Genomic DNA, 139,061 nt, shown 5'->3' on the forward strand with positions numbered 1-139,061 from the left:
ACTGGAGAGGGAAGGGGCTGCGATGACGCCCCAGTCGGCAGGGTTTTACAGCAGCCGCGATGTCCCCCCGCTCCCGCGGGGCACGTGGCAGGAGGCGCCGACGTCTGGGGGGCGTGCGAGGCAGGTGGGTGCGGACCGCGACCAGATTCTGGCCTCCATGGTCGCCCCCACCTGCAGTCCGCGTGGCTGGTGTCTGGCTCGCCGCCCGGGCGGAGGGGGCGCTGTCGGCGCGGGCGGGCGGGGCCGGAGCGCGGGGGCGCGCGGCGCGGAGCGAGCACAAGGCTCGGGGGCGCGGGCCGCGGAGGACCGGGGGTCTGGCGGGCGGCCCTGCGCGGTGCGGGGCGCGGCGGCGGCGGCGGGAGGCGCGCGGCCAGTGAGCGCGCGGGCGGGGCGGTGGCGGGAGGCGCTCGGGGCCGCTCCGCTCCTCTATGGCGCTGCCCGGGCCGCCCGAGCCGCCCCGCGGCGCGCCCCGCAAGGCTCCCAGCCTGCTGGAGATGGGGGCGCTCTGCCTGGACTCGGAGATCATCCTGGGCTTCACCAGCCACCTCCTGCGGCGGCGAGGCAAGGTGAGGGCGGGCGGCGGAGGCGGCGCCGGGAAGGACAGGGCAGGTCCGGAGCCGCCTCCCGCAGCTCAGGCTGGGACTCGCTGCCGCACTTTCCCCCAGTAGCGTTGTCCGCGTCTCCCCCTCTCTTAGACGATGTGTCCCGACCAGACCCACCCGGAGGCTGTGGCCAGGGTGGAGAGCGCAGCGCCGGGACTCCGGGGCTCACCCTGCGCCTTGCTAGGATGGGCGAGGTAGGGGGTTAGGGGCTCCTGACTGTTGCTGAGCCCGCGAGGTGACTCCAGCCCCATCGTGCACCCCGTGTTCTGCAGATATGGGATGTGAGCTTGTGCTTCCCGAAGCGCTGAAGTTGCGGGCGTGGCTGGCCATGGGTGCAGGACCCGGGCTCCCGATCGCTGCGAGCTCTGGGTCGCACGTGTGGGTGGGGGGACGGGATAGAGAGGGCGTCTGTCCCGGAGCGGTGGAGCGGCGGGGCGCGGGGCTGTCTGCCGGCAGTGCGGGGTGGGATGGGGGTGTTGTCCTGGGTACCCAGATACGGATGTGGGCTGACGCCCGTTTTCTTTCTCCAGGCTGCGATGAGATGGGTAGGGGAAGCGCTTCCGGGCCCCCAGGCAGGGTGGAAAGGGGCTGCAGGCTTTCGGACCGCGGAGAGTGGAGAGCCTCTGCCACTTTATTCCACAGCCCCTTGCGTTTTCGAAGCCCTAAGGTCATCAACGACCCGGAAAGCCGGCAGGGGGTCACAACCACCCCACTTTCTGCGGAGTGCGTGCGTGGGCGGGGAGGCTTATCCTAGTAAAAGGGGGTGGACAAAGCGGAAAGGGTCACTTTGGCGTCTTGAGTCTCCGCGAAGGCCTCACGGTAGGCGCCGTAGTCGCGTGTCCCGGTCTCCGCCGGGATCTCAACCTTCGGAGTTTCCGAGTGCGCCTCGGGGCCTGGGACGCGCGGCGCCGGGTCTCCGGTCTCGGCGCCGTGTGCTCGGCGGCCGGCAGGTGGCGCTCGCGTCACGGGGAGCCCGCCCGCCGCGCCCGCCCGGCTGGACCCAGGCTTTGGGGCTGACCCGGAGCCTGGCCCCGGAGCCGCCTGCGGCCGCAGATGCCGGCAACATTGGGGGCCCGCTAGGGCCGGAGCAACTGGTCGCCAGGGAAGGGGGGCGACCTCCCAGCCGGAGACAAACAGGCAATTAATTCCGGAGCTGAGTTCCCATCTGCCAGGCCTGCTGACAACAGGTCCCGCGCACGCCCGCAGGGCCTCCCGCTTGCCGGGCTCACCCACTTGCGGGCACACGCGCGGCTGCAGACACGTGCCGTTCGCAGACTCGCCGAGGCGCACACGGCGGCGACACTCACCCACGCATGACACTTAGACCCAAAGTGGCCCACGACACGCAGAGTACGCTGGGCTTGCTGGAAAGGCGCCTGGGAGTCTGGGGACCCGGGTCCCACCCCTTCCTCGTCCCACCTCGCAGTGGGACTTGGGCAAGCGCGTCCCCTCCGCAGCCTCGGTTTTCCCGCCGGTTGAGGGAGGGGCGTCGGCTCCTCCTGGGAGACGCGCAGCCCCGGGGTCCCGGGAGAGGGACGGGAGGCGCATGCGCGCGCGCAACTAGAGCCTCCCGCCCCCAGCGCCCCTCCCCGGGGAAGGGACTCACCTAACAGGTTGGAGTCCTCGGAGTACGAGGGGCGGTGCGGGGAAGCGGAGACCCCACCCCCTACGCGCCACCCAGCACTGGGCAAGGGCGGGGCACTCCCTGGGCTCCCGCCTCCAGCCGCCCGCCCAGGGAGCCCCGGCCCCGCCCCGGCCCCGCCCTCGCCTCCCGAGCTCGCCCACCGCGGCCACCGAGCGCTCCGCGCCACTCGCAGGCTCCGTGAACTTCCGAGCGGCTGGGCGGGGCCATGGGGGCGCCTCGGGGCCGGATCACTTAGCCCCGGCGCCCCCGGAGAGCCAGCGCGGCCTGGAGCGCCCGCCGGGCTCTTCCCGCGGCCCGGCCATGGTCGGCCGCGGCGTCCCTCTGTGCGCGGCGCAGCCCGCGGTACGCGTGGCCTGGCCTGGAGAGGGAGGCGGGTCGGGGGACGGCAAAGATACTCGCGGGGTGCGCGGCGTCACGGGGGCAGCCTCCTGCTGCGGGTAGCGGACTGGCAGCCGGGACCTCCGGGGATGGAGGGAGGGGGTGAGCGCCAGGGTCGCGCCCAGCGCTCCTAACTTTGGCGAGAGCGTTGCTCTGGGGCAGTGCGCGCTGGGGGCTGGACCGCGGGACGTCCCAGGCTCATTGTCCGCTTCCGCCCCCACACCCTGCAGGTGGCCGAGGACGGCCCGGCCCGTGCGCCGCCAGAGGTATCACCCCGCAAGAGGCTGCCCCCCGGGCCCGACCAGGACCAATTCGGCAGCCGCCCTGCGCCCGAGGGCGCCGGGGCCAGCGCAGAGCAGGACCACTCGGCCGGCGGAGGCGGCTGGTGCCGCCACTGCCACACGAAGCTCGTGGAGCTCAAGCGACAGGCGTGGAAGCTGGTCAGCGGGCCCGGGACCACCCTCCGGGTAAGTGACACTTCCTTAGGCCGACCCCTCTGGGCAAGGCCAGGCTGAACTTGGGTAGACCTTGGGGCTTGGAGGGAAGCAGCGTTCCACTCCTTCTCTGCTGCGGGCTCCACGGAGAGTTTTCAGCCAGGCCTTCCCCTCTGCGGGCCTCCATTTCCCGGTCTGTAACACCTTCTGTGAGCTCGGGCGGCTCATCCCGAGGGGGCCTGCTGCCTCGGATGGGAGGGGCCTAGGCTGACGCTCCTCCCTCAGCCCAGATGTCCCACAGCTGGAATGCAGGTTTGTGTGGGAGGGGGAGGGGAGTGAGCGGATGGCGGGGACTCCACCCAGGGCGGGACAGCTCCTGTTCTGCCAGCAGGGAGAGGTTAGCTGGTGCACTGTGGCCCTTGGGGCACCTGGGCTGCCAGCCAGGTGTCTGGAAATTACACCCCTGGGCCGCAGGGCCTGGCGGGTGAAAGGGTGGGCCACCCCCAGCAGCTGGGGTCCCTGCCTGCTCCCCTCCCAGGCTCCAGGATAAGAGCTGTTGTCCCACACCTCCTTCCACAGACTGAGGCAGAGGCTCCCGTGGGGAATGGAGTCTGGGCCTCCGGGTTCCCCTGGCTCCAGCCTCAGGGGCGGGTGCTTGCAGAGGAGGGGTTCTCCTGGATTTCCAGCCAGTAGGCCTGCCTGGCTTCCAGGGAGCAGGGACCATTGTTCCAGAAACAATGCACGCTGGAAGTTCGCAAAGGCTGGGGGCCGGTGGGGTCTGCAGAGGAAGCCGCTGCCCGACCTTCAGCCTTCATGAAAGAGTTCCTGGGAAGGCCGCATAATCCCCATTGAATCTAAATATAGCTCTCCACCGAGGGCCTGGGGGGCTGAGACCCTGACTTCCTGTCTGGGGCAGGGCGGGGTGTGGCAGGGTACCAGTGTGCTTTTTGTCCTGGGCACCCTTTCTGGGCCCTCAGGAGTCTTGGTGAGGGATGGGACTGGTGCTGCAGCCTCTCTCTGGCTGGGCCAGGGGCCTGTGGGCCTGTCCTGGGGTGGGGCTGGACCTGCCCTGTCGCTGCTCCGGGCAGCCTTGGCCACACTCTCTGCCCCAGTGGCCTGTATCTACTTTAGAAGGCAGCAGGAGACCCTTGAGGGCCCCCTGGAGAGGGTCAGCCAGAGCTAAAGGCCCATCTTGCTGCCCGGTTAGGGAAACAGGCCAGAGACAGAAGGGGCATTAGTGACTGAGCTCGTCTCCCCACTCCTGGAGTGGGCTTGGCTTGCTGACGCTGCCTGGCCCTGGGGCCGTGGTCCTGGTGCGCACCTGTGGAGGGGAGGGGGCTCCCAGTCGTGGGCAGGCCAGGGGTCCTAGTGGAGAGGGCTGCAGGCCATACTAGTCCTCGGCAGATTTGAGGTTCCTCATCTGGGGGTGTCTTGGTGGTCTCTTTGGCACACAGGTCATCAAGGGAGTCCCAGACCACCCATCTGCAGCCTCCCCTGAGCTTTGACACTGGAAACTCCTCTTCAGTGCTAGCTGGGGGCTCCCCCTTCCCTGACTGGCGCTGGCACGTAGCACACCAGGGTCCCGGGCTGGGCTCAGCTAGGGCTGTGTTCCGCTCTGGGCCCCCTGCTTCTGCTTTGTCCTCTCCTCTGTCACCTGGGGGTCTGTTCTGAAGTGCTGTCCCACCTGCAGGGTGCTATGCCCCTAGGAGAGAAGGCCCCATCCTCCACTGTCTCGCCACAGGGTATGGGGGGTGTGGGGGGGTGCTGTGCCTGCGACCCTGGGGCCTCACGGGTGTCACTGTCCTGTTCCCTGTGCAGGCCTGGGCTGTCCTCAGCTTCCCAGCAGAATTGCAGCCTGCGGCCCTGGCCTGGCCTGCTGGGCCCAGATGTATAGACATAGCTGCTTCTGTGTTAGGAGGGAAATCCCTGTGGGGCAGCCAGGGGGACCCCAGTGTGCTCTCCAGAGTCCGGTGCGCTGTCCGGGGGCCCTGGCCTCTGCTCTCTAAGGCCGACGTGGGAGTGGGGATTTAGAGTTGGTGTTCTAGGATTTTCCCCAGGGCTCCATTTGGTATTTTTAGGGGAGGGATGAGCTTCCCTGAGGCTAGTTTACAGTTTACAGAGAATTTCACTAACATCTGTCTCATGCTTGGATCTTCAGAGGCTCAGAGAAGCGGGGAGGCTTGCTGGGACCCGGCCTGGCGGCTAAAGGCACTCGCCTCTGGGCTCCCTGCCTGTCTCAGTTGTAGACGGGGCCAGCCTGTCGGGGTCCCCTTGAACGCATTGCTTTTTTTTTTTTTTTTTGAAATAGAGTCTCGCTCTGTTGCCCAGGCTGGAGTGCATTGGCATGATCCTGGCTCACTGCAACCTCTGCCTCCCAGGTTCAAGCAATTCTTCTGCCTCAGCCTCCCAAGTAGCTGGGATTACAGGCACTCACCACCATGCCCAGCTAATTTTTTGTGTTTTAGTAGAGATGGGGTTTCACTATGTTGACCAGGCTGGTCTCAAACTTTTGACCTCGTGATCCGCATCTGCCTGCCTCAGCTTCCCAAAGTGCTGGGATTACAAGTGTGAGCCACCGTGCCCAGCGGAACGTGCTGCTCTTTCGCCAGCCTATGAAGACACGCAGTCCCGCCTGCACTCACACCCCGCCGGGCCCTCGAGCACCCTCCTGACAGGACGCAGTTCCCTTGAGCAGGTTCCTGAGAGCTCTTGGCCACTGTTTCCTGCTCTGTGACATGTGACTGTCTTTGTGGCCGTCGCACAGGTGCGTAGTAGTGCCCGGAAGGGGTGCACTCTCACCTTGGTGGCAGCTGCTGCTGTTTGCTGAGTTCGGGACCTCAAGTCACTGTGCCTGGGGTTACTGGAGCCCAGCTGGCCGGCGGGTTGCCCAGGTTCCAGGCCTGCCTGTCCCTGGCTGCCGTGTGCTCTCATCTGCCTGAGCCTGCCTCAGTTCCCTTGTCTGGACAGTGAGGGTGACCATGGTTACCCCATCTGGGGACCTCATCTGCATGGCATGGATAAGACTGTGCCCTTCCCCCACTTTCTGAGCCTTGGTGCCCGGCTGGGTGTGGGGGGGCATGTTCCCTTCCTGCCCAGGTTGGAGCCCCAGAGGATGTCTTACCCGATTTGAGAAGGGTGTTTGGCCCTGGGTGTGGAGGGAAAGCCCTGTGATGAGTGTGGCATGGCCCCTGCTCCTCCGTACACCCCACACTGTGTGTCCTGCTCTCACTGGGGTCCTCAGGCCTCGTCTCCGGGCTGATTGCTTCATGACCCCCATGTCCTGCAGTGGTGCCTGTGGCCTGGCCTTCCGTGGGCTCCAGGGCCGTTTCTCTACTGGGCTTCTCTGTTCAACCCTGCCACAGACGCTGTCCTCCTCCCCAGAGCCCCTGGCCTACCTGGGCTGGAAGCCCTGCAGTGTCCCTGCTCTGGACTCCAGGGCCCCTTCTCAGAGACCCCCAACTCTGAGATGTCCCTGTGGGAGGCAGCAGCCTGGTGCCTCCCATTCAGCAGGCAAAGCTGGGGCCTCCCTCTTTTTCCACATCTGAGGCCCCCTGCCCTCCCCATGCTTACCCACCACCTCCAACAGCTCCCCACGTTCTCCCAGGCCCCTTCCCTCTCCCAACCCCTGTCCTGGTTCCCCACAAACGGAGCTCTGCCAGGTCAGTCATGGGGTCCCGGTCATCTGGAGGTGAATGACTGACCAGGGTTTTCCTCCCACACCACACTTGCTGGTGGTCACCCCAGGGACTGCTGGGGCTGGGTGCCGGCTCTCTGCCCCTCAGAGTGACAGTTCCCATGGAGGATGACGATCCCCCTCCCCCACAAAAGATAGTTCGCTGCTTCAAGGAGCGGGTCCCTGCTTGGGCGTCCAGTCCAGCTGCTGATAGACACGTCATGTGAGGTGTTGACCCCATGACATTTGAAGCGTCAATACTGGCAAGGAATTGATTATCACCCCTGACGGGGAAAGTGATCAATTCTCATTTAGCTCCTGTGCGTCTCTTGCTCATCCAGGCGGGGGGCCCCTGAGAGCTCCAGAACCACTGCGGTGCTGCCTGCTGGTGCCGTGCAGCTCAACAGCAAGGGATGCTGCGCAGCCGCCAGGCTCTGGCTCTCCTCCCTGCGAAGCTCCGAGGCGGCCCCTGTGTGCAGGGAGTCATCGGTCATGGGTCGGAGGCCGGGAGCCCTCCTGCCGTTCTCCGTGGCCCGGTGGGTCCTGTTTCTCCTTGGAGGCTGCTCCTGGGCCTCTGCTTCTCCTGCTGCCTCTCTGCTTTGACTGGAGGTGACTCCTGCCAGCTCTTCGTTCCTCTTCTGTCACTTGTCCGAGGAAGCCCTCTTAGCCCCCTGGGCAGGTGGAGGCACCTCTGTCTCCACAGCCCCCAGCCCTGATGACACTGTGATTTGGGGGTTCTGGGTCTGTTGCCTGCAAATAGGCCATGGTCCTGGGAGGGTGGGAGCTGGGCCGAGTGGTCCAACGATGGAGGCTTGCCACCTGCGTTCAGAGCCCCCGGACCCTGGGCTGGGGCTGCCGCCTTCCCTGGCTGCTTAGAGCCTGGCCCGGCTTCCACTGCTGCTGTGGCCACCTCTGTGTCTGACAGTGGCGCCCGCTTTGGGGAATGTGGGGTGCCTGGCATCAGCAACATTCCCAGCTGAGCCCAGGTGTCACTGGCTTCGGTGGCAGCCTGGGAGGTGAGGGGGCGGGGCTCCCTGGCTGGCAGGCAGGGCACTGCTGATTCTGCTGGAAGGACTCTGCTCGGGGGGCTGTGGGGCCCGGAGCTCCCAGTTACCGTAGGGGACGGAGCCTCGGCAAGGGCGGGGAGGTGGCCTGCTCAGGCCCAGCCTTCCCTCACAGCTCCATGGGACCCGGGCTTTCTCCTCCCTGGACAGGCGGTGCTGTGTCTGGGACTCGCTGCCGTTCAGCCTGTGGTGGGTGGAGGGCCCGTCCTTGTGCCTGTCTTGTGTTTTTTGTTGCTCTGGGGTTCCAGGGGTTGAGGGTGGGCATTTGGGATGGGAGCCACTGTCCTCCAAACACCAGTCAGGAGCAGAGATGGAGCCCAGCAGCTTCGGGGTGTGAGTTTTGTGTCGGGGCAGGGACGTGCCCTGGGGGAGTCTGACCTTGGTCACACGTAGGCTGGGTGGGGATGGGTTGTGGTCTCTGGCCTCACTGCCTCTCTGCTGCCAGGTGGAGGACAGGGAAGGAGGGAGACTGCAGGCCACCCCCAAACCTTCAGCTGCTCAGAGTCGTGTTGGAGGGGATTGTGGTAGTTGGGAGTGGTTTAAGGGAATGGATCTGGGTCTTTCCCGAAGGTCCCTCAAGTGCCCTGGAGGGATCTCTGATTTGGGAATCAGAAGAGCTGGTTTTTGTCTTAAGTAACAAAGGAAGTCTAGTTCTTCTCTTCCTTTGCCTGCCAGGAAGCTCACGGCAAATCTGCTCCTCAGCTCTGGACCACATGGGACTTTCCTTCTGTCTCTATGGGAACCGTTCCTTCCTTTTCTCCCGGTTGTGCCTGTGGGTAGTTGTAGGTTTCGGTTTTAAGTTACATAGTGTAGTCCCGTCTCTGCTCGGACAGGGCTGGCTATCGGCAAACAGAGTGAAAGTGGACTGGCGGTGCCTTTGGCGCGTCTTCCTCGGCCTGCTCACGTGCTCCACGGTGGCGGAGCCTGTGCTATGGGGGGGAGTAGCTGTCAGGCCAGGCTTTCCCGGCTCCTGGTGGCAGCCAGGCTGGGTGGTCTGGCCTCGGAAGTCCTGGCCCAGGAATGGGCAGTCTTCGTCTGCTTTTGAGCTCTGCGCCTGGCTGCTCCCTTCCTGCTGGGTGAACACTGGCCAATGTGACTTTCTCAGGGCAGGCTCTGGAGGCCACCACTGTGGTGTGGCCATGCCCTGCAGGGCCTCAGTTGCCCACGTTGGGCTGTGTTGTTATTCGCTTCTTTTGGCACTCAGAACTTTTTTGTCACTTTTACTTCGGGTCACGGTTTCTCAGTTGTGCTCACGGGCGTGCTCTGGCCACAGCTGCCTCTCCAGGATGGCGCCTTCTGGGTGAGAGCCGAGGGGCTGGGGCGGCTCGAGGCCGTCTCAGGGCTGCACTGTGCTCTGTGCAGACACCCCAGCCCACATGTCCCATCCCTGGCAGCATCTCCGGCCTCAGCTCCGGGGCTGGGGAGGGGCGTGTGGCCCAGCCTGGTGGCCGGGGCTGATGGTAATGTGTGTCCCACCAGCCCGGTACCAGGACACTCAGCTCAGTGTGCTGCACTGTGTCCCTCCTGCGCTGGCCTCTGACCCCATGTGACGGGTGCTGCCTGCGTTTTGGCCTCCGTTTCCGGTGGAGCGTGCTTCGGGCTGGCCCTTGCCAGGTGCCCTCTGGGGGGCCCTTCCTAAATGTCCTGTCCTCCCTAGCTCATAGCCGTGGTTCACGGCCACAGCCCAGCTCTGCCTCCCGGCGGCCTCCAGAACTCTCCCCTGCTGCCAACAAGGCCCCCACCAAGCCCACGGCCTCCAGCCACCTGACCTAGCCTGTGGGGGCTGTCCTGAGCTCAGCTGAGCGGCCCCTCCTGCTCTCTTCCCTGGCCCTCCTCCCCTCCCCAACACTTACCTGCATCAGGCCACCTGGCTGTAAGCTTTATCTTCCACTCCTGGCTTTTCATCTTTTTTATCCTGAAGATGGGGCTGGGCTCCCCCATCAGCCCAGAGGCTCCCCAAGAGGGGACCAACAGGGCAGTGGCAAGGGTGTGTCTCTGGGCCCGAAGTCACCTGGGTCTCGGTTGGAGTCCCAGCTCTGCAGCCCTGGCAGAGTGTCCTGAGGCAGGTGTCCTGGTCTTTCCGAGGCTCGGTCTATAATAAAGGGATAGAAGACTCAAGGCAGCAAGTGAGCCAGGTGGCTGCTTTTGGGGTGTGGGGGGTGGCCCCTGGGTGGTGCGGGGAGGCCTGGGGTGCCTGGCAGGGGTGTGTCTGGGTGTTGGGTCTTGGGATGGTGCCAGGGGCCCAGCCTGCCTGCTGGGTGATTGGTTGATTGGGAGAAGGCTCGTCCTGGTCCTGCCCAGCCTCCTGGCTGCTGCTTTTGGAGCTGTACCTTGTGGGGGATGGGGTCCCCACCCTCTGTTGATGCCCCAGAGGCCTGTGAGGGGAGGGGCCTGAGGGTGGAGGGCGGGAGGGCTGAACTCTTCCCTGTGCCACATGGAGGGTGTGGAGGGCTCGGGCCGAGGAGCGGGGCAGCCGGGATGCATGGGCAGCAACCACCACAGACCCTCTGTGCCCACCGCTGCTCCATGTGGTGGAGAAGAAGTGGGGCGTAGGGTGTGAGTGACTGGCCGGCAGCCACAGAGCAGGCTCTCCCCGGCTTCTTCACTGTGTTCCATAAGCAAAGTGCCGTGGCCCCAGGGAAGGTGTAGTCCCAGCATCCGCGCAGCTCCTGGGGTGGTAGCGTTTCCTCTGAGTTAAACCCAGGAGACAGGGCGAGAGTCTCCAAGGGGTGGGCACGCGAAAAGCCTTCGGTGGGCCTGGCTGGAGCTCGTTTGGAGACCGTCACGGGGCAGGCTGGGGACAGGACGTGGGTGCTCTGGAGCTGTGTTTGCAGTGGAGCCGTGCTCCAGCCCTGGGGTCCTGGGCACTCCCGGCAGCCTCATAGGAGGGGCTGGTGATGTGGGCAGTCCTGTGGCCGCTCTCATGCAGAGGCTTCTGGGTTTCTGCTCAGGGATGCCCGGAGCCGCCAGGAGGCAGGGGCCTGATTCGAAACTGAGTCCAAAGGCCCCTCACCTGGCCCAGTGGCTGCAGCCTGCACCAAATTGGGTCGAGTGTCCTGGTGACCCCCAAGCCCCTGCAGCGTCCTGAGCACCCCTCTGAGGGTTGGGGTCCTGACGAGCCTGCCCCTCTGCCACCCTGCTGGGGCCATCCTTGCCTGTCTGGCCTGTTTTTCTGCGAGGGAGTCTCGTTCTGTCACCCAGTCTGGAGTGTTGCGGCGTGATCTCGGCTCACTGCATCCTCCGCCCGTCAGACCCAAGCGATTGCCCTGCCTCAGCCTCAGGGTAGCTGGGGTTACAGGCGCATGCCACCGTGCCCGGCTAATTTTTTCTGTTTATAGTAGAGATGGGGTTTCATTATGTTGACCAGGCTGGTCTCCATCTCTTGACCTCGTGATCCACCTGCCGTGGTCTCCCAGAGTGCTGGGATTACAGGTGTGAGCCACTGCGCCTGGCTGCCTGTCTGGCCCTTAACATTCTAGGCTCCAGTCCTGGCATGCAGTGGAGGACAGGGGAGGCCATTGAGGGGGACAAGGGTCTCAATGAGCTCGTCTGTGCCCCGAGCTGCCCAGCTGGGCTGGCGCCTGGCACAGGGCCTTGGGGATGGTGTGCCGGCCAGTGCTGGGTGGACTGGGCTGTGTCCCTGCTCCCTCCCCTCCCTGCAGAGGAGGAAGCGGGTAGGAGGCTTTCAGAGCTGCAGACCAATAGAATGGGAAGGGACCCCGGAGTCCTGGCCGGTGGAGCAAGGAGAGGCTGGGCCTTTAGAGGGTGCCCAGCTGGGCAGGAGGGGCACCCGGGCAGCCAGGGGTGGCCAGCCAGTTTCTAGACAGCAGCACTGAGCCTGCTTCTGATACCCTGCCCTGACAGGCTGCATCTGACGTAGAAATGTCCTGGACAGCAGGACCAGCGAGGGCTGCTGCCTGGCTGGGAGGCCACGGGTCCCTTCCTGGACATGTTGTCAGCTCCGGAAACAGCAGCTGCTCCGGGTTGCAGCCCAGCACGCTTTGCTGGGGAAGGAAAGGGAGGGCAAGATATGGAGGCCACGGCCCCGGGGTCCTCGTGCTGGGCTGCCCACGCGCACTCCTCGCTGTGCGCCGATTGGGAGGGGCTTCCAAGCCTAGTTGCCCTCCCCGCGGCCCTGCCAGCCAGTGCTGGAGCTCCCTTTGTGGAGACCGGTGACGGGGACTCAGGGAGGGCCTTGCGTGGCTGAGGTCTCGGGGTCCGATGGCGTGGCTGCTCTGAACTCGGAGCAGGGCCCCCTCACTGTCCCAGGGTGGCCTTACCTGATGGGAGGTTTGATCAGCTCCCGCTCTTTCCCATGGGCAGTGGCTGGCTGGCCCGGGAGCTGGGGGATGTTTTCCTGGCAGTGATGGGGAGTGGGGAGTCCCCGGTAAAGTCCCCCAGGTCTCCAGGAGAAAATGGAAGGATTACTTAAAGCAACTCCAGGACCCCCGAAACAAAATAAACCATAAAGTCCAGATTTTTAAGTACGGGGCGGGGGAGGCTCCCTACAACCCCGGCCTGTGGTGGGTGGGCTGGGTGGGGGAGGCTCCCTACAACCCCGGCCTGTGGTGGGTGGGCTGGGCAGGGGAGGCTCCCTACAACCCCGGCCTGTGGTGGGTGGGCTGTGCTTGACGCTAAATTGAATCGAATGAAGAAAAACATTTTCCAAATGCAAGTAAAGTGTCTGTTTAATTAGACCATAAAGAGAAAATTAAAAGTCATATTTCGCAGTGGGGTAATTACTGTCTTCCTCGCAGGCTGTGGGGGCCTGGGTGACAGGCAGACCTGCTGGCCGGGCCTTTCTGGAGTACAGATTCCTGAAACTGGGGCAGTAACCTGTTGGGGGCTTGGGCCAGAGGACCTGTGAGCTGCCAGGATGGCTGGGAGAGGGGCTTTGGCCCCTGCCTGGCTGTGTGGAGGTTGGAAGTTTCAGGAAGTGGCCACAGAGCAGGATTTGCTGTTGGTGGCCAGGGCTCTGCGCTGGGGGAGGAGGAGGGGGCTGGGGCTGTGTGCGTGGGGGAGGAGGAGGGGGCCCGGGCTCTGCGCTGGGGGAGGAGGAGGGGGCTGGGGCTGTGTGTGTGGGGGAGGGGACGGACAGGCTGGGCAACCTTTGTCTCTCTGAGGGCTGCGTCTGGGGCTGCCCTGCAGGGAGCAGTCAGTGGTGTGGGAGACCCTCGCCCTTGCCTTCTGGGGCCCCAGATCACATCCCTGGGAGCCACCTGTGTCAGCAGCACCCTCCCTCAGCCCCTCCCTGGAGCCCTAAGTGCTGGCCAGGGCGCTGGGTTCCCCTCCTGTCTTAGCTGGAGAGTGTGCTGAGCCCCAGGCTGGTTCTGCAAATGGGAGGTCTCTGGTCCCCTGGGTGGCTTGTGTGGCTCTGAGTGGCCCCAGTGAGCAGCCTGTGGCCCAGCCCCTGTGTTGTGCCAGCCTGCGTCAGCCTAGCTGGACTGATGGCTCGGTGGTGGGGGTGATGGCGCCTGGTCCCATTTAATGTCTCCTAGGCAGGTCTTGAGTCAATGACCAGGTTGAAGAGATGGCCCCCTATGCCTGTTCATGGCCTTGAATTCCTGGGGTCTTGGATGGGCATCTCAGTGGCCCCCACAGAGCCTGCTGGGTCACGGTTGGGTGGTAAGAGTCCCTGAGAAGTGGGCCTGGTGGCCTGTCCTGGGGAGGGGTGTGTGTCCCACTCGTGGGCTTTGGCCCTGGGGCCTGGCCTCTGGGTTCTGTCTGGCACCTGGGCTGCTGGGAGAGGGTGCCCTGGCCTAGATGCCTGGGCTGCCGCTGTTTCTGAGCAGGTGACTGGCAGCCTCGGCTTCTCCCCAGTGGGGGCTTCAGCTTGATAAGCACCTCTCCAGTACAGACCCCCAAACACCTGGGACTTGGAGGCCCGGGGCTCAGAGGCCTCAATAGGGCTGGGTGGGCTCTCCCTGGCAGCTGCTGTCTGAATTCCTGATGGTGCAGCTGGGTGGGGGCCTGGGCGAGGGGTCCTCTGGCTTCTTGTCCCCTTTTCCCTGCTGCTCCCGCCTGGCCAGCCCACTGCTGTGGTGGGAGGTCCCTCCCCTCCCCTCCCCTCTGCTATCCTTCCTGCCTAGCAGCCCTGGAGGGAAGGGCAAGGTGGGCTCCCCAAGGCCTGAGGTCGAGGCACGGGCCCAGGCCGCCTGGCTTGTCCAGAGGCCCCAGAACATGGAGATGCTTGTCCTGGCGGGAGCTGGGGGCTGGGCTGGAGGCAGGCCTGCCTGTCAGGTTGGGTTAATGGCTCCAGCAGGCGGGCACTTCCTTCCCCTTCACACGGGCCTGGGCCCCCACAGCGGCCTCCTGCTGAGTGGAAAATCTGCGTCATCAGAGCCGGACTGGAAAACTGGCCCTGTGTGCCCTCAGCCTGTGGCTGAGGACTGAGGCCAGAGGCTGGTTCTGAGTTCCACGTGTGGCCCTGTGTGCCTCAGCAGAGCTGAGGGGGGCTCCTGCAGCGTCTGCTCCGGTAGGGCCCTACCCCTCCTGCCCCTACTCCCGCTCCCCACTCCTTCTCCTCCCCCTCCCTTCCCCCTCCCCCTCCTCCTTCTCCTCCCCCTCCCCCCTCCTGCCTCTCCTTCCCCTCCTCCCCGCTGTTCCCCTCCTCCTCTTCAGTGCTCCTTGTGGCTGACCTCAGCGAATCCCAGCAGCAGCAGGAGGGAGGGGCGTCCGCTAATCGGGACCAGACGCACCAGGCTCTTCAGACCCTGGGCTGGAGGAAATCCAGGCCTCTGGAGTGGCCCATAAATCAGGCAGCTGGGCCTGTTGGGGGTCGCCATTTCATGCGACCTGGTCTGCCTGGGACTGTGGGGAGTGTGGAGTGGTCCCGGGAAGCATGATTGCCTTGAACGCTGTGCTGGCACCAGCCACCCTGGTCCACAGCTGCCACCACTGTGAGCCTTCAGGGCAGCCCGGCCAGCCCAGGGCTGGCTCAAGGAATGTGGGTGGGTGGATGAGACACCCCCTGGGATGACGGGCTTCAGCTTCCTCGTCTGAGAAATGGGCACCTTTGAGGAGGCTGTGGTGCCTTTTGGGGCCAACAGGGTGGCTGCACTGGAGATAGGTCTTGCGTGGAATCCCTTGGGGCCAGTGTGGCCAAGCCGAGAGCTAGGGACTGCCTGGGGCCAGGCGGGGTGGGGAGGGCCAGGCTGTGGGTAGTGGGAAGTTGGGGGCTAATTTTTGTATTTTTAGTAGAGACGGGGTTTAACCATGTGGATCAGGATGGTCTTGATCTCCTGACCTTGTGATCCACCCACCTTGGCCTCCCAGAGTGCTGGGATTACAGGCATGAGCCACTGCGGCTGGCCCAAGAGGTTGCTTTTATTTATTTATTTAATTTTTTTGAGACGGAGTCTTACACTGTCGCCCACGCTGGAGTGCAGTGCCGTGATCTTGGCTCGCTGCTCTCTGCCTCCTGGGTTCAAGCAATTCTCCTGCCTCAGCCTCCCGAGTAGCTGGGACTACAGGCGTGCACCACCACACCCAGCTAGTTTTTTTGTATCTTCAGGAGAGACGGTGTTTCACCATGTTGGCCAGGCGAAATGTAAAAAAATCTCCTGATCTCGTGATCTGCTCACCTCGGCCTCCCAAAGTAGTGGGATTATAGGCATGAGCCACCTCGCCTGGCTGACACTGCTCATTTTAAGGGTCTCTGTTTCCTGCCAGCCTCTTGTGTGCCCCCGGCCAGGTGGCTTTACCTGACAGTTGTCCGGAAGCTGCAAACCCGCCTTGTTAGCCTCAGGTTGACCGGGTGGTTAATGATGGCTGGGGAAGGTGGACAGTTAACAAGGGCACTGCGAGACTCACAGTGAAGCCCGATAATTATTTTCCTGCTGGGCTCGTGTGGATGAAACTGTTTGGGCTTATTAATCCATTACAGATGCGGTGGCCAGGCGGGAGCTTGCGGCTCACGGGGGGTGAGAGTGTTGGTGGACTCTGGGTGCTGGCCCTCCCTTCCCCCGCACTGACCCTGCCTTTGTCCCTTGCTGTCCTCAGGATCCTTGTCTCTCTGCCCTGCTTCTTGACAAGCTCCCAGCACCGGGGGCCCTGCCAGCCTGCCGCCCAGAGGCCGAGCCCCGCTGCGATGTCTGTGCCACACACCTGCAGCAGCTCACACGGGAGGCCGTGCACCTACTGCAGGCCCCTGCCAGCCACGAGGACCTCGACGGCCCCCATGGAGGCCCTGGCCTCTCATCCCCCAGTGCCATGACCAGCTCAAGGGACACTCCAGGACAAGCGGGCCCTGCAGGGAAGCAGCCAGGCCGAGCCGGGCCAGACAGGACCAAGGGGCTGGCCTGGCCCCCTGGGCCCAGTGTCCAGGTGTCCGTGGCACCTGCGGGCCTTGGAGGGGCGCTGAGCACCGTCACCATCCAGGCGCAGCAGTGCCTGGAGGGCATGTGGAGTGTCTCTCGGGTCAACAGCTTCCTCCCACCTGCATGCCTGGTGAGTGTCTTGCTCGGTGGATGGGGGCTGCTGGCCTCCTCTGTCAGACCTGGGCTTCCTTCTGGGGTCTCTGCTCACAAGGTTGTCCTGAAAGGAGGGGCCTGCGGGCTGGGGGTTCTCATATCAGAGGCACCCTTGATGGCACTGGGTGTCAGTGCTCCCCGGGAGCAGCTGTTGGGGACAGTTTGGGTCAGCTTTGCTCCGAGAGCCCTCATGAAGCTGTGAGCCAATGGAGAGGCCTCCAGGACCCCTGGGAGGACAGCAGAGCCAACAGCTGTTGGGGTGGAGGGAGCGTCTACTTGTGGGGGGCCTACCCTGCCAGGCTGCCCTAGGAGCATGGCCCTGGTGACACGGACCTGCCAAATGCACAGGTGACCCAGCCCACCCCCAGCCAGGCCTGGCCTCCCTGAGGAGCCACCTGTTTAGTTGACTGACTGAAGAATGCCCTAGGCCTGGCCATCCCACAGGGTCCTCCACATTCTGCCATGTGTCTGCAGTCGCCCCCCCGCCCACAGTGGGCGTGGCTTCCCTGGAGCCAGCTCTGGGCCGACCGACCCGTGTAGGCTCCTGGCCTGAGATGAATCAGCTCTGAGGCTGCCTTCCCTTGGCTATGAGCTTTGCTGGTGGGTGGGGTTTTTCTTCCAGGTGCCCCCGCGGTCATTGTCTATTTGGGAGAAGGGATCCCAGAGTGGAGGGTCCTGGGAGGGTGGGCTATAGGGTCTGTGCTGGAGGAGTCGGTTTGGTTTGGGGGTGCATGGGCCCACTGTGATGGAGCTCGGCGAGGACCTTTCCCGGAAGGGCACAGCCGCTGCTCTCAGGGCCCGGCCCGACTCAGGGAATACCTTCTCTGGGGGCATGGGCCCCTCCCTGTCTGCCTTTTGAGGGCTGGGGCTGAGGGCCCACCAGTGCCCAGCGCAGGGCTTGGCAATGCTCAGTGCACTGTATGTAGGTCGGGGCTCAGCAGGCAGATGGAGCAGGAGGACCCTTGCAGCAGAGCAGGGGCCATGCGGAGGCCTCAGGGTGCGAGGCATCCGTGGACGTGGGGCGGGGACTGGCAATTGCAGTTGACCACACAGGTGGGTGTGGCTGCATCGCCCACCCCTATGGAACCCCGGGGGCAGAGAGACGTGGGTGGCTGTGAAGAACTCTTTCTGCCTGGCACACTGTCCGGTCACCACAGAGCGCTAGCATAAGCTCTCCCTTCTGCCTCGGTCTCCAGGCCTGGCGGCGTTCCCAGGGGCAGACACAGGTGCAGGGAGGACCCTATAGTCTCTGGGACAACGTTGGCCTCTGTGACAGCTGAGGTGGCCTCTCTGGACATCAGGATCCTGCCCCAGCTAGGGGCTGGTCTTGGCACTGCCCTGGTACTGTCTGCTGGGCCAGTCCTTCCGAGGCTGCCGGGCTGCCCTAGGGGTTGAGGTGCGTAGAGGCTCACGGGAGGAACTTCTGGACACCCCTGGGGCCCCAGCTGGTGTGATGATTCCCCTGTGACCTTGGCACCCACACCCTTCACCTGTGACCTCTCTGGTGAGGCTAAGAACAGGGAGGCCCACCCTTGCCATGAGGTGCCTGCTGGCACTAGAGCTGGGCATCCCAGGAGGGGCGGGCGGGGATGGTGCTAGGCTACAGCGGGTGAGCCAGGCAGCATCCTGGAGGAGGTGCCATTGAGCTGGGCCTGTGTGGAAGTCTCCGGGGCTGGGCCTGAGACCCAGGATGGTGGGCACAGGCACCTCCGTCTCCTGCTCCTGTGTCCCTGGCTCACTTGGTCTCACTGCACCCTGCTGGTGGCTGAGGGCCCAACCGGGGAGGGTGGAGAAGATCACAGGCTCACCCTGAGCTGCCCAGTGTTCGGTGCGTATCGACCGTGTCCAGAGTGGGTGGGAGTGGATTTAAAATGAGACAACAGTCCTGGCAACTGATCGGGAGATTATTAGAACCATAAATAGAGCTTTAGGATTCAGATGGGGTGATTTCCGGAACCAGGGCACTGATCGTTAGCGTGGTGCTGGTTGTTCATGGCGCCTGTTAGACTCTAGAATTAAGTACTTGTGAAGACACGTGCTGCAAATCTCCACCGCAGACCATCCGCCACCCCTGGGCCGAGCGAACACTGACCGGGGGCCAGTGGGCGGGATGGGGTGCTGCAGCCCCCTCTGTTACATGGTGTGGAGACGGCAGTCAGGGCCCAGCCATGGCACTGTGGCCTCAGCCTGGGCTTGGCAGGGGATGCTGAATGTGTCTGGGTCTGGCCAGAGGCTGGTCCTTGGAGGGTGGTGGGCAGCCCGGGTCTCTCAGGAGGGTCTGGAACATCCCACATCTTGACTGTTCAGAGACTCCTGCACTGTGGAGCCGCCTGGCCTGGCTCTTGAGCAGTTCTTTCTGGGCTGTTGGGCTGGGGCAGTGCTACCATTGCGGAGGACAGAAGCTGCCCATGGAGCCTGGCCCTGTGTCTGTACCCCAGCCCACCTGTCCTGAGAGCTCTGGACAGTGGTTGTGGGGGCCACCCCAGTGTCCTGCCCACGCCACCAGAGGCTGCCAGAGCCTGGGACAGGCTGTGAGCCGTGGCGCATTTCCCACTGTGAACTGAGCTGTGAGACCCAGGCTCTGGACTTGAGAGCCACGGTGGGTTGGAAGTGGCACAGTGGAGCTCTCACAGAGGGTGGCCCGGTGGTCGGGGTGGGGTGCTGGAGGTATTGGCGGTGGCCCTGAGGAGCTAGACTGCCTCCATGCATAAAGTTGGGTGTCAACAGCTTGGGGGCTCCTGCCAGGCATGGCTCCAGAGGGGGTCCCGTGGTCCTCAGGGCTGAGTCGGGCCAGGCAGGGGCAGATCTTGCAACTCAGGGCTGTCCAGGCCCCAGGGCCCTTTGGTGATGAGGCCGGAGCTTGTGGTGGGCGGGCGAGTCCCCCTCTCGAGGCTCTGCAGGATGGGCACATCCACACGCTTGCAGGGGTGACGGTGGCAACTGGGAGTTTGCGCTGAGCCTCCGGCTGCTCCTCAGCCCCCCTCCTCCCTTTCTCCCCCACTTTTCAGCATGAAACAGCACCCAGGGAAATGTTTCTCTCAGGGGCCTGAAGCTTACAGACCTGTTCAGGCCTGGAGGGCTCCTGAGGAAAGGGTTAGCTTGGCATTTCCTAAACTGTGTTCCCCAAGGTGGCAGGTGCTCTCCGCCGGCTGCCCGGTGCCTGCTGTGGTTCAGGAGCTCCCGCTGGGGGGGCCCCTCAGCTGTGCGCCCCTAGGCCTCACGCTGCCCTCTCTCCCGCCTTTCCTTCCATTGCTGCTGTGGCGCCTCCATCACGTGTTCTGCTTGGCCGCCTGCCCCCTCTCTTCTGCCCCCGTGTCGTGGTCTTCCCTCTCGCCGTCCTCCCCTGCCCCCGGCTCTCGCTTTGCCAGACAGCTTCTTTTGGCATGCCTGGGCTCTGCTTCCGGCAGGAATTGGCAGTGGCCGTCCCGGCGGATGGGGCGGTGTCCCGGCAGCGCGTGGGATGGTGGAGCCGAGGCGCGTGCCGGACTCCTGACACAGGTCAGTGCGGGGAGGCGCAGCTGGCCGGGGCCAGAACCTCTGGCTGGAGATGGAGAGGCTGGCCTGAGATGGGGGAGGGCTCGGGCCCTGTGGGAGAGGCTGGAGGGGCTGGGTGGGCTCCTCACTGCAGCTCTGTCCCTGCTCTGGCCCCTCCAGCCTCGGTGCCCCTGTCCGGCGGGGAAGGCAGGGTGTCCTGGTGCCTTCTGGAGACTGATGGGGCCTGGATGCCAAATGTGGGCCCACAGTGGTGCCATCTTGGCCACGCCAGCTGCCTGTGGGTGCCATGCTGGCTGTGGGGGGTATGCCCCCGGCCCTGGCCCCCTGGAGCACTGGCCCTGGGTGCTAGTGCCATGCCTGGGGGTGCTCAGCCAGCTCTGGCTCTACTCGAGGGGCTGAGGACCTGCTGCTGACATTGCAGCTTTAAAGCTAACTCCTTCCTGCGCCTGTCTGCTCAGCTAAGGAGTTTAGGCCTTGGATAGGGAGCACACATATGTTAAGTGATAAAATAGCATCCACATTTGAGGCAAGGGGGCTGGCCAGGCTGAATGCAGAGGGATGTGGAGTTCCTGCCCCGCAGGCTGGTGGTGGGTGTGCTGTGCCGGCGCAGTGTCCAGTGAGCTGTTCAAGGTCCCAGGTTCACCCTTTCCTGCTACTGGCCAGTCCTTCTGGAAGCCCCGGAGGAGTGGCTGGTGCCTGGGGTCTGGGAGGGTGCCCAGCCCCTTCCAGCCTAAAGGTCTTGGGGCTGTCTGTGAGCTGAACTTCCCGCTGCAGACGTGGTTCTGTCCTAGCATCCATGGGGCCTGGAAGCTGGTGCCGGACAGGGATTGGACAGGGTGAGACCTCCACAGGGTGAGGAGGGAGACTGCCTGGATGGCAGGGCCTCTGTCTGGAGCATCCCACTGGGGCCTCGGGTGGCTTGTTCTCTTGATGTGCCGTGCCTGGCCTCTGGCCTGTGCCACGTGCGACACCCTGAGGAAACTGAGCCCTCCAGACCAGCCCACGTCCCCTCAGCATGGGGACCCAGTGCTCTGCCAGCCTGGGCACAAAGCACACCACGGGCGGTGGTTGTTGATTGGACACTTGGCACCCAGGCAACCGTGACCAGGCTACAGTGCCCAGGGGGGTCCTTGGAGAGCTCGGGCAGAGGGGGCCCGGTGAGGGGGGTCATGGGTGGCGGGCTGAAGCCTTCCCTGCCCGGCCAGGGGCCAGGTGTGTGTGGGAACGGAGCGTGCGGAGGTGGAGTCACGTTGGCTGGGCCGTCCTGGGCGTTTAATTACGTGTGTGCTTCATTATGAGGCGGCCTCCCTTTCTGGGATTTATTGGAGCTAATGAGTTGGAAATGCCAGGGTAGTATTTCAGCTGAGGGAGCCTCATACATCACCATACGTGGGCAATTAGCGCTCCTGCCAAATATTTACTGTGGTTTCTTCTCCAATTAATGCTGCTGGGTGCTCCCAGGTGGCACAGGGGTGAGAGGGCGGGGGTCCTCTGTTCATCGGTCCTGACCATTGTGGTCACTGTGATTCTGGAGCTTGATGGGGGAGAGGCAGAAAGTCTGGCTCCTGGGCCACCATCTGCCTCCCCCTCTGCCTTCAAGGAGGCCTGCTGGGGTGGACCACCCGCACCTGTGAGCTGGGGATGTGACTTCAGGGCCGGGCAGGCCTTCCCCACTGGCCCTCTCTCCCAGCCCTGATTTCTGGGGCCTTCCTGGCTTCATGGGCTGGGTCCTGAGGGTGAAGCACCTCCAGGAGTGTTCTGGGCTCCGGGGTGCCCAGGCCTGTCTCTCCCACTCCTGGTGCCTGGGGGCGGTGCTGTCTCTGCCCATCGGTTCCTCATACTCGCTCTCTCCTTCCCTCCAGGCTGAGGCAGCGGTGGCAGCTGTGGCGGTGGCAGACTCGGTCCGAGAAGGCACCCCCATGGCGGGCCCTGATGGCTTGTCGAAGGCCTGGGGCGGTGGTGGGGCCTGCACATCGGCCCTGGTCACCCCGACTCCGGGCTTGGTGGGGGGCTCCACAGGCCCCTCCGCTGCAGCCTCCTTCTTCATAAGGTACGTCCTGGGCACCCTTGTGGGTAGGGCAGTGTGTGGGAGGCATGGCCCCAGCTCTGGGTCCCTGGGGACCTGCGGGCCATTCCTGGGGGTATTGGCCATGCTTGCTGCCGAGATGAGTGGGTGGGGAGCTCATGGATCACAGCTGCTGAGCTGCTCGCCACCTGCCGGCCTCTCAGAGCCCATGCCAGAGCAGTGCCTGTCCTGTGTGTGTCAAGAGGAATGTTGGGGGCATGTCACCCTCAGGGGAGCAGTGCCAAGGAGGGGCTCTGTGCCAGGACCTTGCCTGGGTTGGAGCCCGGCCCCTGCTCCTTCTGAGCTGTGCAATCTTGGGCAAATCACCTAACCTCTCTGTGCCTCAGTTTCCTCCCGTCAGCTGGGCTCCTCCTCATAGAGTCATTGTGAATGCAGCAAGAAAATGTCTGTGAAGTTCGGAGAATGCAGCTGGCCGGGGGAGCCGCTCAGCTGTGCACATCGGGGGCTGCTGGGGCGGGCGCGGGCTGGGGCCGTGGAGATGACCAGGCCGGCCTTCGGGGCAGCACAAGGGGAGGGGCAGCAGGGGCCTGGGCAGGTGCCCGTGGTGCCCACAGTGCCCACAGTGCCAGCCGGTCTCGTGGTCAGCAGGGCCGCCTCCACCAGCAGCAGCCCATGTCGGGTGACCATGTCTGACGGGGCAGCAGGGGCCTGGGCAGGTGCCCGTGGTGCCCACAGTGCCAGCCGGGCTCGTGGTCAGCAGGGCCGCCTCCACCAGCAGCAGCCCACGTCGGGTGACCATGTCCGACGTTGCTTGGCCCCTTCCCAGGCCCTGAGCTCGGAGTGTTTGGTTTCTCTATGCCCCCCTCCCCCACCACTGCCTTAGTGCCAAGCCCGAGGCCCCGAAGGCACCAGGTCATGGACCAACTGGCGTGGATGTGGCGGGCCAGGTAGAGGGAGCAGCAGAGCAGAGGTGGGAGGGGAGTTGGCGTGGAGGAGCGCGGCGTGGGAGCCTCCTCTGGGCCCCTCCCAGTGGGGCCCTTGGTCCTGCGTACCCGTGGCAGGGCCTCCCCTCATCCCGGTGGTGTAAGAACGCGGATTACAGGATGTAATTGCCTGGTAATGGCAGGCCCAGCCGCGGGTCACTGTCCCATTAGCAGCCCCGCGAGGTACTGATAAGCTTGAACACGCATCACACCCGGCGGCCAGAGAGGAGGGAGTCTTATCAGCGCCGGCCCTGGGGACTGTGCGGTCTGATTGCAGAGTGACGGGGCATGTGATTAGGGCATTGTCGCTGCCGTGTGCCGGGCTGAGGGCTGATGAGCACACCGCTGCGTGGGAGATCAGCCAGGCCATGCACGTGACTGGTGTGGCCTCGGTGCCACCCCAATTAGGCACTGAGAACACGGCTGGCTGGGACCCTGGTGGGAGTGGGTGGGGGTCCTGCCCAGGCTGCTCTGGCGTCCCCCATGTGTGTGCCAGCCCACCCCATCCCACCCTGCCTTGTCCTGAGTGAAAGGGCTGTGTGGCTGGGCTGGGCACGGCCCTGTGGCCACCCTCCTTCCGGTCCTCTGTGGCAGGAGGATTTGAAATGTGGTGACTGCTAGAAAAGAAAGAATAGCTCTAGTGCTCAGAGCTCGCCCCCGTCCCTGATGCTAAGGGCCCTGGTGCCCGAGGAGGGGTCCTGACACGGAAGCAGGGGTGGGGTGTCAGCCCCCGGGCTGGCTGGTTGATGACCTGGAGCCCCCAGAGCGTCCCTGCTGCCTTTTGTCTGGGAGCCAAGGCTGGTGCTGCTCCCCAGTGGCGCTGCCTGCTGACCTTGGGAAGTTGCCATAGAAACCTGTGCGTAGGCTGGGGACCCGAGGCAGGTCTCGCGAGGTAGGGGCGCTGCCAGCTGCCATTACTTCCAGCCTGTTAGGCACCCTGGGTCTCAGCGGCTTCTGCAAGGCCACTGCGGGGGACAGGTCATGGGTCAGGTTGTGGTGGGGGACGTCCTGGCAGGTGGGCTCAGTCGATGGGTGCCTGACGTGCTGACGTAGGCTGGGGTCAGTGGTGGGAGACCTCCTCTCTGGGGCGGCAGCACCCTGAACTCTTGGGGTGAGATCAGAGGGGCTGTCCGCTCCTGGGTCTTATGGGTGTGGGGCTGTGGCTCAGAGTCGGGGGGCGAGTCCACCAGGAGACAGTGCAGCTCAGCCCCTGCCCTAGGGTCTTGGGCGTGTGCTGAGGGCAGCTTCTGTGCTCCGGCCTCCACCCTTGCAGAGGACCTGGGAGGGGCGGTGCTGACTGCAGCCCCTGCCCTGCCCTTAGGACGTTTCCAGTCTGGATGGGGTACCTCTGTGGAGGCAGCCTTAGATGGCAGCACGGGACTGAGCAGCAGCCAGGGCAGAGTGGCCTCTTAGGGAGTGGGCTTTGAGGGTTGAGTAGGAGTCTGACAGGCAGCATTGCCAAGTGGAGACAGTATGGGACAGAGGTCAGGAGTTTGGGTTTTTGAATCCTGTCGGCCTGGGGTGAGTCTTGGCTCTGCTGCTGACCACAAGTACCCACCCCTGGCTAGGGCACCAGCCTCGGGCTGCCCCTGACTCTTCTACCAGTCTCTGGGCTCCTCATCTCCACACGGGGAAGCTGGGGTGTGGAGTGGTCCCGTGGGTGCCTGGGTTTTGTTAATGCTAACAGGGGCTGAGCCCCGTGCCATCATCCCCGGGGGTGGCTGGGGGGGTGCAGGGACCGAGGCCACGTAGCCGTGACAGAGTTCGGTATGCTGGCCTAGCGGGTGTTGGCAAAGGTGGGGCGTCTGGGCGGTGGCCCCCAGGGTGAGGAATGCTCTGAAGGCTCTGGTGACTCTGAAGACTGTCTGAGGCCGCGATCCTCCGTGCCGGTGCTGGGAGCCTCTGCAGAGATGCTTCCACCATCACACTCTCGCCTGCCCGCTGCCGTGCTGATATGGGAGTCCCTTCCCAGACCCCAAATCCAATGTCTCTGGAAGAACTGCCGAGGGAGATTGCTTCTCTTAGGTGGGGGGCACCTCATGGCACACACAGGTACCCCAGACCCCCGCTCTCCACCTCACTGTGGCCTCAGCAGAGCTCCCCATGTCTGCCTGGATGGCAAGGCCCATGGATGGTCAGGCTGACACCCAGCGGCAGGGCCACGCTAGTGGGGGCGGCACTGCCCAGAGGCTTAGCCAGGGATCCACATGGAAGGCACTGTCTGGAGAGGGGTCCCCACCCGTCTTCTGGCCTGTGGGTGAAAATCCAGGACATGGGAAGGGCTGGCCATCAGTTGCAGCTGCTGATGTCCCCGCTGGGGTCCCCCGACGCCTGCTCTGGCTCCTTGGTGGTGCAGGTCCAGCAGGTGGCAGGTGCCCCTGGGGTGAGGTGGGGTAGGGAGGGTGGGTTCTGTCCGCCAGCCTCACCCGGCCAGTGTGGAAGCTCTGGGTTGCCTGTAACTGATTCCTGCCTGCCACGGCAGAGGCTTTCATGTCTCTTTGGGGTAATTAAGGGCCTCGCCATCAAGACCAACTACCTGTGAAATTACCCTCTTGTTTGGAAGAGGTGATTTTTCTCTTTAAAAAGGAAAATATTTCCCTTTCTGTTTACATGAATCGATGGCCAGGACCAATGAGCCAGGCAAGGCTGTGGATTGCAACAAGACACCCAGTGGCTCTGGGGGCGCGGACCCTACTCTCACTCATCCTTGCTCTCGCGTGTTCTGAGCACGGTCTGTGAGCATGGCCCCTGCTGTCAGCGACACAGCTGTGTAAACTGGTGTCTCACGGCAGGGGGCGGTTCCTATAGAAGCAGGAGGTGCAGGGGCTGGGGACACCCATCTCGGGGCCTCAGCGCAGGCTTCTTGGAGGAGGTGTCTTGTGAGGATAGGGGCTGCATATGCAGGTGAAGCTCCTGCTTTTTCTCAGTCTTCCCTTCAGAGTCAAACCCCTCAGGCTTGCCCACCGAGGGCTGCCGCTCCCTGGCAGTGTTGGGTGTGGACAGCGTCTGTTGTAGCCTGCGGGAGACCATCCCCACTGCCCAGAAAGCAAGTTCCTGCCTTCCCAAGGCTGGGAGCCCTCAAGGGCTGTTGAACCTAAGCGTGGTCGCCAGGTAGGGGCTGCTGTTTCTGTGTCTGACGGGCGTTTCCATGGGGGCCTGAATTTCATCAGAGAAAGTGCCCGTTCTCAGGCCTCATTAGCGCAGTGATGGGCCTTTGAGTCATGCCAGTGAGGTCAGCCCGTGAGAGCGGGCACCGGGAGGGCCAGCAGGCTGGGGTGCAGCCTGTCGGCGAAGGGCCCCAGGAGGACGGGCGCCCACGTGAGGTCAGATTGTGGGGTGCACACGTGGGGCAAACAACCTTCTAGACCTCCAGGGCCGGTGGAAGCGCAGAGGACGCTGGGTCCAGCCTCTGTCCAGGCGGCCTGGGGCCTGTGTGTGCCACTGTGGCCCAGGCACACCTGTGCTGCAGACTTGGGCTTTTGCGAGGGTCAGTGGAGGGGCAGAGCCCTCGTGCTGTTTCTGGTGGCCAATAGGGCAAAGCGCCTGCCTGGTTTTGGCTCTGCAGACCTGAGACTCCAGCTTCCATCTCCCTCTGGCTTCTCGAAGTGCGGCTCCATCTCCAGTACCGGCCCGGCCACCGTGCCCCCTGGAGGCTTGGGGTGTGGGTGCCCATGCCCTATCGCCCACAGCCTCAGGTTGGAGCTGGTACCCTGACCCCGCCCAGCCTGGGGGGCTGCAGGGGAGGGGCGAGGAGCTGGCTTTAGGTGGGCATGACCTGCCCCATGGGCTTGAGGCCCAGCAGACACCCTCCAGTGAGGGTACGTGCTGGGTGTCCCCACATCTATTTCCAGAGGAGGTAAGGGGTCCAGGGTGGCTCCCTGTTCCTTATCAGGGCCCCTGGGGGGACTGTCCTCAGCCTTTCCTGCCCAGATTATCTGCTAGGGGGCTTCCTCCCTGCACCTGCAGTGCCCCGCTCTTCCCCTCTCCCCACGCTGAGAAAGCTGGGGTCCCAGTTCTGGGGGCAGTGCCACGCAGCAGGCTGGGGCAGGCCGTCCCTGTCTTGCCTGCTAGATGCTGAGGTTCTCCAAACCAGGGCCGTAGCTTCTTCCCTTGCGGGGGTCTGACAGGAAGCTGAGGGGTAACCCAAGGTTGTGGGGTGGGGGCCTGGAACATGAGGCTGATGCTGGGGTGCTGGGTGGGCAGGAAAACCCCCAAGAGCAGCCACTGGTAAAATCCAAGCCTCCTGCTGCCTGTGCCCCCAAACGAGCAGACGCAGCCCCAGTCTCCCTGCTCCCTCTGGGGGTCACTCCGAGGTTCTGGTTGTGGCTCTGTGGCTCTGCCCCCTGCTCGTCTCAGAGTTCCCCTCTGCCCGGGCTTCTTGCACCATGGAGACGCAGAGGCACACAGACACAGTGCGGGGAACCTCACCGGCCTCCATCCTCCCGCTGATCTGTGTGGTCTTTGGGTGAGGAGGGGACAAGGCACTGCTGTGAGGTCCTTAGAGACGAGGCTTAGGCACAGTGTGGGGTAAATGCTGGTGATGCCAGGTGAGGTCTGAAGGTCTCAGGCACACAGGCCTGGACTCCTGGATGCAGGTGCCACTGCTACCACCAGCTGTGGGCAAACAACCCAACGTCCCCAAGGCGGCGGGCCTCCCACACCTGGAAGGATCTGGGCTTCTCCTGGGTAGCCCTGGGTTTGGTTCCTGGAATTCTTGCTCCCGGCAGCCCCCGGCCCGGCCCCTTGTCTTCCCTGGGTGGCTGCAGGCGCCGCCCGCCACTGCCCTGTTAAGGACTCCGCCACGTGCCGTAGATTACTTTTATTTTCCACGATGACACCTCACTAGGAGGAAAGCCGTCCCTGGGGTCTCTTAAAAGACAATTCCTATTAAAGATGAAAGAAGTTAAGCAAAACGCCAGCGCTCAGCTGAGGCGGCGGGGCAGCGAGAGGCCGGGCCCGGCACTGGGGTGCAGGTCCTTCCACACTCGGGTCAGTTTTAGGGAGTCCAGATGGACTTGAGAGGCCGAGAGCTGTGGGGGTCATTAGGGGACAGAGGAGCCCAGGATGGGTCTGGAGAGCACAGCGGGCAGGGTCAACCACACCCTTCACTGGGTGGCATCCTGGCCTCTGGCCCTGTGTGGGAGTGCCTCCTGTTTGGAGGTGGTGACACCTTGTGTGTGTGTGTGTCCCTTCACCGCTGTGGCATCCTGGTGTCCTTGTGCTGGTGGGCCCACAAGCGGAGTGGGGCTCTGGGTGGCTGTGGGGCCCTGCGAGGGTGCGGGCCAGGAGTAGGCATGGCACAGTGGCTTGACCTGGCCACCCGTCCCCAGCAGCAGGGTCAGCACAGCCAAGGGTCAGAGGCGCGGTGGGCCTGTCCTCTGCGTGTGCGTCTCTGTGTGTGTCTCTGCATTTCTCTGTGTGTTTGTGTATCCTTATCTCTGTCTGAGTGTGTGTGTCTGAGTGTGTGCCTGTGTCTTTCTGTATGTGTCTCTCTGTGTCTTTATGTGTCTCTATGTCTGCATGTGTCTCTGTATGTCTCTGTCTCTGCATGCATGTCTCTGTGCCTGTGTCTGTCTCTCTGTATGCCCATGTCTCTGTATGTCTCTGTGTGTCTCCGTGTGTGTCTGTATGTCTCTCTGTGTTTCTGTATGCATGTGTATGTCTCTGTATCTGTGTGTGTGTCTCTGTGTTTCTGTATGTGTGCGTGTTTCTGTCTGTGTCTGTGTGTTTCTGTATGCATGCATGTTTCCGTGTGTCCCCTGGGACTCGAGGTCCCCTGGGAGTCCACCCCAGTGGCTCCCAAGCATGCCTCGGCCTCCCCTGGTGGGTGTGTTAAACCCAGGTGTTAGCCTCTACCTGGGTCCTGTGGTCTGGGGCTTCGGGAGACTCTGTACCTTCTGGAGTTCCCTGGGGGTGCTGTGGGTGCAGGAATGCCCCGCCCTTGGAGGTGCTGGGGCAAGGCTGAGCTTCAGGGTGGGCTGTGGGGTCGGGAGGCACTCAGCCCGGGTGAGGGGCAGGGTGGCAGTGGGGGCACTTCCCAGCAGCCCTGAGTAGCAAGGGTGGCAGCGGCCACGGGGGCCCTGGAGTGGGGCAGTGGCTCCAGGATGGCTCCAGGGCCTCGGAGTATGGCAAGGGGCAAGGCTGCCTCACTGGGGACTAGGGCACAGTAATCTCGACAGCAGCGTTAACTGAGCCCCTCCTGTATGTGGGCACTGTGCTGGGTACCTTGAGTGCGTCCGTTCGTTAGGGCAACACCCAGGCCTCCACTGTCACCTCATCCCACTTTGGAGATGTGGAAACTGAGGCACAGGCAAGCTAGGTGGACGTGCCCAGGTTATAGCTGTGCATGGCTGCCCACGGCCTGGGCGTTGGCGGGAGCAGCTTTCATTGTCCGGCCCCCACTGCGGTGGGGGATGAGGGCACGGGCCTTGGTTGTGGGGGTGGCATTCAGTGCAGAGTGCAGGGAGGGCCCCACCTGTGTTGGTCTGGACCCCCTGTCCCTGGCCCGGTCCAAATGCTGGATGGAGCCCCCGGGGCGCGGACACCATGGAGGCCGCAGCCTGAACCGTCCACTTGCAAAAGTGGAGCGAGGGCCTCACAGCCGCATTTCGGGCTGTGCTTCCTGGGATGGTGGCTGATGGGGTCCCAGGTTGGGATTGCCTGGTGACTTACAGGTAGGTGACAGGACACTGCCGTCACCACCACTGATCCTGCCACCTCTCTTCCCCAGGGCTGTGCAGAAGCTCAGCTTGGCCTCCAAGCGCAAGAAGCCCCACCCACCACCGCCTCCAGCCTCCCGCGGCGCCTCCACCTACCCCACCGACTTCAGCGGGGTCCTGCAGCTGTGGCCGCCCCCGGCACCCCCCTGCCTGCTCAGGGCCACCTCCAAGACCAAGGACAACCCTGGCAGCATTGGGAAGGTAGATGCAGCCCAACGTTGGGGCCCAGGGTGGGGAGGCCAGGGACATCTGAGGGGTCGAGGGAGGGGTGCAGGAGTGGAGAGGCCGCCACTTCCTTCTCTGTGTTGGATAAGGGTGGTCAGTGGGGTGCTATGGGGAGACTGAGGCCCAGGTGGTAGCAGGGAGCTAGGGGGGCCTGTGCTGGACTGGGGCTGTGGGGACGGGTGGGAGGCGGCATGTCCTGGGGGCCCCAGGGGCATGTGCTAGGTTCAGCATGAGGTCAGCCAGGTCACGGGGCTCCCAGGCACTAAGGGTTGGTTTTGATCTGGGGAAGCCCCTTTTGTAGGCTCTACTGAGATGCGGCCGGAGGGTGTTGAGGGCAGGAGGGGACCCTCTGCTCTCAGGAGTCACCGTGTCCAGGAGGGCCCACACTGTGGGTGGGGGATGTGTTATAGGGTGATTGGCGCCGCGCTCCAGATGGGAAGACTTCAGCCTGGGAGAGCACAGGGCCTCGATCACTCATGGGACAGGCTGCCCTCTGGCTGCCCCTGGAGCTCTGAGCCTGGGGTCTGGGGCTTGAGTCTTAGAGAAATACCTTCCTCCATCCGGACAGTGGCCCTGCCATGTGCTGGGTGCTGGCACTGCCTGGTTCTTGGGCTCGTGGAGTGAGGTGGGCCCTTCATGCCCATGGAGGGTGGGAAGTCGGTCACATGGCTCTGGAGGTGAGGATTGGACCCCGCACCTGTGGTGTCCCCCTGTGGCTTTTTCCCGCCCCTCTGCCTGCTCTGCAGCCAGCCCCCTCCCACCCTAGCACCCCAAAAGCACTGCCGTCTTCCAGGTGGCACTGCATCTCCAGGCCTGGAGGAGGCCTTGCAGGCTCCGTGCCCCACATGGGCCATCAGGTTTCATGCCCCCTGGACTCGGCCTATGCTTCCCAGGGGCTCAGCTCCCCAGGGACAGGATCTGGAAGGGATGCTGTGCCTATGTTAGAGACCCCTTGGCAGAAGGCCCCTGTCCTTGGGCCTGGGGGTGCCACGGGTCCCTCCCACTGCCCTAGCTGTACTGGGTCCAGGATGCCTGATCCTCACAGCTGTGTAGTCCTGGAGGGGCCTCCTGGCACCCACAACTTGGGGTTTTGATAAAGCTCGGGAGGAGTCAGGCCAGCAGTAGGGTTCCCAACATGCCGGCTCTGGGGAAGGGTGTTAAGTGACTGTGTGCCTGGCCCCGCCCTCGTGGTGCAGTTGCTGGGCGGCTGTGTCCACTGCCCTCCTGGTGGCATCGTCAGCATTGTACTTGTAGCCCCTGGAATGCTCATTTCAGTGACTCGAGCCCCCCACCTCTCCAGGCCAGTCCTGGTGTGAATTGATGGTGGCTACTGGTCTGGGTCAGCAGTGGGTCCCTGGGGAGGGCCATTGTGGGGCACAGGGGCTCTGGGGTGGCCTGTGGCGTGGTCCTGATAGCCTGGAGCCATGGCGGGTCCGGGTGGGGGTGTCAGGCGGTTGGCACCGTGGAGCTGCTTATGTGTCCAAGGGGAGCCTGTGGTGCGACCACTGGGAGCTCCTGATCTCCCTGACTTCAGGTCCCCACCCCGAGCGCCCTGCCGGCTACCTGGGTCTGTCCCTCTGGGCGCTTGTTTCTGTTTGTGCTGAGGAGGGCTTGGCGGGCACCTGGCATTTCCATCCTCTGGAGGCCACATTCTGCATCTGAAGTCCATGGTTGCTCAGCTGGGGTTGGGGCAAGGCGGAGCCTGGAGTGAGGTGGGGTGGTGGGTGAAGCAGACTTGGGGGCTAGGCTGGGGGTTGCTGTGTCCCTGGACATCTCTATGCCCAGCACTGCCAGGGGAGGAGGGGGCTCCTGACCTGCGTGCCTGCGCCTGGCACGGGCTGTTTTTCTGTAGTCCCCTGGGATTTGAGGCTGCGGCGTCAGACTGTGTTTTGGGCCCAGGCGTGGCTGGGTGGGGCATCTGGATCCTCTCCACCCTCAACAGTCCCCTTGAGACAGGGCAGGTGGGTGCTGTGGGTCAGGCTGCTGCTGACCAGCCACGTGGGCTGCAGAGCTATGCTGAGAGCCAGGGGAAGCTGAGGTCAGGTGTGGGCGGTGGAGGGCAGGCAGCATCCAGGTTCCCACCCAGGCTGGGATCAGGGCCCTGGCTCTGGCCTGGGCCTGGCACTCAGTCTGTTTGCGCCATCCGTGTGGGGGGTACGCAGAGGAGTCGGCTGCTCTTTTAGGAGCCCACTGCACTGAGCCGCTGCTGTTCCCGGGGCCCCGAGTTTCTTAGGGGGCAGCCTTGGTGGGGCTTCTCCCTTCTCCCCAAGGCAGTCACACCCCCACCCTGTCCCGGAGCCCTTACTGCTTTCCCAGTGACATGGAGCCCTTGGCCGCCAGCCTTCCAGCCCCCCATCCCCCACCCCCCAGCTCCCTGCCTCTCACGGCCCCCACCCCCGCTCCCCGGTGTTATTAACACTAATGTCACAGTCAGAAATGCCGCCTGAAAGATGTTTAATATTGTCACAGAACAGAAGTTAGATTATGTTCAATTTCTGACATTAATGTGCTACTTAGGACGATTATCACACCGTGGTGTTAGAAAGACACCCCTGTCTGGGTGGGGGCGGAGCAGCCCCCCCCCCCTCCGGAGCTGGAAGCCCTTTGTAAATGCAAGATGTGTTTTTCCCTATGAGGCAGTGATTCAGCGGGGCTTTGTAATCTGAACATTTAGGGGAGACACTTGCTGTGCCTTCCCCCGCAAAGACCATCATTCCCCGCTGTCCTCTCCCGGAAAACAGTGGCCTGCGCTGGGACCAGGGCAGTGTGGGGCAGGCTGCACGGCCGGTGTCCCCACTGTGGGCTGCTCTGCCCCTCCCCAGGGAGGCCCCACCCCTCTCCTGGTTGTGCGTCTGCTCTGGGAGGGGCGGGCAGATGTCCAGAGCCAAACCCTGCTTCTCCCATGCCGCTCCTTCCCGCTAGGAACTCTCTCAAACCTGCAGACCCCATTTGGCTCCTGAAGTGTGAGGAGTTCACGCTGGAAAAAAAATTGCCAGAAATTCCCGGGAAGTGCACGTTTTCGTCTGCTTTGCGGCGGCGTCTGGAAATGAAATAGTTTTGTTCTTGTCGTCAGGGGAATAAAAGAATCGATTCTCGCCTAATGGAGCCCAGGTTCTGAGCAGTACAATAGAAAAGTGTTTCTTCACGCTGCTCCCCGGAGAGCGGGCACTGCCGGCCCCAGCCGCTTGCATATCAATGTGCCCTGTGCCCAGGGGGAGTAGATGGCGCCTGGTGTGAACTACCCATGGTAAACCAATTTTGCCGGCGTTATGTATCTGTCGCTTACAATTAAATCCGAGAAAAATACTGGCTCTGAAATGAGTCTTGGGTAATTTGATTTACGCCGTAGTGGAGAAATCAGAGACTTCAGCACAGGGTGGTCTGTGGTGTCCTCCAGCCGGAACTGGGGCCTGTGTCTGGCTCCGCGTTGCAGCCCTGGTTCAGGGTGGTTCTCACGGGTGCAGCCTCCGTCAGGTCAGAGCCCCCACCCTGGCATCCACACGCAGGATCTGCCTGTCGGGGCGTCCGTGCTGCACGTGGGTTTTGGAGTGTTTGCAGTGCTTGCTCTGGGCTCTGGCATCCTGGGTTCTGCCCCTCCCTGGCATCTGTCCCCTCTTGGGGTTCTGGGGCTACTGTCAGGGTCTTCCCAAGTCCCATGCCTGCCTGTGTGGGGCACAGTTTGAGATCTGTGTGTGTGCTTTGGAGACACCGCTGCTTCTGCCCAGCATGAGGGCTGCCTGGTTCCCTGCCCGCCTGGGAGGCCTGGGAGGTCAGGCTGGAATCCCAGCGCCACCCTCAGCCTGCCCACCACCAGCCCCCCTCAGCCTCCCTAAGCCCGAAGTGGGGCGGGTGAGGCCGACTGTTGGAATTCGCATCTTCCCTTGGGTGGGATGCTTCCTGTCTTGCCCCTTCTCGTTTGCCTTTGAACGGGCTCCCCCGCTTTCTGTTGACGCTAGTCCTGCAGGCCATGGGGTGCCAGGGCTCAGTTCCCTCACCTGGCCCAGGTCGGAGGAGCCATGCCCCTGGAGCCCTCCCCTGGCAGTGCCAGCCTCTGCAGCTCTCACCCCTCCACGGCCCCCACCCCTCCGCGGCTCTCACGCCTCTGTGGGGCGGTTTATTTTCTTGTCTTGCAAGTGCTTGGGCTTAGCCTGGGAGAACAGCCTGGAGGGTCTGGGCCTGGGGGCTTGGCTCCTCCCTCCTGCCCTCTCCTGGACTGACCTGCCCTACAGGACCTGAGCATCCGTCCGTCTTCTCACGGAGGCATCTGGAGCCTGCCACCCCCTTGTTCTCTGTGCTGCTCGTTCGGTGCTGACAGACTGCATCGGCCTTGCCTCTCCCTGGCCCTCACCTCCTTGCTCCGCTGACCTCATATGGGATCTGCTCCTGCCTGGAGCAGGGGTGTGGCGTCCACATTCCTGCAGTGAGGGTGCCCATGTGAGGCCTGGCCTGCTGTCCCCACCCGAGCTGGGCCCCTCCTGCCCTGTAATTACTGGCCAGCTGGGCGGAGGCAGCTTCTTAGGTGCTTCCCGCCTCCACCCAGGTGAAGGTCATGCTGCGGATCTGGCCGGCACAGGGGGCCCAGCGCTCGGCCGAGGCCATGTCCTTCCTGAAGGTGGACCCCCGGAAGAAGCAGGTGATCCTCTACGATCCGGCCGCCGGTCCCCCGGGCAGCTCAGGGCCCCGGCGAGCTACCACGGCTGCAGTTCCCAAGATGTTTGCCTTCGATGCTGTGTTCCCCCAGGACTCCGAGCAGGTATGGGCAGGCATCCTCCTGGGGGCCCGGGGCCCGGCTGCTGGCTCAGCACACAGGTCCGATCTGTACCTGCTTCCCTGTGCGGAGTGCAGAGGAAGAGTGAGTGAGGGGGGCCCACTGCCGGCTTGCCTCCCTCATCACCTGGGCCAGCCTCCGTGGGTGTCCTCACCAGGCCAAGTCCGCAGGGAAACGCCTGGTTTTCTGGAGCCCACCCTCCCGGGATGCTTTCTAAGTAGCTGTTTGGCTCTGGGCTCTGGGGCGCCCAGTGCTGCTGCTGGTGCTGTGTGGTGCACCTGTGTCCCGTGTGTGTCTGTCTCCCTGTCGTGGCCTGCCGCCGGCAGCGGGACTGCTGTGCTTTGAGGGTGTGTGTGCACGTGTCTGACCAGTCCATCTTGTGTGTGTTCCGTGCCTTCCGTGAGCACGTGGGAGGTCTGTCCCGGGCCCGGGTGTGCAGCCCAATCTCCTTGTGGGCCGACTGCCTGCATGTGCCAGGACAGACTGGCCTCAGGCCCACAGATGTGGCAGAAGGAAGGGGCCGCCGCCCTGGGCCTGGGCACCTGCCTGACTCTCTGTTCCCACCCCCACTAGGCGGAAGTCTGCTCGGGGACCGTGGCCGATGTGCTCCAGTCGGTGGTCAGTGGGGCTGATGGCTGCATTTTCTCCTTTGGCCACGTGAGCCTGGGTGAGCGCCCTTGCCCCACGCTAGATGGGTCCTGCTGGCACCCCCTCCCGTCCTCGTCTCCGTGGTTGCTGTTGGCTTCTGGTGGCAAAGGAGGCTGGTTCTACACGTGGGCAGTGGGGGGCATGTGGGGTGAGGGGCTTGTGGAGAGGAGGCTGAACCCCCGCAGAGAGGCTTAGGATGGATCCAAGTAGCCTGAGGTCTCAGTGCCCCAGGTTGGCCCTGAGGACCCCAGGAAGGCTGGGGGCTCTGTGGGCTGCTCGAGTGGTGTCCCTCACGTGGTGTTCCTCGTGTGGCGTGTGGAGCATGGTGCATGGCAGGGCCTGAAGCCTGTGTGGTCCCCAGGCAAGTCATACACCATGATTGGGAAGGACAGCTCACCCCAGAGCCTTGGCATCATGCCCTGCGCCATCTCCTGGCTCTTCCGGCTCATCGAGGAGCGCAAGGAGAGGACGGGCACCCGCTTCTCAGTCCGGGTCTCAGCTGTGGAGGTGTGCGGCCGCGACCAGAGCCTGCGGGACCTGCTGGCCGAGGTGGCCCCCAGCAGCCTCCAGGACGCCCAGTCTCCAGGAGTCTACCTGAGGGAGGACCCCGTGTGTGGGGCGCAGGTGCGCCGGCCTACTGTCCCACCTTGGGGGAGGGGGCGGGGCTCGGGCGGCCCTGAAGACACCGCAGCCTCTGCCTTTCCTGCAGCTCCAGAACCAGAGTGAGCTGCGGGCACCCACGGCCGAGAAGGCGGCCTTCTACCTGGACGCGGCCCTGGCGGCCCGCAGCACCAGCCAGGCAGGGTGTGGCGAGGACACCCGTGGCAGCTCCCACATGCTGTTCACGCTGCATGTCTACCAGTACCGCGTGGAGAAGTGCGGCCGGGGAGGAAGTAGGTGCCACGCCTGCACTCTGGGTGCTTGTGGGAGGCGCGTCAGTGGAGACCCAGGCTCAGGGGCCCATCACCCAGTGTCCCTGGGGATGTCCCCTGCGGTCCCCTGCTTGGGCCTGGGGTGGGCTGTGGAGAAGGGTCTGGGAATGTCCCCTGGGGTCCCCTGCTTGGGCTTGGGGTGGGCTGTGGAGAAGGGTCTGGGAATGTCCCCTGGGGTCCCCTGCTTGGGCTTGGGGTGGGCTGTGGAGAAGGGTCTGGGAATGTCCCCTGCGGTCCCCTGCTTGGGCCTGGGGTGGGCTGTGGAGCAGGGTCTGGGAATGTCCCCTGGGGTCCCCTGCTTGGGCTTGGGGTGGGCTGTGGAGAAGGGTCTGGGAATGTCCCCTGCGGTCCCCTGCTTGGGCCTGGGGTGGGCTGTGGAGCAGGGTCTGGGGTGGGCTGTGGAGCAGGGTCGGGGGTGGGCTGTGGAGCAGGGTCTGGGGTGGGCTGTGGAGCAGGGTCGGGGGTGGGCTGTGGAGCAGGGTCTGGGGTGGGCTGTGGAGCAGGGTCGGGGCCCCACTACACGGTCATTTGTTTACCTTGTGGTTCCAGTGTCCGGAGGCCGCAGCCGCCTGCACCTCATCGACCTGGGCAGCTGTGAGGCGGTGCCTGGCAGGGCTGGGGAGGCCCCCGGGGGTCCCCTGTGTCTGTCCCTGTCAGCCCTGGGCAGCGTCATCCTGGCCCTGGTCAACGGAGCCAAGCACGTGCCCTACCGGTGAGTGTGAGCCCTGGGCAGGCGCCGGCCAGGGTGGCCCCTTGGTGACCTGCCAGATTCCTGTCGGGTGTGCCCGGCACTGCTCTGGGCCCTGGCTCCTTGGGCCTTTGCTTCTGTACCACCTGACAGGCCTCACTCCCTGTGGACTGCCTGGGGCCCACACTGGGCTGCTGCCAAAGCTGGGTGCCAACCTGACTGGGCCCAGGGCCACCCCCGGCCACCCTGCCCTCGAAGCTCCCTCTGCAGCCCTGGTGTCTGAACCCCCTTGACCTCCAGGGACCACAGGCTCACCATGCTGCTGCAGGAGTCCCTGGCCACCGCTGGCTGCCGCACCACCATGATCGCCCATGTGTCGGATGCGCCGGCCCAGCACGCGGAGACACTTAGCACCGTGCAGCTCGCCGCCCGCATCCACCGCCTCCGCCGGAAGAAGGCCAAGGTGCGCAGCCCTTGCTGGCCTGGTGGGGGAGGGGCAGCAAGTGGCCTGGAGCCTGGGTAACCCCTCCTGTGTATTCTGGTGTCTTGAGGCTGTGCCCATGTAGCCCTCCGCGGTGGGCAGGGAGCCCAGCCTGAGGTCCCTGGGTACAGTGAGCAGAACCGGAGCTGCTGTGTGGCCTCACTCCAGCCTGCTGCCCCTGCACGGGCCCCGGGGTGCTTGGGAGAGCCGCACCAACTCTGCAGGGGCTTCTGGGGGCCCCTCTCTGGGGCTGGAGGGTGGAGTTTGGGGTACTCCGGGGTTACGCGGCCCTCGGTCTGAGTCCTGGCTGCCGGCCTGGGCATGCGTGCTCCCCTTTTGAGCTTCTCGTTCCTCCCAATGCGGCTGTAACACTGTTTTCCTTGTGAAGTTGCTGAGAACGGTCACTTAGGTTCTTTGCCCGAGATGCAGGACCGCTCCCAGCATTTGGTGGTGGCTACGTGGTTTTCATCACAGTGACCACAGCACTGGGCCTGCGCTCTGGGGAGGGTTAGGGGGTCAGGGGTGGGATGCGAGAGTGGGTGCGGGGAGCCCAGGCTCAGCAGCTCCACTCTTCTTTCCCCAGTACGCCTCCAGCTCCTCTGGCGGGGAGAGCTCCTGTGAGGAAGGCCGTGCCCGTCGGCCGCCACACCTGCGGCCCTTCCACCCGCGCACTGTGGCCCTGGACCCCGACCGCATGCCTCCCTGCCTGCCCAGTGACCCTGATTACTCCTCCAGCAGTGAGCAGTCCTGTGACACGGTCATCTATGTGGGGCCCGGTGGGGCGGCGCTGTCAGACCGGGAGCTCACTGACAACGAGGGTCCGCCTGACTTCGTGCCCATCATCCCCTCCCTGAGCCGCCACCGGCCCTCCAAAGGCCCCCGAGACGCAGACCACTTCCGCTGCAGCACCTTTGCAGAGCTGCAGGAGCGGCTGGAATGCATGGATGGCAGCGGGGGCCCCTCGGGAGCCCCGGGCAGCACCAATGGAGTTCAGGCCAGCCCTGCCCGAGGGGGCCGGAAATCCTCGCCACCAGAGGCTGCATCCCCCAGGAAGGCCGTGGGCACCCCAGTGGCTGCCAGCACCCCTCGAGGCAGCCCCGGCTTAGACACCCACCAGGGTACCCCTGAGCTGCCTTCCAAGGCCAGTGTCTGGGGTCACCAGAGAGAGGACAGCAGCACCCGGACTGAGCTGCTGGTTCCAGACAAGGCCACAGTGGGCGGAGGCAGGAGGCCACTGCCCAGCCCAGCCCCCCCACCCCCGCAGCTGCTGGAAGCCTGTAGAGCCCCAGAGGAGCCTGGGGGAGGAGGTGCTGATGGGGTGGCACGGACCCCTCCTGTGGGCATGAGTGGGCAGGAGGCCAGGTCCCCGATGCCTCCTGGGTCCCCCTGCCCCCGCCTGGCTGCCAGTAGTCACCATCCAGAGCAGGGCCTGCTTACCACAACGGTGACCCTGCAGCGGCCCGTGGAGCTGAACGGCGAGGATGAGCTGGTGTTCACGGTGGTGGAAGAGCTGTCCCTGGGGGGCCTCTCTGGAGCGGGGCGACCCTCTAGCCTGGCTAGCTTCGGCAGTGACTGCTCCCTACAGGCCCTGGCCTCGGGGTCCCGGCCAGTCAGCATCATCAGCAGCATCAACGATGAGTTCGACGCCTACACCTCGCAGGCCCCTGACGGGGGACCCCTGGAGGGGACGGCCTGTGCCGGCAGCAGTCACGGCTCCTCCATCAGCTCCTGGCTCAGTGAGGTCAGCGTCTGCACTGCTGACAGCCGTGGCCCCACACCACAGCCCCCCTTCAGCCCTGACTTGCTGGCAGGGCCGGACCCTGGGGGCCCCCCTGCCCTGGGTGGTTCCTTGGGGGACAGCAGCTCCGGGTTCTTGGAGCTGGACAGGCCTGACAGTCCCAGACCAGCCTGGGGTCCACGTCCTGAGGAAGTGGAAGCGGTGGCCCCATCCCAACCCGGCAGGGAGCCCCAGGCCGGACCCTCCTGGGGGGCGTCCACAGCACAGACCATCCACTCCAGCCTTCCTCGGAAACCAAGGTCTGCCTTTGCTGCCAGCCGCGTCGGTTGCACTCGCCTGGGCCAGAGCCCACCTGGCCGTGGGGGCCTCTTCGAGGACCCGTGGCTGCTCCGGGTGGGAGAGTGCGATGCCCAGGCAGCTTCTGTCAGCAGGGACCCCAGCCCCACCCCAGGCTCCTCCCGGCTGTCTGAGGCCCAGGCCATGCTAGCCTGTGCCCAGAGGGTGGTGGACGGGTGTGAGGTGGCAGCCAGGGCCGCCTGCAGGCCAGAGGCTGTGGCTCGGATCCCACCACTGCAGAGGGGTGCCACCACGCTGGGTGTGACACCAGCTGTGTCCTGTGGGGACGCTCTGGCAGAGGTGGGGGCCTGCTCCGGCAGCCCAAAGGCCTCCCCCACCAGCAAGAAGAGTGTGGCTCCCAAGGCGGGCTTCCTCCCGAGGCCCAGCGGCGCGGCCCCCCCAGCCCCTCCCACTCGAAAGTCCAGCCTGGAACCCAGGAGCAGCCCAGCCTCGGTCCCTCACCACACCGTGAACCTGGTGCGAGCCGGAGCTGCTGCCATCCTTCGCGGGGAGGAGGAGTCCAGGCCCAGTGGCCGGGCTGACCATGCTGTCTTCAGGGCCACGTCCAGCCTGAAGGCTCGGGCCAGCAAGGTAGACACAGCGCACCGTCCCGCCGGCCACGCGTCTCTGGAGCGGTACGAAGGCCTGGCACACAGCAGCAGCAGCAAGGGCAGGGAGGTCCCTGGGCGGCCTCCCCGTGCCGTACCCAAGCTTGGTGTGCCACCCTCCAGCCCCACGCACGGTCCAGCTCCTACCTGTAGGAGCAGTGTGGCCAAGGCTGCAGGGGCCCCCAAACCCCCTGCTGGTGGGGGCAAGGGCCGTAGCCTGGTGGCTGGTGGGTCTCGGGCTCTGGGGCCTTCAGTGAAGCCGTCAGTGGCCTCTGTGGCAGGCAGGAGCCCCGGCACCCCCATGGCCGGTCCCAGAGCAGCCTCACGTGCCGGGCCCAGCATCGGGGCCAAGGCCGGCCGGGGCACCATCATGGGCACCAAGCAGGCGCTCCGGGCCGCTCACAGCCGTGTCCATGAGCTGTCAGCCAGCGGGGCCCCGGGCCGAGGCGGCCCCTCGTGGGGCTCGACAGACTCAGACAGCGGCCACGACAGCGGCGTGAACGTGGGGGAGGAGCGGCCTCCTGCAGGCCCGGCCCTACCCTCCCCCTACAGCAAGGTGACCGCCCCTCGGCGGCCCCAGCGCTACAGCAGTGGCCATGGCAGCGACAATAGCAGCGTGCTGAGTGGGGAGCTGCCCCCCGCCATGGGCCGCACCGCCCTTTTCCACCACAGCGGCGGCAGCAGCGGCTACGAGAGCCTGCGGCGTGACAGTGAGGCCACCGGCAGCGCATCCTCTGCCCCAGACTCCATGAGTGACAGTGGGGCTGCCTCCCCGGGCGCCCGCACCCGCAGCCTCAAGTCCCCCAAGAAGAGGGCCACAGGTGGGTGCAGAGGCGCACAGCCCTCTACAGTCTATGGAGCGGGGAGATGTGGACACGTGGGCATGGCCTTCAAGGACTCAGATGCACACAGGCCTGGGCTGTTGACAGACTCGCCTGAGGCTTGCGTGTGTGGATGGCACGGCACAGCCCTCTATTTTATAAACACCCTGCACTTGCCCTTCTGTGGCCCCTGCTCCAGGGGCTGCTCCTGGTCTGTGTCAGGGTGAACACGGGGACGCCAGGCTGGGGCACTGGACTTGGGGTTGGGTCCTGGGCCTGGTGCCTCCCTGGTGAGTGTCCAGATGTTTGGAAGGCCCCCACCAGGGCTGCCCCAAGGGACAGAACTGCTCAGGTCACAGCAGGAAGAGTGGGAGGCCCTCGTGGGGGTGGGGGTGCCCTTGAGAGCTGTGGGCCTGGCTTGGGGTCAGCTCCCTCCCTGCCCTGGGCAGAGCGCCGGGCTGAGGATTCCTGGACTGGACCCCTGAGCTCTCGAGGTCAGGACTCCAGCTGGCTCCTCAGCCCCTGCAGAGACTGCTCACCCGTGCCTGGCCCTGCATTCCAGGTCTGCAGCGGCGGCGCCTCATTCCCGCCCCACTGCCTGACGCCGCTGCCCTGGGCCGCAAGCCCACCCTCCCCGGGCAGTGGGTGGACCTGCCTCCGCCGCTGGCTGGCTCCCTGAAGGAGCCATTCGAGATCAAGGTATACGAGATTGATGACGTGGAGCGCCTGCAGCGGCCCCGCCCCACCCCGAGGGAGGCCCCCACCCAGGTAGGGCTTGAGGTGGGCTGAGGTCTGTGAGCCCTGGTGGGGAGGCCTGGCCAGGGCCATCTGGTGGGCTCGTCAGACCTCTGGGGGTGCAGCCAGGCAGCCCTTGACTTCATTTTCTGTCCACAGCCTTCCCAGGATGGCAAGGTAGGAGTGGCTCTGCCCAGCCCAAGCCTGTGGCAAACCCAACACTTCCTTTGGGCAGCGGGTGGGTGGGTGGGTGGCTGGGTGTCCTGAGGCCACTGCTGCCGTCCGCTGGAATTCTCCCCAGTCGTGGGAAGGGTGGTCCTAGAGCCATGCCAGGACCCAGACAGGTGTGGGTGGGCTGCCCCAGGTTCGTCCCCTGCCCGGCCTTGGCGCCCCCACTTTGTGCCTGCTGAGGCCTGGTGGGTGAAGGGAGGCAGAGGGTCACAGCAGGGCTGCTGGGGCTTCTGAGGAGAGGGTCCCATGCCTGAGCTCCCCCACCTGGCCCACTTCCCAGGGTCTGGCGTGCATCAGCACAAGGCTGCTGGGGCTCCCTGGGGAAAGGGTCCCGTGCCTGAGCCCCCCACCCGCCCCGTCTCTCAGGGTCTGGTCTGCATCAGCACAAGGCTGCTGGGGCTCCCTGGGGAAAGGGTCCCGTGCCTGAACCCCCCACCCGCCCCGTCTCTCAGGGTCTGGCCTGCATCAGCACAAGGCTGCTGGGGGTCCCTGGGGAAAGGGTCCTGTGCCTGAGCCCCCCACCCAGCCCGCCTCTCAGGGTCTGGCCTGCATCAGCACAAGGCTGCTGGGGGTCCCTGGGGAGAGGGTCCCGTGCCTGAGCCCCCCACCCAGCCCGCCTCTCAGGGTCTGGCATGCGTCAGCACAAGGCTGCTGGGGGTCCCTGGGGAAAGGGTCCCGTGCCTGAGCCCCCCACCCGCCCCGTCTCTCAGGGTCTGGCCTGCGTCAGCACAAGGCTGCTGGGGGTCCCTGGGGAGAGGGTCCCGTGCCTGAGCCCCCCACCCGCCCCGCCTCTCAGGGTCTGGCCTGCGTCAGCACAAGGCTGCTGGGGGTCCCTGGGGAGAGGGTCCCGTGCCTGAGCCCCCCACCCGCCCCGTCTCTCAGGGTCTGGCATGCGTCAGCACAAGGCTGCGGCTGGCAGAGCGCAGGCAGCAACGGTTGCGGGAGGTGCAGGCCAAGCACAAACACCTGTGTGAGGAGCTGGCTGAGACCCAGGGCCGGCTGATGTTGGAGCCTGGCCGCTGGCTGGCGCAGTGTGAGTCCCGCCCGCCTGCAGACCCAGCCTGCCGTGGCTCCCTGGCCCACTGTGTGCCCTGAAGCCTGCCCTCCCCTCCCTGAGCCCCATTGTACCTCGTGGTGGGAAGGCTAAGAGGCAGGGTTGGCCGGGCCAAGATGCCTTTCCTGGAGCTTCAAGGGGGACAGGTGGCTGTCCCCAGCCTCGGGCCTGACCCAGGTGCCCTCCTCTTCCATCCCCTCCCCAGTCGAGGTGGACCCAGAGCTGGAGCCTGAGTCGGCTGAGTACCTGGCGGCCCTGGAGCGCGCCACGGCTGCCCTGGAGCAGTGCGTGAACCTGTGCAAGGCGCATGTCATGATGGTCACCTGCTTCGACATCAGTGTTGCGGCTGCGGCTGCCGTCCCGGGGCCGCAGGAGGTGGACGTCTGAGGCTAGGCACCGGTCAGGAGGCCGGGACATGCAGGGGCCGGAGGACAGGACGTGGGACAGAGCGAGGATGTGGTGGGGGCTGTGGGAGGAGGGTGCAGAGCGGTTTCTGTGCAGGACGGGTCCTGGAGCGGAGACGGGGTGTGGCGGAGTGAGGGCGGCCACGTGGCGGAAAGAGTGAGGGTGCCAGAGGGACCAGAAGGCCATCACCACCCAACAGCAACGCAAGTGCCTTTGACCTTGATTTGGACGTTTCTCCCTTTTGCATTTGGTGCTACAGACTCATGACACCAGCAGTTGTGCGCAGCCCGGCCCCGCTGCGTCTTTCTGGGCCGGGGCTGGCAGGGTTGTGTTTGCGTCCGTCTTGCCTTCTTTGCAGCCAAGCGGTTTCGTGGAGCGGGACTTACCTGCGTGCCCCGGAGCCTTTCAGGGTTCAGGATGACTCTTCTTTTACAAAGGTTTCCTCGGCAGAGCCCGGGCTGTGGGGATCTGTGTGGGGTTCCCAGCACGGATCCATCCCGGGGTCTCCTGGGCAGGGACAGCTGACCCTTAGGTCTTCTCCCTTCCCGGGAACCTACTCTGTCCCGAGAGCAGCTAACAAGGGCTGAGCCACAGGCACAAGTGGCCTCTTCCACGGCAGGAATTTTTACCAAAACCACAAGCAAAAAAACAAAACAGACCGCCACGATCAACGACAGACATGGGGGATAAGGGTTTTGTAAAGGTTCTGTTACGTTCATATTTTTGTATCATTTTGCCCATAAATGCGGAATTTGCCGTGGGAATTTGAAGACAAATGATCTATGTTTTTATGGTTTTCTATGGAAGGTGTCCTGGGGACCGGGCTCTCTCCAGCTGCAGGAGGCCGGCTGCCTCAGGGGCACCCTGGGCAGGGTGGGGGGTCTTGGGAGGTGCTTCTTGCCAAATGCAGATGAGGGGTGAGTGTTGGCGACGTTCCCCACATGACAGGCTCATGTTTTCTGAGGGTCGGTCCTGCCTCATACAGGACGTCTGAACCTTTGTACAAATGTGTAGATGACATCTTGCTACAGCTTCTATTTGTGAATTAAAGATGCATCGATGGTTCACACGGCTGCTGAGTTCACCGGGTGTCCGCAGACCCCTCATACCCTGGTGTGTCCCCCTGAGGGTCCCTGCACTGAAGGACAGTGAGCGTGGGAGGGATGCATCCACAGGGTCCCAGGGCTTTGGGGGCTGTGCCAGGGACTGCCCTGCAGCCCCTGTGGGGCCCATGGCACCACGAGGGCCCTTCAGAGAGGATGGCATGTGACAGGGCTGGGATTCAAGCCTGTGCTTCATCTCTGACTGCCCAGATCTTTGGGTCCTGAGGCTGGGTCAGGGAGCCAGGCATGGGGGCTGAGCTGGCAGGAAACAGCCTTGTTGGAGGGGCTCCTGGCACGCTTCCCACTAGGTTATGCTATGTGAGGAAGTCAGGGAGAATTGATAGCAACACTTTTCTCCCAGAGTCTTACTGCCATCCTCTGCCCCCTGCCTGCCTTTGCTCGTGGGCTCAGGGCCCCCCAAGCCACAGGAGCCCCCTCCTGGGGCAGCCTGGATGGAGGTGCTTCCCTGGAGGATTCAGGCCTGGCTCTCTCTTGGCCCCAGTTAGCTGGGCTTTCCTGTGGCCAGCAGCCCCAGACCCTTTGGGGGATCCCCGGCTCCTTGAGCTCTCTGAGTTTTCAAACTCCCTGGCCCACACGTGTGGCCTCTGGGGCCGCCTTGGCTGTTGCTGCGCTGTCTCCTGGCCCGTGTGGGTCCTGTCTGTCTGCTGTGGCTGTCTCCTGGCCCATGTGGGTCCTGTCTGTCTGCTTGCTGTGGCTGTCTCCTGGCCTGTATGGGTTCTGTCTGTCTGTCTGCTTGCTGTGGCTGTCTCCTGGCCCGTGCGGGTCCTGTCTGTCTGCTGCGGCTGTCTCCTGGCCTGTATGGGTCCTGTCTGCTTGCCATGGCTGTCTCCTGGCCCGTGCGGGTCCTGTCTGTCTGCTTGCTGTGGCTGTCTCCTGGCCCGTGCGGGTCCTGTCTGTCTGCTGCGGCTGTCTCCTGGCCCGTGCGGGTCCTGTCTGTCTGCTTGCTGCGGCTGTCTCCTGGCCCGTGTGGTCCTGTCTGTCTGTCTGCTGCGGCTGTCTCCTGGCCTGTATGGGTCCTGTCTGTCTGCTTGCCATGGCTGTCTCCTGGCCCGTGCGGGTCCTGTCTGTCTGCTTGCTGCGGCTGTCTCCTGGCCCGTGTGGTCCTGTCTGTCTGCTGCGGCTGTCTCCTGGCCCGTGCGGGTCCTGTCTGTCTGTCTGCTGCGGCTGTCTCCTGGCCCGTGTGGTCCTGTCTGTCTGTCTGCTGCGGCTGTCTCCTGGCCCGTGCGGGTCCTGTCTGTCTGCTTGCTGCAGATGTCTCCTGGCCCATGCGGGTCCTGTCTGTCTGCTTGCTGCGGCTGTCTCCTGGCCCGTGTGGTCCTGTCTGTCTGCTTGCTGCAGATGTCTCCTGGCCCATGCGGGTCCTGTCTGTCTGCTTGCTGCGGCTGTCTCCTGGCCCGTGTGGTCCTGTCTGTCTGCTGCGGCTATCTCCTGGCCCGTGCGGGTCCTGTCTGTCTGTCTGCTGCGGCTGTCTCCTGGCCCGTGCGGGTCCTGTCTGTCTGTCTGCTGCGGCTGTCTCCTGGCCCGTGTGGTCCTGTCTGTCTGCTTGCTGCGGCTGTCTCCTGGCCCGTGTGGTCCTGTCTGTCTGCTGCGGCTGTCTCCTGGCCCGTGTGGTCCTGTCTGTCTGTCTGCTGCGGCTGTCTCCTGGCCCGTGTGGTCCTGTCTGTCTGCTTGCTGCGGCTGTCTCCTGGCCCGTGCGGGTCCTGTCTGTCTGCTTGCTGCGGCTGTCTCCTGGCCCGTGCGGGTCCTGTCTGTCTGCTTGCTGTGGCTGTCTCCTGGCCCGTGCGGGTCCTGTCTGTCTGCTTGCTGCGGCTGTCTCCTGGCCCGTGTGGTCCTGTCTGTCTGCTGCGGCTGTCTCCTGGCCCGTGTGGTCCTGTCTGTCTGTCTGCTGCGGCTGTCTCCTGGCCCGTGCGGGTCCTGTCTGTCTGCTTGCTGCGGCTGTCTCCTGGCCCGTGCGGGTCCTGTCTGTCTGCTTGCTGCGGCTGTCTCCTGGCCCGTGCGGGTCCTGTCTGTCTGCTTGCTGCGGCTGTCTCCTGGCCCGTGCGGGTCCTGTCTGTCTGTCTGCTGCGGCTGTCTCCTGGCCCGTGTGGTCCTGTCTGTCTGTCTGCTGCGGCTGTCTCCTGGCCCGTGTGGTCCTGTCTGTCTGTCTGCTGCGGCTGTCTCCTGGCCCGTGTGGTCCTGTCTGTCTGTCTGCTGCGGCTGTCTCCTGGCCCGTGTGGTCCTGTCTGTCTGTCTGCTGCGGCTGTCTCCTGGCCCGTGTGGTCCTGTCTGTCTGTCTGCTGTGGCTGTCTCCTGGCCCGTGTGGTCCTGTCTGTCTGTCTGCTGCGGCTGTCTCCTGGCCCGTGTGGTCCTGTCTGTCTGTCTGCTGCGGCTGTCTCCTGGCCCGTGTGGTCCTGTCTGTCTGTCTGCTGCGGCTGTCTCCTGGCCCGTGTGGTCCTGTCTGTCTGTCTGCTGCGGCTGTCTCCTGGCCCGTGTGGTCCTGTCTGTCTGTCTGCTGCGGCTGTCTCCTGGCCCGTGTGGTCCTGTCTGTCTGCTGCGGCTGTCTCCTGGCCCGTGCGGGTCCTGTCTGTCTGCTTGCTGCGGCTGTCTCCTGGCCCGTGCGGGTCCTGTCTGTCTGCTTGCTGCGGCTGTCTCCTGGCCCGTGCGGGTCCTGTCTGTCTGCTTGCTGCGGCTGTCTCCTGGCCCGTGCGGGTCCTGTCTGTCTGCTTGCTGCGGCTGTCTCCTGGCCCGTGTGGTCCTGTCTGTCTGCTTGCTGCGGCTGTCTCCTGGCCCGTGTGGTCCTGTCTGTCTGTCTGCTGCGGCTGTCTCCTGGCCCGTGTGGTCCTGTCTGTCTGTCTGCTGCGGCTGTCTCCTGGCCCGTGCGGGTCCTGTCTGTCTGTCTGCTGCGGCTGTCTCCTGGCCCGTGTGGTCCTGTCTGTCTGCTGCGGCTGTCTCCTGGCCTGTGCGGGTCCTGTCTGTCTGCTTGCTGTGGCTGTCTCCTGGCCCGTGCGGGTCCTGTCTGCTTCTCACCCAGCTGAACGAGTAGCTTCCTTAGGCTAGTTGGTTACCCTGTCCCCATGCCACCTCCCACCTGCCTGGCCTGTGAAGGTTGCATCTGGGCCCCTGCTTTTACCTGTGGCTTTGTACTGGCCTCCAGCTGCCCCACTCCATGCTCAACCCGAGGTCCTGGCCACGAGCCCCCCACCGCCCCCCATGCTGTGATCCCCTGCCCAGCGCAGGCTGTGTAGCCCCTCCCTCCGTCGGGGACTCCCTCCACCCCCGAGCCGGCTTGGTTAGGTGCCCTTCCCTGGCTTCAGGCAGGAGATCGTCAGGACCCTCCTTGGTGGCTGCCCGGGCGTTTGCCGTGGCACGTCACACCTTGTGTGGACTCTGCCTGTCTCCTGGCTGTGATGGGTCTGTCATCACCTTCCCCGACCCTGGGCACAGGGCTAGGCCCAGCAGGCCTGGCGAACACCAGCTGTTGAAGAAATGAATGAACAAATGAATGACTGCATCCCCTTAAAGAGGGCTCCGGCTGTGGTGGAAGCAGGTCCAGGACCGCTCAGCCGTCTGCAGAAAGCCTCCTGCCAGCCCTGCGCTGGGTCCCACGGGCCTAGTCCTTCATGTGGCCACATGGCCCCCAGGTCAGGCCACAGGGTCGTCACACCCAGGCCCCCAGTGCCCGTTGCAGGTGGCCTGTGGGATCGTCCGAGCAGGAACTCTAGACTAATGTGGAGGGCAGGGTTGTTCCTACCCAGCCGAGGGCCACGCATGCCGGCTCTGTGCTGGGTTTGGGGAACTAGGCAAGGGTGGCGGGGTGGGTGTGGTGGACCTTGGGTGGGTAGGGGCGATCGCCTTGAGAGACTCAGAGAAACCCGCCTGCTCTGTGTCTTGTGAACCCAGTCCAGTTGGCTGTGATCTCTGACCTTCTGCACAGAGGCACTGGCCAGGCACTCTGTCAGTGGGAACCAGGAGAGTGCTGGGGTCTGAGTGGGGATGGGTGGGCCAGAGTACCCCATTCTCAGGGACCAGGGGAGCTGCCGTAGGGGTGCTGAGCCCTTACTCCTGTCTTGCCCTGCATTTGCTTACCTGCAGGGGATGGGGGGGTGCTGGGGCTTGTCTGGGTGGGGTCCTTGTCTTTCTAGAACTCACACCTGCCCCCTCCTGGTCCCTCTGTCATTAGAGGAGTCAGAGGGGTCCAGAGCCTGCTTCTTGCTGGGGAGCTGCCGTGGACCCTGGTCCTCCCTGCCGGCTGGGCTGGCCTGGCTGGGGCCTCGGGGATGGTGGTCTTTGCGTAGGCCAGACAGGGCCCATTTCCCACAGTCAGGCCTGGCTCTTGGAGGGTGGTGCCTGCTTTACCGGCCGTTGAGTCCACTGTCCTGGGGCCAGCCTGGGAGCTGGGGTGGCCTTTCATCTGGGACATCAAAGCCCTCAGCCCTATCATTTGGGGCTGGGAAGCTGGCTGGGGCATGGCTCGAGTAGGACTCACCCATTTTATGGATGGGAAAGCGGCAGCCACCCAGGACCCAGCTCTTTGACTGAGGCTGAAGCTGAGGCAGCAGCACCCATGCAGCCTGCAGGGAGCCTCTGCCTCCTGCTTCCGGAACTTCTGGGGAAACTGAGGCCCTGAGAGGGCAAGGGCTGCCTGAGCCTCCAGTAGGTACTCCTCGAGGAGTAGGGACGGATTTGGAGCATACAGGGGAGGATGGGAGGGGCTCGCAGGGAGGGTCAGGGCCAGCTGACGCGGGAAGCCAGGTGGCTGCTGACTGGATGGCTGGGGCTGGGGCGGGGTTGGGATTAGGGGAGTTGACACAGGTAAGGCCCTTGCTGGGATGCCCCAGCACCAGCACGGTCCTCCCAGGTGGTGTCTCTTGTGGCCTCTGAGGCCGGCCTGGCACCTGGCCAGCCTGCCCCTGCCATGGGGCGAGGTTCCCTCCTGGCTCACCCAGCAAGTCCAGGCCTGCCCTGACAGCCCTGCCCACCCCAGCCCTGGCACGGGAGGCCATGTTGGTTGGTGGGCCAAGCAGGGGCAGGGACTATCAGGCGGCTGAGAAGAGGCCAGAGCTGGTGGGCTGGGCAGGCCAGTGGGACAGGAGCTGAGCTGCATGGCCTGGGGGCCCACCGGAGCCGCTCCACAGCCCCCACTGCTCCCAGAGCGGGGGAGGGGTTGTGGGCCATGGGCTGGTTCCCTGGGGCCCTGCCAGGCTGGTTGCCTCCATCCCTGCTGGAGACCAGGGGATTTCCTTACTCTAAGGACTGGGATGTGCAGGAGGCAGAAGAGCAGAGGCCTTTCACCCTTGGACTCAGGATCCTCCTATCTGGGCAAAGGACTTGGTGACCCTGGCTGGGCATGGCAGGTGTCTGGGAAGCAGCCTGCAGCTTCAGTAGCAGGCACTGGACTCCCAGTTCCCTGTGAGCCTCCTCCTGTGGTCACCATCCCAGGGACTGCACGTGCAACCCACAGCAGTGGCTGGGGGAGGTGACACTTGGAGGGTGTGGGGACAGTGGCAGCAATGACAGAATGGTGGCAGAGCAGCATTGGTGGCAGGGAGGCTGGTGGTGGGTGGTGTGGGGACAGTGGCAGCAATGACAGAATGGTGGCAGAGCAGCATTGGTGGCAGGGAGGCTGGTGGCAGTGGCTAGGGTGGGGCCACTGGCAGAACAGCAGCAATATAGGGGACGGTGGCTGCAGAGAGCTCACCAGCCTGGCCGATGGGCAGTACCCGGGAGCAGAAGTGGAGCCTCTACTGGCCCCTCCTGGGCTGCGGGTCCCTTCGCTGCTCTTGGGCCTATGTGTTCCTCATGAGGCCAGCCTGGTCCTTTCCCAACCCCTTTTTCCCTGGGAACTGGGAGTGAGGTCACGTCAGCAGCCTCCACAGGCTTCTCACTGGGTCCTGGGCCCCAGCAGCTGACTGGGGGTGTCCAGGGGTGCCCGAGATGAGGGGCCCTGAATAAGCAGCAGGGGCATTGCGTGGTGATGCCTATGTCTTCCTGGGGTCCTGGGATGGGAGGGGAGGCTCTGCCAGTCTTCCTGTGTCCTGAGCTTCAGTCTCCTCTGCCGAGGTCCCTGTTCACATATGCAGTCATGTGTGTGAACGTGGCTCAGCATCTGTCCTCATCTGAGGACCCTCCCGGGCCACCCCTGGCTGCCATGGGATGGACAGTGCCCTGGGATGGACGTGGGATGGGATGGACTGTACGGGAGAGGACCAGTCTCGGGCTTCTACCGCTATGCTTCCCTGGGAATTGAGGAGGCCCCTGCCCTGTGACTGCACCCCACACCCCAGTGCCTCTCGGCAGGCCTGGTGGGAGGCAGGTTCCTGGGATGGAGGCCCCCTGCCTGCTTGTCTCCTGGGAGGTGCACCCAGGAAGCAGGAAGCCCAGGGTTTTCTCCCTCCTGACATTGCGTTTACCAAGATGGGATCCAGGCCTGTTTCCACACGGGAAACCCAGGAGGCTGGAAGAGGCTGGGAAGGAATTCCCTGGGCCGGCCAAGAAGCTACGGCTTCCTGTGGGACAAGCAGGCAGTGTGGGGTGGGGGTGGGAGCGGTGGGGGTGGGGTGGTTTGGGGTTGAGGGATGGGATGGGGTGGGGGTAGAGGTGGGGGGTGGGTAGGGTGGGGTAGAGGTGGGAGGTGGGGTGTTGGGCGGGGGTAGAGGTGTGGGGTGGGGTGGCAGTAGGGGTGGGGGTTGGGGTGGGAGTGGGGGGGTGTGGTGGGTGGTGTGGTGGGGGTAGAGGTGTGGGGTGGGGTGGGAATAGGATTGGGGGTGGGGTGGGGGTAGAGGTGGGGGTGGGATGGGAGTAGGGGTGGGGGTTGGGGTGGGAGTAAGGGTGGGGGTGTGGTGGGTGGTGTGGTGTGGTGGGGGTAGAGGTGCGGGGTGGGGTAGGGTGGGGTAGAGGTGGGAGGTGGGGTGTGGGGTGGGGGTAGAGGGATGGGGAGGGTGTGGGAGAATTGGGTGGGGATGGGTGTTCGGGATGGGATGGGTGGGTTTGGGGAATGGTGTGGTGTGGGCTGGGTGTGGGGAGGAGAGGTGGTAGGCAGCTAAGGGCCCAGAGAGGCTCTGGGTGAACGTCCCTGTGCCTCCATGTTGTCACTGGGACCTGGAGGCTCAGGCCCAGGTCTGTCTCCCTTCAGACAGACCAAGGCAGAGGGACACAGGGTCTCCCTCTGCAGAGTCCTTGTGGCCGACACAGGGGACACGTGAGCAGGGACATTTGTGGTTTCAGGGTGGCGGCTCCCAGGAGGGCTGGGAGCAGAGAGGTCCCCAAAGGTGCTCACTGCACGCCTGGGTGTAGGGCAGTTAGAGGGTCCCCACTAAACTCCCTCCTGACCGCCTGGTCAGGGGGAGGTGTCATGTCCCAAATGTGGGTCTCCCCCACCCTCCCCCGCCTACCCTGTCATGTTCCAAATGTGGGTCTCCCCCACCCTCCCCCGCCTACCCTGTCATGTCCCAAATGTGGGTCTCCGCCACCCTCCCCCGCCTACCCTGTCATGTCCCAAATGTGGGTCTCCCCCACCCTCCCCCACCTACCCTGTCATGTCCCAAATGTGGGTCTCCCCCACCCTCCCCCGCCTACCCTGTCATGTCCCAAATGTGGGTCTCCCCCACCCTCCCCCGCCTACCCGAGCCCAGTTGCACCAGCCCTTGGCTGTTGGATTCACAATCATCTTTTAAAACGAAGCCTTCCTTTGGGCTTGCAGAAAAACTCTGAAGCCCACACAGAGCTCCCACACCTGACCGCAGGCTCCAGTGCCCCTGCCACGAGCCTGCAGCGTGGCCGCAGCTCAGAGCATGATCAGAGCGTGATCAGAGCGGCCCCAGCTCAGGTGGCCCGCGGTCCCCGGCCTTTCCAGTCTAGCAGTCCCTCCGGGCTCTGCCTCCCGAGGCAGATGTAAAGCACTTGGAGCTCTTCTGCCCGGGGATCCGTCTCCTCTCGTTTGTTTCCCCAAACTCTTTCAGGAGCGCGGACTTAGAGATGTTCGTTTTGTACTTTCCATTACGTTCATTCATACTATTAGCTTCGTGACTAAAGCGGCTCCAGCTCCGGGCACTGGGAGCGTTTCAGCTGGCTGCGCCCTCCCGAGTCCCCAGCTATTGCCCCCAGGCCCCCGTGGCCCCTGTAGGTGAGCCGGCGCTGCCCAGTTTCTAGGCCTGAGGGCAAGTGCGCCCCCTTCCCCCTCCCCCCACACGTGTGGCTCTTGAGTCCCCGCCTGACATGTGAGATATATATACATATTTTTTCTTTTTTTTTGAGAAAGGGTCTCACTGTCTTCCAGGCTGGAGTGCAGTGGTGCCATCACGGCTCACTGCTGTCTCAAGCTCCCGGGTTCAAGTGATCCTCCAGCCTCAGCCTCCCGTGTAGCTGGGACCACAGGTGTGCCGCCATGCTTGGCTAATTTTTGTATTTTTTTGTGGAGACAGGGGTCTCATTTGCTGCCCAGGCTGGTCTGGCACTCTTGGCTCAAGCAATCCTCCTGCCTTGGCTCCCAGAGTGCTGAGGGTTCAGGCATGAGCCACTGCCCTAGCCCTTGGGTGACACACCACACCAGTTGTCTCCCACGGTCCTTAGCTGGCTGTGCCTGACAGTCCCTGAGCACACAGGCCTGGGAGCCACCACCCCTCTGAAGTGGTAGAATGGAGGGTGTGTCACGGCGGAGGGGCAGAGGTTGAGGTCTGAGCACCCATGTAGAAGCGAGTGCCCTTGGGCCCCTGCAGGGCGCTCCTGCCAGGAGGAGCTGTGCCTGGGAAGAGGGACCCCACCCCTGCCCAGACCCCTGAGCAGCCCAGGATTCTCCCTTCAGGAGGTCTGAGGTGAGATGAGGCCCCTGGGGAGGCCCGAGGAGGGTGCTGTCCAGGGCGGAAGCCCCGTGCCAGACTGGGGCTTCCTGGTGACCTCGGTGGCCCTGAGTGGGTGAATAGCAGGCAGGAGGTGCCTGCTGCCCGCCAGGGCGGGTGATGCTGGGCTAGTTGAGGTGTGACGCAGGCGTGACCTGGCCCTGGGGCAGTGACGTTCCTGAGAAGCCACAGGGTGACATCACCACCTAGCTGCCTTCTCACTGCCGTCACCATCACGGGAGTGTGAGGTCAGATGGACTTGCCGCCCCTGGGTGTCTGCCCGGCCAGTCTGCCCCCCCTGCCATCCGGGGCTTCACCCAGCTCTCCACAGCATCCCATGGACCTGTCGGGGGATGGCCTGGGGTGGGGAGGGCTGAGACTGTTCCGACTTCCTTGCCGTTTCTGGGGGGCCACCCGGTCACCATTTACTCCCCCTGCTGACTGGGAGGAAGGCAGCCTATCTCCTGGTGGGCTCCTGGTTTCCTCAGCCCTTCGGGGAAACACTTGTCCAGGTTCACAAAACGGCTTTGCTGCCCTCAAGGGAAAGCCCACATGCCCAACAGAGGAAACTCCCAGGCGGGGCCGCTGGTGACACTGGCACCCTGAAGGGACCCCGAACAGCTGGGCAGGAAGGGACCAGAGGCTGGGGGGTGCAGGGGTGGGGCCTGGGCAGGTGCCCCTTCTGTGCCTTGGTTTCCCCTCCTACAGCAGGGGCAGCTGCTGCATCTGCTGGTTCTCCAGCCCTGGGGGTGGCGGGCCATATTTCTTGTAGCCTCAGTGGCTGTACCTCGAGGCTAATCCGCCTGGCAGAGGGGTGATGACACTCTAAATCCTGCGCCCAGGCTGATTTGTGGGCCTGCCTGTGCTGGCGTAGGGCTTGATGGCATCTTTATGAGGCGGGATGAGCCTCACTGAGAACCAGGGCAGCCTGGGTGTGATCTACAGCCTGGACGGTCCCTGCCTGCCAGCGGCCTGGCACACCCACAGGCAGAATGCTCTGGCCCAGGGCAGCCAGGGGTCCACCTCCTCTTGCTCCACTGTCCTGCCCCGGGAGCCTTGGAATTCACCTTCAGGAGGGAGGTTTCACAGCACACAGCTGTCCAGGGAGCACTTCTCGAGCATCGTGGGCTGGGCTCTGGGCTTGGCTGAGCTGAGAGGGAATTGATGAGGGAGACCCAGGTCCTGCTTGTAGGGAACCCAGGCTCCTTGGGGCAGGGGCAGGTGGGATCTCTCTCTGCCAAAGCAGGAGGGATCAGTCTGTGCTTGCCTGGAGAGTCGGTGGCCAGGAGGGCATCTGCTCCTGAGACAGCCTGCAAAGCATTGGCACTGGAAATCACCCGGGTTCCAGCCCCCACTCTGCCACTTACCACCTGGCTGCCGGAGAAGCACCCTGGGATGGGCAGGGATGGGGCCTGGAGAGCAAAGGGTGAGGCACCCTGTCTCGGGGGGACCCTGGGGAGGCCCCCATGCACATGCATTTGCTGTTTCCTCCTCAGCAGCCCAGAAGGGTCCCATTAGCTTTACCCAGCGGGCTGGCTGAGTGCGTGGGAGGGCAGTTCCTCAGGGCTGGTCGCTGTGTGAGGGGAGCCAGGGGCCTGGGGACAGTATGGTGGTCGAGGAGGCGGGCAGCAGCTCCCCTATAGCCTCGCAGCACCTGGGCTGGTGGCACAGCCAGGGCTCTGTGCCCTTGGTGTGAGAAGGGCACCCAGGCTCATCTAGTCCAAGGTAGGACCTGGAGGCTGGTGTGGGACCCAGGTGAGGCCGAGTAGGTGGCTGGTGCAGGCCGCTGTTTACTTCCTGTCGGGCGGATCTGCCCGAGATTCAATCCCCAGCTGCTCATGTCAGGCCGTGCGATTTGTTAATAAGGAAGATGGGAGAATAAAACACTTCCTCCAGGTGGCCAGATTCATCACTCAGTGTGGGCACACATGTGCAGGGGCACACATGGGCACACACACATACATGCACACATGTTCACACACATGCACACATACATGGGCACATGGGCACACACAGGTGCACATGCATGTAGGGACACACACACACGGGCACACATACACATGCACACATGAGCACATGCATGCACGCACGGGCACACATACACACGCACACATGAGCACACGCATGCACGCACGGGCACACATACACATGCACACATGAGCACACATGCACAGGAGCACACACATGCACACATGGGCACATGTACACATGCACACGGGCACACATGCATGTAAGGACATGGGCACACATGCACACACGGGCACACATGAGCATACATATATACATGCACACATGGACACATACATAGGCACACACGGGAATGCATGTACACATGCATACATGTACATACATGGGCACACATACATGGGCACACACATGCACACATGGGTCCACGTGCACTTAGGGACATGTGCACATACATGGGTGCACATGCAGGTAGGGACATGTGCTTACATACATGCACACGGGCACAAACATACACATGGGTGCACATGCATGTAGGGACACATGTACACACATGCACACATGGGCACACACATGCACACACACATGCATTTGGGAGTCATGGGCCCCAATGACCTGCGCTATGTCCACCTTCTTGGAGCCCTGGCATGGGGGATCCCCAACCAGTCCTCACCCCCAGTTCTGGGCAAGCCCATGGGGAGGGGAGGAGCTTGGCCTTGGTTCCCACAGACAGGCACAAAGAGCAAATCTGCCCAGCAAAGGCTGGGCGGCCTGGAGACCCAAGCCCCTTCCTGCTGGACACCTGAGCTCAGGTGCTAGACGAAGAGCTGCTTCCTGCGGGCAGAGGAGGCCTCCGAGCTGCTGCTAGGAGGAGGAGGCTCCAGGGTTGGGGGTTCAGGGCTGTGGGTCTGGGGGTCCGGGGATCCTAGGCCTGAGGATCTGAGGTAGGAGGACCTGGGAATCTGAGTTTGGGGATTGAAGCTTCAGCTCAGAGCCTGGTGCTGCTCGGGAGTCTCCCTCAAAAGAACCTGGAGTAGAGCACCAGCATTTTCTTCCAGAAGCTTCTATTGGGCCACTATTGTCTCAGACTGGCACCCGGCCAGGCCATGAGTGAGAAGGTGTCCTCTGGTGACCTGTGGCCAGCTGTGCTTGGGGACTCCCAGGCCGGAGCCTAGGTAGACTGGCCTGGACACCCAGAGGGTCCCCCAGGGCAGGTGGGCCTCCCAGTGTAGGCTGCAGCTGTGGAGCCCAGGGAAGGGGCATGTGGGAGGATAGGGGGCCCAGAGGATGGAGGTCAGAAATGTCTGGCGAGTCCCATGGCCTGGCCTGCAGGAGCCAGCTCCAACCTGTGACCTCCGCCCCCTGGACCTCAGTTTCCCCATTATGGAAATGAGCACTTGGGGGCTGGGGCTCGCTGAACAGTGGAGATGGGTGTGTCCCTGATGGGGAGAGCAGAGGCTTTGGGGAAAGACGTTATGGTGGGTGAGAGGTGGAGGTAGGGGATGCAGTCAGGGGCCTCCCCTCACACCTGCACTGGGGGAACACGGGACTCCTGGGCCAAAACCCTCGGAGGTCTGAGGACTGGTCCACCCAGGCTGGGGTGGGCTCAGTGGCTTGGCCACTGTGGGAAGGTGGAGAGCTGCTCGTAAATCCACGCTGCTGTCCTTGGAATGGCAGTTGTGGATCGAGGTGGCCCTCGGGGCTGACCTGGGTCTGACAGGTCTGTCACACAGCAGCAGCACAGGGAGAGGCAGCTCTGCCTGAGAACCTGCCTGCACGCTGACCACATGGCCCAGGCCTGCCAGTTCCTGCCTCCCTTGCCCTGGTGGGGCTTGTTTCGTGTCACAGAGACATAGACTGTAGGGCAGTGACTGGCCTCAGTGCCCAGACCAGCTGGGCCATCTGAGTGCAAATTATGCCCGCTGTGTGACCCTAGGCGTGCTACTGAACCTCTCTGTGCTCTGAAACTGGAGCTCCGTATCCTCCCCTGCCTTACTGGGGCTCAGTTAGATGATTTGACCTGGGCTGTGCAGCTCAGTCGTGCCTGGAACATGATGAGCCTCCACGCATTTGGCTCAGATGGAGATGGCATGGACAGGGGTGGGATGACGTGGGACAGTGCGGCCTCCCCTCAGGTCTACCGCCAGGATCTGCTCCTACTGGCTCTGTGGACTCACCGTGGAGCCTGGGAGATAGAAAAAGGCCTTTAAAGTGCCTGGAGCCAGCAGTGCAAGGTGGGGGCACCAGGAGCCACTGCCTGGCCCTCTCTAGGTCAGTGACTGCTTACATTGCCATCGGCGTTTATGGGGGGCCTTCCAGGTCCAGGCGTGGGCAGATGTCAGTCACCCCGTGTTACAGACCAGGAAGGCAAGGTCCAGGGCGGGCTGGGCTTCAAGAGGCAGACAGGGAGGAGTGGAGAGCCGGCCGCTCCCTGCCTCGCCTCGAAGCAGAGCCCTGGGTCTGGGAGGAGGGTGGGCGGTCAAGAGGAGGACCAGCCCCACCCTGGGGCCACGCTCGGTTGCACCTGCCCCTGGGGTGAGCCTGGTGGAGCCCGAGGGGAACTGCAAGGGGGCAGAGAGGTCTCCTTTCACTCAGCATGGACTCTGCCCCTGCTGCTGAGACTGGCCGGCCCCAAGGGCTCCTCCGGGAGCCTGGTGTCCTCACTCTTCAGAGTTCTAGGCACCACTGCCTCTTGCCCGGATACTTGGCAGACCCCTGGCTCGTTCCGGGGTTGGCAAGGGGCTATGATAGGAGCCCTGCCCGGGCTGGCTGACCCCACAGTTCAGCGCTCAGAGCCTGGCCAGCTGGGGGAGTGGGTGAGGGCTGGGATGAGACGATGGGGTCAGTGGGACAGGCTCTGGCTTCTGGAGGCAAGGAATGAGCTGGAGGTGGGGGAGAAGGAAGGGGCTGGGTGTTGGGCGGGCTGGCGCATGGGATGTGCCCGCTGAGGCCTGTGGGCAGGTCGGGGTCGAGGGATAGTCCTGCCCCTGTGTGTTTCTGGCTCCCTCGTCCAGGCAGCTCTCCGGTCCCAGGCTTGCCTACCTGGAGTGGAGCCCTCTGCCCTTGTCTCTCTGCCCAGCTCTTGAGCGCTGTCCTACTTCTGTCTCCCAAGGCCTCACCCAGAGCAGAGGCAGGGGCTGGGATGCCCCCTGCCCGTGTCTGGCTGGCACCCACTATCTCTCCTGGTCCCTTTGCTGTAAGTAGGGTGATGAGGGGGCTCTGCCAGCTTCTAGCAGCAGCTCACCAGGCTCAGGCGTCATGGCTGCGGGTGCCAATGTGTGGGGTGTGAACACAGAGCGGAGCAGGGCAAGCAGATCCACTTGCAAATGAGACCCCAGCCCCCAGGGAGGCCTCGAGGGAGGCCCCAGCCGGCTAACGGGGACCTACCGCAGCGCACCCCTGGGCAGATCGAGGGCGGGAGGGTCTCCTCAGCCCTGCCTTCCCCCACTTCCGAGGCCTATGCCGGGTGAGATCTCACGGTCTTCACAGGCAGAGCCCTGTGCCCTCCTCTTGGCATCTGTGCCCACTTCTCAGCCCCCAGCTGGCTGCTCCCCGCCCTGTGGGTGTGTCCTTGATCTGTCCCTCTGTGGCCCTCAGCCCCGGGTTCTCCCTGCACTCTCCCTGGGCCACGTTCCCCTGTCCTGGGGCTTTAGCTTCTCCCGGGGCACCTCGGCCCCCAGACCCCGTCCCTCAGCCCCAGATCTGTGGTTCCATGTTTCTCTGGCACCTGCCCCACATCTCCCAGAAACCCCAGATCTCCCAGACTTGCTTACACCCCTCCTGGGGGCCCTGTGCCAGCCTCCTCTCACAACCGGGGCATGGACTTGGGCTACCCCTCGCCCTCAGTGCCTCCAGCCCGGCCGCACAGCCACGGCAAGGTTGGGACCCTCACACTCTCAGGGCCGATTCAGAGACAGCCTCTGTCCAGGTGACCTGGGCATGGGGGGAGGGTGGCAGCGGAGGGGGCGGGTGGGAAGGGGTTGGCTTAAAATGCAGCATTCACTTAAAAACACGAAGAGCATTTGTTCACCATGAAGTCGGGTCCTGCTCTGGTCGGTCTGTTTTCGGTTTTCACCTGGTTCCCTGGTAATCGCCTGGTTCCCTGGTAATCGCCTGGTTCCCTGGTAATCGCCTGGTTCTCCGGTCATCGCCTGGTTCCCTGGTAATTGCCTGGTTCTCTGGTAATCGCCTGGTTCTCCGGTCATTGCCTGGTTCCCTGGTAATCGCCTGGTTCTCTGGTAATCGCCTGGTTCTCCGGTCATCGCCTGGTTCCCTGGTAATTGCCTGGTTCTCTGGTAATCGCCTGGTTCTCCGGTCATTGCCTGGTTCCCTGGTAATCGCCTGGTTCCCTGGTAATCGCCTGGTTCCCTGGTAATCGCCTGGTTCTCCGGTCATCGCCTGGTTCTCTGTTAATCGCCTGGTTCTCTGGTCATCGCCTGGTTCCCTGGTAATCGCCTGGTTCCCTGGTAATCGCCTGGTTCCCTGGTAATTGCCTGGTTCTCCGGTAATCGCCTGGTTCTCCGGTCATTGCCTGATTCTCCGGTCATTGCCTGGTTCCCTGGTAATCGCCTGGTTCTCTGGTAATCGCCTGGTTCTCTGGTAATCGCCTGGTTCTCCGGTCATTGCCTGATTCCCTGGTAATCGCCTGGTTCCCTGGTAATCGCCTGGTTCCCTGGTAATCGCCTGGTTCCCTGGTAATCGCCTGGTTCTCCGGTCATCGCCTGGTTCTCTGTTAATCGCCTGGTTCTCCGGTCATTGCCTGGTTCCCTGGTAATCGCCTGGTTCTCTGGTAATCGCCTGGTTCTCCGGTAATCGCCTGGTTTTCCGGTAATCACCTGGTTCTCTGGTAATCGCCTGGTTCCCTGGTAATCGCCTGGTTCTCTGGTAATCGCCTGGTTCTCTGGTAATTGCCTGGTTCTCTGGTAATCGCCTGGTTCTCTGGTAATCATCTGGTTCTGGTAATTACCTGATTCTCTGGTAATCGCCTGGTTCCCTGGTAATCACCTGGTTCCCTGGTAATCGCCTGGTTTTCCGGTAATCGCCTGGTTCTCCAGTCATCGCCTGATTCTCCGGTCATCGCCTGGTTCCCTGGTCATCACCTGGTTCTCCGGTAATCGCCTGGTTCCCTGGTCATTGCCTGGTTCTCCGGTAATCACCTGGTTCTCCGGTAATCGCGTGGTTCCCTGGTAATCGCCTGGTTCTCCGGTAATTGCCTGGTTCTCTGGTTTTTGCCTGGTTTTCTGGTAATCGCCTGGTCTGCTCGGAGCTGCTTCTTGGCACCCACCAGCCCCGCATCCCAGTGGGGTTTCCTGGGGCCTCATTTATGTTTTTTTTTGGAAGAATCAGAGGGTCTCCTTTCTTCTCAAGGAAACAAACATTTGCTGAGCCTTCTCTGTTGCCCAATTCAGTGCTGGGAGGCCCCTGGCCGAGGTGGCCTGTGCACCCCAAGCTGTGAGGGTTCGGGGTCGGTTGGGCAGAGGGGAGGGGGTGGAGGAATGGCTTCTGCAGAGACGCAGCCTCGGCGCCACAATCCCCTCAGCTCAGGAGGGCGGATGTGCCATCCTGGAGCAGGTGGCTGTCTCTCCGTGGCCCTGGCTGGGTGCTGTGAGTTCTGTATAGCAGGGTACCTGCCCACCCAGGGCTCTGGAGCACTGAGGCTAGGTTGGGCCCTCAGCTCTGTCCATGGTGGGCAGCAATCTCCTCTTCTGTAAAATGGGGGGAGATATCCCTCATCCTGGAGGATGAGGTGGGTGGTGTGTGTGATGCTCCCCGGTGCCCAGCACATGGTGGGCTCAGTGAAGCCAGAATTTTTCAGATCTTCTTTAGTTCCCTAGACCCAGGTTCTTAGCTCATGCCATGTCAGGGCTATGTTGTGGGAGGGAAGTCAGATGTAGACTGTGCTCTTAAGAGCTTCTAGGTCCAGGAGGTCACCTCTTGTCTGGTGGGTGACCGATGGTCTAGCAGATGATCAGGCCGGGAGAGAGGCAGAGACAGTGTGGGGACTCAGAGGAAGTGACGTGCTTCTAGCTGGGCCAGGGGTGGTTAGGGAAGACTTCCTGGAGGAGGAGGTGCTTAGGGGGACCTGGAAGGGCAGAGAGAACCAGAGATGCGGGGATGAGGGTCCTCCTGGCAGGTGTCTGCTGCAGGGGATTGCTGTGCGGCGAGGCGGTAGCATGCCAGGCTGGGGATGGGGCCGAGGGGGCATGGCAGGCTGGCCGCCCTGCTGGGTGTGGGGGACTAGACAGTGGTGCCTTTCAATGAGCCCCCTCGCAGTTCCTGCCCTGGGGTCTCTCCGTAGACCACCCTGCACACACGGACTCCTACTAATGGATGGGGACCCAGCGAGGAGTGTGAACCCCATACAGAGTCCTCGTGCAGCCGAGGACAGCAGCGGCCACTGCAGCAACCTGAGACACATCCCCTGCAGCAGTCCTGGGAGCCGGAGGCGTCCCAGAGACAGCAGCAGCAACGCTTGCGGTTTGGAAATCCCGCCTGGGCGCAGACCACCAGCAGGCCCTCTCCTTCCCAAACCATCCCCCTTTCTAATTCTGGGGGCATCAGAGACTTCTGGGGGCCTGGGGTGGGGCAGGGAAGCGTGGTACAGACGGCTGAGTGGGAGGGAGAGGACAGGATGAGGCCCCGAGTGGTGGACAGGACTCCAATGAGTCCCCCACGCCAGGGACTCTGACTCTGAAACACAGAAAGGACCCACGGCCGTTGGGGGTCCCCAGGCCTGAGCTCGCTGGGCCCAGGGCAGGCCAGGCTGCCTCTTGCCCGGGTACTTGGCAGACCCCTGGCTTGCTCCGGGGTGAGTGAGGGGCTGTGTCAGGAGCCAGCTGACCCCACAGCCCTCTCCTGCAGACAGGGCAGTTGAGGAGCAAATGAGTGAGAAGGAACAAGGCAGCCCTGGAGACACGGGTGAGGCTGGGTGACGGGAGGAAGCTGGAGATGGGGCCTCGTGGTGGGCAGTGGCAGGGCCGGTGCGTGGGGTGAAAGGGGCTGGGGCGCCTGGCATGGCAGAGGCAGCAGGAGTTTGGTGGAATGCTGGGGTGTGGGGCCTGGGGCCACAAGAGGCCAGTGTGGTTTGGGGGACCCATGAGGTCTGAGGTGCTCTGGGTGGTCCGGGAGACTCCCACAGGCAGCTCCAGGCCGAAGCTTCGGGCTGAGGCAGAGGCGGCCCGAGCACTCGGCTGCTCCACTCATCCTTCATGCTGAGCCAGTGGTTCCACATATTTGTCATTAAATAGTGTAGAATCAGATCATGTCCTCGTCCCCACCACGGTGCGGAAAGCTAACAAGTCAGCGCGGCTGCAATCTGCAGCCCAACGGCTCCCAGTGAATGAATAAAATGGGCGCGACAGTGGGACACGAGGCGGCTGAACAGAGCACACGTCAGGCATCGCGGCGATGAGCTTCTGGGAAGAGACCCCGCTCCCTTGGCTGAATCACGGGGTGGCAGCTGCGGGGCCGATGGTGGATACAGAGCAGAGCCAAGGAGCCCTCGGGGAAGGGGGGCTCAGACTTCACCACAAATTGCTGGGTGTCTGTTCTGGGTTTCAGTTATTTGCAAACTGTGTGTACACGTCGTTTATGGTGTAACGTGTCATCAGCGTGCATTCACATACACAGCCATCTGTTCCTTTTTCACAGGGCCAGTGGTTAAAACATTTACCGGCACCGCCCTGCGGGGCTGAGGGAAGGTGCCTTGGTCAGGGGTGGGACGCCTGAGGGTGTCAAGAGGGTGTCTGGGAGGCACCCAGGTAGAGAAAGAGAAGGCAAGGGCAGGGCAGGTGGTGGCTAAATGAGGGCAGAGCTTACCAAGGAGGAGCTGGGGCAAGGAGGAGGGGAGGTGGCTGTGGTCATGGCTGGGTGGGAAGGAGGGTGCAGGAGGCAGGGCCACGGTGCTGGGCTGGGAGGAGGCAGCCATGGGGTTCGGGCTTTCATTTCCTTTTCGTTCTCAAAGCATGTTCCAGGCAGTCCCCCGACACTGCCATATCTACCCGTGTCCTCATCCTTTGTCATCACCTGGCCTCTCGCTTAGTGTCAGCTCACCATCAAGCCTGCCTTTGCTTGTCCCATGCCCGCAGGTGCTCACAGATGCCCTGGTACGAGTGGGACGTCTGCAGGGAGCTTGCAGCCAGGACAAAACCAGAACGCACCTGTGGGTCTGTGTGCGAAGCTGGCCACGTTCTCTGCGGGACAGCGGCTTCCTGGTCTCCTTCCAAGGCTGGGCAGACCTCGCCTGCCTGGAGCTGGGACCAGAGGCTGAGGGTAGGGGCTCAGTCTTGGCTCACCGAAGGAGCTTGTTGCACCAAAGGAGGCCTGAGAGGCAGGGCTGGGCCGAGGACTACGGCCTGGTGGAGAGGCAGGGGCCTGGCTGCCCCAGGCCGGCTCAGACATGCTGCTAGGCTGAGGGAGAGCCCTTTCCTCTCTCTGGGCCTCACCATCCCCACTGGGTGAAGTGAGGCCTGGTGTGCTGGCCTTGAGATTGGTCCCAGTGGTGAGATGGGTGGAACTGCTGTCCCCACGACCGCACTGACCCACCATTCCCTGTCCACTGTTTTATTATTCATTTGATGGATATTGATTCAGTGCCCACTTGGTGACAGAAAGTAGTACAAGTATAGTCCTTGCTGTCCTGGGGCCAGCTCCGTCTCCCAAAGGCTCATCTATCTACCTGAATCTCTATTCATCCTTCCTCTCAGCTTGTCAGACAGTCACCCATGTATTTTCCATACTACTATCTATCTATTCAGCCCTTCTTTTATCTACCCATCCATCCTTCCATCCATCATCCATCCATATATCCACTCATCATTCAACCATCATCCATCCATCCACCCACCCATCATCCATCACTAGGCATCATCCACCATCCATTCATTCATCCATCCATGGATGATCTATCATCCATCCATCATCCATTCATCCCTCATCCATTCATTCATCCATCCATCATCCATTCATTCATTCATCCATTCATTCAATCATCCATCTATCATCCATCATCCATCCATCCACCCACCCATCATCCATCATCCAGGCATCATCCACCATGCATTCATTCATCCATCTATCATTCATTCACTCATCCATTCATTCAATCATCCATCTATCATCCATCCATCATCCATGCATCCATCATCCATTCATTCATTCATCCATTCATTGAACCATCCATCATCCATCCATTCATTCATCCATTCATTCAATCATCCATCTATCATCCATCCATCATCCATCCATCCACCCACCCATCATCCATCACCCAGGCATCATCCACCATGCATTCATTCATCCATCTATCATTCATTCACTCATCCATTCATTTAATCATCCATCTATCATCCATCCATCATCCATGCATCCATCATCCATTCATTCATTCATCCATTCATTGAACCATCCATCTATCATCCATCCATCATCCATTCATCCATCATCCATTCATTCATTCATCCATCTATCATCCATCCATCATCCATCCATCCACCCATCATCCATCATCCAGGCATCATTCACCATCCATTCATTCATCCATCTATCATTCATTCACTCATCCATTCATTCAATCATCCATCTATCATCCATCCATCATCCATTCATCCATCTATCATCCATCCATCATCCATTCATTCATCCATCCATCTATCATCCATCAATCATCCATTCATCCATCATCCATCCATCCATCATCCATCCATCCATCATCCATTCATCCATCATCTATTTATTCATCATCCATTCATTCATCCATCCATCTATCATCCATCAATCATCCATTCATCCATTATCCATTCATCCATCATCCATTCATTCATCCATCCATCATCCATTCATTCATTCATCCATCCATTCAATCATCCATCTATCATCCGTCCATCATCCATTCATCCATCATCCATTCATTCATCATGCATTCATTCATCCATCCATCTATCATCCATCCATCATTTATCCTTCCATCAGCCATCTATGGTCATCCATCTATTCATCATCTAGCTATTATCTTTATATCTATCATCCACCTTCTATTCATCCATCCATCCCATTGTCTACCCATCCTTCAATCCAAGTGTCATCCATCTATCCACCATTCCCCCATCCACCATTCATCTATTCATTCATCCATCTATCCATCATTTATCCTTCCATCAGCCAGCCATCCTCTATTCATTCATCCATTCATACACTCACTCACTCTTTCTCCCTTCCTCCATTCACCCACTCAGTTACCCATTCCTTCTTTTCTTTCTCTCTCCTACCCATCCATCTATCTACTCACTCATATCCACCTACCTGCTCATCCATCCATCCGTTCATCCCTCTTTCCATTCATCCATCCATTTCTCTCTCCATCCCTCTCTCCATCCCTCCATTTACTCACCCACCTACCAACCCACTTACCCAATGGCAATCAAGACTTGCTTCATGCTGGACTCAAAGCTGGGAATGGAGGTAATAGCCATGACTGCTGCCCTTGTAGCCCCTTTAGCCTGTGGGAGAGGCATCTGTGGACTTCTTACTGGTCACAGCATGGGAGATATGCTTGCGGTGTCTGCACAGGTGTGAAGGCATTTAGGCCACTTAGGTCTCAGTGCAGGCTGGCCTGGCCAACCTGCTATGCAGCAGAGGATACCGTGATGGACAGGGCTCCCCTCAGTAGGGCAGTGACTCTCCGGTTTGCTGTATTGTCTTTTGGGGCTGCATTTGAGAGGCTGTGTCCTGGAACATGACCCATCTCTCTGGAGCCCAGCCTAGGGCAGGCCTAGGTGACCCCGATGGCTTGGAGAGGCCCTGAGAAATGACTTCATGGGTCAGGTGAGTGTGGCAAGAGCTGTACCCGAGGCTGCCCAGGGAGTCCAGCCACTGGTCCCATCCTCTCCCCTTGGGAGGCTGGTAGCTGCCTGCCGCTTTCCATTTGGGGCAGATGGACCCTGTCCCCAAAGGGCCCTTCGCCAGGTCACCAGAGCTGTGGCGGCGTCTGCCTCCCTGCCGCTGCAGAGCCCTGCGCAGAGCTGCGCCCCGGAAGTGGCATCAGGAGGGCCATGTCTGCTGAGAGTGGGGATACTGGCATCTGGCACCCTTGCTGGCAAGGCCCTCAGCCTTCCTTGGCCTCATTTTTCTCATCCATAGAGTGGGAATGGCTGTGCCGAGTCTGTGTTTAAGCAGCTCCAGGTGGCCTGGAGCACATGGCGCCTGCCTGTGTGTGCCTGGGAAGGGCTGCCTGTGGGGTTGGGCAGGCTCTGGCGCTGGGGTGCTGGAAGCTCGGGGACTTGGGCTTAGCAAGCCACTCTTGGGGGTGCTTTGGGTAACTCTGTTGCTCCCCTAGCCCTGAAGGATTGATCTGTGGTGTCTGCAGCTGCGCCTGCATATAAGGACGGCATAGTCCTCTGGGCTGAACACATCGGACGAGGAAACGCTTTTCAGTGAGAGAACAGCAGCAGCGGCAGCAGGAACACGCATCCGTTACGTAGACCTGGCTTTCCCCGATTCTCCCCAGACTCGGAGCGGCAGAGGTGTCAGCTTCTCTTTCCCGGAGAGGTTTCAGGACAGAGGCAGCGTGCTTCGGGCCCCCTTGGGATACTACGGGACACGCTGTGTCCGAGCTGCCCTCCGCTGTTTTCTGGGTACCTGAGAGGCAGGGTTGTGAGTGGGGCGTGGCCTGGACACAGGCAGGCAGGTCAGGGCGCTGGGAGCTGGCCTGGCACCCGCTGCTGGGCTCAAGACCCACCGACGCGGAACCCTCAGGAAAGGGGTGGGAGCTTCGCGCCAGCTGTCTGGGGGTGATTTGTGGGGAAGCCGATGTGGGGCTGCGTCCTGAATCACGCTGGGGTGTCGCACGCGCTCGCCGACAGCCTTGTTCCTAAATTATCTTTTACGATCGCCAGCGAATCTGCGGGTAGGGGGCATTTGTACCCGGACCCAGCCGTTATTTGTGGCGGCAGACACGGCATTAATTATTGACGCGCCTGGCCACCTCCAGTTAAAATTCATGGTCCAGCCACTCTGCAAATATTGATTCTGACCCAAGTTGATGTTTTCCCCTTAACATTATTATAATGAGGGATAAAAATCAAATTGCCTTCCCTGAAACTCAATCATTCTTCCGTGCCATTCCTCATCGATCTTTCTTTCCCTAGGTTTTACCATAAATTATTCTATTCAATTAAGTAAACTCACACATAATGGCATTTTGCAAACTGAATAATTTATTAACTATGTTTGGCAAAAGGCTGGTTTGGGGTGGGCTGGGGAAGGGAGGGGGTTTGGTCCCCCGTGTTCCCAGGGTTGGCGGGGCCGGGCAGGGGCTGCGGTGCGGGTGCAGGTGGAGGCCGTGGGGCTGTCTGGGGCTGGGGTCCTGGCGGCCACAGTCAGGCGCTGAGTGTCGTCCCTCTGCCCATCTGCCCACTGTCCAGCCTCGGCCTCGGCCTCATGCCTGGTACCAAAATCTGCCTTTGTCTCCTTGGGCCCTCCTAACGAGTGTGCAGAAGCGGTGGCTGAAAGAGCTTTCGTGGCTCCCAGTTCTGGAAGCTGGAAGTCGGAGCTCACAGTGCTGGAGGGCTGGAGTCTTCTGGGTGCGCAGACAGCACCTCCACGCTGTGTCCTCACAGGGCCTTCCCTCTGCACGCGTGTGACCCTTGTGTCCAAATGTCCTCTTGTAAGGACAGCAGCCAGATTTGATGGGGGCCCATGAAGGGTCTTATTTGAATGTAGTCACCCTTTAAAGGCGCTGTCTCCTAATACAGCCGCATTGGAGGTACTGGGAATTAGAGCTTCAGCCTATGGATCTTGGGGACAGCATCCCTTTGGCGCAGCCTGTGGCCAGCCCTGTGTCCAGGCCCTGCTGGTCTTCTGGCCCCCACCTCTGCAGTGCCTCTGTACTGGAGACTGGAGTGGTACCCCTCTATCCCGGGGCCTGCCTCCCTCGCCCCTCCCACCCTGCTGACCCAGCCTGGGTCCCTGCACCCTCCTGGTGCTCTGCTGGGGCAGGTGGGCAAGGAGCAGGGCAGCCCTCACATTCCTGGCTCCTCGCTTATCCAGGGTTTGGCGATGGGGCTGGCAGCCTGACCCAGCTCAGCCCACGGGGAGGCACTCAGACCCACTGACCCTCAGTTTAAACCCTTTCCAGCAAATGCCACTCTGGTTTCTGACGGGAAGCAGCAGGTGTGGAGGGCACACAGCAGTGGCTGTGGCTGGACAGGAGGTTTTGAGGATGACAGGGAAGGCCAGCGTACTGCTCAGGAGCATGGTGTGGGCGGATCCTCGACACCTCCCACACCAGCCCACCAAGCTCAGCGTAGCCCCAAGACTGCACCAAGAAAAGCTGTGTCCACTGCTCTCAGCAGGAGCAGAACGGCGGGATATCGTCACAAAAAGTTCTTGTTTCCAACCAAAGTGCTTTAGCTCTGGCATGTTCCTGGAAAGTCTGCATTTGGAGAACATCTCAGGTGAGGACACTGGAGGTGGGGGGAGGCAGACCTGCTTTAAATGCCTGCCCCTGCAGCTGTGATCTCAACCACTCAGCAAGCAGCCGCCCCTCGGGGTCAGGCGAGGCAGGTTTGTGCCAAGGGCTTTACGAGAGCATCTGTGCCTGTCCCTGGGGTGCGGCTGGGGGATGCAGCCAGGGCTACCCAGTGATGGCCGCCAGGTTCACATCCTGGGGCCACCCGGCGATGCTTTAGCCACTGCGCCCTCCTTCCTCCCTCTGCGTATGTGTTGGTGAGGCAAATACTTCGAAGTGCTCCTTTTGGATGTATAATTCCCACCTGAGTGGGAGGCCTCCTTACACTCCAGGGGCTGTCATCGTCCCTGTCCTGTCTGTGGAAGGTGCATGGAGGGTGCTGTGAGAGTGGCTGCTTATCCAGAGAGAGTGGCCTTGGGCTGCATGTCTGAGCAGAATCAGCGTCCCCAGAGGGCCATGGGCTGGCAGAGCAGGGGTGGCCGGTGCTGTGGGTGCACTGGGGGTGGCTGGTGCTGTGGCTGCACCTGGGGTGGCCGGTGCTGTGGGTGCACTGGGGGTGGCCGGTGCTGTGGGTGCACCTGGGGTGGCCGGTGCTGTGGGTGCTCTGGGGGTGGCCGGTGCTGTGGGTGCTCTGGGGGTGGCCGGTGCTGTGGGTGCACCTGGGGTGGCCGGTGCTGTGGGTGCTCTGGGGGTGGCCGGTGCTGTGGGTGCTCTGGGGGTGGCCGGTGCTGTGGGTGCTCTGGGGGTGGCCGGTGCTGTGGGTGCACCTGGGGGTGGCCGGTGCTGTGGGTGCTCTGGGGGTGGCCGGTGCTGTGGGTGCCCAGGGACCCTTCCCCCAGCCCCCTGTCTGATCTGCACTGTCACAGTGACCCCGGAAGGCACAGCTCTGATTGCGGCCCTCCCTTGCTCATACACCTCTCACGGCTCCCTACTCTTTAGGCCTCCCCAGCCTGATTCCTGTCACTCCCCTTCTTTCCCAAACCTGCTGCTTTGCTTTGCTCTGGCAAGCTGCTGTGACAAGGCACTACAGGCTGGGTGGTTTAAACAACAGGAATGCATTTCCTCACAAGCTGGAAGCTGGAAGTCTGAGATCAGCCCGTCACAGGTCTCTGTCCCCGGCTCATAGAGGGCTGCGTTCTCTACGTGTCCTCCCGTGGGCTTCCCTCTGTCCTAATTTGCCATTCTTTTGGAGATGGAGTCTCGTCTGTCACCAGGCTGCAGTGCAGTGGCATGATCTCGGCTCACTGCAGCCTCCGCCTCCCCGATTCATGTGATTCTCAGCCTCCTGAGTAGCTGGGATTACAGGCATGCACCACCAGACCCAGCTAATTTTTGTTTTTTAGTAGAGATGGGGTTTCACCATGTTGCCCAGGCTGGTCTCAAACTCCTGGCCTCAAGTGATCCACCTGCCTTGGCCTCCCAAAGTGCTGGGATCCCAGGTGTGAGCCACTGTGCCCGGCCCTAATTTCCCGTTCTTCTAAGCACACCTGTCAGATTGCACGAGGGCCCACCCTAATGACGTCATTTGAACACGACACCTCTCTAAACACCCCGTCTCTAAATACAGTTCTATTCACAGGTTCTGGGGTTTCAAGATGTAAATGTTGGTGGTGGGGGAGTCACACCTCAATCCATAACACTTGGGCCAGCTAGGGATGTGGGAAGGGGATGGGGCGGCCGGAGATGGTCCTGATTGATGCTCTTCTTGCTTATATGGGGAAACAGAGGCTGGAGGAGGGAAACCAAGGCACTCTGGGGTGGGCCTGGAACAGGTCAGGGTCACCTCATACCTGCTGATGTTTGGGACTAGAGAGACTGACCTGCGATCTTTGGGGACCCTGACCGGACAGCCCTGCAACGCTGGAGGAGCAAGTGGGAGACTGTGCTTTTGGTCATGCCCGTAGGCTGCTCAGAGGAGGTGGCTCCTGGGCTGAGTCTAGCCAGGAGTCCTTGCCAGTCTCTGTAGCTACAGAGACCAGCAGGCCAAGGCAGGAGACAGACCCGGGTGTGCTGGGGGCAGAGAGGCCTGGCTGGGGGCTGGGGACCTGTAGAGCCCACCGAAGGTCCACGGGCTAATTTGGCCTGAGAGTGAGCAGGGTGGCCAGGCCTGGGTGGGGACACACAGGAGAGCCTGCTGTGGACCTTGGAGCACCACTTAGAGAAGGAAGAGACGGCTGGGTGGGGACCTTTTAAGGATTCACTGACCTGGCCGGTGAAGCTGGTAGGGTCGGGGGATGGGGGAGTGCACTCTGTGTTCTGGGCCAGGCTGGGAGACCTAGAGAGACACTGCGGGCCGAGGGTGAGGCAGGGCTCCGGATGGGCGTGCCGGGGACAGCCTGTGGGAACAGATGGCCTGCGTGGGAGGCTGTGGAGAGGTGAGCTGGGAACAGGGGCCTGAGGGTACACAAGCAGGTCAGGGCAGGGGCAGCCTGGCCCCCTGGGTGCAGCAAGGGTCCAGGGCTCCCGGAGCCACAGTGCACATCTGGGAGTTTCTCCCACCTGGCCCTTGGCGTTAGGAGGAAGGCTTGAGAGTCACTGGTTCTGGTGTCATCAGGCTGGGGCGATCGTCTGCAGGGCAGCTGGGTGGTGGAAGCGGGCACGGCCAGGGCCCTGGGCCACATCACAGGCCCTCCTCCTGGGGGTGGGGCTGGCTGGCAGTTCTGTGAGCAGGGCTGGCTCACCTGTGGGCCTGGGGCTCTGGGGGCAGTCCCAGAGGACCCAGGGTGGACTTCCAGGGCAAAGGATTCCGGGGCAAAGGCAATCCAGCCTTTAAGTGAATTTCAAGGGTGGACCAATGGAGCCATGCCCGCCTGTCGACAGCCAGCCCCCTTTCCTCAAACTTTCAAACCCCCTCCTTACCAGGATCCCCTTGATCTGTGGTCTGGCTTTTGTCCTCTTTGGGGGGCAGGTGTCCCGGGGGCACAACCTGGGAGGTGACTGAGGAGACCCTCCTGGCTAGAAACACCATGAAAGAAAAACGGGTCTTGGACCATCTTTTGGTTTTTCTGTTAAATCTTGTGTTTCCAATTCTAGAAATGGTTTCCTTATCCCATTTGTGACACGCCCGTGAGCCACAGATAAAAATGGGACATTCCTCGGGGAGAAGAGGCACTGAGTGTCTGTTCTTCCTAAACAGAACACGAGGCTCCTGAGTGCACCTCGCTGGGCTTGCTGGCTTTCTATGGGACAAACAGTCAAAGCCAGCGCACGGCTTTCCCCTCGTCTTCTGCTAACTGTGAGAGACAGGTTACCTTAAAAAGAGATTATGTCCTCAGGTTGTCATGAAGGATAAATGATGCTCGTGAAGGCAACCTGTCACCTCTGTGTGCTGGGTGGGTCTGCACGGGGTTGGCTGCGGTGTCATTGGTAACTCAGTGCCCTCGCCCTGCGGCCATCAGAGGATCATCACTTACCTGTGTGGCACCTTCTCTGTGGGTGTGTGTGGGGAGGCACTGCTCACAAAACCACCGGACGAGGCAGTGGGGGCTCTGGGGTGCTCAGCCATTGGTCCCTGTGCAGGGAGGGGACCACGTCGTGCAGGTCGGGGCCAGGGAGGGACACGGGCAAGCCAGGCATCTGGCCCTACCTGCCACATGCACACGTGTGTGAACTGGAGACGGTGTTTTGCCCGGGAGAGGCTCTACTCTTGGTTGATCTGGTGGGGGTGGCCCTCCTGGAGCCTGGAGTGTGGCCCCTGGGTTTGTCCTCTGGGGCTGTGGCAGCTGTTAACCACTCCAGCAGGAGAATGGAGGCGCTGGGGACCGCCTTTCTCGGCTTGCTCACGTGCTTTTTAGAGAGTTAACGATGGCCTTCAGGGGAAGGGGGTGGGGGGAGGATGGGGTGCAGAGGACAGAAGGGTGTGTGGCTGAGCCCCAAGATGGTGGCTGTGGGTCAGGAGGAGGGTCCGGTGGGGCCCTTACAGAGGGATGGAGGGGCCTGTGAGAAGTGGGGGCTGGGAGTCCTGAGCTTCCTACTAGCAACAGGGGGCTGGGGTATCCTTTGGGGGCCTGGAACAGGGGTAGCAAGGGGTAGGAGCTCTTCAAAGCTTGAGCAAGGGCCTCTCTTCTGGGGTTCCCCCACCTCTGTTCTCACCTGGCTCCCCCAGAGTGGTCTGGGACAAAGGCTCTTGTGCCATCTGGGCAGCCATCCCCGGCAGGCGTCAGAGCCCAGCACGCCGCCAACCAGGAGGGAGGCCAGGGCAGGGAGGCTCTAGTGCCTCAGCATCCCCACATATGGTGGGGACTCCATGCCCAGGACTCCCGTGGAGCCTCCAGGAGGCCCCATAACCTGCACTGCTACCTCTGGGGAGAGCAGGCAAACACACATCTGACAGTACCTGAGCCCCACATGTGGGGGTTCCACAGATGCTGGTGCCACCACTTCTGGGACAACAGGAGGGCTCTGAGGGTCTGAAGGTCACAGGTGCAGGCTCCAGAGCAGAGCCATGGGCCCCACCCCCAATGCAGCCCTCTCCCACCTGCTCTGGGCCCTCTGTACCCTTGGGAGAGGCCCCTGGGCCTGCCCTGTTCCAGACATGCCAATTAGAGCCTCTTAACAGAGGCCTGGCCAGGCTCGGGCACCTGGGCACCCTCCAGGGACAGGACCATGGATTAGGGCCTGTGTCCAGCCTGATCTTGGTGGGGGCATTAGCGGGTGGGCGCTCTGTGTCCTGGTAGCAGGGCCCGCCTGTGCCTGGGGCCTCCAATTACAGACCCCTTGGGAAGGAGGCAGAGGGAGTGTGGGGCGCCTGAACTTTACCTCAGAAGAGCCCCACCTCCCTGACTGTGCCCCAGTTGAATCTGAGCCTGAGTCCCACTCCAGTAGCCGCAGTGCACCCGGGGTGGGAGGTGGGGCGGGCTCCGTGTGGCTGCCTGTGTGCCTGGCCTTAGTGGCTGGGGCCACTAAGGGTGCTTCATGGATGGCTACCTCCAGCTGGACACGCCGGGCAGGGTGTCCCTGATGGGGTTCTGGGACGTGAGTGGCTCCCTGGGGGACTGCTGGGGCCTGTCTGCACTGGCCGGCCCTCCCAGGAAGACCCAGGAGCAGGTTTATCTCACCCCTCACCTTGGGCTGCAGAGATAAGCACTCCAGGGAGGGGAAACTGAGGTCAAGGAGCCCAGTAAGTGCAGAGGGGGAGCCTTCTCCAGCCATAGGCCCTGCCACCCCCACAGGTGCTGCCAGAGTCAGGCTGTGGAGCCCCCCCCCCAACTCTCCCTTTCGGCCTCAGCCCACATGCTGTGGATTCAGGACTCTGCAAGGCGGGTCCTGACCGGGAGGCCCTGGCCACTCTGTGGTTCCTGTCTGGCCTTGGGTGTCACTGAGCCTCGGGAGTGCATCTGTCCTCAGTGAGACAGCAGTGGAGCCGCAGGAGGGGAAGGTTGAGAAAGGGTGCCGAGGCGGTGGGGACCGTGGCTGCTCTGTCTCCTGCCCGGAACAGAGAGTTCTGGGGGCCTCGCTGACATGGCCCGCAGCCCCCAGCCCTGCCCAGCCCCCCGGGATATCTTTTGCAGTGATTTTCCTCCCCGATGAAGGGTGGAAAGCAGCTGCTGTTCAGATTTCTTCTCTGAACCGATGCCTTCGCTGCTTCCTCAGAGTCCAGGCCCTCTCCCTGATGGTCACATATGTACTTTGGACAGACTTTGGAGGTGTGCAGCTGGCAGAGGGGACACAGCCTCCACTGAGCTGGCTTTGAGGCTTCCTGGGTGGGGTCAGCAGGCTCCTGGGATCCCGAAGCAGAGATGCCTCCCCGCCTCTGCCAGGCTGGTGGCACAGCTGGCCCTCACCCAGCGGGCAGCGCGTGTGCGGTTTCAGACAGAAGTGTGGCAGGTGTGGGTTTTGTGGGCAGCACTTTTCTGTCTTCTTCCTGCTGTGCTGGGCCGTGGGGAGCTGCTGCCGTCCCTGCATGAGTCTCTGGGCTAACGCGGGCAGTTCCCCACTGGCATGGAGCCATGTTGGTGAGAGCCTGGTGAATGCCAAGCAGCTCGGCGCCCAGCCTGATTGTTAAGGGCCTCATTTGCATGAGGCAGCCCAGCGCCGGCTTGTCCAGCCCTCCCGATGGCCGTCCTGGGGGTGCTTGGCACCACCCGCGTGGAGGCAGATTGTTGCGCTCGGCTGCTCCCCAGCTCTGGGGGGCTTTTACGAGTGGCATCAGGTTCTGCTAATTACTCACAGGGACACGTGTGCCGGGTGTGCGTGGGAGCGTGTGTGGGATTGTGCATGGGATCCATATGAGGACAGACAGCTGATGGTTGGATGGGGCAGACGGGTCACTTTGCAGTGTAGGACACGCCTGCAGACAGAGGTGGGTGAGGTGCCTGTGGGCTGGTACCTGGGTGGGCGCTAGCAAGACAGGAAACCGAGGGAGCCCAGGCTTTGGGGAGCACATGGGGTGGGGGTGGGGTTCCAAGATGCTGCTCAGATGATGCTGGCGAAAGGCAAGAGTCACCAGGCACTGTCCTGGTCAGACGATCCCTGTCCTCACAGGCGTGAGGGGGCAGAGGAAGTTCTGGGAAGAGAAACCAGCGGTTATTTGCAGCTCTTCTCAGGAGAACCAGAGAAGGCCTGGAAGAGACTTGCCACGTGCTTCGCAAACACACCCTTGGCCCCTTTGTGCCCAGGAGGCTGTGGGAGGCAGAGGCGCCAGCAGGGTCAGAGGCCAGAGGAGGACAGGGGTGTGTTCCTGTCTCTGCCTCCTCCACTCCCTCCCTGGCCTCCATGGTCCTGACTCCCCAGCCTTCCCGACTCTCACAGGCTCATCCATGGGGTGCGCTTTCCTTTCCCGTCCATGCCTGGCTCTTCTGATAGAGCTTCCATGTCCAAAGCCAGCAGCGGGAGTTTGGGGCAGCAGGCAGTGTAGCTGTTGTTGTGGGACTAGTGAGCATTGCCAGCACCCACTTGGGGTATGATTCCCAGCCATGCCACACCAAGTGGTACCAGTGCGTACCGGGGCCTGTCCGTGGGCCCCTTTGTTCTACCTTACAGGGCTGTGGGCAGGAGAGTAGTCAGGATGTGCATTGAAGAGAGAGCTCCTGATGGAAAGTGCTGGGGACGCCTTGCAGGTTGGCCTCGAGGGGCTGCAGCAGGGAGGTCGTGAGAGAAGCTCCCTGTCATGGTGGGGAGTTGGCTCGTTAGTCTCTTCCTCCTTTCATGCTCATCCTCTCCATCCTTTCCTTGCTGCCTTCCTTTATTCCGCTGAGCCATCCTATCTATATTATCTGCCTACACATCTATCCGTCCATCCATCCTTCCATCCATCCATGCATGCATGCATCCATCCTTCCATCCATTGATCATTCACCTATCCTTCCATGCATGCATCCATCCATCTATGCATTCATCCATGCATGCATCCATCTGTCCATCCATCCATCCATCATTCATCCTTGCATCCATGCATCCATCCATCCACCCATTCATCCATCCATTGATCTATCCACCTATCTCTCCATCTGTCCTTCCATGCATCCATCCATGCATCCATCCATCCATGCCTTCCATCCATCCATCCATCCATCCATCCATCCATCCATCCATCCATTCTATCCCTCCATCCATCCATGCATCCATCCATCCATCTATCCATCCATCCATCCATCCACCATCTATCATCTATCCATCCATCCATGCATCCATCCATCCATGCATTCTATCCATCCATCCATCCATCCATCCATCCTATCCCTCCATCCATCCATGCATCCATCCATCCATCCATCCATCCATCCACCATCTATCATCTATCCATCCATCCATGCATCCATCCATCCATCCATCCACCATCTATCATCTATCCATCCATCCATGCATCCATCCATCCATCCATCCATCCACCATCTATCATCTATCCATCCATCCATGCATCCATCCATCCATCCATCCATCCACCATCTATCATCTATCCATCCATCCATGCATCCATCCATCTATCCATCCATCCATCCATCCATCCATCCACCATCTATCATCTATCCATCCATCCATCCATCCATCCATCCATCCTATCCATCCATCCATCCATCCATCCATCCATCCACCATCTATCTATCCATCCATCCATGCATCCATCCATCCGTTCATCCATCCACCATCTATCATCTATCCATCCATCCATGCATCCATCCATCTATCCATCCATCCATCCATCCATCCACCATCTATCATCTATCCATCCATCCATCCATCCATCCTATCCATCCATCCATCCATCTATCCATCCATCCATCCATCCATCCATCCATCATCTATCATCTATCCATCCATCCATGCATCCATCCATCCATGCATCCATCCATCTATCCATCCATCCATCCATCCATCCATCCATCCATCCATCCACCATCTATCATCTATCCATCCATCCATGCATCCATCCATCCATGCATCCATCCATCTATCCATCCATCCATCCATCCATCCATCCATCCATCCATCCATCCACCATCTATCATCTATCCATCCATCCATGCATCCATCCATCCGTTCATCCATCCATTTTTTCTTCCTTCCATATCTATCCACCTAGTCATCCTTCTTTTCACCCATTACCTCTTCCAACAAAACTATGCCCAGTTTAGGTTGTAACCCATGGGATCACATAGGTCATTATGGTCCAGAGTGCTGTGGGCCCTTAGTCAGGGAGAACAGGGGCTAGGAAGGTCTGGAGGGGGTCCTAGTGCAGCTCAAAGCCTGGGTGTCTGCCCTGGAAGGACATAGGAAGGACTGGGCCTGGTGTTTTGAGGGTTGACGGGCAGTGAGCCAGATGGGGCAGGTCATCCCGGGGTGAAGGCATCTGGGGAGGAGAGTGGCAGTATGGGGGCAAGGGAGAGGCCACCTGAGGGAGGCTGTCCCGTGCTGAGATGTCCTTTGCTTGGGGGAAGGCCAAGCCATGGGCGCAGCACCTCGGTCCAGGCACATACCTTGGCTCCTGGAGGGTCCTGGATGCATCTGGTCGTGGACTCACCTTGGTGCTTGCTGGCAGCCTCCCCAGGTGTCATGTCGCACCTGCCCTATGTTTGCTGGTGACTCTGACCCTTTCACGGGTGGGGCACCATGATCTGTGCGGGTCTCCTGGCTCCCTTCCCCTTCTTCACCTTCCATCTTTCTCTTGGTCAGTTCTGATATTTACTCATTTCGGTCTACAGAGAGTGGACGAGGGCTCTCTGCCATCGTCCAGGAGGTCTGGAGCTGGGTGAGGGCTGAGGGCTGGTGTCTAGGAGGAGGGAGACATGCTGACAGCCCACCCTGGGATGCTGCTTCCTCCAGCCGAACCTACCGACCTGACTTGTGAGGTTGAGGGCTCTCTGGGGAGCTGCTGGGACTAGAGCGGCGAGATCAGCAGATGGGTGGGTCTAGCCCTTCAGCTGGCCCGGGCCTCTCCTCTGCGCAAGCCCGGTGAGTGGGGGCCCTGAGCTGGGCGTCTTCGTTCTCCCCTGCCGCATGAGCTTGCCTGCCCGGCATGGGACCTCGGGGCAGAAACGCAAGCTCTGTGCCCTGAACTGCGGTGCCTGCAAGGCCTGGTGCCACCAGACCCTGAGCTCTGTGCCCTGAACTGCGGTGTCTGCAAGGCCTGGTGCCACCAGACCCTGAGCTCTGTGCCCTGAACTGTGGTGTCTGCAAGGCCTGGTGCCACCAGACCCTGAGCTCTGTGCCCTGAACTGCGGTGTCTGCAAGGCCTGGTGCCACCAGACCCTGAGCTCTGTGCCCTGAACTGCGGTGTCTGCAAGGCCTGGTGCCACCAGACCCTGACTGCGACTGCACAGCCTGAGCCTCGGATGCTATCTCGGGCCCTGCAGGGCTCGGCCACAGCTGGTCACCAGGCACTGTCCTGGTCAGACGATCCCTGTCCTCACAGAAGGGTCTCCTGGAGAAGCCCTGGCTCACTGCAGCCCTCCAGTGCCACTCTCTCCTCTCTGTACCTCAGTTTCACCATCCATCCAGTTGTGACCACTCAGTCACTGCCGGGCCCCAAGCACATCCATTCCGGCCCTGGGGAGTACCCCGTCTGGTGGCCAGGGCTGGCCAGCGAGCAGACAGCCGGAGGTGACGTGGCTCAGAACAGAGCACCACACGGGGCCTGGGAGCAGCCGTGACAGTGGGCAGCTCTGCCTGTCCCCAGATGAAAGGGAGGCCACAGCTTGAGAGGGAGGGAGGAGACGCTCATCACGCCCAGTGCTGGGCTCCCCAGGCAGCCTCAGCCACAGGATTAAATGCCTTCCTCAGCCATGCGCCTGGCAGTGCCAAGTCCAATTACAAGTCTAACCAGGGCTGGTGTGGGCCTCATGGAAATTTCAGCAATTAGACCTGCCTCCAGCAGCTCCTGATGCACCTGCTGTGTGTGTGCCCTTGTGTCTGTGCACAAGTGTGTGTGCACACGCCCGTGGATGGACACGCAGCGTATGTGTGTGTACATGTGTGTGGGAAGGGAAGCAGGGTGAGGGGACTGCTCATTCAGGAGGAGAGGCCCCAGGAGGCTGGGCCCTGTCAGGTCAGGAGAAAGGGACCACATTCTTGAAAGACAGTGAGCCACTGGGCTGCTGCCTGCTGGAACTGGACGGAGCCCAGGCCCTTTGCAGAGGAGGAGGCTGCAGCTTGGATACAGAGAACCCTCCTTCCACCAGCTCCTGTGACTCAGGCCCTTGTGCTTCCTGGTGGACCCTGGGAAGAGGAGTCCCTGGTGCTGGTTGGGTGCAGTGTCAGCCTAGATCAGGGAGGGAAGATGGCTTGGGGCATGGATGGGGACGCTTGGCCTGGCAGGGGTTCTTTCATGGGTACATTCCAGGCATCCCATCCTTTCTGGATGCTGAGCTCAGCCCTGCCCAGGCCTGTGTCTGAGATCCATCTTCCCCCAGCGCTGAGACAGCCCCATTCCGGCCTCTGTGTCTGCCCACCTGGCTTCATCACTGTAGTAACGAGGGCCAGTAATGAGGGTCCATGGCGTCCCATGCCAGCTGTGTGATACTGCTGGTCTGCCTCCCTGTGTCCTGGGCACCCTGGAAGCCAGGGAGAGCAGCTTGGGTGCCTGTGGGTGTGGGGTTTAATTATGGAAGCCCCTGAGTTCTCAGGAGTCCTGCTGGCCACTGTGGCCCCTGGGGAGTCTGCGGGACAGCCCAGCCCTCAGCACAGGCCCCAGGCATTTGAGGGGATGCTATGAGGGTGGACATGCCTCTCCTTTTCCGCCTGACCACCCCTCATCTGGCCACGCATCCTCCCCATGTGCAATGTCCATCCGGCAGCTGCCCCTCCTGCTCCTCCGTCCTCCTGTCCCCAAGCTCCCCTGCACCCCGACACCCTCTCCCTTCCCCCTGCCTCCGGAGGCAGGATGTGGGACTCCACTCCAGGGGTGGGGCTTAGACACTGGACCAGATTGAGGACTAGCTAAAACAGGGCTGAGGTGAAAGCAGCTTTCAGTCAGACCTGCCCACCCGTGTGCCACCTCAGTCCACCACTGCCCAGTGACACGAGCAGATACCACCCCTTTCTGTGGCAATGACCCAATGATGGCTGCCCCATCCCTAGAAATTCCTGCCCAAATCACCCCTCCATCTGCAAGCATTAAAAGTGGGTATAAACATGTGTGGAACGGCCCTGAGCTGCTCCTCTGCCTGTGGGGTAGTCCTCCCCTGCAGGCACAGCCATGGAGCTGTGACACCATCAGAGCGGTGACACTGTGGCCTTATAAAGCTCTTTCTTCTGGCCCTTGAATTCTCTCCTCAGCGAAGCCAAAACCCCAGAGGGCTAAGCCCCACTTTCCTGCCCTGTTTTAACTAGTCCTCAATCTGGTCCAGTGTCTGAGCCCCACCCCTGGAGTGGAGTCTCACCTTCTGCCTCTGGAGGCAGGGGGAGGGGAGAGGGTGTCAGGGGTGCAGGGGAGCTTGGGGACGTGAGGACAGAGGGGCAGCTGCCGGGAGGACATCGCACGTGGGGAGGAGGCCTGGCCGGGTGAGGGGTGGGCAGGTGGGAAAGGAGAGAGATGTCCACCTTCACAGCATCCCCTCGAATGCCTAGGGCCTGTGCTGAGGGCTGGGCTGTCCCCGGACTCCCCAGGGGCCACACTGGCCAGCAGGACTCCTGAGAACTCAGGGGCTTCTCTAACCAAACCCCTGCCCTGCATCATGACCCTCAGGCCTGAAGAGCTGCCTCTCGAGACGAAACTGCCGTGAGATTCTACAGACACCCTGTCTCTCCTCTGGGCTCAGCTGTTCTGCCTCAGTTTCCCTATCAACAAAATAGGGTGACCATCTTGAGGTGGCCCATTTGGTGCTGCCAGCCTCTCTGCTCCCCACTCTTTTTGGGTGACCCTCAAGGCCCTTGTGCAGCATCTGGGGGGTCACAGTGTGTACAGGGGGCATCACACAGAGGCGCTAAATCGACACAGGATTAAAAGACACGCCGCTGCTCCTTTTGGAGAGTCCTGCAGCTTTGGTGTTCTGTACATCCATCTGTCGGGTCCTGGGGATGAGTCTAGGTGGCGGCCATCTCCTGGTGTCCCCAGATTGCTCTGCGTGGGGAAGGGTGGGGAGGCTGCAGGACTCTCCTGGAGAGAGGTTGGGTTGGCAGGCTGGGGGTGCTGGGGCTTGGGGCGGTGCTTTCCAGGCTTGGGGAGTGGGTACTCTGAGGCTCAGCGCCTCCCCAGGCTGGTGGCCTCTTCTGCAGGGGATGGAGTGAGGACCCTGGGGCAGCGAGTCTGGGACCCCCATTGGGAAGTCCACCAGCCCCAGGAGCTGACTCGGCCAAGCTGGACTCCATTGGGTCTCCAGGCATGGAGGGGGCTTCCCAGGACTTTGTCACATGATGGAGGCCCCAAGCCGTGGCCTACCTCTGTATGCACACACCTGGCTCTGTCTGGGTGCACCCCGGCTCTGTCTGCAAAGGCACCCCGGCTCTGTCTGCATGCACCCCGGCTTAGTCTGCGTGCACCCTGGCTGTCTGCAGGCACCCCGGCTCTGCCTGTGCACACCCCAACTCTGTCTGCAGGCACCCCGGCTCTGCCTGCGCGCACCCCAGCTCTGTCTGCAGGCACCCCGGCTCTGCCTGTGCGCACTCCGGCTCTGTCTGTGCGCACCCCGGCTCTGTCTACAAAGGCACCCCGGCTCTGTCCGCAGGCACCCCGGCTCTGTCTGCAGGTACCCCAGCTCTGTCTGTATGCACCCTGGCTCTGTCTGCACACACCTAGCTCTGCAGGCACCCCAGCTCTGTCTGCAAAGGCACCCCGGCTCCTCTGTCCGCAGGCACCCCGGCTCTGCCTGTGTGCACCCCGGCTCTGTCCGCAGGTACCCCAGCTCTGTGTGCACGCCGGCTCTGTCTGTGTGCACCCCGGCTCTGTCTGCAGGTACCCTGGTTCTGTGTGCACGCTGGCTCTGTCTGTGTGCAGCACCCCGGCTCTGTCTGCAGGTACCTTGGCTCTGTCTGCAGGTACCCCGGCTCTGTGTGCACGCCGGCTCTGTCTGTGTGCACCCCGGCTCTGTCCGCAGGTACCCCGGCTCTGTGTGCACGCCGGCTCTGTCTGTGTGCACCCCGGCTCTGTCTGCAGGTACCCTGGCTCTGTGTGCACGCCGGCTCTGTCTGTGTGCACCCCGGCTCTGTCTGCAGGTACCCTGGCTCTGTGTGCAGGCACCCCGGCTCTGTCTGCAGGTACCCTGGCTCTGTGTGCAGGCACCCCGGCTCTGTCTGCAGGTACCCCGGCTCTGTCTGCAGGTACCCTGGCTCTGTGTGCAGGCACCCCGGCTCTGTCTGCAGGCACCCCGGCTCTGTCTGCAGGTACCTTGGCTCTGTGTGCAGGCACCCCGGCTCTGTCTGCAGGTACCCTGGCTCTGTCTGCAGGTACCCTGGCTCTGTGTGCAGGCACCCCGGCTCTGTCTGCAGGTACCCCGGCCCTGTGTGCAGGTACCCCAGCTCTGTCTGCAGGTACCCCGGCTCTGTCTGCAGGTACCCCGGCTCTGTGTGCAGGCACCCCAGCTCTGTCTGCAGGTACCCCGGCTCTGTCTGCAGGTACCCCGGCTCTGTGTGCAGGTACCCCAGCTCTGTCTGCAGGTACCCCGGCTCTGTGTGCACGCCGGCTCTGTCTGCACACACCCGGCTCTGCGTGCATCCCGACTCCTCTGTCTGCACACACCCCAGATCTGTCTGCACGCCGCCCCCGCCGCCCACGGCCGGCTATTGTGGATGGTGATGTTCCTGTTACAACCCAGGGATCTCCATAGAAACCCAACGAGGTCTAATTAGACACAAGTAAGTGCTTCCCAAATGCATTTTAATTACAGCTCTGCTGAAATAAACGTCAAACTGAGGTTTCAATTGCTGCTGTGTGAACTGAACGGGCGCTTCTCCTTTTCCAGCCAGCAGATGCCTTTTGTGCTATTTTGTGTCAGGACCTGGCAGGATGGGGCGTCGGAGCCTCAGAAGAGCCCAGGGAGTGGCCACAACCCAGCCCAGTGGGAAAGCAGTGCTGGGGCTCAGGGGCAGTGGTGGGGACCCTGGGATGCAGAGGGAGCCTGGGGGGATTTTGGGGGCAGGGTCAGGGAGCAATTGAGGGAGTGCCCAGCATTGCTGGGAAGAGTCAGCCTGCCGGGGTGGAAGGGAACCCCAGGAGGGGCCCATCCAGACTGGCCAGGTGCCAAGTAGCATGGGGAGTCCTTGCGGCGTGGGTCGGGGGTCCTCGGTGCCAGGGGTGGCAAGGGGTGCCAGCCCTCCACGGTGAGGTCTGGGCTGCATTGCCGGGTGAGGCCTTCAGCAGGGAGGAGCTGATGGAATCTTCCGGGGGGATTTCCTTGCTCCCTTGCAGGAGACCTGGGCCCAGGGCATGACTGGCCACCCGAATTTGCATCCAGGGTTCCTTCAGCATGGGCTGGGTGGCCAAGAGCTGGGCTCAATCTCTCCGTCACGCCTGCCTCTCAGATGCCCATCATGGGATTCTGATCCTCGCCAGAAGCTCGGGATGTGACAAATCAGCAGAACGAAGATCTCTGGTGTTGAAGGCAGAATTTATTGTGGAGAAATTGCTCTGCAACTATTGTCGGCTTTAGGAATAGACTTTTCAGTACATAAATCCCGGGGCCCCAGCCTCACAGATAAGCCCGGCCCATCCGTCTGGAGGAATTCACAGGTGACAAATGGAGGGCGGTGGCTGTGTGCGATTGCGCCTTGGGCAGGGAGTGCAGGACCGGCGAGGAGCCCACAGCCCCCCACGGTCTCAGGCCAGCTGGGCCTTCTGCTTGCTGCCCAGCAGCACCTGAGCCTGTCCAGTGCCCTGGCTGCTTCTAAGGAAATGGACATCTGGGGTCAGCCCAGGCCTCACCCGGGAGGAGGCAGAGCCCAGGGAGGAGGAAGGACGTGAAGCAGGAGGAAGAGGCTGAGTGGGGTGGCTCATACCTGTGACCCTAGGACTTTGGGAGGCCGAGGCAGGCAGATCACCTGAGGTCAGCAGTTAGAGCCTGGCCAACATGGTGCAACCCCATCTCTACTAAAGATACAAAAATTAGCCAGGCATGATGGCATGCGCCTGTGATCCCAGCTACTCCGGAGGCTGAGGCAGGAGAATCACTTGAACCTGGGAGGCGGAGGTTGCAGAGAGCTGAGGTTGTGCCACTGCACTCTAGCCTGGGCCACAAAAGCAAGACAATCTCCAAAAACAAAAAAAAGCCAAGGTGGGAGAGAGAGTGGCTGGCAAGGCTGGTGAGGGTGGGGAGTGTGGCAAGGGTGGGGAGGGTGGCGAGGGTGGGGAGGATGGAGGGGGTGGGGAGGGTGGAGGGGGTGGGAAGGGTGAGGAGTGTGGTGAGGGTGGAGAGGGTGGGGAGGGTGGAGGGGGTGGGGAGGGTGAGGAGTGTGGCGAGGGTGGAGAGGGTGGGGAGGGTGGAGGGGGTGGGGAGGGTGAGGAGTGTGGCGAGGGTGGAGAGGGTGGGGAGGGTGGAGGGGGTGGGGAGGGTGAGGAGTGTGGCGAGGGTGGAGAGGGTGGGGAGGGTGGAGGGGGTGGGGAGGGTGAGGAGTGTGGCGAGGGTGGAGAGGGTGGGGAGGGTGGAGGGGGTGGGGAGGGTGAGGAGTGTGGCGAGGGTGGAGAGGGTGGGGAGGGTGGGGAGAGTGTGGCGAGGGTGGGGAGGGTGGAGGGGGTGGGGAGGGTGGGGAGTGTGGCGAGGGTGGAGAGGGTGGGGAGGGTGGGGAGAGTGTGGCGAGGGTGGGGAGGGTGGAGGGGGTGGGGAGGGTGAGGAGTGTGGCGAGGGTGGAGGGGGTGGGGAGGGTGGAGAGGGTGGGGAGGTGGCAGTGGAACCTGGCCCAGAGCCTGCAGCTGTCTTGCAGATGACTAGTTCTGTGATCTTGGGTGTGATATTATTTTTTTTGCCTTGGTTTCTTCACCTGTAAAAGGGTGCATCTCTTTTTGTTCAAGTTCAATGTTAGGCAGTGTTCTCCTAGAAGTGCACCCTGGGACAGGATTCCAGGGCAAGTAGTGATTTGGGGTCACCGGCAGATAAAGAGGTACAGGATGTGGAGGGGATCAGCGATGAAGGGGGCTTAGCCCCCAGGCCCCTGGGCAGGCAACATCGCAACCCTCTGGGGGCCCCTGGGGGATGCGGTGAAACCAGCTGGTGCCCACCTGAGGGAGCGACGTTCATCTTTCCCCTGCTGTCCAGGGCTGGGGGCTGCCCCGGGAAGGCGAGGACGCCTCAGAGTGTCTGAGGCACGCGTGGTCATCATCACACGTGGGAAAGGCAGGGGCCAAGAGGTCAGCGTTGCGATCACCAGCGTTGGCCATCACAGCTGCTCTGCACCACGGTGGCTGGAGAGCGCAGGTCTGGGCACCCCTGGGCACCTGAGTGTGGGCCTGGCACACACAGCCCCTGCCACAGCGGGGGCTCCCCCAACCAGCCAGGCCAGCTGGGACAGAGCTAGGCCCTCAGGTTTCCAGATCCTACCTGTGGTCAAATGTTTAGCTCAGGCCCGGGGTGGTCCTGGGACTTGGCTGAGAAGGGAACCATGAGAGGTAGGGCTGGAGACCCAGAGAGGACCCCAGGGTGGGGACGGCGCAGCTGTGTGCTGTGAGAGGTAGGGGTAGAGTCTGAGGGAGGACACAGGGGTGGGGACAGTGCGGCTTTGTGCTCAGGGCAGCAGGGTGGCTGCTGGGACACGGCCCCATCGGCAGGATTGATTCTTCCAAGAAGCTCCAAGGTGGACAAAAGGCATGAGGCTGGGACCCCTCCCAGGGAAGCCCCCTCCACAGGCTGAGATGGGTGAGGAGACAGCAGCCCATGCTGGCACCTGGGCTCCCGGGGGCATCCCCTCTGGCCCACCTGGCTTTGCTCTGGGCCGGCTCGGGCTGGGTGCAGCATGGGAGGCCCTGGTGTTCTGATCCCTCCAGCCCGCCTGGCTTTGCTCTGGGCCGGCTCGGGCTGGGTGCAGCGTGGGAGGCCCTGGTGTTCTGACCCGAGAGATGGACTTTGTTTATATGGCTGATGTCATCAGCACCACACTGCCAAGGGTAGGCGGAGTTCCCCGATGGCCCCACGATCTCACCTGCCGTGGCCTCCTGCGGGGGTGCTCTGCTGGGGGGGACTAGGGCATTTGAGATGTGGTAAAGGCAGACCGTCTGGGCACCCGACCTCGTGCTGCCAGCCTGTTGAAGCCAGCATGTTCCCTGGCTGGTGGGAGAGCAGAAGTCACAGATTAGAAGCACAAGGGTTCTAGGTACCATTGCCGGCTGCAGCTGTGTGTGGCAGGGGATGTGACCAGCAGCCCCCAGCTGCTGAACCCCCAGTGGGAGAACACTGGGCCTCCCTGCTCCCACACAGCACAAGAAACATCTCTGCCAGTCACCTGGAGGCTCCTGGATCCAGTGGAGTCTTCACGGAGCCTCCAGTGAGAACTCACCTCAGCTGACACCCGATTCAGGGCTGAGCAGGGAACCCGGCTGTGCGGGATGTCCGGCCTGCAGGCGGGGAGCTCGTCCGCACCCTGGTTTATGATGCTGAGCATATGGCAATTGTCACACAGCAAGGAAACAGGTATGTGCACCTGCTGTGGTGTCTTCTGGAAAACACCTTGCATTGGCATCCTGTGGCTCTGCAACACGTGATCACAAACCACGAGCTGGGGGTGTCCTCTCAATGCCCCAGAAGTCTGAAATCAGTGTCCCTGGGCCACGGCCAAGGTGCCCGCAGGCCTCGCCGCTCCAGGTGCTGCTGCAGGGGCTCCTGGTGGCCCCAGGTGTCCTTGGCTTGTGGTCCCACCCTTCCATCTCCGCCTCTGTCTTCTCACAGCCTCCTCTGTGACTGTGAAACCTCCCTGTGCCTGCTTTGCATAAGAGACACACAGTTGCATTTAGATTCACCAGGATGACCCAGGCCAATCCCGGATCACTGACCCGTCCCAGGATCCTTAACCAATCACATCGGCAAACTTCTTTACCAAACAAGGTCACACTCACAGGGCCTAAGGATGAGCCCTGGTGTCTTTGGGTTCACCATTCAGCCTCAAAAATGATGGCATTCCTGCTGGGTGCCTGTAATCCCAGCACTTTGGGAGGCCGAGGCGTGTGGATCACCTGAGGTCAGGAGTTTGAGACCAGCCTGGCCAACAAGGTGAAACCCTATCTCTACTAAAAATACAAAAATTAGCCAGGCATGGTGGTGAACGCCTGTAATCCCAGCTACTCAGGAGGCTGAGGCAGGAGAATTGCTTGAACCCGGGAGGCAGAGGTTGTAGTGAACCGAGACTGCGCCACTGCACTCCAGCCTGGAGTGAGACTCCGTCTCACAAAAAAAAAAAAAAAAAAAAAAAAAAGAAGGATGGAATTCCTTCATTGATTTTCTTTGCAGAATAGTTAAATCTCTTCTATTTAAATGAAAACAGAATGTTTTCGTTTTAAACATTCTGTTCTTGCCACCGCCTTCCTCAGGTGGGATTTGCCCGGAGTGGTCTGTGGACACGCCGCCTGTCCTGCGGGAGCTGGGCCCTCGCCCGTGACTCTGAACTGATCAGGACGACACCTGACAGGTGGTTTTCAGGCGCAGCTTTTTCCAGGGAGGTCCTGATTGCTGTCAGTTTCATTCCGTGTTCATTGTTTCCACCGGAGGTCGCTGTGATTGGGATGAAGGCTGGGTGTGTGGTTCTTGGTTCTGGCAGAGACCCACAGATGCTGCCCGGGTCAGCTGAGCGTGTAGGGGAGGTTGTCGGGAATGGCTGCGTTTCATGCTCCTCACACTTCCTGCCTGCCTGCTGTGCCTCTTAACACCTTGGAATGAACTGGAAGGAATGGCTGGCAGGGCCTGCAGGACACTGACTCCCTCAGCCACGTGCTCCAGGGCGCGGCGGATGGCAGGTATGGCGGATGGTGGGCGGTCCTCTTGGGATCCCCTGTTCTCCTGCTTCCTCATGTGGCCCCAGCTCCTCCCCTGAGAGTCTCCCAACCCCCAGGGCTGCAGGTATAATAGGAAGGGGCCGTGCTGGGCTTACGATGTGCTGGGTCAGTAATGACTTGGGAGAGACCCTGACGCTAGCTGGGGGGGCACCCAGGTCCACAGGCCAGGAGGGGGTGAGAGGGGGGCATGGGTCCTCCACAGATGCTGGGGGTGGACACACAGGCACTGGAGCCTCAGGTGGGGGCAGACTCAAAGGGCTCCCGTGGACTCGGGCCTCAGCGCCTTCAGGTGCATGGGGCTCGGAGCCCCGCCTCAAGCACACACTGCCCCAGTGAATTTCTCGTTGCAGAAGACTGGGCCTCTGGGGCAGGAGTCAGCTCCCTGCGGCAGCCGCCCGCTTTGTCAGGGGCCATCAGGCAGGGCTGGGCCTGCCGTCCCCCAGGACATGGAACAAAGGTCGAGCTTTAGTTTTTTCAGCCACAAAATCCTCATCCTTGGCAGGTGTGGACGAGAGGAAAACACTAGCGTTTTTCTTCCAAGCAAAAGCCCTGAGGAGCTGGCAGGGGTGGAGAGGGCATGGGGGGGACAGGCCTTTCCCAGGTCACCTGCCTGGGTCGGAGGCAGGCTTCACGGCCTCCCTCATGTGGGGTGGGTGGGGCCCACGGGCCAGCTCCCCCGGCCGCCGTCTCCTCCCTTAACTAGTCTCTGGCTCTGGAGGACCCCGGGAGGTGCAGGATGCCCGTTAGGGACAACTGTGTGTGGAAGGTGACCGCTTCCACCCCGAGGCCTCTCCCAGTCCAGCCGCCCCCATCATAACAGTGCCCACCTGGGGCAGTGTCGGCATCTGGCTTCTTCCCAAGCCCCCATCACAACAGTGCCCACCTGGGGCAGTGTTGGCATCCGGCTTCTTCCCAAGCCCCCATCACAACAGTGCCCACCTGGGGCAGTGTTGGCATCTGGCTTCTTCCCAAGCCCTCATCACAACAGTGCCCACCTGGGGCAGTGTCGGCATCCGGCTTCTTCCCAAGCCTTCTACACGCATGTCATCTTCTGAGCCTCAGGAACACGCTCATGAATGGATCCTAATATGATCCCCATTTTATATTAGAGAAACTGAGGCATGGGAGGCTGAATAGCTCAGTATCTTGATTAAATATCTGAAGCTTCTGGAAGCCGGGATTTGAACTAAGACATGAGGCGGCAGAGCGGCAAGGTGATTCTGGTCCATTGGCACAGCCCTGGTGTGGTGAGGTGACTCTGGTCCGGGTGACACAGCCCTGGTGTGGTGAGGTGATTCTGGTCTGGGTGACACAGCCCTGGTGTGGTGAGGTGATGCTGGTCTGGGTGACACAGCCCTGGTGTGGTGAGGTGATTCTGGTCCGGGTGACACAGCCCTGGTGTGGTGAGGTGATTCTGGTCCATTGGCACAGCCCTGGTGTGGTGAGGTGATTCTGGTCCGGGTGACACAGCCCTGGTGTGGTGAGGTGATTCTGGTCTGGGTGACACAGCCCTGGTGTGGTGAGGTGATTCTGGTCTGGGTGACACAGCCCTGGTGTGGTGAGGTGATGCTGGTCTGGGTGACACAGCCCTGGTGTGGTGAGGTGATTCTGGTCCGGGTGACACAGCCCTGGTGTGGTGAGGTGATTCTGGTCCATTGGCACAGCCCTGGTGTGGTGAGGTGATTCTGGTCCGGGTGACACAGCCCTGGTGTGGTGAGGTGATTCTGGTCTGGGTGACACAGCCCTGGTGTGGTGAGGTGATTCTGGTCTGGGTGACACAGCCCTGGTGTGGTGAGGTGGCGCTGGTCTGGGTGGTTGCAGGCTGCCTACCGTGGTGTGGATGAGGACACATTTGGGTGGGGCCTGCGAGGGCTCCCAGAGTACCCCATATGTGTATACAGTGAACTCGCTGGTCTGATGCGTCAGCCAGGCCGGGTTAGGTCTGGAATTCTGGCCTTTGGCCCCAAGTTCTCTGTGACCTGCAGGATGTGGGTGGCACTGAGTGGTCCCTGGGGAGGGGCAGGAGGCAGGAGCAGAAGCCAGACCAAGTACAGAGAATGCAGAGACAGTCCCCTCTGTGCGGCTGGGGTGAGCAGCTGGCAGAAGTGTCTCCTGGCCTGAACTCTCATCCCCCACACTGGGGGCGAGGGAGTGGGGATGCTCTCAGGGCCCACTGAGGAGGAGAGCCTGAACTCCTCACTGCAGGGCCCTGCGGTGAAGTGGGGCTGGCATGCTCCACGCCGGGGCTCTTCCCAAGTGGGGGTTGGTCATGGAGGGGCTGCCCTGGGTCCTGGGGACTGTGGATGGCAGACTGGAGCCCACTTGGTGGCAATGACAGTGTTTTCTTTGCTCAGCCATTCCTGTCACCTTGGGGCATCTCGGGGGGGTCAGCCTCATAAACAAGCAGTTCTCAGCTTCTGAGGGTTAGGGCCCTGTTCTCTCCTTACTGATGTCACTCAGCCCCAGGGATGCCTGTCTGGGCCAGCAACATGTCCCCTGGAGCCTGGGCCTTGGCGGGCAGTGCTGAGGCCTGGCCTGCATCTGTAGGAGGAGCATGCAGGGGACTGCGTCTTGGCTGAGGGTCGGAAGTTCAGCATTGTGTTGCTGGCTGGGGGAGCTGGGGCAGGTCTCGGCTCCTCCCCGGGCCGCAGTTTTCACACCTTGTCTGAGGCAGGGCTGGGTGGTGAAGTCTTCGCTGAGGGAATGTGACGGGTGCCTGCCCAGGCCCCGTCGTCTCCCAGGACTAGGGGACTGAGGAGCAAGCATCCTCCGTGTAGACGTGAGAGGACAGGAAATGCCCACGAGGAGGAGGGTCTGGAAAATGGAGGTTTCTGGACAACCAAGCGGTGACTTCTTGAAAACCCTCCTGTTGAAGGGGACTGATTTGCATCGCCTTCTCCCTGGAGTCAAGGAGGGACCCACCGGTTTCTTCAGCAGCTGCAGCTGTGGGTTTGCAGGTTGGCGCAGTCCCACCTCCACTGGCGAGTCGGGGCAAACAAGAGCCTGGTGCAGGCTTCGAGGCTAATTTAGGATTAAATGAGACCAGACGTGTAGGGTGCCCCGTGCCACCTCCGAGGCGCTGCTGTTGGGAGGCCAGTGTGTTCCGGAAGCATCACTCTCCCCCCAGGCAGGGAGGCCCTCTCCTGGAAGCCTCCGACCCGTCTCATGGGTTCAGCCTGGTCTTTCACAGCCGGGAGCAGGGGCTGCTTGTGCCTTTTCACTCGAAAGGGAGGTGTTTCTGTTCTTTCTTGAAAATATAAGCATTACTGTTCTTTAAAGTGGATGTAAGATTCAGCTCTTCAAGATTGTTTTTTACAGAGGGATTTTCACAATATACGTGTGACCACCACTTCTTAAACATTTGCTATGGGAACTGTTTTAAAGTTAAAAAAACAATGCAATGGTTCTATTAAAAAAAAGATACCGAAAACCTGTAGGCCGCAAAGCCAGAATTCGGGCCCAGGTGTGCGGACGCTGCCTCCGTCTGCTCCGGTTCCTCCACCTCCCTGCTGAGCTGGCACCGAGAGTCCCTTCCCAGCCCCCAACCCCCCACGCCCACTGGCCCCTCGTTCTCCTCCAGCCCCTCATTATCTCAGCTCTGCACGTGGAAAATCAATAAATAATTTGCATAGTGCTCTCCCCTCCCGCCTTTTATCAATATTTAATGGCAGGCTGCGGGATGCTTTTGGTGTGTGTCCTTCTGGGCCCCTCCTAATGGGATAGTGACGGAGGTCTCTGCAGGTGGCCGGGCTCATAGATCGCCTCCTGGACAAGGCCCGGCTGGCTGCGATTGGCTGGGCGGGCGGCGGGCCTGGAGCCGGGGGAACACGGTGATGAATTTTAACAACCTGGGAAGACTCTGGCACCGGCTGCTGTGCAATTAGCGGCCTGTGGATGTCAGGGTGGGTTCCAGATGGGAGGTGGGGGGGCCTCCTCTCTGCCGGCTCGGCTGGGAGGGGGCATGTGGGGTGGGCTGGAGTCATAGACCGAGAGGGAGGGGCCCCTCTCCCAGCCGCGTGTCCTCCTCTCTCACACTCAGAGGGAGGTGGTGTTTCATTTGCTTCAGCAGCTGCCGGGAAACCCTGGTCCGCTCGGGCCCCTCCCCCAATAACGCAGAAGCTGATCACCCCTTCGGAGTTCATGCCTCTGTGAGAGAAGCTGACCCTGGTCCGCACCCATTAGGGGTGCCTTTGGGCTGAAGTCCACATTGGCTGGTGACAGCTCTGGAGGCACAGAGGAACCAGGAGGGGTGACAGGAGAGCCGTGGGGGGGGGCTTGCTGCTGCTGCCCTGAGTCTCTGGGTCTGGATTCCACGTCCATAAATATTTCTCCCCCGCCCCCCAGGAGGCCCAGCCTGTGCTGGCGGTGGCTTTCCCGAGACTCCAGTATGAGTGTGTGGGAGGCCAGCACTGGCTAGGGAGGAGGTGGCTGCTCCGCTGGTGACAGCTGGTCCCTCTGATATACGGATGCTCTGGGCTCAGGGATTATTCTGACTGTGATGTATCGTCCTTCTGGTGGACCTGTGGGCTTAGCCCCAAGGAATGTTTGGCTTTGGGGTGAGAGGGCTTGAAGGGGGGTTGCTTGCTCTGATGGGGCCAGCCTCATGCCCTCAGAGGCAGCACAGTCCCCAGGCCTCCCCAGGTCTTCCTCTGGGACAGGCTCCCTTTGTCTTTGAGGACGTGGGAAGACCCCAAGAGGGAGCTGTCCCGGACTGATGGCGATGCCCATTTTATACTCAGCAGCTTGGCAGGAGCTCTGCATGTGGCCTGAAGCTGTGTCCCCTCTGTGGCGGGCGGCATGGCCCGGGCATCTGGGACCCCTCTATCCTCCTGTGGCTGCATGTGTGACCCTTGGCAAAGTAGGGTGAGGCGCTGTCTTGGGGCCAGGGTCCTGCCCTGCAGTGGGGGGTCCCCCGGAGGGGGAGGAGGAAGGAGAGGGTGTCGGGCTCAGGGGACTGGACTCCCTTGCTAGTCACCTGCCCAGGCTGGGCACTCAGTCACTCTGTGCCTCAGTTCCCATCGTACCCGGGACCTGGAAGCTGCCTCCCGGGAAGTCAGGAACATGGGGCATATTGGGGACGCCTTGAATTCCTCTCTGCCCAGCTGGCGCTCGGCCCGTCCCACTCTCCCACTGGAGCTCCTGGAGCCAGCCCTGTGTGGGCACCACCCAACTCTCTCGGGCTCAGACCTGCTGGTGACTCTCTACGTTCGGAACCACCATCCCTGCGGGTCTTCTCTGCCCCCTGTGTCTGCACAGGTGGCCTACCCAGGTCCCCAGAGCTCCTGTCCCTCAGGCTGGGCTGCCCTGGGGAAGGAGCACAGCCAGGAATGAGGCCTGCAAACGAAACGCTGGTCAGAGCCTGCCCACCGGGCCATGTGGCGGGCGGCCTGCAGGCTCCCTGGGCTCCTGGGCACCCCTGGTGGCACTGGCGGTTGAGGAGAGAGGTGGTCCCAAGGACTATGGTGTACTTCCTGAAAGTCTCTGCTCCTACACAGCAGAAACGAATCAGGGTGGGTGTCGGCCCACGGCAAGGAGCTGGGGTGGGGAACATGGGCACTGGGGACCCAGTCAAAGGCCGCAGAAGCACCGGAGTGTGCAGCCTGAGGCTTTGCCCCCAGGAGGCGATGGGGTGGGGGCATCCCCTAGGCGAACCTGCCCCGTAGAACAGCACGGCGGCCAGGGCCCGGGCAGGTGGGCATGGAGAGGTGTGCCGGAGGGTCTCGGATGCTGTGAAGACATGAGAGGCGTTCAGACGCCATGAAGCGTGGGGATGCCGTCCTGTGGGCGGAGATGCTCTGGAAGGTTCCGGCTGAGGGGTGACCCTGATGGGTGTGGGCTGGGGAAGCCTCCGGACAGTGGCCGGCCTGGTGCCTTCGAGCTGCTCTGCCCCTCATGGTACCAGGACCCTTGGGGCCCAGGTCTGCTGGGAGCCTGCAGCCTGCGGTGGGGATGAGGAATTGAGGGCCAGGCCCCGCCTCCCTCTAGATCCCACCTCCCTCCAGACCCCACCTCCCTCCAGGCCCCTCCTCCCTTCAGACCCCACCTCCCTCCAGGCCCCTCCTCCCTTCAGACCCCACCTCCCTCCAGACCCCACCTCCCTCCAGACCCCACCTCCCTCCAGGCCCCTCCTCCCTCCAGACCCCACCTCCCTCCAGACCCCACCTCCCTCCAGGCCCCTCCTCCCTCCAGACCCCCCTCCCTCTAGACCCCACCTCCCTCCAGGCCCCACCTCCCTCCAGACCCCACCTCCCTCCAGACCCCACCTCCCTCCAGACCCCACCTCCCTCCAGGCCCCACCTCCCTCCAGACCCCACCTCCCTCTAGACCCCACCTCCCTCCAGGCCCCTCCTCCCTCCAGACCCCACCTCCCTCCAGACCCCACCTCCCTCCAGACCCCACCTCCCTCTAGACCCCACCTCCCTCCAGACCCCACCTCCCTCCAGGCCCCTCCTCCCTCCAGACCCCACCTCCCTCCAGGCCCCTCCTCCCTTCAGACCCCACCTCCCTCCAGACCCCACCTCCCTCCAGGCTCCTCCTCCCTCCAGGTCCCTCTTCCCTCCAGACCCAACCTCCCTCCAGGCCCCTTCTCCCTCCAGATCCCACCTTTGTCCTCTGCAGCTGCTGCCTTGGGCCACCACCCTCTGACCAGGTGGGAGGTGTCTCTGGGGGTCATCTGGGTGGCATGAGCCCAGCTCTGATGACTTCACACGGAGCCACCCCTTGAGATGCTGGCAAAGCAGCTGCTGTAGGACCTGATGGGAAAGATAAAAGTGATGGAATGTTTGTTCTCACACGAAAAGCCAGGCTCGCATGTTTAGGGTAACCGGAGCACAGGTTAAACACCTGCTCTCCTGTCCCCACACCTACTGCCAGCACATCACCCCGCCGTCTTCTGATGGTGCTGTGGCTGCAGGCTGGCTCTGCCCGCGTGGAGCGTCCTGCCAGTTAGGGGGTTTCTGTGGCGTCGGGAGCTTTGGGCTCCCCCAGGCTCTGCGTTGGCTCCAGGTGGGGCCGGCAGGAGAGAAGGAGAGGAAGAAATGGAAGTGAGGCTGAAACTGCTGGACCACAGATCCCACGGGCGGGTCACTCAGTGACGGGGGAGGGCAGGTGGTGTGACTGAGGCAGTCATTCGGGGACATCTGAGGGTGGGAGCATGCGGCCAGCCCGTCCCTCAGGCCTGCGCGGGGTTCCTCTGCCCAGCATGGGCAGGGGGGTGCCGGCTTGCAGCCCGAGAGATGGGGGCTCCACCCTCAGCCCTCAGCCTCTCCGCTTGGGATGCTCTTCTGGCTTTGTGGCCCATCCCAAGTGCCGGCTCCTGGGGTGCAGCCCCCTGTGCCAGGGTCAGTGCAGGGCCATGGCCCAGGGCTGCCCTGAAGGGTGAGAGGAGACCAAAGCCGCAAGCCAGGTCTCTTGGGGACAGCTGGCTTATCTTGGCCCATCCAAAATGGGTTAGGCCCTGATCCTAGTCTCAGATCAACCCTGCCCTCCTTGCCCAGGTATAGATGGAGCTATCAGGGACTTGGAGGCCAGTGGCTTCTCCCCTCCTCTCCAGGGTCCCCAGCAGACTCTCCCAGCTTCTTTGCTAAGGCTGTTGCCACACTGGGTGTGCACCCTGCCCCTCTGAGCTCTCAGCCCTTCACCCTTGGCTGAGTTCCTGCTCCGGGTCACTCTGCTGTTGGCTGAGGGGGCAGGGTGTGAGGGCATGGGCCACTGCCAGACCCTCCTCTCCCCAAAGCCCTTCCCAACCCTCCCGCCTCTGCATGCAGCCTGCTGCCCTGTCCCCACTCTCGCTGCCTCCTCCCTTCTCTGACATCCTCCTGGCTGGGGTATCCTGGAACGGGCAGCCAGGGGGACCAGGTGACCTTGGAGGTGGCGTAGCTGCCTGGGCCACTCCTTTCCTTGGTAATTTGCGGAGACTGTGGAGGGAACATGACCTGCTGAGTGCTGGGTGGTGGGGGGCGGGGCGGGGGATGGGGAGGGCGGTCCTTTTTCTGTTTCTCGCGTCCAGCCTGGGCGGGGCTGCTTCTGCTCTGGTGAAGGCTTCCGCCGCCACTGTCCCAGCCCTCGCTGATGCCCCCAGACCTGTGGGTGTGCATCTGTGCCAGGCCCTGGGGAGCCCTCCAGACCTGGAGCCTCTCTCCCTGTTCCCAGACCTCCGTGCAGGGAGGAAATCAGGTGAAATTGAGGTTAACGTTTCCATTAAACCTGGATGGATTTTCCCTGCGTGGAAGGAGCTGTCAGGCGCCCCGGCTCTTAGCAGCGTGGACCCGGCCCCAGCACAGCCATGCTCCCGAACCTCCTCCTGGGAAGGCCCAGCTGCCCCCCACAATGTACCTCTGCTCCAGGCCTCGGCCTCCCTCCTCTTCTCTCTGATCAATAAAGGGCCTCGACCCCACCCACCAGCGACGCCGAGGGTCCCTCTAAAACTGTAGTTAAAGCAAAACAACAGCACCCCAGCCCCTGTAATAGCCCGTCCTGGGGTCTCAGCCCCCTGTTCCAGGCCCCTTGCTCTGCGGCTCTGTGCCTTCCAGGCCACGTCGGCAGATACTCATTTCCCATTTCCTTCCAGAGAGCTTAGCCTGCTAATGCGATTTTGGTGTCTGGTCTCTTAGCAAATGTCTCCAAAGAGATTTATGGGGCTTCCCTCTCCTGGCCCCTCACTTGTCCTTGGCAGGAAGCTCGAGGGGTTCGATGTGGTCTGGTCCAGGTCCCCGGGGAGGGGCGGAATGTGCTGGAAGGCGGGTCTGGGAGAGCAGCAGTGGGCACTGGGCGGTACAGACCTCTGGGGCGGAAGGAGCGTGGGCTCCTGTCTGGCCCAGGGCTTTCCAGGCCCCGAGTTGGTCCCTGCTGAACGAGAGCCAGTCCCAGGGCCAGTCTGGGGTCAGGTGGGGTCAGAGGGGGACGGTGGTCAGGACAAGCAGCAGCCATTGGCCACGGCTTCTTTCCTGGGGGCTGGGCTCCGAGCATGTGGCCCACGTGGCTCGGGAAGGCCCTGCCCTGAAGGTCATGAGTCCCCTGGGGAGTCACCGAATGGCCTCTTAGGGGCCCTGGTGATCATTTGCAGACAGAATTCGGGCCAGACCCTCATTCCCCTCACAATGGCCCCTGGAGGGGCCATTGTGACTCCTTTTCTCTCCAGGTATGAGAGGGGGCTCAGGAAGGTCGGGTCTTTGCTCTGGGTCACGGCCAGGCATCATTAAGCTAGGGTGAGGTCAAGTCTGCCTGGACCCAGAGACTGCTCTGGTGGGCAGGGAGCCCTGCTGTGAGCAGCGGAAGCCCTGACCACCCGCCTGGCCCTGCACTGCCAGGTGTGGGCGGTATCTGGAGCCGAGGATGCTGGCCAGGCAGGTTGTGGGGGCAGGTCCCAGCGGGTTCGTCTGGCCAGGACTCCTGCCATCCCTTCCTGATGGGGGCCTGTACAGGGTAGCAGGGAGGGGCGGTAGGAGTGGCTGAGCTGGGTAGGGGGCTCTGATGGGGCTCTGGCAGGTGGAGGAGTGCCATGGAGCATCTGAGGACACGTTGGTGTGGAGTACGAGTGGCTCCTGGGCAGCTGGGGGCTTCAGGAATGTGCATCGATTGGCACCTGGGCTGGCTTGGCCTGAGAGGAGGAGACGCCATGAGGCTCGGGTCAGGGAGGGCCGGACCTTGCTGTGTGACCTTGGGCGCGTCTCCCGGCTCTCAACAGAGTGGGGCTAAGAGCGGTGCTGTCGTTGGTGGGAGGGGGCAGTTGCCAACCTGCGGTGGGCGGATGCCTGCCATGGCCCTGCCTGCATGTCCTCCTGGGACCCGGCGCTGCTGGGAGTGAAGGCCGGTGTGACTTGCTTCAGATCTCACGGACACAGACTCGAGCAAGTGGTTTTCATTCTCTGGAGCCACAGTGTTCTTACCTGGGAATTGGGTGAAACCCCAGTGGCCTTGGGCCGTGGTGGAAATCAGACACGACAGCCACGTGCCACACGCCTCGTGGACGTGTCGCTGATGGTCACTGTGGGTGCTGTGGGGCTACTCCCCTGCCTCTGCCTCCAGGATCCCGTTAGTCATTTGCCACAGCAGCATGTCCGCCAGGCACGCCGCTGGCTCCCAACGCCCTCACTGGAATTTTAGGCCTGCTGGCACTTGCAGAAATCTCTTGGTGTGAAATACTCTCACCAGCGACAGGGCACCCGGTTCACCTTCCCATTTCCCAAACTGCAACGGTGCCCGACACTGTTTCCTGCAGAGGAAGCTGCTGTGCCTTTGGGTGGACGCCTGTGCAAAGCCAGCCCGGGTGGGGCGGGAGCTGCCGGCCTTTCGTGGGCATCTTTGTCTGGCCTGCCTCAGCAATCGCACGATAAATCCCCTTCCCCAGGCCACCTGCTCCCAGTTCCCAGATAGTCGGGCTCTTACATTTATGTCTCATTTTGTGTGGCTAATACTGTCTTGGAGAAGTTGGGGGAGCAGACGCGTGTTTGGTGTAGAGCAGGAACCCTGACGAGCCCGACATTTCCTTGTAGTGGTGCCGGGCATGGGGTGAGGGCCGCTGGCTCCTCATCACTCTGTGCAGCCTCATAGCCCCGTGGCAGTGGCTGCTGAACCAGGAGGGGTCACTTGCCTGGGCCCAGGCTCTAAGGGCAAACCCAGCAGGTCTCCCTGGCTGCTGGACAGTGGTTGGAGGAGATGGCCCCTGTGGGGCCCGGGGTACACAGAGGTGCCACAGTGAGCCAGCCTGGCCCCTTGCTAACAACAGGCTTGTGCTGGAAGAAAGACAGAACCGACCTGCAGGTGCGGCAGCTGAGTCTGCTTTCGTCCCTCCTCTGCACGCGCCGTGCCTGTGTTATTAAGGGGGCTGGCCAGGAAGCGCTAAATTAGTTATGAGACGCAGGACCCTGGGATTCAGTGGGGTTATGTCCTCGCTTCCTGTGCATTTCCTGTGTGCTGGGCATGGCCCAGAGAGACTCACAGACAGAAGCATGCCCTTCAGGCTCACAGACTGCAGTGGCCGGGGAAGGATGCCGGGGTCTGATGCTCGTGTAACTTTGGGGGGTCTTCTTTAATAAAGAAAATTGAAAAATAGAAATATCGAATTGGTTCTAGGCCTTGCAAGAACCCGTGTGAGTGGGGGCTCTGCAGCCGAGCTGTTTTTAGGGGCTGAACCAATTGCCCCCCGTGGGGCCATCAACCTGATGAGACCATCACTGTCTCCAGGGCCGGGGACTCACAGGTTGACAGTGACAGAAACTCTCACAATAGCTGGGGCTGAGGAATTTGCTGGATGAGACCTGGGCATCCTGCAGAATCTAAGGATGGTTGCACCCCCAGGATAGGAGGCAGCTGGGATTCAGGGGCCAACAGAGCCAAGGCCCAGAAGTCTCCTTCCCAGGACAAGCCTCAGCTCCCACTGGTTTGTTCTACATGTGGCAAATGTGTGGCTGGAGGCTCCCAGATTTTGCACCATTGACTTCTCTTTCCTAGTTCGAGTTCCAGTAATGCTGGACCTGATCTGATGGGCCCAGCCTGAATCAGGTGGTTCCCTTAGGATCACTCAGCTGGGGCCAGGGCGGTGGGGTCACAGTGCACTAACCTGGCGGGTTTGTAGTAGCTGTGGGTGGAGAACAGAAAGTTCCCGGAAAGGGGTAAGTCATGCTGCTCTCCTTTCTGACTCAGCCAAGGCTACTGTGGAGGCTCAGAGGCAGGTGTGACTCAGCTCTGTTTTGAGAGCAACGGACGGTTTCCTGGAGGTTGGGCCATCTGGGCTGGGTCTTGCAGTATCAATAGGAATTCACTAGGCAGAGCTGGAGAATTAGGTGACTCTAGGGGCAGGCATGGGGAGGGAGAATGGCTTGGGAAGAATACCTTGCTCAAGGTGATGGGAGCATAGGCTTTGGTGGTAGCAGGAGGCTGGGTGCTGGTGGAAAGGCCTTGGACTTGACTCTAGAAATACTAGGAAGCTACCAGAGGGCTTGAGTGGGGTGATGTGATCAGATCCTACCTGTGTCCCTGTGAGGATGGGTAGACAGGGCCTCCCTGGGAGCTCAGAGAGGTGGAGTGCCTTGCCCAAGGTGGCGGGAGGGGGTGCCCGCAGCCCGGGTCCCAGTGCAGCCCTTGTTCCCATGGGTCCAGATCCCCGAGCCTCACCCACCCCTCCCTCGCCACTGCTGCCTGGCCAGCAGCCACAGGTGACTCCCAGAGCACCTCTCGCCATTTCCCGGGCTGTGCTGGGCACTGACCTTCTCTCTCACTTGGGATTCCCACCCCCATCGGGGGGTCAGGGGAGGCACTATTGTTTGTCTCCGTTACAGAGGAGTGAACTGAGGCTGGGCTAACATTACTCACTCAAGTCACTCAGCTAATATGGGCAGTGCTGGGATTTGTGCTCAGGGTACATGGGCCATGAGGAAACAGGCACTGGGGGTAGAGCCCCTTTGGGGGCTGAGCGGGGAGCAGCTGGGGAGCACGTGGGATGTGGCACAAGCCCCTTCTGCGGGAGGACTTGGTGGCTGGCTGCTCTTGAATGGTGCCTGCCCTGTGGCCTGGGCTCTGTCCAACCCTCCTGCTGCCCGGGTTACCTCCAAGAGACCCTGCTAACTGCGGTCAGCCTGGCAGGGCTGGCATGGCAGGGCAGGCCTGTGGCACCATCCTGGCTTGGTCACTGTGGTCCTCATCCTGGGTCAGGAGCCGTCCTGCCCCAGGCCCATGCTGTCCACCTGCTGTGGCCCCTGCCCAGGAGGGGTATGTGTGATGCCAGCCCTGGCGTGCCTGGGGACTGCTGGCTGAGGACTTGACTGGACTTGCATCTATGTTTAGACTGAAATGCGCCAAGAGGCTGTGCCTGCTGCACCCCAGGGGCTATGGATGGGGGGGTCCATCCCGCCTGGGTAGGACACATCTGCAGGGCACCTACCACCTCATGCTAAAGGAGGTCACCACCCCTGGGTGGCTTGGGTTGCCAAGGCGCTATCCCACTGAGCCTGATGGGAGGCCCAGGCCCCAGGCCCGCCCCATCAGAGGGGAGATGATGGCCGCACGGAGGTCCCCTGGATGCCTGTGGTGGCTGCTCATTCAGTCCCTCTCTTTCCAAAAGCAGCCTGCCCGTCTGCGAAGTCACTTAGCCGGGATCTAATCGGGTTTTACAAGGGCGTAAATTACTCGGCTAGAGTCGTTCCCGGGCGTTTCCACCCTGGGCCTGCTGTTTACTCCCCATGCGCTAGTGTAGGTGAGGCCTTGGGTGCGCAGTATTTATGGTGTTTGATCGGTTTCCAGCCCCGGTTGCCTGTCCAGGAACATTTGTTGAGATGTTGTGCAGAGCCACTGGGGACCTCTGCCATCAATCCACCCAGAGCTCCGTGGCAGCCCTGCAGCCCCTCAAAAAGGCAGGGCGGACCTGTGTGGCCACCCTGAGCTGTGTGCCGTCTGCAGATGGCAGCTCTAGGGGTGACGGCTGAGGACGAGCAAGGGTTTGGGCTGGCACTGACATTTCCCGTGGCACGTGCTGAGGGCCATGCCTGGCCGTGGACGGTTGCACTGTTAAAGGCAGAGGCGCCAACTGCCGCTCACTGAGCACCCGCTCTCCACCAGGCTCAGCTGCAGACCCTGTTTTATTCTCTCTGTGGGTGCTCACCACAGCCCTGCAAGGCTGGTGTCCCTGACAGGAAACTGAGTTTCAGTCACTTCTGGCGACTTCCCAAAGGAGCGCGGCCTGGGAGCTCCATGTGGCAGCTTCCTTGGCTCTTGCAAGGGGAAGGACGAGCTCCCTTGGTTGCTGGGGTCCCGCCCCTTTGCCTTCCCGGCCCTTTGTATGTCTGCGGCGGTGGAAAGGCTTCAGAAGGGGTGTAAAGTGGTTTTGTTCCTGGCCCAGGAGATCTGACCACGATAATTCCGCATCCGCCTGCCTTTCTCTATCCCCCCGCCTTTCTCTATCCCCCCGCCTTTCTCTATCCCCCCAGTCGGGCTGGCGATGGGGAAGCAGATGATCAGTGCCAGGCCTGATAAATGGGACACGGGGCTGGGGCGACAGAGAAATGCTGTTTTATTGTTGAAGACAAAGCCGGCGGGCGGGCGGCATATGTGGTGCTGGAGCCCCTCGCTGTGACGGAGGCCCCGGGCCGCAGAGCAATCAGGGCTTTCACGAGCTCCCCACGACCCGACCACCTACGTGGGAGGCAAGACCCCCATTAGCCTGGCTGGCTGTGGGGGAGGGGCTGGCAGAATGTCAGTGGGGTGGAGGGGACACGAGGTGATCAGTGAGGACCTATCCACTTGCATCTTTCCCTATGACTCGATTAAGGCCAATGCAGAGCAGAGGCCTGAGGAGGGGTCAGGGCTGGAGCCTCAGGCCAGCGTGGCTCAGGGGGTCTTTTCTGTTTGGAGGGCAGGAAGGGAACGGAGAGCCGCCGGCTTTGTCAGCTGCCTGAAGAGTATTGATCCGTATTAGAAATGATAATGAGCTAATTCCGCTGGGCTGGGAGGCCTTCACTGTTTCCCTGTTGCTGGGCTGTCCTGGTGGGGGCGCTGGAGGAGGCCTGGCCTCTAACCACCCCTCACCATCTTCTCCCCACTCAGGTCTGCGGCTTCCCAGGCCACGATCTGAGTCCACTGATGGTCGTGGAGGTCTGGCCAGCGGGGCAAGGGCAGCACAGGGCAGGAGCCCAGGACTGGGAGCCGGAGCCTGCTTCTGGGACTGGCTAGGTGCTGCGGGATTTACCGAGTACCTTGAGGGTGCCTGATGTTCCGTGGGTCATCTGGGGCACCTCTAAGATGGTGAGGATGACTCTTACTGCTATAATGACAGACGAGATGAAGACATGGAGGCTCACAGTTGCCAAGCGGCCAGACCTCTGCCTGCCTCTCCAGAGCTCTGGGACACAATGCTGCCCCTCAGACCCGCCACTTGCTGGTGGAGCTTTGACTTTTATTGACTCACTGAGCCCCTCTGGGACCCACTTTCCTCTGTAAAGTGGCATCCACAACAGGCTTGCTGAGAGGATTCAGCAAACGATGACCAGGGCTCATACAGTCCAGCCCTGCACCTCCACTTGGTGGTGGGGCCTGGCAGGGGCAGGCAAGCCTGAGCCTCGGGCTTGACTCTAGCTCTGTATCCACTCTGGTGAGCATTTAACATTAAGGAGTCTGGGTTTGCTCCTCCAGGGAGGGAGGACATGCCATTTACCTTTCTCAATGGCTGTGAGAATCAAGTGAGTACCTAACATATACTTGGTGCTTAACAAAAGATGGCTGTCATCATTGTCATTGTCACTATCACAACACCCTCACCACCGCTATCACCATCACCATAATCACCATTGTCACCATCACCATCATCATCATCATCACCATCACTACACCCTCACCACCACAATCATCACCATCATCACCATCACCATCATCATCATCATCACCATCACCATTATCACCATCACCATCACAATAATCATAGTCACCATCACAACACCCTCATCACCACCATCATCACCATCACCATCATCACCATCATCACCATCACCATCATCATCATCATCACCATCACTACACCCTCACCACCACAATCATCACCATCACCATCATCACCATCATCACCATCACTACACCCTCACCACCACCATCATCACCATCATCATCATCACCATCACCATTATCACCATCACCATCACAATAATCATAGTCACCATCACAACACCCTCATCACCACCATCATCACCATCATCACCATCATCATCATCATCACCATCATCACCATTATCACCATCATCACCATCATCACCATCATCACCATCATCACCATTATCATCATCACCATCATCACCATCACCATCACAATAATCACAGTCACCATCACAACACCCTCATCACCACCATCACCACCATCATCACCATCATCACCATCATTACCATCACCATCATCACCATCACCGTCACCACCATCATCACCAGCATCACCATTATCACCATCACCATCATCACCACCATCACAGCACCCTCACCACCACCATCACCATCACCATAATCACCATTGTCACCATCACCATCATCATCACCATCACTACACCCTCACCACCACAATCATCACCATCACCATTATCACCATCACCATCACAATAATCATAGTCACCATCACAACACCCTCATCACCACCATCATCACCATCATCACCATCATCACCATTATCATCATCACCATCATCACCATCACCATCACAATAATCATAGTCACCATCACAACACCCTCATCACCACCATCATCACCATCATCATCATCATCACCATCATCACCATCACCATCATCACCATCACCATCACCACCATCACAACACCCTCACCACCACCATCACCATCACCATAATCACCATTGTCACCATCACCATCATCATCATCATCACCATCACTACACCCTCACCACCACAATCATCACCATCACCATCACCATCACAATAATCATAGTCACCATCACAACACCCTCATCACCACCATCATCACCATCATCACCATCATCACCATCATCACCATTATCATCATCACCATCATCACCATCACCATCACAATAATCATAGTCACCATCACAACACCCTCATCACCACCATCATCACCATCATCACCATCATCATCATCATCACCATCACCATCATCACCATCACCATCACCACCATCATCACCATCATCACCATTATCACCATCACCATCATCACCACCATCACAACACCCTCACCACCACCATCACCATCACCATAATCACCATTGTCACCATCACCATCATCATCATCATCACCATCACTACACCCTCACCACCACAATCATCACCATCACCATTATCACCATCACCATCACAATAATCATAGTCACCATCACAACACCCTCATCATCACCATCACATCATCATCACATCATCACCATCACCATCACATCATCACCATCATCATCACATCATCGTCATCATCATCATCACCATCATCACCATCATCACATCACCACCATCATCATCACCATCACCACCATCACCACCATCATCACATCATCGTCGTCATCATCATCATCACCATCACCATCACCATCACCACCATCATCACCATCACCATCACCATCACCATCATCATCACATCATCATCACATCATCACCATCACCATCATCACCATCACCATCACCATCACCATCATCATCACCATCATCATCACCATCATCATCACCATCATCATCACATCATTGTCATCATCACCATCACCATCATCATCATCATCACATCATCGTCATCATCATCATCACCATCACCACCATCACCATCACCACCATCATCACCATCACCATCACATTCATCATGGTCATTGTCATCAGTGGTGTTATCACCCCTGTCATTGTCATCTTCATCTTCATTATCATCAAGCTGACAAAGATTGTGGTTTTGTTCCCATCCCAGAGAGATCTGAAGATGCTAATTATGTCCTTGCCTGTATTTGTCTCCCGAGTCTGGCCTGCAAGGGAGGCTGCTAATCTGGCCGCTGAGTATGCCAGATCCATGGGGTCATGGATCAAGTGGCTCAGCCCCCTGGGATCCATGTGCTGGCATTTGTCTGTGGAGTCCAGGGGTAGGTCTTCCCACCACCAGGACACCAGGCTGTGTAAGCAGGCTGCATGGGGACAGCTTTGTGGGTCAAGGCTGTGAGGGTCTGCTGATGGGGAGGGGATGCCTGTGCAGGTGGTGTGGGGCTTACCCTGCTGTTGCTCCCTTCCTCTTTCCTCCCGTCCTCTTTCTGTGTTAGGTTTGCAGCTCCTGTTAGTTCTTAAGTGGACAAATTGAGAGTGCAAGTTGTATTTTTCAAGTCAGAAGCTCAGGGAGAGGCCCTTGCTGGAGGCGTGAACTTCTAGAACTCAGCAAGGAGCTGAAGTTTGAGCCATGGTCTTGGTGAGACTCCGAGGGAAGATGTAGACAGAAAGGAGAGGAAAGCAAGTCTAGGAGCTGGAAGGAGATGAGAGGGCACCAAAAGGCCCCAGAGAGACTGGCTGCCAAGGTGGGGCGAGCCAGGTGAGTGTGGGGGACACCTGCAGGACGTGCTGCTGAGAGACTGGCTGCCAAGGTGGGGCGAGCCAGGTGAGTGTGGGGGACACCTGCAGGACGTGCTGCTGAGAGACTGGCTGCCAAGGTGGGGCGAGCCAGGTGAGTGTGGGGGACACCTGCAGGACGTGCTGCTGAAAGGAGAGGAGGCCGTCCACGTCACAGGCTGTGAGAGGTCGGGAGAGTGGGGCCTGAGACTGCTGGCTGGCTTGGTGGCCCTCAAAGATGTGAGCCATGGGGATCTTGGTGGCCAGTGGGGTGGGGCAGGGAGGAAGCAGGCTGGTGACAGTGGCTGAAGGACGTGGGAGGAGCAGCTGGGACTGCGATGATGGACAGTTCTTTCCGGAACAAGAGCAAAGAAATGGGGACAGTAGCTAAAGAGAGATGTGGGTGCGTGGGTGAGGAAGAATAGCATGAAGAAATAACTGAACATCAATAGCGGGAATGAGCAGAGGGGCAGGAACTAAGTGCAGGAGACGGAGGCTAATTGCTGGAGCAGCGCATGGGTTTTTCCTTCTCAAAACGGTCTTTCACTCTTGGTTTTCAGTTTTTTGGCTATAATGAGCTGAGTTTGTGTGTGTGTGTGTGTGTACGTGTATGTGTATGTGTGTGTATATGTGTGTATGTGTACGTGTACATGTGTATATGTGTGTATGTGTATATATGTGTGTGTTTGTGTGTATGTGTGTGTATATGTGTGTGTATGTGTATATGTGTGTATATATGTGTGTGTATGTGTGTATATGTGTATGTGTGTATGTGTATGTGTATATATGTGTGTATATGTGTATGTGTAATATGTGTGTATGTGTATGTGTGTATATGTGTATGTGTGTGTATGTGTATATATGTGTGTGTTTGTGTGTATGTGTGTATATGTATATATGTGTGTATGTGTATGTGTGTGTATGTATGTGTATATGTGTGTGTATGTGTATGTGTGTGTATATGTGTGTGTATGTGTATGTGTGTATGTGTATATATGTGTGTATGTATGTGTGTTGTGTATATGTGTGTGTATATGTGTATGTGTGTATGTGTGTGTATATGTGTATGTGCGTGTATGTGTATGTGTGTGTATGTGTGTATGTGTGTGTATGTGTGTGTGTATGTGTGTATGTGTGCATGTATGTGTGTATATGTGTGTGTGTGCGTGTATGTGTGTGTGTATGTGTGCGTGCGTGCGCTTATATATTTATTCTTTTTGGGGTTTGCTGATATTCTAGATCTGTAATTGACATTTTCTTCAATACTTTGAAAAATGTTTGCCCATCATATCTCCAAAGACTTTTTTCTGCTCTTTTTCGTTCTCTTTTCTTTTTTGATTCCAGTGACACATGTCCTAGGCCATCTGAGAGCTTTGTGGGGTACTGCTGAGGTACTCAGTGCGGAACATTGAGGCACTGTTCTCAAGTAGAGGTTTTGTAATTATTCAGATGCAACAAGGTCAACAGACCAGGAGACAACTGCCATTGAAATGGTTTGTTACTCACAGTTCCCAGGAGGAGGGGTCACCTAGGGCAGCACCTGGGTTGGCCAGGAGGCAGGAGTGAGGGAAAGCATGAGAAGGCCAGGTGAGCAGCCTGAGGACTGGCTCGTTTCAGTCATTTTGCTGGGCTCTGGGGCACAGGTGCTGTCTCTAGGTGTCTGGCACCTGGCCCCGGGGTAATCAGGGTGGGACTTGTGGCCCAGGTGTGAGAGCCCATAGAGGAGGGGGTGCATGGGTGCAGGCTCTGGACCGGCCGCTGGTTTGCATATGGAAGGTGTGGTCCAGCGTGTGTGCTCTCTAGGAACTGGCTAGGCCTGGGAGGCGGAAGGGCAGTTTCTCCAGGGTCAGCGGGATCCCAGGTGTCAGAAAGATATGTGTAATACACTTATTTTTCATGTTCAGAAATCACGAATCTCTGTGTTCTCTAGATGACACAGAAACTGTCTGTCTTCAAGATGCTGACTCTCCTTCTGTCTCTAGTGTGTTGTTAAAGCTATCCAGTGACTATAAACAATTCAGCTGTTATATGTGTCAGCTCTGGAATTATGCTTTAAACCCTGGATGTATTTAAACTTGCTGACTTAGAGTGACTTTTCTGTCTCTTTGTCTGGCTGGTCATGTTTTATTGTGAACTGTACATTGTAAATGGTACCTTGTGGAGGCTCTGGATTCTGTTACCTTCCTCTGAGAAGTGTTCATTTTTGTCCTGGCAGCCTGAGCAGATCTCAGTTTTATGCTTCTTTGAAACAGGTCCTGAAGGCCCATGGTGTTTCCCAAGCCCCTACTTTGGTGACACAAAGTCCCCACACTCTGTCTCCCCTGGGGACCTGGGGGCTCAGTGTTGGTGTTTTGAGGATGAGTCTGGAGCAGGGTTCTGCCGTGGCCGCGTCTCAGCTGCTCCCCCTGCCAAGCTCGCCCCTCCACTCGGGCTGGTCCTGAGCTCCACCACCTCCCAGCGTTGCTGCCTGCTCCCCCTGCCAAGCTCGCCCCTCCACTCGGGCTGGTCCTGAGCTCCACCACCTCCCAGCGTTGCTGCCTGCTAAGTCTCTGTCCTGCCTCTGCCCTGGACAAGGGCATTCGGTCCTGCCCTCTGTGTGCAAGGCCCCATGAAGAGCCGTGAACCCCACACTCCCCTCTGGGCCCTCTCTCTGGGATCCTGCCCCCCACAATCCCACCCCTTCAGTGCCTGAGCTCTGGTGTCTGCCTCCTGGGCTCAGCTGGCTGCCACACCCTGCCTGGGCTCCACTCCTGCGTGAGTGGTGGGGAAATGGTCCTAGGTGGAGAGTTGGGCCAATGGTGGCACTCACCTCACGGCCCGTTGTCTCCGGGATCGCAGTCCCGTGCTGCCTGCACCTGAAGACCTTCGCCTCACGTCCCTCCAGCGCTGGAGCTCATTATGCTGGGAGGGAAATGCAGAGGCAGCTGGGGCCAGGGTGTGGTCGTTCTGATAAACCGCGGGCACCGAAGTGGGCACAGAAGGAAGTAGGGGCAGGAGAGGAAGCATAAAGTGTCACTAGTTCAGTGAGATGCGAGGTCCTGGTTGTGGGGAAGGCTGGGGGCTGTGAGTTGCTGAGGGTGGGAGTGCAGGGCGTGGCAGGGCAGTGGTTGCGGAGCGGATGCTGGAGGCGGGGCTGTGGGTGACAGGACCCAGCTGCAGCCTCAGGAGGAGACGATGGTCACTGGGTCAGGTGGGTCAGGTGACAGATGGACTGGCCGTCCCACGATGCTCAGAGTCCGCAGGCACCTTGGCTGGATGGGGTTGCCGGAGCCAGTAGCACAGATGGGTGGGGCAAGAGCAGAAATGAAGTTTCTCATGACGTCGTGGAGTCTGAGGCCTCGGCATCACAGGCTGGTTTCCTCTGTGGCCTCGCCCTTGACATGCAGACGCCGCCCCCTCCCTGCGTCCTCACGTGGTCCCTGTGCCTATGTCCTAATCTGTTCCGATCAGGACACCCGTCGGATGCAATCAGGCCACCCTCACGACCTCTCTCTGATGTAATCAGCTATTTAACAAGCCTGTCACAAATGCAGTCCCATTCTGAGGTCCTGGAGTCTAGGGCTCTGGTGTCTGAAGTTTGGGCCTCCCAGCGAGTGGCCCAGAGCAGAAGCCATCAGCAAGTGAGTGACGGGCAGCAGCCATGGCGGGGGACCAATGCTGAGCTGGAGTTGGGGCCGTGCGGGGCCTGAAGGACAGTAGGGGGTCCAGGGAGACCCAGATGCCAGCTGTAGCAAGAAGGGAAAGACTGCCAGGTGCGCAGCCGAAGAGGAGCTCGGTCCTGGTTGGGAGGGAGGCTGGGGGCTTCGAGCTGCAGAGGGTGGGAGCACGGGGTGTGGCGTAGCCCTCGGGCCCCCAAGAGTGTGGTGGCCTCTGCCATACACCGTATGAGCCTCTGATGGATGCCCCGTAAAACAGTGGTGTCCACACCACAGCCACCTCCACTGCCAGCGACCCCTCCGGTGGACACGTCAGCTTCTCTGGGAAGGGGCAAGTTTCATGGCTGGACCACATGGCCCTGTGTGAGCACTGCCAAGTTGTCTTTGGAGAAGTTTTCTCCTTCGGCCTCAGTTTGTCCTCTGTGTTCTGGGGGTGATTGTCCCCACATTTTCTGGCTGCTCCAGGTTGGAATTGGGCTCCGTGGAGGCCCTGAGGTGTTTCTTGAAGACTGAAGCCATGCTCGAGGCTGTGACCCCTGTGAGGCAGGGCCTGAGGGAAACCCTGGGCTGAGTGCATCTATTTCAGGCTGGCGGGGTGTCTGGGACACGGTCTCAATCTCTTTGGCTCAAGCTGGTGGTCATGAAGTGACACTCTGTGCCTCAGTTCTTTGGGATGGGTCTGCAGGCCATGGCATGGGTGTCAGGAGGCCCTTGGCACTGCCAGGAGGCAGGGTGGGTGTGTGGAGAACAAGGCCACATGGGGGGTTCTGGAAAGGGGCCCAGAACATGGGTGGAGGTGTCCTCTGAGCTGGCCCTGAGGGCTGCAGGGGTGTGGCTGTTGTTGGCCTGGGCCCTGTGGGGGAGGGAGCTGGTGAGTCCTGGACCAGGGCAGGGGGCAGAGCTATGAGGGCGGAAGGAGAAGGGGTGTGGGGAGAAAGCAAGGGGCTGGGAGTGCCGAGGCCTTGAAGGTGATGGGGTTGGGGGCAGCGCTGAGACGGGGTTGCGGGGGAGCAAAGACCCTGCCCACGCTGGCAGGCCTGCTGCTCCTCTAGCCAGGAGGAGAATGCGTTTTCATAGCGGGAGGAAGGAGAAGAATGACTCTGAGCTTCCGGCAGCTTCAGCAATCAGCTCCTTGTCAAGCCAATAAAATGCTTTTTAATGTCCAGATTAATGATTGCTCAGCACGGTGTGAGCCTGTGGCAGCTTCCTGGTGGTCCACGTGGAGGTCCCCACTGCAGGCACTGGTAAAGTGATGGTGACAGAGACCCCATTAGTCACCTCTCCGCAGGTGCCAGGGAGCAGCCCAGACACACATGCCGGGCCTGACGTGGGGGTTATTTCTGCCCCGAGGAGGCAGCAGCTTCCAGGCTGGGGGGCGCTGGGCCGCAGAGGAGGCAGCTTCCAGGCTGGGGGGCGCTGGGCTGCAGAGGAGGCAGGAGCTTCCAGGCTGGGGGGCGCTGGGCCGCAGAGGAGGCAGCTTCCAGGCTGGGGGGCGCTGGGCCACAGAGGAGGCAGGAGCTTCCAGGCTGGGGGGCGCTGGGCCGCAGAGGAGGCAGCTTCCAGGCTGGAGGGCGCTGGGCCGCAGAGGAGGCAGCTTCCAGGCTGGGGGGCGCTGGGCTGCAGAGGAGGCAGCTTCCAGGCTGGGGGGCGCTGGGCGGCCTGGCCCAGGAGGGTGCTCGACGGCTGTGGGACAGGCCCCATCCCAGGCCTTGGGGACGCTGGGTAAGAGCCTCTGTGTGGGCGAGGAGGCTGGGGCTGGCCAGTCCACTCACCCAGAAACGCCAGAGGGGCCCTATACTCCATGTAGCCTGGAGGATGCTGGGACCTGGAGTGGTGACAGTGGCTGGTGATTTTCACCTTGAATTAAGCAGAATACATTAAATAAGAGAACGAAGTCGATTCTTGTTTTGAGGCTTATTTTATTGCTAAATGCAGAAGAGCGCGTGCATCATACACGTACAACAGGATGTGTCACTGTGGAGCCCGCATCTGTGTGCTGCTGTCGGGTCGCCCGGGGGAGTCCCCCAGCCCCACCCCCTCCCTGCACCCTTCCAGCAGAGCCCCTGACCTGCCGTCACTCCTGCCTCCTCCCTATCTGGGCAACACTTCCGTCCTAGCGGCCAGAAACAAGCTGGTGTAGCATCCCCCGTCTGGGGCTTTATGTAAACGGAATTGAACCAGGTGATTGCTTTGTTTCTTGTTCCTTTCACCTGCCGTTTTGTCTGACGTGCAGCCAGCCTCGATCACGTTGCATCTTCCTGCACAGGCCGTGAAATCATCTCGGTCTGTGGAGTTCTTGGTTTCTGCAGCCGTGGTCCATCGGCTCCCTCGGCTCCGCCGCGTTCCATTGTGTGAACGTACAGCAGGCTTCCCTCTGCTGCTGACCAACACTCGGGTGGCTTCCTCGTTGGCAGAGGGGCCCAGGCTACTGCGAACACTCCCGCCCCCGTGCCCACCTGTCCTAGGGTCCCTCCCCCGGAGTAGAGTTGCCGGGCCACGAGCTGTGTGCCTCTTCAACCCTTTTAGATAACACCAATCTGTTTTTGCTTCTGATTAATAGACTACTTTTTGAAGCTGGGTTTGGTGGCTCACACCTGTGATCTCAGCACTTTGGGAAGCCAAGTTGAGCAGATCACCTGAGGTCAGGAGTTCAAGACTAGCCTGGCCAACATGGTGAAACCCTGTCTCTACTGAAAGATATACAGAAATTAGCTGGCCCTAGTGGCACGTGCCTGTAGTCCCAGCTACTCAGGAGGCTGAGGCAGGAGAATGGCCTGAACTCAGGAGGTGGAGGTTGCCGTGAGCCAAGCTCATGCCACTGTACTCCAGCCTGGGCAACAGAGCAAGACTCTGTCTCAAAACAAAAAACAAAAAAAGACTATTTTTTGAGCAGTTGTAGGTTTATATTAAAAACAAGTCTTCAAAATTCTAATTCTAAAATTAGAATTTACATCAACTAATGGGCAAAACAGCCAGCTAACACCAAATGGCAGTAATCCTAAATTTAAATCGACTCAATCCCCCAATCAAAAGATCCAGCCAAAACCCAACGGTATGCTGCATCCAGACCCATCTCACATGCAAGGATACACAAAGACTCAAAACAAAGGGATGGAGAAAGATTTACCAACCAAATGGAGAGCAAAGATAAATACATAAATAAATAAAAAGCAGGTGTTGCAATCCTCGCCTCTGATAAAATAGATTTGAAAGCGACAAAGATCAAAAGAGGACATAATGGTAAAAGGATCAACGCAACAAGAAGAGCTGAGGATCCTGGGTGTGAACGCACCCAGTACAGGATTCATAAGACTTGTGGAGAGACTGGGACTCCCACACAGTAGCAGTGGGAGAGTTCAGCACCAATATTAGACAGATCAATGAGACAGAAAATTAACAAGGATACCCAGGACTTGAACTCAGATCCGGAACAAGTAAACGTAATAAACATTTATGGAGCTCTCCACTTTAAATACACAAAATAAACACTCTTGTCAGCACCACATCACAGCTACTCACAGGTTTAAATGAAATATTGATCGGCCATTACTAAGCACAATTATTGGCATAAAAGAGGTTTTCAATACCCATTTTTAGACTGCGTTCTAGCCTGGGCAGTAAAGCAGCACTCCCGTTCTCTCTTCTTCTTCCTCTTCTTCATTCCTTTTTTTTCTTTCTTTCTTTCCTAAAAAAAAAAAAGAAAAAACAACTCCTCCTTGAGGGTGTCTGGGCGGATCTGGGCTCTTCATGCTGCTGCTCATAATGGAGTCAGCTTGTGAAGCTCCCCGGAGACGCAGGACCAGGTCCCGCTGGGGTTTCGGTTGGGATATTGCCGAAGTGAAGCAATCTGGGAAGAGCGGGCGTCTTTCCGAGGCCGGGTCTTCCAGGCCAGGAGCAGGTTCTGTCTTGTCATTTGTGTCAACACTACGTTTAGTCTCAGGTAAACTTGTGAGCTCTATTCCTCGATGCCCCACGTTCCTCCATGCTTTTAAATTATATTTTTTACTTGTTTGTTGATGTAGAAATGTAATTTGAGTTTGTTTTTTTCTGATGGTTTGTGTTCGTTTTTGTCTCACTGTGTTGTGTTTTGGACAATATTTCAGATCGGGTTTCTAGTTCAGTCATCTTTCTTCAGCCGTCTAAAATTGTCTGCTAAAACTTACACGTTGAGTTCTAATTTTTCGCTAATTTTCAGTTTTAAATATTTTTATTTGGTTCTTTCCCGGATCTTCTCTGACGTGTTTTACAGTTTTCAGTCTCCTGTAGAGATGTTTGAATTTTTTCAATGTTTTAAACTTAGCAGGCATCTTATCTGGTGCTATCTGACCTTCTGCGTATAATTCCAGAACCTGAAGCCTTTGTGCACCTGTTTCCATTATCTTTCGGTCTTTACTGGCTCTTGATTGTGAATCTAATTTTATTTAGTGCGTGCTTCTCTTTGTGTGCTAGAGATTGTATTTGAAAAGGTGTTTGTAAGAGTAATTTCAGCCTTAGGATCATAATACCTTCCTAACGTTTTTTTTTTTTTTTTGAGACAGAGTTTCAGTCTGTCACCCAGGCTGGCTGGAGTATAGCGGCATGAGCTCAGCTCACTGCGACTTCCACCTCCCGGGTTCAAGTGATTCTCCTGCCTCAGCCTCCTGAGTACCTGGGATTACAGGTGCCCGTCACCCTTCCGGGCTAATTTTTGTATTTCAGTAGAGGCAGGGTTTCACCCTGTTGGCCAGGATGGTCTTGAACTCCTGACCTCAAGTGATCTGCTTGCCTCGGCTTCCCAAAGTGCTGGGATTGATTGCAGGTGTGAGCGCCGTGCCTGGCCGATAGTACCTTTCTGTGAGGATGGTGTTGATTTGCTTTTTCCAGGTGCCCGCGGGGCACTACTTGTCTGGAAGTATTTTACGCACAGCTTAAGCCTTGAGATTTCCTTGGCCAGGGCCACTGAGGCCACCATGACAGATGGCAGGCCCACACCAGGGCTGATCGACCTCCGACTCACCCGTGGCCTTCAGGCTTAGAGTCGGGGCCTTGTCAGAATCCTCCCTCTTACCAACTCTGGGCTTGCCTCTGCTGTCCCTAATGCTGTGCTTTATTAAATAATCTTAAATAATATCATATATAATATATTGTCTTTAGTAAAAATTGGTAAATAATTAATAACTGGGTCTTCAGATGAAAGGCAGTTTTGAGCTGTAGCACCTGCCAGTTCCCATGGCGTACACATTCCCACCATGGCTGACTTCAAGTCAGCAACGCAGCGGCACTGAGTGTGGGATTGGAAAGAGATGCCCATGGCTGGCTCCCGAGAGTCCTCCAAGCCATGCGGGTTCCCTCACCTGCCGTTGCGGGGGCTGATGGGTGCCGCGATCACTCCTGAGGCTGCCGAGTTCTCTAAAGCGGAAGTAGCTGACTTGCTTCCCCGCTGGGCTCTCGCCGCCTCCAGGGCTTTGGTCTGGTGATGCATTCCTTTCTACCTGATTTGTTCTTTTTTGCTTAAAGAAGATTGAATTTTTTTTTTTAGACACAGTCTCGCTCCGTTGCCTAGGCTGATTACGGCTCACTGCAACCTCTGCCTTTCAGGCTCGAGGGATCCTCCTGCCTCAGCCTCCCAAGCAGTTGAGACCACAGGTAGGCGTCACGGCATTAGGCTAGGCTTTATTTGCGTTTCTGGTAGTAGAGATGGGGTTTTGCCATATTGTCCAGGTGGTCCTGAAGTCCTGGCCTCGGGTGAGACACCCGCCTCGACCTCCCAAAGTGTTGGGATCACAGGCATGAGCCATCGCTCCCAGGCCGTTTAGATTTTAATCCAGCTTTTCTACTTGTGTTCACTGGGAGAGCTGGTCCTAGTCACCAATCTGCGATTACTGGACACAGACATCTATTTTCTGTTGTGAGGACAGGAAGAGCAGAAAGTCTAGAAAAGGAAGAAAAAAGCAACCATCTGTCAAGAGCGCTGCGGCCCAATAGGAGCACTGCTGAGCTCTGGGGAGGTGTCCCCCATCTTATTCTGACCGGGACGTGTAGCAGCCAGCCAGGGCCCCTGCTGCCGCGGGCAGTTGTGTACATGGAGACAGCGGGTCACGGCGGCCCCTGGCCCTGACAGAGCTTCTCGGCCTCCTGGAGCCTCTGTCCCCTCAGCTGCTGAAGGGACACATGTCCTGTCCTTCTCAAGTTGCCCCGAGCAGAGGTGACTCTGATTCTCCAGTTTGGGCTCTGCAGCTGCTCAGCAAATGTCAGCAAACCCAGAAGCAAGGCTCTGCCGCCGCTGCAGGGTGACTGCAAGTGTCCCCTTCGTAAATGGCTACAGGGCCAGGGCCGCAGCCTTGGATGCCCAGGATCAGACCAGCTGTCAGCCGCTTTGGAATCTGGGTTTATGGGAGACCCAGGCCTCATAAATGTCAAAGCATGCTTTCTTGGCAGCCCAGGAGTCGGAAAATGTGTCTCTGAGGGGAGCATTCCTTCCATGTGCACAGCTGCCCGGCTCATGGTTTTATCCTGGAGCCATAATTAGTCCTCTTGCCTGACCCTGAATTCCTGCCCCAGCCAGAAGCACGCTGTGGCCCCGGGGCCCAAGGCTCCTGCTGGTCAGTGCCCCTTCTGCTCTCCTGCAGCTGCAGCAGGTGGAAGAGCTGTTGGGAATTGGAGGGGAGCCTGGAGGGACAAGGATGGGCTGGGGAGGGCTCCCGAGGCAACAGACGCTGCGGGCTCTGGGCACTGTGTGGCTGTGGAGTGGTACACGTGCTGCAGGGCTCCCAGCCTCTTGGGGTCCTCTCTGTGCTGAGATAGAGCCTGTTCCCCTCCCTGAGCAGGTGTGAGCAGACATGCCCCCTGCCCTGCATGGGAGATGAATGGTCCACTAAGTGGGGAGGTCAGGGTCAAATGCCTGGCCTCCCCACACAGGATGGCTGCTCAGGCCCAGGACAGTGGGTGGTCATCAGAAACCCTGTCCCTGCCCATAGAGGGTGGTTCTCAGTTCCCAGTTCCCAGTGACATGGCCTGGCCTGATCCTATTAGAGCCACCCAAGGCAGGACACAGAGCAGGAGGCTGAGGCTGGTGTGAGGGGAAGGGGATGCAGCAAGGGGACACCCCAACCTTGTCCTAGCTACAGATAGGTGAGAACTTCTCCCTCACCTGGCATTTTCCACTGTGTTCTGGAGTGGGTGACACCCACCTCAGGGTGGATCCAGGATGGGTTCCTGGGTTTCCTGCCATCTACAGTGGCCATCCTCATTTCCCCTGAATAGCCGCAGCCTAGGATGGAGAATGTGTCATGGTCACTGACACTTGGCACTCTCCTCCAGCCTCAATGGCCTGGCAGAGCCAGCGGGGACATAGCAATAATGTGGGTGGCAGGAATAATAGCAGCAGAACCACCTGAGCACCATCCTGGCCAGGCACAGCCTGAGCTCTGTCAACAGTGAAGTCCATCTGGTCTCTCAGTGGCCTTCAAGTGGCTCTAACTATTAACCTCATTCTCTGAAGGAGAAAAACAAGGCAAGGGGATTTAAATAATTTACTCAAGGTCGGGTACCTTCATAAAGGCTGAAGCAGGAGTCAGATGATAGTGTCTGGGTGGAGATCCCATATTTTTACCCCCAACTCTGAGCCATCTGCTATACAACATCTATTTGCTGAGTGGAAGGTGTGTGGCCTGAACCATGTTCATTTCTGGTCCAGAGCTCTTTCCTCAGGGCCCTGGGACATTCATGTTTAGTGTACAGTGGTATATGTATGCCGAGTTCCTACATTAGGCCAGCCACATGGTCAGCACAGATTGCTAAAAAAATAACTGAATAAGGATAAATGCTTGAGGGGAGGGATATCCCATTCTCCAGGATGTGATTATTTCACATTGCATGCTTGTGTCTAAACCTTTCATGTACCCCATAAATATGTACACCTACTATGTACTCACGAAAATTAAAAAAGAAAACACAAGTTGAACATCCGGCCAGTTATAATGATATAAAAAGTAAGAAGGACAAAATATAAATAAAAGATTATAAGCAACAACAACAAAAAGCATGACTGGATAAGAGGAAAAAAAACTCATTCCATGATCAGGAAACTGAGGTTCTGGGAGCTGCTACGTAGGGTCTGGGGTCCTGGCTGAGCCCTAGCAGTTACATTTTCCACAAAAGGGCAGCAAGGGCAGAATGAGCACCTGGGAGAGGCTTACTTGAAGTCCCCTTGCCATCAAGGGGCAAAGGTGGCCCTACCTCTCTCTGGGCAGGGCCCTGATCCTGCCTGATGGAGGCTGTTGGGGCTGCTGCTGAGAAGACTCCTAGGCTGATTCCTAGACTTGATTTTCTTTCCTTTGATCTTTTTTGAGACAGAGTCTCCCTCTGTTGTCCAGGCTGGAGTGCAGTGGCAAGATCTCTGCTCACTACAACCTCCGTCTCCCAGATTAAAGCAATTCTCCTGCCTCAGCCTCCTGAGTAGCTGGGACTACAGGTACCTGCCACCATACCCACCACTTTGCTCAGCTAATTTTTTGTATTTTTAATAGAGATGGGGGTTTGCTGTGTTAACCAGGCTGGTCTCCATCTCCTGACCTTGCGATTCACCCACCTAAGCCTCCCAAAGTGTTGGGATTACAGGTGTGAGCCACTGTGCCTGGCCGGGACCTGATTGTCACTGATGCTGCAATGACCTCAGCAGAGTGCCTTTGCACCCTGATGGGATTGACATGCAGCTCAAGCACACTGCATCCTTGTGGGGTGGGGGAGATGTGCAGACCCTGGCAGAATGCAAGAGAAGCCTGTTTAATGCATTGACAGGAAGTGTCAATGTCCGGCAGAATTGCAGCGCAGCCCGTCCTGGGAGGCAGAGGCAGGGCAGACGGGGCAGGTGTTGGCCTTGCCTCCTGGGCTACTTACTCCCAGGAGTACTGAGTACTGCTGGCCTGGCCTGGATGAGGACTTTGGCTAGCATTGAGGCTGTTTCCTAGTGCAGAGACAGCCCTGGGCACAGGCCAGCATTGCCTCAGGGTGGTGCAGGGCTGGGTGGGAGGGAGATAGGCAGAGATCAGGGGAGAATGAGCCATCTCTGTTCCTTCAGATGGGCTGCCCAGGCTCAGAGTTCTTATGGTGATGGCTGCCTTCCCGGACCTGCTCCTGGTCAGGCTAAGAAACTGGTCCAGGGAAGGGCCTTCACAGCACTCTACAGTGTGCAAGATGCCATCTCCGCCCTGGGACCCTCCAGAGGAGCTGGGGTCACGGGGTGCCCTGGCCAGAGACACAGGAGGCCTGTAGTGCTGTCTTGCTGTGGGGTGTGTGCCAGTGTGAGTGGGTGGAAGTGTGTGCACGTGTGAGTGGTGTGTTGTGCATTGGTGTGTGTGAGTGGGTGTGTACCAGTATGAGGGTTGGAAGTGTGTGCATGTGAGTGGCGAGTGTGTTGTGCATTGGTGTGTGTGACCATGTGTGGGTGTGCATGTGTGTTTGTGAATGAGTGTTAGTGACTGTGTGATGTGTGTCTGTGAATGTGCATGTGTGTCTGAGTGCGTTGACTGTGTGGGAGTGTGCACGAGTGCATTAGTGTGTGTGTGAATGTGTGTGCCTGTTTGAATTAGCATGTGTGTGCACATGTGAGTGTGTTAGTGTGTGATGAATTGTAAGTCTGTGAATGTGTGTGTGAGTGCTGTGTAATTTGTGTGTATGAGCTTGTGTGTGATTGTGAATGTGTGCATACGTGTTAGTGTCTGAATGAGTGTGAATGAGTGTATGGGTGTGGGTGTCTACATGAGTGGTGTTAGTATGAATGATGGTGCGACTGTGATCGTGTGTGTGAGCGTGTGAGCATGAGTGTGTATGTAAGAGTGTGAGTGAATGTGAATGTGAGAGTGTGAGTGCATGTGTGATTGAGTGGGTGTGGGTGTGTGAATGAGTGCATGTGTGGGAGTGGGTGTGTGAGCATGAGTGAGCATGAGTGTGTGTGAGTGTGTCAGCGATTGTGTGTGCATCAGTGTGAGTGTAAGCATGAGTGTGGGTGTGTCTGAGAGTGTGAGCATGACAATGTAAGAATGAGCATGTGTAAGAGCATGTGTGAGAATGAGTGGGTGAGCATGTGTGTGAGTGAGTGATCGTGTGTGTGCATGAACATGAGTGTGAGTGTGTGTGTAAATATGTGCATGAGTGTGAATGTCATTGCATGTGAATGTGATGTGTATGATTGTGTGAATGTGAGCATGTGAGTGTGGGTGAGTGTGCATGTGTGAATGTGAGCATGTGTGTGTGAGCCTGAGTGTGTGAATGAATGTGAGGGGGAGCATGAGTGTGAGTCAGAATGTGAGCGTTTTTGTGAGCATGAGTATGAGGGTGTGTGAATGTGTGCGTGTGAGAGCGTGTGTGTGACGGTGAGAGAATGTGTGTGAGCGTGGGAGTGTGACTGAATGTGAGCATGAGTGATGGTGAGTACATGTGTGAATGTGCGTGAGTGTGCTTGTGTATCAATGAGTGTGAATGTGGGTGAGTGAATGTGTGATGTGATTGTGAATGTGAGTGTAAATGAATATGTGTGTCAGCATGTCTGAGCATTTGAGTGTGAGTGAATGTGTGTGAGCATGTGATTGTGTCTGTATGTGAGCAAGTGTATGTGAGTGAGCAAGTGTGTCTGAGTGCGTGTGATTGAGCGACAGTGTGTATGCATGCGAGTGTGTGCTGGTGTGTGTGTGAGAGCATGAGTGTGAGTGAGCATGTGAGCATCAGTGAGCGTGAGCATGAGTGTAAATGTGAGTGTGCATGTGTGTGTGAATGTGAGTGAATGTGTCTGTGTGAATGTGAGTAGTGTGTGTGAGGTTGAGTGTGATTGTGTCAGTGTTTGAGTGTCAGTGTGACGGTGTGTGCATGTGTGAATGTGTTAATGAGTGACTGCGTGTGTGTGTGAATGTGTGCAAGTTTAAGTGTGTGTGTGTATGTGTGTGAATGAGTGTGTCGTGTGTGACTGAGTGTGTGTCAGTGAGTGTGTTTCAGTGTGAATGAGTGAATGCAAGTGACTGTGATTGCGTGTTTGTGTGTGAATGTGTGTGCAAGTTTAAGTGGGTGTGTGAATGTGTGTGTATGTGTGTGAATGAGTTTGTGTCAGTGTGTTTCAGTGTGAATGTGTGTGCATGTGTGAATGAGTGCAAGTGACTGTGAGTTTGAGTGTGTGAATGTGTGTGTATGAGTGTGTATGTGAATGAGTGTGTTGTGTGTGAGTGAATGTGAATTAGTGTCAGTGAGTGTGTTTCAGTGTGAATGTGTGTGCATGTGTGAATGTGAGTGAATGCAAGTGACTGTGATGTGTGCATATGTGTGTGTGTGAGTTTGAGTGTGTGTGAGTGTGTGTGTGGGCTTACACTGCTGGAACTCCACAACCTGCCTGGCAATTTGGATGTCACTGAAATCTGACCTATGGATGGACCTATGGATGTATGCAGCCGAGGGTCAGTCCACAGGGCCTGCACTGAGGAGGAGGAGGGCAGAGCAAGGCGTCATGGGTGGGCGGGGGCTGGAGAGGGTTAGGGGGCGTGCAGGGAGCAGCTGGCCCCTCCGGTGGCCCAGGGAACCTCTGGAATGGGAGATACCTGAATGGGGGCTCATGTCCCCACCCAAGGCTGTGGGGAGACCAGGACTTCCCACCAGAGGCGAAGCCATTTTCTGAGCTGCCCACTGTGCCAAGTGAGCTTGTGGCAGGCACAGAGCAGACAAATGGACAACTGTCTGAAGGGGTGGCTTTCTGGTGGCCACCCAGGACTCCAGGCCCTGGGGGATGCCAGCTCCTCCCTCACGAGGAAACACTATGCCCTCTGGGGGGTCTGGATCTGGAGGAGTCGGTACACCTGAGCTCTGCTGGGGCTGGCGGCTGGGCTGGTCCATGACCCTCTCAGAGGTCAGGCAGTGGCAGGGCCTGCAGAGCCTGGGTGTCCTCCTGGTGCTGGAAGGCTACAGAGAGTGCTGCATGATTTTGCGGGGCTGGCCACAGCAGAGGATCACAGTCAGTACCTCTGTCAGTCAGCAACTAACACTCACACACTCACATATGCACACATTCACACAATCACACTCAATCACAGTCACTTGCATTCACTCACACTCACACATGCACACACATTCACACTGAAACACACTCACTGACACACACAGCAGATGTGGCTTCTCCCAAGTCATGGTGGCTGGAGGGCTGGGTCATGGTGTGGGCAGGGCTGTGGTCATGGCATGGGCAGGGCTGTGGTCATGGTGTGGACAGGGCTGGGTCAAGACGTGGGCAGGGCTGGGTGGTGGCGTGGGCAGGGCTGGGTTGTGGCATGGGCAGGGCTGTGGTCATGGCATGGTGTGGGCAGGGCTGTGGTTATGGCATGGGCAGGGCTGGGTGGTGGTGTGGGCAGGGCTAGTTTGTGGCGTTGGCAGGGCTGGGTCGTGGCATGGGCAGGGCTGGGTTGTGGCGTGGGCAGGGCTGGGTTGTGGTGTGGGCAGGGCTGTGGTCATGGCATGGGCAGGGCTGGGTTGTGGGGTGGGCAGGGCTGTGGTCATGGCATGGGCAGGGCTGAGTTGTGGCATGGGCAGGGCTGGGTTGTGGCATGGGCAGGGCTGAGTTGTGGCATGGGCAGGGCTGGGTTGTGGCATGGGCAGGGCTGTGGTTGTGGCATGGGCAGGGCTGGGTTGTGGCATGGGCAGGGCTGGGCGGTGGTGTGGGCAGGGCTAGGTTGTGGCATTGGCAGGGCTGGGTCATGGCATGGGCAGGGCTGTGATTGTGGCATGGGCAGGGCTGGGTTGTGTGGGCAGGGCTGTGGTCAAGGTGTGGGCAGGGCTGGGTTGTGGTGTGGGCAGGGCTGTGGTCGAGGTGTGGGTAAAGCTGGGTTGTGGTGTGGGCAGGGCTGTGGTCGAGGTGTGGGTAGGGCTGGGTTGTGGTGTGAGCAGGGCTGTGGTCGAGGCGTGGGTAGGGCTGGGTCATGGCATGGGCAGGGCTGTGGTCGTGGTGTGGACAGGGCTGGGTCAAGGCATGGGCAGGGCTGTGGTGATGGTGTGGACAGGGCTAGGTCAAGGCATGGGCAGAGCTGGAGTCATGGCATGGGCAAGGCTATGGTCGTGGCATGGGCAGGGCTGTGGTCATGGCGTGGGCAGGGCTGTGGTTGTGGTGTGGGAAGGGCTGGGGTCATGGCGTGGGCAGGGCTGGGTTGTGGCATAGGCAGGGCTGTGGGATCAAGGCATGGGAAGGGCTGGAGTCATGGCATGGGCAAGGCTATGGTCGTGGCATGGGCAGGGCTGTGGTCATGGCGTGGGCAGGGCTGTGGTTGTGGTGTGGGAAGGGCTGGGGTCATGGCGTGGGCAGGGCTGGGTTGTGGCGTAGGCAGGGCTGTGGGATCAAGGCATGGGCAGGGCTGGGTCGTGGCATGGGCAGGGCTGGGGTCAAGGAGTGGACAGGGGTGCTTTCTCCTGAGGCCTCTCTCCTAGGCCTGTGGACCGCCACCTTCCCTCCATGTGCATCCCAGTTTTCTCTTCTTACAAGGACCCCAGTCGCACTGCGCCGGACCCCACCCCAGTGACCTCACTACCCCTTAATAACCTGGATAAAGACCCAGGCTCCAAATGCAGTCGCATCTTGAGGGCTGCCTTCAGTATATGAATTTGGGAAGACGCAGCTCAGCCCAGGAGAGGCGGGAAGCTGGCCAGGGGTGTCCAGGAGGCCTGCCTGCCCTGCCCTGCCCCAGGCCTCCCTGGTGGCCTCCTCCACCTCTGTGGCAGGCGCAGGAAACCTGTTGTGAAGCAAGCACTCCCTGCCTCCAAAGGCGCTTCTTCAGGCTGCAATCCAGAAACCTGACCCCCAGGGCCTCCAGTGACCAGCTCCTTCTCCTCTGGGTGCTACCACCATCCTCACCATTATCGTCTTGGTGTCATTGTCACCTCCATTGGCTGAGCCCCCGGCAGCTGCCAGGGCCAGGCAGGATCCTTCTCACAGGTAGTCTCATGCATGCACCAGCAGCCCTGGAGGTGGGGTGGCTGTGCCACCACCCCAGGAGAAAAGTCTATCAGGAGTGGGGTGGTGCCCATGAGAACCTGGCCAGAGCGAGGCAGCCAGGACTGGGTGGGGCCAGCACCAGAGCCGTAGGCTTGGGCCTCAGCCTGCTGCAGGGACCCAGGCCGGCCTCTCCACTGCTCAGGCGGAGGCTGAATGTCCCTCACCGGCTGGCAGGCAGGCGGGCAGGCTGTGGGGCTGGGTGCTGGCCTAGTCTGGCTCAGCCCGCCTGCCTACCAGGAAGGGTGGCCTCAGTTGCCCACCCCAACCCTTGCCAGTGGGAGAGGAGAACGAGGAGAGGCCGTGAATGACGGGAACTGCCCACCTGTGACCTGCCAGATGACCATCCAGGTCAAATTGAGATCTGAGTTTCATAAAAGCAAATTAAACACACACAAGTATGTTTTGATAATTCAAAGGTTTGAACCAGCCATTTGCTCAAGGGTAGATCTGGAGAATTTGGGCCCATGAGACCCTCCCCCTGGTGGGACAGATGGAGCTGGGGGCAGTAGGCCAGGGGAGGCCCGTCCCCCTCATCCCCCCACATCCAGGAGAAGCTGCATGGGCCTGGGTCAGCTCTCTGGCCACATGGGCACTCTGTGTCTGGTGACAGCTCTTGGGAGGCTCTGACCCCCACCATGGGACTGCTCTGCCAAAGTGCTGGGGACCTGCGGTGTCTGGTCAGAGAGCTGGGGGCTGTGGTGTCTGGTGGGGGGAGCTGGGGGGCTGTGGTGTCCGGTGGAGAGCTGGGGACCTGTGGTGTCTAGGCCAGGACCTGGGGTGCTGTGGTGTCCAGGTGGGGATCTGGGACCTGCCCCCTCTCACTGTGGGTGCACCTGCCCAGTACCAAGTGTCTCATAGGACCCTGCACCAGTCCCAGGCTGGGGATGTTGCCTGCAGCTTTCAATGGGGAAACTGAGGCTCAGAGGTGGGATGGGACTTGCCACGCTGTTTGACTGGCAGGACAGAGATGGGGCTGGATTGGGACCCAGTGTGGCCGGCCCGAAGTCCGCCCTTTCACGCTCTAAGCGTCAGGCTTTCTCATGGAGGTAGCTGGGGAGGATGGCTGGGGCTGTGACGAAGGCCTCCTGGGTTTAGGCTGCACCTGGGCAGGGACCCCTCAGCAGAGATGGCTCCCCCATTTGGCGTGGAGGGACCAGGTGAGCAAGGCAGGGCAGGAGGTGCATGGGGCTCTGTGGTGTGGGGTTGGGGCCTGCAGGGGGCAGGGGGATGGGGAGTGGAGCAGAGGCCGGGGTGACAGTGAGGGTGGGAGTGTGAAGGGCAGCACCCCCGCCTGGGCAGCTGGAGAGCACCGCCCTGAGCCCTGGGCCTGCATGGTCCTGCCGTGGCCTGGTGGGCCTAGGAGACCCAGAGGCCTGGGCTGATCTCTGAGGGCCTGTCTGGTGGGGGTGGTCAAGGGCACCCGGGGTCACGGTGCTGCAGAGGGGGTGTCAGGACTTCCAAGTGAGGAGGTGAGATCCCCTGGCAAAGGTGGAGGGAGAGGAGGGAGCGGGGAGAGAGGAGGTGAGAAGGGGGAGGGAGGGGGGAGGCCCAGCAGACATCCCCGCCTGGGCAGTGCGGGTTAGGGACCCTGCCCCGCGTGAGGGATTGGGAGGCGACCCTGAGGGCACTTCCGGCCTCTGTGTGGTCAGAGGCTCATGGGCCCGCTCAGCCCCTCATTCATTCATTCCTCTACCATCATCCATTCATCCACCGTGCTGCTGAGGCCTCTGGGAAGATGCTCCAGACTCTGCTGGGGGAGCCTGTGGCTGAGGAGCCCCCTCCTCAGACTTCATCTTGCTTCCCCCAAACATCTGCCCTGGGGCCTGCTGGGCTGGGGCTTACAGATGGGCATGTGGGGAGCGTGGGGTGGGGGTGGGGGGTCTCCCACGGCCTGTCGAGGCCTCGCGCCTGCCACCCGCCCTTTGTCCACAGCGTTTTCAGCTGCTGTGGCTCCTGCAGCCTCCACTCCTTTCCTCTCTTCTCACCTCCTTTTCCAATGAAGACCAAACCCTGCCTGCCCTCACGGACACGGTCAAGCCCGACCCCTGCCCTCAAAGACACCGTCAAGCCCGGCCCCTGCCCTCACGGACACGGTCAAGCCCGGCCCCTGCCCTCACGGGCACCGTCAAGCCCGGCCCCTGCCCTCACGGGCACCGTCAAGCCCGGCCCCTGCCCTCACGGACACGGTCAAGCCCGGCCCCTGCCCTCAAAGACACGGTCAAGCCCGGCCCCATTGCTGAGTTCCCTGGAGGGCGGTCTCTGTGACAGCCAGTGGCCTCTGTCTCGGCGGTCTCAGGGCCCCATCATGCACTGCATCCTGGGGAGCAGGAGGCGCTGGTGCAGCTGTGCCTCGGACCCACACCTGGGCCCCTGCAATCCCCCACCACCCATCCTGGCTCTGTTTGGGAACTAAGGGTGGTGGGGCTTCAGCATCCCGGGACCTCAGAATTCTGGCTCTTGAAAAAGTGTCCAGGGCATGAAACCCTTTAGACATACCCTGGGCCCGCTGTCCCTCTTGGGTGCTCTCAGCCACCAAGGCTGCTGGCACTCACTCCCTGCCCTCACGAAGGCTGCTGCTCCCACCTCCTGGCCATGCCTCGGGCCAGCAGCAAGTGCCCTGTGGCCGCAGAGCCGGGCGGTCAGGAGAGGCAAGTGTGCAGTGTCCTGAGGAGACACCCCGGCCCCACCAGCTCTTCTGCCGCCGGGGAGAAGTGGAGGGTATTGAAGGGTAGAGCAGATTCCTACCTCCAGGGCCGCCTCCTGCCCCCTGATTTCTGGGGGGCCCTGACCATCACCGCGTGTTGCAGAGAAGGGCTCCAAAGCCCAGCAGTACCACCCGCCAGTCAGGGAACCTGGTGACATAGACACTGTTTGGTGGCCTTCAGCCTCAGGGCTTCCGTTCTAGAAACGGCATGGTGACGTCACTAGGAGTAGGTCGGCTTGCAGCGCCCACGGTGCGTGGTTTCCTTTCCCACCCCACAGCCTCTCCCGGGCCACCATGTGCCCTGAAACCCCTCCTTCCAGCTGCCCAACGGCTCCAGCTGTCTGAGCAGGCTCTTCCCTAACAGGCTGGGAGCTCAGCCCAGGCCAGGTCCTCTGCTGTGGGCACACTCATTGGCATCACCCCTCTCAGTAGGCCTAGCCGCCCCTCGGCCTGGCGCCCCTTGGACAGTGGGCATGGCTGCCCTCGGCTGCAGCTGCTGTCCTGGCGCTGGCATCCCAATGCTCCCAAGTTCTCCAGGACCGGTGGAGAGAGTCCCACTGGCTGGCAGAGTTTTGATGGAGATGGAGCCGGGCTGCCTGTGCCCTCCTCCGGCCTGGTCCTGGGGTCTCACGGTGAAGTCGGCTGCTGTAGAAACCAGGCGGGGGCCAAGGGAGTGGAGGGCTGGGCAGAGGCCTGAGCTTCCCGGGGTGCCAGCTGATGGCTGCTCTTCAGGAGCCGGGCTGGGACTCCGATACACCCCGAGAAGCCAGAAAGCCGGGCTTTCATCCGAGATCTGTTGAGAAACGTTGGCAATGAATTCAGTATTTACAAACCAAGATGCAGGCCGGGCGCGGTGGCTCATGCCTGGTCATCCCAGCACTTTGGGAGGCTGAGGCAGGTGGACCATGAGGTCAGGAGTTCGAGAACAGCCTGGTCAAGATGGCAAAACCCGGTCTCTACTAAAAATACAAAAAATTAGCCAGGTGTGTGGCGCATATCTGTAGTCCCAGCTACTCGGGAGGCTGAGACAGGAGAATCGCTTGAACCCCGGAGGTGGAGGCTGCAGTGAGCCGAGATCAGCCACTGCACTGCAGCCTGGGTGACAGCAAGACTCTGTCTAAACAAAAAGAAAACCAGGATGTAGTGAAGGAGGCTCTGGGAAGGCTACCAGCAGGGGTCAACTGGCTGCCTGAGGTGAGATGGGGTCCAGGAGGAGGGGACGAGAAGGGAGGGGAGCCGGGGAGGATGGAAAGGACTGCCAGGATACACGCGGGTCCATCTGTGCGGAGCTGTTCTTGGAGGGGCGGGGAAGCCCACGTGGTCCACGGCCACACCGGGCCTGAGCCTGGTTGGGTGGTACAGCTGAGGTGGCCTCTGGGAGCTGAGGAGAGCGGTTGGGGTCACGGAGCCCGGAGGAGGCTCCCAGACAGGCAATTTCAGACTTAATTCAGGCATCCCCCTGGGGCTTACTGCGTGCCGTGCTCCCCGCGTCGGTGAGCAGGAGGCAGGCCCTGGTGTGCTGGTGCATCCCTCGGAGGGCTTATGAGGGGCTGGAGTTTTGGGGGATTCTGGAACAGCCCCTCCAAAGGACACCGTGGGCACAGATGCCGTGTCTGCCTACAAGAGGCACTTGGATGCCCAGGTCTGCTGCTGTGTGTGTGCACATGCAGATGTGTGCGTGTGTGTATCTTCGTGTGGGTGTTTCTGTGTGTGTCTCCGTATCTCCGTGTGGGTGTGTGTGTGTCTGTGTGTACCTCTGTGTATGCCTGCATGTGTGTCTGCATGTGTGTCTGTGTGTGTGTGTGTGCGTGCGCACATGAATATGTGTATCCATGTCTGTATGTGCCCACATGTGTCTGTGCGTGCATGTGTGGGTGTGTGTCTATGTCTGTCTGTGTGTGTTGGTTCCTTCAGCAGGAATGTCAGCTGTGACCGGGGGGGCCCACTGGCCAGCCCTAAATTTGGGCAAATTTGGCCTGACCTGGGGAAGAGGGAAGCTGTTTCCACCACTGCTGAGGGTGGGTGGGAGAAGGGATGAGAGGGTCAGAACTGAGGGGCCCCGGGGCAAAAGTTACCCTCAGGGGTGCAGGTGGGAAACTGAAGCAGAGCCCGAGGCTGGGAAGCAGGAGGAGGGGGGAGACGGCAGGAGGAGGGGGGAGGCGGCAGGAGGAGGGGGGAGGCGGCAGGAGGAGGGGGGAGGCGGCACGAGGAGGGGGGAGGCGGCACGAGGAGGGGGGAGGCGGCAGGAGGAGGGGGGAGGCGGCAGTAGGGAGTGGCTTCGTTTCATAAAAAGCCGTAAATCCAACCAGAGCCAACTGTGGAGGGAGGGTGCTGGGCCCCCGTCTTTCCCGACCCCCTTTGCTGACCCCAGGCTGGACGCACCCTCTGTTTCTGCCCAGCCAGGAACTCGCCTCTGATTATGCCCCTAAAATATGGATGCTCAGGACACTATTAGCCTTGACAGCTGCTGTTTCCACTTGATCTGTGAGATTCATGCCGTTGGGAAGACAGATGCCCTTAGCCAGGGCTGGGGGGATTCATAAAAGGAAAGAGAAGCCCCCCTTCCCTCCTGTCCAGTTTTGGAGGCTGGAATACTGACTTCACTCTGACACCTCCATGACTGGGTGGCCGAGGAGCCATGCTCGTCTGGAGAGCGCCTCCGGCCTTTGTCCCTGTCCTATTAAATATACGTAGTCTCCATCACTGCAATCATTGGTGAGTCTACAGTTCAGTGGCCCGAATACATTCCTGCTGTTGCACAATGTCACCTCTGTCTATGTCCAAAGCTTTTCCTCTTCCCCAGCAACTCTCTCCCCGTTAAACAAGTCTCCCCATTAAACGACAAACAACTCTCCCCATTAAACAACAACTCTCCACATTAAATAACAACTCTCCCCATTAAATGACAAACAACTCTCCCCATTAAACAACAACTCTCCCCATTAAATAACAACTCTCCCCATTAAATAACAAACAAGTCTCCCCATTAAACGACAAACAACTCTCCCCATTAAATAACAACTCTCCCCATTAAATAACAACTCTCCCCATTAAATAACAACTCTCCCCATTAAATAACAAACAAGTCTCCCCATTAAACAACAAGACTCCCCATTAAACAACAAACAACTCTCCCCATTAAATAACAAACAACTCTCCTCATTAAACAAGTCTCCCCATTAAACAACAACTCTCTCTTCTTCCTCCCCTCAGCCCCGGGTCACCTTTATTCTACTTTCTGTCTTTATGACTTTGCCTCCTCTAGGAACCTCGTATGAGTGGAATCCCACAACATTTACCCTTTTACATCTGGCTTATTTAACTCAGCATGTCTTCAAGGCTCAGCTGCGTCATAGCACACGTCAGAATTTCCTTCCTTTTCAGGGCTGAATAGTATTCTGCGGTATGAGTGGACCACACTGTGTTTATCCTTCGTCTGTTGCTGAACTGTTGGGTTGCTTCTACCTTCTGGCCATTGTGACAGATGCTGCTGCGTGCACGGTGTACTAATGTCTCTCCAAGACCCTGCCTTCTATTCTTTTGGGTCTATGACTAGGAGTACAATTGCTGGGTCACATGGCGTAGTTAACCTGTTGAAGAACCGCCAAACTGTTTTCCGCAGTGACCGCACCATTTGCATCCCTACCAGCAACGCGCAAGAGTGGCCATTTCCCCACGCCGTCACTCACACGTCTTTTGGCGGCAGGCGTCCCAGCGGGCATGAAGTGTACCTCGCTGTGCTTTCATTTGCGTTTCCCCAACCACCAGTGATGCTGAGCATGTTTTCGTGTGCTTATTGGCCATTCGTGTATCTTCTCTGGAGAAGTGTCCATTCAAATCCTGTTTTCATGTTTGAGTTGGGACCTCCAACCTTCCCGAGGTCTTTCTTCCTACATCAGGAAGGGCAGGGGCACTACCAGGTTGGGTTTAGCTGGTCTGGGTTTAAAATGCAGGGACCGTGGGTCCAAGCATGGTGAGGGGTTCTGGGGTCCAGACTCTGGGAAGCTAGGGAGCACTAGGACACGAGAGCTCTCTTGGGAAGGACAGTGATGGGAGGTGGGGGCGGCAAAGGGTGGCGGAGCCTCCCTGGCTACAAGGGACAGTGAGCAAACCCGGTCGTAGAAAGCTGTCCCCTCGTAGAAGGCGCCATGGCATCAAGGACCCTGGCTATAGTGCTTGGGAGGGGAGGACTTTGGGGACAACCATCCTGGAGCCCTGTCATCCTCCCCCAGGCCAGGGGTGCTGCTCATTACGCTTGCCCTGTGCACATTCACTAAACAAATATCCTTGAGCTCCCAGGCTGTGCCCGTGGCTGGGGCACCTGGAGGGAGCCGGGCCCAAATGGCTCCCATCCCCGCAGAGCCCACGGTCCTGAGCTGTGCTGCTCAGTTTGGCCACACTAGCCATTAGTCACTGAGATTAAAGTTAAATACAGTTAAATACAATGGGGACTTCTACCTCCAGCCAAGATGGAGTAATGTGAATTGGATTTATCCTCTCACCTGCAATAAGCAAGAAATGGGCAAAAATATGTAAAAAATCATTCTCAAGGCACCGTGGGCAATGAAGTATGGTAAGAGGCTGGAAGCAAATCAGATGAACTCCACGGCTGTCTTATCTTACGGCGGAGAGAATGACCATGTCATGGAGCGGGAAGCAGGAATCCAGGCAGAGCCAGGGGACTCCTGGAGTTGAGGAGACCGAGGTGGTGAGAATTTACAGGACAGAGTGCTGTAGAGGAGAGAGCTGAACAGAGAGAACTCTGAGATCCATAGAGGGTCCCTTTGAGGATTCAGCTGAGGACTGAGCATCCTCTGAGTATTACAAAATGACCTGATTCAGGAAAGAACCATTGAAGAGGCTCAGAACTAACAAGGCCTGGTGTTCACACAGGGCCAGGACTAGTGCCTGTTCCTAACAGTGAGGCTGGAAAACCTCATAATTTCTGGGGCACTGGTAGAACGCCTCGCTGCAGCAGTGGGAAATAATTTGCCCTAGGCTGAGCACTGCTCCAACTCTTCCTGGACAATCTTAAAATAAGACCCTGAAAAATCAAACTGTTTCCAAATGACTTAACTGAATCTCAGGAAAAGCTCAAGAATCCAACACCTAACGATTTACAATTCACAATGTCTGGAGTCCAATGAAAAATTAAGAAGCATGCAAAGAAGCAAAAAATGAAACCCGTAATAAGGAGATGAGGCCGGGCGTGGTGGCTCACACCTGTAATCCCAGCACTTTGGGAGGCCAAGGTGGGTGGATCACGAGCTCAGGAGTTTGAGACCAGCCTGACCGACGTGGTGAAATGCCATCTGTACTAAAAATACAAAAATTTGCCAGGTGTGGTGGCGCGTGCCTGTAGTCCCAGCTACTCAGGAGACTGAAGCAGGAGAATTGCTTGAACCCAGGAGGCAAAGATTGCAGTGAGCCGACATTGCACCACTGCACTCCAGCCTGAGTGACAGAGCAAGACTCTGTCAAAAAAGAAAAAGGAGATTAATCAGCAAAGCCAGCCCAGGGCTGACACAGATGTTAGAATTAGCAGGTGAGAGCATGAAAATAGTTATGACTGTTCCATATGTTGAAAATGTTAAGTAGAGACATGGAAGTCACAACAAAGACCCACATCAAACTTCTAGAGATAAAAACTACAATGCGTAAGATAAAAAATACACTGGAAAGAATTATTGTCAGATTAGATGCTGAAGAAGAAAAGATTATCACACTTAAAGAACAGCAATAGAAATAATCCAAAATGAAACACAAAGACAATATTATTATAGAAATAATCCAAAATGAAACACAGAAAGACAATATTATTTAAAAGTTAACAGAATATCATTTAACTTTGGGAAAAAGGGATTGGCCTCATCTGTTTAATTACATTGTGTGAAGGAGAAGACAGAGATGGGAACAGAAGAAAAAAATACTTGAAGAAACAATGGCCGGATATTTTCCACATGAGAGAGCCTCAAAATAAATGAAACAAACACTAATAGAACTTCAGGGAGAATTAGACACATACAATTACAGCCGGAAATTTGAATGCCCCCTTTCAGTAACCGTTAGGACAAACTGACAGAAACCCAGCAATGGCACAGAAGACTTGAACAGCCGATTCAACTGACATTTATAAAATACTCCACCCAACAGCAGAATCCCCACTCTTTTCAAGTACACACGGAACACATTTACTAAGAGAGACAATATTCTGGGCCACAAAACAAGTCCAAAAAATATAAAAGGATCCAAGTCATGAAGGGTTTTCTCTGATAACAATGAAATCAGTGAAACAGTAAAGTAGAGAAAATCAATGAAACCCAAAACGAGTTCTTCCACAGGACTGAAAAAATGAACAAACCTTTAGCTGGGGTGGCCGGTGAAAAGAGAAGACACGCATGACCAGGAATGAAGGAGGTTACCTCACAACTCATTCTACTGATCTCAAGGGATGAGAAGGGAATATTATCAACTACTTTATGTCAATAAATTCTACTCCTCAAAATGGACAGATTCCCTGAAAGACACAAATTACCAAAGCATGTCCAGGATGAACTGGATAACCACACGGCCCTGACCTATTAAAGAAATTGCATTTCTAGTTAAAAGTCTTTCTACAAAGAAAACTCCATGCCCGGGTGGCTTGACTGATGAATTCTACCAAATGCAAGGAAGAAAATACCACATAATGAATAAAAGTATACAGAGCACAAATGAGCACGGGAAGCCGCTCAGTGTAGGCATTCAAGTGGAAATGAAACCCGGGAGAACAGCACACGCCTGGTAGAATGGCGAGCATTAAAAAGACAGATGTAGCAAGCACTGGAGACGATACGGAGGAACTGGAACTCTGGTGCGCTGCTGGGGGAGGGGGTGTGTGTAAAATGGCACAACTGCTTTAGAAAGCAATTTGCCCATTTCTTAAATCATCAAACACATGCCTACCATGTGATCCAGCCCTCCCACTTCAAGAGAAATGAAAACACAGCCCACATGGAGTTGGACACAAACATCCACAGCAGCCTTATTTGTAACGGCCCCAAACTAGGCACAACCCAAACGTCCATCAGCAGTTGGGTGGATAAATGAAAGGCTTGTGTCCACACAATGGCCGGTGCTTGGTGACAGAAAGCGATGAACTATCGATATGCACAGTGACTTGGATAAATGGCAGGTAATATGCTGAGCGAGGGGCTAGACAAGAATGAAACGTAATTCATGATTTTATAACGAATATATATTATTCGTTATAATCAATATAATATAATTCTTAAAAATGCAAACCAATCTGTAATGATGGAAAACAGATCAGTGGTCGCTTGAGGACTGGAAGAAGAGGGCAGGGTCTCAAAGTGGCATGAAGAAGGTTTTTGGTGTGATGGTGTAGAAAGTAGAAAGTTTCTCCTCAAAGTTTCCCTTCTTGTTGAACAATAATAACAAATGTCGGAAACAATAGTTTGTCTTAAAGACTCTTTCTTCAAAGCCTTCTTGCTTTGTGCTAATAACTCTTTGTGAAGCCCTGTCCTATGCAGCTGTTAGATGCGCTCACAGGCACGTAGTACACTCTATGTCCTTGTACTTTAACCCAGATGTCTGTGCCGGACGTGCCCACAGACCTGTCCCAGCTCGCAGCGCATGCCTCTTCCTTATCTAGACTTCCTCTTTTTCTTTGTTCTCCATTGCCTTCACCTACCTAGAAAAGTTTTAAGTTGTCAGACAACCAGGTTTAGTTTTAGTTTGTGAAGTCTGACCCCAACCAGACACAGCAGTAAGAACCTGACGCGTAAAGGATGCATATGCCTGCCTTTCCCTTGTGCTCTTGTGCCAAAATGGCTCACAGAAGCGTTCTTTCTGCATAAAGCAAAATTGCCTTGCTGAGAAAACTTCTTGTCTGAATGCTAATTTTTCCTTTCCACACCTGGGAACAAGCATTCTGTCTCTAACAGATGGGAACGTTCTTTACTTTTGTGATGGTTTTGCTGGTGTATATGTGTGTTAAAACCCATCCAATTGCATACTGTAATTATGTACGGCTTATTCTATGTTAGCTATACTGCAGTAAAGCTACTGAGTACAATTTTAAAAATCCAGGTCTGCGGTTGCAATAACATTTCAAGTGCTCAGTAGCCACAGTGGCTAGCGGCTGCCACATCGGACGGTGCAGATACTGAACGTTTTTATTACTGTGGACCATGCCGGTCTCGAGGGAAAGACTCACATGACCTGGACCACGGCGTGGGCTTTGTCTTTGCAATGGGGGGAAAACATCAGCAGAGTAACAACGAGGAAGGGAGTCGGGGGCCTTGACAGACACTGTTTGGGTTGACCAGGCCCTGGGGGATGCTGGTGGGGAAAAGGCCCTTCCTCCCCAAGGGGGTGAGGGGAGGGGTGTTATGCCTAAGCAGGGTGGTGGTGATGCCAGGCGGCTACACTGGTGAGCAGCCCCCACTGCTGTAGACCAAGATCGGAGTGGAGGGCGTGAGGCCTGGGGCGGGGATCTCAGATGCTGCTCAGAGAAGGCAGGCTCAGGGCAGCCCAGGCACCAGGGGTTGAGCCAGGGACGCTGTCTCCTGCTGGTATGTTCTGCTGCTGCTCTGCCTTGGGGAGCAGAGAGAGGAGGCAGAAAGAGTTCTCTTGGAAAGCTGCGCCCACCCCAGTGTACTTTGGAAGGAAAGCGGCATCCTGGGTGTCAGGGCTCCTGTCCCTGGGGCAGAGGAGGAGCTGACCTGGGGAGCAGATGAGAGACCAGGGCTCACCGAAGGCTTCAGGAGCTCCTGCTTCTGAGCCCTGCCTCCTCCTCCCTCTGCTAGGGGAGGGCAGAGGCCTGGGCTGGGACTCGGGGCTCCTGCTTCATGCACCCCATCACTGTCTCCTTCAAGGGCAGGGCCAGCTCTGAGGGTCAGATGCTGGGGTGATCTCCACTTAGCCGCATGACCCCCACATGGAGACAGTGAGGGGGGTATCAGCTGGCGGGGGAGGCATACCCTAGCCTCCTGGGGAGGGGGCCGGCTGCATGCCGGGGACGAGCTGCACCTGGGGTGACATGGGGGCTGGGCTCATTCCAAGTTGGGGACAACATGGCTCAGATGGGTCCCACCTATAGGCTGTCCTGAGGGCCTTGGTTCCAGTGAAGGGGTGGCAGAGGCTGGTGCTGCGTCGGGCAGGACTGGGCAGGCGGGGCTGGCCACATCCACTGCTGGGCCTGGAGGACGGGTCTCGGCTCGCTCCCCACCTGAAGGACAGGGGCCTCTCTCCTTTCGTTGTCCCATCTGTCCCTTGGGTGAAATTGAACAAACCCATAAAAGCCAAATGGCTCTCATTGCAGAGGACGGTCCACTGCCCAGGTCTGCACAGCGGGTCCGGAGGCCCAGTTGATAAAAATGTAATCAGTTTCCACGCAAGACCTGTTTGATGGCAGGTATGGCTCGGCTGTGTGTAACTATGCTTATAACTAATTAATGCTTCATGTCGTCCATTAAGCTCCGTGACTTACGAGGCCGGGCGCTGTACAGTGGGAAGTCACGGAAGGGAAGACTTGAGTGAAACCGTGCTGGGGTGTCCCTGGCATGAGGGGCACCCTTCGTGGCAGCTCCCAGAGCTGGTGTCTGTGCACAGGCATGGTGGGGCTCACCCGGCCCCGGCCTCAGCTGGGACTCCTGGGGGAGCAGCTGCAGTCGCTGTAGGATCATTCCCTTTGTTATTGGAAATAATCGTATTTGTGGTTTGCACAGAAATGCTGCAACATATCGATTTTTCATTTACGCTGGGAAGAAATCGAGAATGAGATGGAGGGAATGCCAATTCCTCAAGGGGCTCTGAGTTGGGGTCTGCAGCGTTGCAGCGGGTGACCCTCAGCAGGCGGCCTTAGGCCAGCGACCCCCAGGGCCTCAGAGCTACAATTGACCTCAGACATATGTTCTTTGTCCAGCTGGGGAAACTAAGGCCCAGGTTGGGGACAGGCCTCACCTGAGGGCTGGCAGTGAGGGTGGTGCCAGAGCTTGGTCCCTGCCCCTGACTTCAGTATGTGAGGCCCTCCCTCTGCCCTGGTGTGAACACCTAAGGTTGGGACTAGTGGGAACCTTCTGAGAGGATCCTGTGGGGCCTGAGCCATCAGGGGCGTGAAGCTGGCACATAAATTTGGCAAATCCGCCCGCCATGCCACCACTGTCCCTTCAGGCCTCGCCTTTCTATCTCCCTTTACAAATGTGCTCTTGGCTGGAGTGTCTCTTCCTCTGGATCCTCCCAGGGCCTCTCTGTCCTGGCTGACCCTGCCCCAGTATTAGTGTCTTGTGAGTGGCCAGCCTGGGCTGCTGGGAGCACAGGTGAGCCCCGAGGCGAAGCCTGCTGTCTGTCTTCTTCGCCCCAGAGGGCAAGGCCCAGGCAGGCATGGGAGCTGCAGTGTGGGAAGTGGCTGGAGCTTGCTCATGGGCAGCGTGGAGTGCTGGGCTTGGGGTGAGCTTTGGACAGGGGGCTCTTGGAATGCTGGGCCCAGGCAGTGGAGCTGAGGCAGGAGTCTTGTGTCCCAGGCAAGAAGGGTGGCTGGAGGTGTCTGTGGGTCACCCCCTTGCTGCCCTTCCTTGCCATCTGCTCCTGTCCCTGGGCTGGGGTTCTGGGCCTCCCCAGCCTTATGTAAGGATGCTGGTGCTGGCTTGAGTCAACCTGGGCACTTGGGGGAAAGGGGTCCAGAGCCCCGGGCTTGAGGGAGGCTGGTCAAGCCAGGCTGCCACGCCCAGGGAACTGAGCCCACCAGGGCAGTGCAGTGGCGGGGGCGGGGTGGGGGTTCCCTGGGGGGGGCTCCGGGTTGGGGCCTGGGTTGGGCCAGCCTTCCCAGCTGCCTGTGGCTTCTGTGGCACATGCTCAAAGATGTGATTCTATAGCACCTCTGGGCGGCAGCTAGGGATGATGGTGCCACTGAGCCCGTGGCAAACCCAATGCCTTTTTGAGGGTCAGCTGCAGTCCTTACAGGCTTTAACTTAAAAATAAAATTCACACGGCCTGGTGGCTCATGCCTGTAATCCCAGCACTTTGGGAGGCTGACGTGGGTGGATCATCTGAAGCCAGGAGTTTGAGACCAGCCTGGCCAACATGGCAAAACCATGTCTCTACTAAAAATACAAAAATTATCCAGGTGTAGTGGCAGGCACCTGTAATCCCAGCTACTTGGGAGGCTGAGGCAGGAGAATTGCTTGAACCCGGGAGGCAGAGGTTGCAGTGAGCCGAGATTGTGCCACTGCACGCCAGCCTGAGTGACAGTGAGGCTCCATCTCAAAAAAAAAAGAAAAAAGAAAAATCAAATTCTTTTTATTTTTCTTAGAACCTGCCCTGCTCATTTCTAAGCTCATAGAAAGCTCTATAGGCAATTGCATTTCCTGGTGTTTTTTTGTTTTTTGATTTTTGTTAGGAAGTGGAAACCACATGGGGTGGAACACACGCCGCTGCCTGCTGGCTTCTGTTCCCAGGAAGCTCCTGGTTGTCCCCGAGATGAAGGAGCCACTTTCCTGGGCTCGGGCCCTCTGGGATCTGATGCCAAATTTGGGCCTACACAGGGGGAGAGTGGGGGGCAGGGACCAGGAGGCAGAGGCAGGGCTTCTGGGGTCTGCGGCACCCACCTGGGTTCAGGACATCCATCTTCCAGGTGCAGCTGGAGAGGTAGGGAGTGACGGCCCTTGTGGGGCCTGTTCTGGGGGACCCACCTCCCCTCCCACCCTAGGGTCCGGAGCCTCTCCCCTCCCCCACCTCCCCTCCCACCCTAGGGTCCGGAGCCTCTCCCCTCCCCCCACCACCCCTCCCACCCTAGGGTCCGGAGCCTCTCCCCTCCCCCACCTCCCCTCCCACCCTAGGGTCTGGAGCCTCTCCCCTCCCCCCACCTCCCCTCCCACCCTAGGGTCCGGAGCCTCTCCCCTCCCCCGACCTCCCCTCCCACCCTAGGGTCCGGAGCCTCTCCACTCCACTCCAGGGACCATTCCTTGGGCTCCTCCCCTGGCCGGACTGTCTCTCTGAAGCCTGCATAGGCCCTGGGACCCAGCAGGCGTCTGCCCTTCTCATCCAACAGGCCGTGCCTGCCAGCTCATCAGGGCTCCCATGGCCTGCGATCTGGACCCAGCACCCTCGGAGCGGCCTGGCTGTGCAGAGTCCTCCTGTTGCCCTTCCCCTTCTCTCGGGCGCTCCAGCCCAGGCCGGGGGAAACTGGACCTCCCAGCCTCTGGGTCAGCCTCTTCCTGAGAGGCTCTGCGAGGTCAGTGTGTCCTGCCCGGAACAGGTAGCCTTTCTACAGCAGAGGGGGCGGCCTGGGTATCCTCGGGACAGGGTGGGGAGGACGGTGGGGGATGAAGGTCCGGGTACAGGGAAGGGCGGGGCGGGGGCTGGGACAGCCTCAGCTCTTCTCTGGCTCAGAGTGGGGTCACGTCCAGCATCAGAGAGGGTTGCAGACCAGCATGGGGTTGCTGGGTGAGGACACAGCAGGACAACCAGGTGGGGAAGACCCCGGGCCACCTGCAGGCCAGGCCGGGGCGTGGGGCAGCGAGGGAGGGCGCCACAGTGCGGGTGGGGAGTGGGTGCCTCTACCTGCCCTAGGCCAGCACAGCCCCTGGAGTCCATCTGTACACGTCCCTCTTTGGTTCAGAAGGGCAAACTGAGGCCCAGAGAGGGGAGGGATGCCACAAGGACCGCACAGCACACTGGATGGAAGTGCGCCAGGACACGGAGGCTGTGAGGCTGTGAGGCTGGGTCTAGGCTGGTCCCATCCCCGGCCAGCGGGGAGGAGGGTGACCCTGGGGCGGAGGGAGAGCCGCGTCGGGTGGGATGATGCCAGGCCCAGCACAAGACAGAACTTGCAG

The 139,061-nt window shown here is 60.0% G+C and overlaps 1 protein-coding gene across 19 annotated transcripts; it reads left to right on the forward strand.

Annotated features, from left to right (window-relative positions):
- Positions 1–285: 285 nt before the first annotated feature.
- KIF26A (kinesin family member 26A) lies at positions 286–44,225 on the forward strand. 19 transcript variants are annotated; one of them, XM_035261672.3, is made up of 17 exons: positions 286–566; positions 2,856–3,092; positions 15,798–16,244; positions 19,640–19,765; positions 21,625–21,812; positions 29,502–29,691; positions 34,256–34,468; positions 35,057–35,150; positions 35,493–35,755; positions 35,841–36,024; positions 36,613–36,775; positions 37,052–37,214; positions 37,816–40,735; positions 41,298–41,503; positions 41,630–41,647; positions 42,584–42,734; positions 42,961–44,225. In XM_035261672.3, the coding sequence occupies exons 1-17, from the start codon at positions 429–431 to the stop codon at positions 43,140–43,142; spliced, it is 5,883 nt and encodes a 1,960-aa protein (XP_035117563.3). In that variant the 5' UTR covers positions 286–428; the 3' UTR covers positions 43,143–44,225. The 19 variants fall into 19 exon arrangements, with proteins under 19 accessions (XP_035117563.3, XP_035117565.3, XP_035117564.3 ...); XM_035261674.3 differs by having other exon boundaries at positions 41,298–41,434; XM_035261675.3 differs by lacking the exon at positions 286–566 and adding an exon at positions 2,363–2,589.
- The last annotated feature ends 94,836 nt before the right edge of the window (positions 44,226–139,061 follow it).

The sequence above is a fragment of the Callithrix jacchus genome, chromosome 8, assembly GCF_049354715.1.
Source record: "Callithrix jacchus isolate 240 chromosome 8, calJac240_pri, whole genome shotgun sequence".
In the NCBI taxonomy this organism is placed as follows: domain Eukaryota; kingdom Metazoa; phylum Chordata; class Mammalia; order Primates; family Cebidae; genus Callithrix; species Callithrix jacchus.

What these genes read in the sequence shown, in the direction of transcription:
- KIF26A (XM_035261672.3), top strand. Translation starts at nt 429, where the DNA reads ATGGCGCTGCCCGGGCCGCCCGAGCCGCCCCGCGGCGCGCCCCGCAAG. An exon ending in GGCCCGGGACCACCCTCCGG is followed by an intron (nt 3,093 to 15,797) that starts GTAAGTGACACT and finishes TGCTGTCCTCAG; the next exon opens with GATCCTTGTCTCTCTGCCCT. An exon ending in ACCCCGTGTGTGGGGCGCAG is followed by an intron (nt 35,756 to 35,840) that starts GTGCGCCGGCCT and finishes CCTTTCCTGCAG; the next exon opens with CTCCAGAACCAGAGTGAGCT.